Below are 144,179 nucleotides of genomic sequence, written 5' to 3' on the forward strand. Positions count from 1 at the left end.
TGGAGAGAAAAACAATTCTTTTGTTTATAGAATATCCATGTTTCCCGAAGAACCCAAGGTGTTCCAAAGTCATCTGAAGCGTTTTTGCTTCATTTACAGTGTGTTGCCTAGGTGTTACGCTTAACTGTAATTTCACATTTCACTTCTGCTGCGGCACAAATTTCTCTCGGTTATGCGACGTTATGATGCATTACTTCTGGGTTCCTACCAAGCTGGAAGTACTAAGACTTATAACCCCATCACACTTGTAGATGAACCGACCTGGCAGCTCAGTAGCTTAGCTGCTATCCAGAGGGTGTACATGCTGTTCCTGCGCGTCGGCTGAAAGGTGAGCCATTACGGAGGACTGCGGATTTCGACCACATGGGCACCTTTCCTGTGGGCAGAAATTTTAAAACACGAGGAAACCAGCTGCCACATCTTGGAATCAAGCCTCCGGCCTTGTGCTCAGTAGTGCAACGCCAAAGGCATGGAATTGCTTCGGTACGTTCATGCTGAAGGTGGAGAGGGGAGAGGGGGCTCTTCCTGGGAGAGAGAGAGAGAGAGAAAATGCGTGTGTGTTGCAAACTTTAGTACATTTTAGTTAATTATTTTTAGTTAATTTAGTTGAGTACATTTAGGTAATTACTTATTTAAGCTTAGTTAATTACCACAATAACTACGTGCTAGTTAGGATGTCCAGGTGTTTGTACAGGAATCTAGGATAAGAATATTCAAATTATTGCACCCAGAAAAGTGGCAGCTGGCAGAACGACAAGCTCTGCTCTCCACTTTTTCCGTGTCAGATTTGCCATTACCAGCACGGTCATGCTGTTTAGATAAAACAAAGCAATGTGGCTAACAACATGCGCTACATCTAATGTCTAAATTTTTTTTATTCACAATTGTTTCCACGGGTCCTATCCGTGAGAAGGCAGATATGTAGGCGGAATGCCTGACAAAGCCTCTGCCCCCCCTACAGTTCAGCGTAGAAGGTAATGCAGAAAACGTATCCTCAAGCGCGCAACAAAAGACACGCGATACACAGTGCTTAGAATAGAACATTCAAACATTTAACATAAGGTTGAATAGAACTCAAACGATACTTAAAAAAACAAAAAACAAAAACAACAACAACTACAAAACTCAGAACGATTTCATGTCATCCACAAACACAAAGAGCACATTCCAAGTACGTAACAAAAGGCACGCGTCACATAGCATTTAAAATAAAATTAAAGAACTCGATGCATACATTTAAAATTTACAATACATGTCACACAATGCGCAAATTTGTTTAAATACACAAGGCACATTTCAAGCAAATTAATGTTCCCAGTTCTATGCCAGTGAATACACGACCCCATTTTCAATCATAAACCTTCTGCATGCACATTTGAAACTTTGAAAAGACTGATTAAAATAAATACATATATCACTGCTGTTCAACACGCTTAGGGTTTGGAAGTGTAACGTCTGCCTACCGTAATTTGTTCGTGTTGCAGGCAGCCTGTGCTTAGGACTTCTTATATTGTACGCCTTAGAGCCGTCATCCGGTGGTTCTTTATAAATTACAGATTTTTGGGACCACTGCAAAAACTTAAAGTAGTATATTTGGTCCGCCTTTAGCCTATTATATTTATTGAAAAGAGGTTGCGTTCGAAGTTCGCGTTTATCCCCCCGATAGTTCACGAACATGTGTAATATTTTTTTCTGCAAAATAATTAGTCGATCATAGTTAGAAGCTGTTGTAGTACGCCATACTACAATTGCATAGCTCAGCTTGGAGTAAAATACTGAATAATACAGGCTTTGCTTTAACCAGGTCGGAACAAAACTGTATATTTTATACATGCACCCAATGGCTTTAGATAAATCCGATTTCAGTTTACTGACGTGTGTATTCCACGACAGGTTATCGGTAAACCGCACTCCTAAAAATTTTTGTTCTGTCTCTTCTTCTGGCACGTTACCGTTAAATACGATTTTAACATCACTTGTATCTTGTTTGCTCATTGGTTTAAATATTATATACTTAGTTTTATGTGTATTTAAGCTTCACCGATTTTGGTTCAACCATTGAGACAGTTCCAACAGGTATGCATTCACATATTCTTCCAGGATATTTTTTGTTTCCACCGTAAAAAAATATTGGTGTCGTCGGCGTACGTAATTAATTCTGGGGATTATGGTATTCCGTAATGTCATTTATATTGGCAAGAAACAGTAGTGGGCCCATAATTGACCCCTGGGGAACCCCATGCTCAACCATAAGCTTTTTGGAAATAAATAAATTTACCCAACACAATCTGTCTTTGTGTGGCCTCTCATGCATGGGGCGAGGTGTCCACAATAATTTTTTACTAGTTGTCTCATGCTTGGCGGGAAGTTAGGTAATCAGGCAACATGGGTATACTCGCCTAGTGATTTCGGGAGTAGCAGTGGAAGGGTGTTTTGTTTTCTTGGCCCATTTAGGGGCCATGAAGGCAAAACACAACTTTGTTAAATTAGAAAGAACTAGCCCTTGGTAACTCATACAGCTCTATTCCAGCCACAAAGGACATTTTGTTATTTGCAAAAGCAAAAGAAATATTTAAAATTCTCGAACTTTTGCATTAGAGCGACCGCGATAAGGGACTCAGGGACGCAAATAAGGGCCAGCTTTAAAAACTTTAACCGCAGTTTAGCAATCAAGTGATGCGAGTAAATCATCCAGTCATGTTCACAAAAAAAGATTCCGCGAGTCATAGAGAAGTTGCGAAAAAATGGCTACGGAGTTCTCCCTGGTTGATACGTTTTTTTAAATGTCAAATATTTTTAAGTGTGCAATAAAATGGGCGCGTTGTTTTCCGTATAGAGGTCTTTAAAAGGCCAAACTTGATTACACACCTCTTCAGTTTCCTCATAGTAGTGAGGAGCATGATGGAATTACGGTTGTTTTGGCAAGGCATTCACTTCATGTCAGTGTGTTATTTACACTTTACATCCCCGAGTCATAATACAGTCGAGTAGGCTTCCCGCTTGACTGGTCACTTCTAAAGAACTGGTTTGGCATTGCTAAGTTTAGCAACATAGTTATTTAACACATTTATTGATGTCCCCTTCTACCTTTTAGATGCGAAGCATTTCATGCTCGGGGCTGTGTCCCTCCCTCAATCGTCATTGTCAGCCGTCCGCACCGACACTGCGCATGCCTGGAGGCACCGCTGATGATTATTTTATTGTGGCAGGATGCCCCTAGGGATTGACCAACCAAAGAATCCATCACAAGATAGCTTCACCTTCAACCACCATCGTCATCTTCCCGTAGAAAAACCCTGAGTACCACACCCCCACTTCGCATGCCTGGCCAGGAACCGCAGATGATGATTGCGGCAGGATGCCCCTACGAATTGGCCAACCAAAGAATCAATCACGAGATAGCTTCGCGTTCAACCACCGTCGTCATCTTCCCGTAGGGAAACACTGACTTCAAGAAAATTAAAAAGAGCGCAAAGGACGAGGACAAAGAAACACAGTAGACGGGACGCGCGCTCACTACCAACTAGTTTGCCGTGGCGATTTCAAAGAACTTTGCTCCCGTAAAGGCCAGAGTGGCTAAAGCAAAGACTGAGGCCGTGAACAAGTGCAACCAGCTTGAGCTGAAGAAGCTCGCAAAGAACATTTTGGGGAGCAAAGGTAATTGTCTGTCAATTTTCTTTACCGCGAAGACCCATAAAGAGGGGGTACCCTTTAGGGCCATTGTTAGCGAGAAGGGATCCTGGCAGCTGCACGTTAGCCGGTACCTGCTTAAACATTTGGGTGGTTTGACCATCCAAGACCCCTTTGCAACAAGAAATTCGCTTGATGTGATTGACTTTTTACGCGACAATGTCTCTATAGGGTATTTATTCTCGGTGAATGTGGAAGACCTTTTTTACTCGATCCCACACAATGAATTGTTTGTCGCTGTTAGAGAGTGCATAGAAGAGAATGGTGACATACCCTTTCAAAATAGTGCTGGAATATGCGTTGACGACTTTATGTCCCTCTTGGAGTGTTATTTAGGTGCCATGGTCGTGTCCTTCGATAGCAAGTTATATGTGCAGAAACGAGGTATCTGCATTGGGTCATGTGTGGCGCCGGTACTTTGCAATATTTTTTTGTCGGCTGTTGACAGACGTCTGCACAGTGCTTTTAATGGAAGCGAAGTGCTTAAAGTTTTTAGATATGTAGATGATTTTAGTTGTTTTTAAGAAGCTGGAGTTTATCGATTTTAATGATGGTTTTAATAGCTTTACGGATGGGTGCAAAGAAGTGTTGGACACTTTCAACGAGATGGGACAAGGTTTGTCTTTTACACACGAACTGCCTGCCGAGGGGAACTTGCAATGTTTAGATCTTAAGCTCTCTGTTATGCAATCTCATGTATTCTGGGCGTACAACCTACGCTCCCGCAAACCACTGCTGCCGTTCAATTCGGCCCACTCAAAGACTGTTAAACGAGCAATTGCTAAGCTCGGTCTGGAATCCGCCCTCCAAAAGTCTTGCGAGCATGCCGCCCACACCAGTTTACAACAACAGATTCAGAGGTTGCGGTCGTCAGGGTATCCAAATACCATCCTGGTGGCGACTGTGGAATCCCTGCTTCAGAAACTAAAAGGCACGGCGAGGGAAAAAGAAAGGCAAAAGAGCTCCGAGAGGCCCGAAGTGATTCCATATATCCACAAGGTGACACATAACCTTAAGAAAGTGGCGAACAGGCACAATGTACCCGTTGTATTTTCAGCGCCGCGAAAGCTGGCAAAGTTGTGCGCGCGCATCCCTGGGGATGCCAGAAAAGGGGCTGCCTGCGGAAAAAAGCACGCACTGCGTTATGTGGATTGCGCAGTGGCTGCAGTATATGAGTTGCCACTGGACTGCGGCAAGTCCTACATAGGACAAACCGGCCTATGTGTCAATGACCGGGCCCGCGAACATGAGCTGTCCCTCACAAAGGATTTCGGTGCGAATCTTCAGGCGCACTGCGCGGAATGTAAATGCGTGCCTCTGTTTAATCAGTTCAAGATACTGGGCCGCAGCAGGGATACGGTGGCACGGGAACTTTTGGAGGAATACCATATTAAAAAAAGGGGCACAGATTGTGTCAGCCAGACATCGGTGTTTTTGCGGGAGAGTGAGTTCCGCCTTTTGTGCCGTAATCGGTAGCGCGCATGTGGCTTGCCTTTTCTGTGCGCAGGCGCGCCCCTGATGTATTGACATTTATATGTGGGAAGGGTTTTCGAAATAAACTAGTTGGTAGTGAGCGCGCGTCCCGTCTACTGTGTTTCTTTGTCCTCGTCCTTTGCGCTCTTTTTAATTTTCTTGAAGCCATGAACCAACTCGCCCAACAATCCATTTTATTAAGGGAAACACTGAGTAGTATTCGAGGCATTCCTACTCTCCTCTCCGAGGCTCCTCTCCTCTCTGACATTCCTTCACTCCTCTCCGAAGCTCCTCTCCTCTCCGGGATTGCGCAACAAATGGCAAGACCTGCGGCTGCGGCCGCGATAATGCGAAGCAGATTAGGGTTAGAAGCGCTGCATACTCCGCTGGGGGTGCCACTGTAGCTCCACGGTATAAATGACGCACGCGCGCCCTCCGCTCCCCTCATTCTCCTCCCGCAATGCCGCGATCGAACTGAAAATAATGGGAACTTAATTCGACCCCATGGCTGCTTCGCATACTACTCAGCGTTCCCCTACGTGGAGATAGTAAAATTTTCTTCTACCTTTTTTGCACACGATTCATGCACCTCCTTGAAACTGGCGACACCGTCCTGGCTGTCAAGGGTTTTCTGCTGTTTGGAGGGTTTCTCCAACGGGTTTGCCAACTTATCACGCCCAGTTTTTCCAAAAACAGAGTTCGACTGTCTGGTCAGCAAGTGACGACATCAGGTAGAATACCCTCGCTGCGCATCATTGTTGAAGGGGCCATTGGGCACTTGAAAAAGTGGGGGCATATGGCCGGCACAAAACATGCCACAGTGGTCGACGTGTACGATGAAGTCATCCCTGTTGTGGCTTGATTGGCCAACCTTTCTGCACACCTGTGTAGACGAGGTATGCAAATCATTAGGGTTGTTAAAAATATTAGAAGAGGAAGAGGTGGATATTAGCAGCTGCCCTCAAATGTCACCATCATTGTAGAGTTCCATCCGCCATTAAAGATTCTCCCACGTCCCGTGGTCCTCGCCTCGGTTCTTCAACAAAATGGTGCCGTGACCAGGATAGGAGAAGATCTACACAGTTGAAGAACGGAGTGTGCGGACCGCCATCAACGATGACGTGAGTGACACGGCTGCGAGGAAACTACGGCTCCTGACCATCCACCGCGAGCGTCTGCGAAGAAAACCCAAAGAATTGAGGACGCAGCAAACGTGTACCGCATACCGCGCCCTCAACAACTTTTACCGATTCTTCGCGGACGCCTCGCGGACACTGAAAGTCAACGACAGCGGCTTCGACCTTCCACCGACCGTGATTCTTCCTGACGACCACGTAGACATAAAGGACGTCGAGAATGAACCTGGAAGCCCTTTGCCAAAGACGGAGCCTCGTCCGAAAGAAGGTAACCACACTGATTGACGACATCAAAACTAAAATGAGCGCCGAGTCACCATCAATCTGTAAGCTCATTTTCTTAAAGAAACGCCTACTCGAAACACATGATATTCTAAAGAAGCTTGACAGCGATATTGAAGAACTTGTTGATTTGGATCATTTAACCCAGGAATATGAAATCGCATTAGAATTCGAAGATTCCATCCCGTTAACAAAATTTAGAATGAACAGATTGTTTCCCGAGTTGGAAAACCATTCCGACAACGACATTGTAGCAACAGCACCGGAAAAACATCCAGGTATCTCCAACAACGACTCCACAGTGCAGAGTAATGACTCCCTGAACAGGAAAAGTGATTTGGGGATACTTTTTAATGATCGTGAAGAACCACAGGTCACTCAGCCAGCTGCTTCCTTTAAACGAGGACTGGATGCAATAAAAGAAAAAGAGGAGACAACTGCTACCGCTCTGTGCTCAGACGAAGAATTGGAAACAGCTTCCCCCATAGTGCACACTCTGAACGATAAAATGGCTCTAGTAACTTCAGTAAAGATGAGTTGTGGTCAGAGCTACGGCAACGCGGTGGAGACACCTGAACAGTCATCGGATTCGCGTGGTTTTCATTGCACGAAAACACTTTCTGTGCTCAACGAACAACTTCATAGAGTCCAACAAGCACGACCACAGGTGAACAAACAATTCCTTCAGAACAATCGACAGCTCGGCCGAACCTCACACTCATGGACGGAGCCTCTAGACACATGCTGCCATCGCGAAACGTCAGGTTTGGAGATGATTGGGTTGGTAATGCAAAATGTGACGATTTCAAGTTCCCCAAGTCGAAACGAAGAGTGAGAAAACAAAAAATCCAGTCAGCCCTACGATCAGCGCGTACAACCACTCTAAACAAGTCTCTACCGAAACGCATCATCAAGTGCAGACTCATCGAAAAAACAAGGAGAAAAAAGGGATCTCTAAGAAAGAAGATCGTTACACACACATAACGACGCAGCCGGATTGTTACTTCTTCCACTATACAATCGATCCGCCGCACATGCCGCAAGAAGCTTGCACGAGCACTACTATGTCTTTATCTAGTGCCGACGATGGTAGAGATTCCCCGCTTAAACTCGCCTGACTCCTCAGGGCGAATGTGGCAGAGACGCTTCAAGCATCGATGGAAGCAGAACACCGGACTATCATTGTGTGGCCAAACACGACGGACATGACATGGATTATGACCACAATGAACTGATTACGTGACCTTGGACAAAAGTGTTAAAAGACGAATGCTTGATAACCGCTGGGAACTGCAATCCTTCACGTCATGCCCATTCTCCTCCGCCATTTATGGCGTGGCCGGGAGGATGTTGGAAAAGAAAACCAGGAAGCAGACGCGGGTTAGAGGACACCGCTTTATTCACGGCTTTCAAGCGGCTAGCGTTATTAGAATGATGAAGAAGAGGTCTCGAGCCTCGCTGCTCGTGCCGTGGATGCTCGTCTTCGCTTCGGTGACGTCGTCTTCTAACCAACCAGATCAGATTTTGTAACAGGCTCCGGGCCGGCGCCATAATATGGATCTGGTTGGCTTCAGATGGCTAGTATCATGAACATGAGAACGGCTTGGGGATTGATTGTTGTGCCCAAGATCGAGAACTGGAGACTTCCTCGGTATCGTGTGCGCAGGGCGCAAGGCGTGAAGGTATCTGTTCTGCCGCCCTAATTTCCATGGTCTCTCCAGAAGGTGCTGTCCGTACTTCGAACTTTCAGAAAGTGTCTCTGCGGATGAAGCTTCAGGCGCTGAAGTCGAGAATAAATATTCGGCGGTTTCTCTCGTGCCGGCTTCCGCTTCAGTTTCGGCGAGGACTTTGAAGACCAGTGGACTGTCTTCGGGAGATTCTTCGTCTGTAGCTTGTGGTTGGTCCGCTTCCAAAGAGGCCTTTTCCTGATAAAGCACTGGTCCTTGAGTTGATACATACGAGCTTGACACTTCTTCTGATCCTATAACTGCTGAGGTAAGTTTCGCGTCTCCAGGCACTGTCCACCCAAAAACCTTCTTCGGGGGCGTCTCTGATATACCCGTCGATGTGGACAGAGTCGGCAGTTTTTCTAATGTCGGTCCTTTCCATTTGGGATCGCACAAGGACGTGATGTGGAACCCTTTGCAATTCCGACATGAGAGTCTTCTTGCCTTCTTGCAATTATTGGCACGGTGGAAGGGCCTGGCGCAGCCAAAGCAGCAACCTTGTTTTCGCAATTTCGCTTTCTTTTCGTCTAATGTGATTTGAGCGCGGCAGTCCTCTGTGAAGTGGTCGTTCGATTCACAGAGAAGACATCCATGGCGGTATATCGTTACCATTAGTGCGGAAGAAGAACCTTGAATGCTTTCCTTGACTTGGTTCCGGTGTGGCTTTGTTCTGGTAGGCATGTCTGATGCAGTCATTCTGGAAGTGATCTCCCGACTTTGCACTTCCAGGTTCAAAAGTTCAAGTAACGTCGATACTTCACCAGCCTGCTCTCTTCTCTGTACTTCTGGCGTTGTTAACGTTAACTGGCTGAACCTGAGCACGAGCTCATAGGGCAACTTCTGCAATAGCGCAGTTGGCTATTAGCAGCTTCCCTCAAATATCACCATCATTGTAGAGTTCCATCCGCCATTAAAGCGAATCACCCACGTCCCGCGGTCCCCGCCTCGGTTCTTCAACAAAATGGTGCCGTGACCAGGATCAAAGGATAACACAGCTGAAGACCTGAGTGTTTGGCCACACCATGATAGTCCGGTCTTCTGCTTCCATCGATGCTTGAAGCATCTGTGCCACATTCGCCCTTAGGAGTCAGGCCAGTTTAAGCGGGGAATCTGGACCATCGTCGGCACTAGATAAAGACATAGTAGTGCTCGTGCAAGCTTCTTGCGGCATGTGCGGCAGATCGATTGTATAGTGGAAGAAGTAACAATCCGGCTGCGTCGTTCTGGGTGTGTAACGATCTTCTTTCTTAGAGATACCTTTTTTCTCCTTGTTTTTTCGATGAGTCCGCACTTGATGATGCGTTTCGGTGGAGACTTGTTTAGGATGGTTGTACGTGCTGATCGTAGGGCAACGAGAACGCTGTGCAGGTACCTGCAGAGCCGTCTTGTGTGCAAGGTTCTAGCCGCAAGAAAAGAAGATCACGGCGCAAGGAAGGACCTAATGAAAGACCACGAGAACCACAGGTTAACGAAGGAGAACAGCAGAGTTATCGACACGACAAAAGAAACTCTATCTCACCCATGAAGACGCCTAATAGATACCATCCCTGCAGCACGGCTTCAGAGGGCATTTCTTTTACCAAGGTAGAACGTAAAAAAAGATCTCAAAACCCCTACGTCCAAACGAAGGCCCCGCAGACGGCATAACCGAAATGCCCTACGATGTGCAGGCGAAAATTCCCCGAATGCGGCTTCACCAAAGCACATGACGAAATGCCGAGCGATCGGTAAAATGAAAAATAAAAGAGCAGCCTCACGAAGAAGGATCGTCCTGCACATGAAAAGAGTCAGGCAGTACGTCAATTCTTCGAACCGACAAACGATCCGACGCTCATGCAACACGAAGCACGCACGAACACTGTCAGGTCATCAAGGAGAGACGACGGTCAAGACAAGCCACGCGCCCTGGACCAAGTCCACAAAGCGCATGTGCCATAGAAGGTGGAAACATAGGTGGAAGCAGAAGAATGAACTCTCACTGTCATCAACAGTGAGAGTTTATTATCATCAACAGGACCATTTCGCAAAAGTGCACAACCATACTTCAGTAAAAATTTCATTCGTAAATCGCTTAAGATTTGTTTCTTTGTTAAAGTTTTCAGATATCTGCAAACTGTTCCTTTATGTACAGTCACGGACAATTCAAATGCGAACCGCGGAGCGCACGACCGAAGGTACCGGTGCCCTCACCTGGCAGCGACCGTCGAAAACGCACGGACATGCGCAGTTCAGATGACGGGAGCGAGGCTGCGTGTCCCACTGCGATACGTCGCCCTCTGCTCACTCGCATGCTTGCCTTGTCGTCATGCCGCAAGAGCGCTGCAAGCACGGCAAGTACTGCCGCCGCTGCAGCTGAAGGTGTTGGTCGAGTTGAGAGCAGTGAGGCGCGTAAATCTTGCCGCCAAGAATGCGCCGTTGTTTGACGGACTTATGGCTGAGGCAATTCGCGGATTCGGTTCTTGTCGCAAACAATAAATATACCTCCAGAATTTGTCTCCAATGATATACATTACCTGCGGTCATTATGTGGTCTGCGCAAATTACTGGCAGAATTTTAATATTCAAAAAGATTAAGAAGATAGGCAGGTACAACCATTCTATAGGCCAGTAGCCATTGCACAACAATTTTCGCGGCCTGATTTTTTGCTTGTTTTTTTCGCAGGAACCTCAGTGTTTCTAGCAATCTGCGGAGCAGGCACCACTGAGCATGGTTTTGGCGCGACCCAGGGCATCATCGTTATTTGCTCAATTTAGTGCATTCCACATGCAAGGACATGTCTGCAATATCACGCCGATACACACGGGAAGCAGGCGCTCGCGTGAGCCGAGCATGCAGTGGCCGCAGATACTATATCGCGGCGCATCGCCAACAATTGTTTTCAGCGCTCTTGCGGCATGCCGACAAGGCAAGCACGCGAGCAAGCAGAGGGCTCCATATCGCAGTGGGACACGCAGCCTCGCTCCCGAGGTCTACACTGCGCATTTCCGCGCCTATTCCCTGGCCGCGGCCAGGTGATGGCACCGGTACCTTCGGTCGTGCGCTCCGCGGTTCGCATTTGAATTGTCCATGACTGTACAGTCGGTAAAACGCTTGTCTATAACAGCGATTTCAACTTCAACCAGCTACATCCGAAAACTGCCGAAACATACTCGTTCCAAACATGTCAGAGGCAAAAGCGAAGGACTAAGACCTCAGTATCCCGCAGTAGTTTTATTCAAATCCCGCTCCGGCGGGGCAGGATAGGGCTGAGAGTACGAGAGCTGTGTTATAGGCAAGCCTTTTACCGTCTGTACATAATTTTTAATTGCCAAATGTTATCCCACTTTTTGTGCTGGCAGAGGCCAAAACACATTGAAGCCTCTTGCCGTAATGTTTTGTATTCATCTTTTTATACCACTACGTATGTGTGCGCATTACATACAAATTTTTTTCAGCTTTTTCATTGCACTTCGATTACACTCCCAATGTTTTATCAAAAGCCTCAGAATTACTTACTCGACCATGCGGGTCTCGTCACAAGCAAGCAAGCAAGCCCCTTCTTAGGTGGCTGTGGTTGGGATAACTGAAACCACAGGCCATGCGCCTAAAGAGGCGGACTTCGTTTGTAGTCATTGAACTTTTCGTACACTTCAGAGAAGTAGTCCTATCCATGATCCTTTGAACCGTAGAGGCTTTTTTTCGTGTGTGTGTGTGTGTGTGTGTGTGTGTGTGTGTGTGTGTGTGTGTGTGTGTGTGTGTGTGTGTGTGTGTGTGTGTGTATGCGCGCGTGCGTGCGTGCGTGTGCATGTGTGTGTGTGTGCGTGCGTGCGTTCGTGCGTGCGTGCGCGCGCGCGCGTGTGTGTGTGCGTACGTGCTTGCTTGCTTGGTTATAGCTAGCTGCCACTGAAGGAGACATCTGGTGGAGCTCATACTTTATCTGTTCCAGCCGAACATGCAACTTAACAAAAGAAAGGCACATCTCTTTTTGTTCATAGTGGGGAGGAAGCCTACACAAAGTCCAATAGGGGAATTTCGAAATTTTCTAAGTAGGTGAGACATGTAACGAATCTGCTTATAGGTGTGCCCCAAATTCTCTATCACGAATGCATATGTCTGCCCTGATTCCATACAATCCACCCAGATTGAATGACGTCTAGGAATCGCTAGCCGGGACGCAACTTTTGTCAAGAACTCGTACGTTTGCTCAAGATTTCCTGTCGCCTAAACTTCGCCGGTCATCCATCTTCACGAAGTGAAATGGTTCAGAATTTTTTGTGGGTGTTCAGAGTTAGTACACCTATGGTCTACTGCACGCAGGGGAGGACAGTTTGATCCTGTGTTTTAGAAGCAGTCCGGGTTGAGCAGTTGAGCTTTTCTGAGTTCCTTTAGTCTGTGGCATCTGAGTGCCTTTCTAATCTACTCAAAAGTCCTGGACTGAATTGTGGATTATTTGTAACCATCTACGGTCATCTAGCGTTACAACAACGTCTCGTGTACCGCGAGGATCTATGATCAGGCTTCTATTATTTATTACATTATTGATGATGTTGAAGACATCACTAGAACACTTGTATACCTACATCAGTATTCGGATATTTCTGTGTTTAAAACAATGTTACTACTTCCCAAGACGAGTCAATACTGACATACGTGTTCTTGCTATTTTGAAATTGCAGTAACAGGTGAAAATAACCATACGTTACAAAGAAATTGTAGCTACGACTTTCTTAAAAATGCAGCTTATCAGTTTCAGTTATAACCCAGCTCATGTAAATTTGAAAAGTATGTAGTAAATCTGACCAAAAAATGCAAAGTATGCAAAGAATGCATAGAAGACTTCGGTGAGACCGATGCTTTAGTAGGTCGTCGTAATTTGGCCGCATCATCTTGAGCAAGATTGAAATATGCTGGAATCTGTCACGAAAGTCTGTATAGTTCATACTTATTTGTTACGATAGAGACTTTTCCTCATCTTCACATGCTCATTGTGACTTCATTCACTAGAACACCACTTTACGTGTGACAGGGTTATCTTCTCGCACAAGCCTGTACACAAACGACCTGCATTCATCCCCTGTTGACTTCTACTGAGACACCAGGGCACACACTGCATAACTCAGATGCTTTAAACATAGTACCCTTCAGGTCTCACTTAGATTGGTTTACTTTGTTTTTCATGCACAGCGGAACTGTGGAACAAACTTGGTTGTTCTTTGAATAGAATTAAGACTGATGAATTTGGGACGTGTTCAAATATGTGTGATCTAATTGCTTCTGGGTGTTTGTTCGAATGCTCGTACTCATACAATGTTTTGACCGTCAGACAGCAGTATTTGTAGATAAATAAATCTCTTATTACTCATACACTCACTGGCGTTTATTTTTTATTTTCTTCTTTGTTACGCATTTTTTCTGGTTGTCTGAATGTCCATGTTAGCGTTTATGTGCACTGTTATCACTCCTTACGTTATCCATGCCCATCCTGCAGATAAATAGTAAATGCGCAGTTTTAGTTCACCCTAGCCTCACCTTTACTTTCTTGTCTCCACGGCTTGTACGCATGCGCACTGTGCACGGTCCGCCCGACCTAGCAAGAAAATCATAGCCACATTTCCCCAGCAAAACTCCAGCAGGCACACTGGAAGGAGAACCGTCCCTCCAGTCAGCGCAAATGGGCAGAGTGTGGCCCTTTTCGCGGTTCAACTACACTGTACACTGCGGATGATGCTTACCCTGCCATGCATGTGCACCTTGCACCCTGAATTTCCGCCTCATAGGTTGATAGAACTCAGAATTCATACACAGGGTCTGACTTCTGTGAAGGGCTGACGTAGCCGTTCAGGATACACAGGCCAGGCCCCGGTTTCGCAGTCCGCAGATTGTGCACCTCTCCTGTTCAAACGTTTGTTTTTATAAAAAAACATTTGGAAAACCTTGTACAGATTTTGGATGCATACATATCTTTGCACTTCATTCAGAATCCTGTCACTAGGGAAGCAGCCAATTTATGCTGAATAAAATACCAGCTTCACTCAAGGTTAGCACTATCTCAAGTAAGAAGACGTCATTGCTTGACGCTTTTCAGCCACTGGTCGGCACATACGTGACTTCACGTACTGAAATGCATCAGCAGACCTGTACACTTTTGTAGCCTCCCATCGTGGCATGGTTTGTGCAAAAAGTAGTCGGACACAGAGGCATATGTACTCACCGGCCACAAGTATCCCCCCCTTGCTCGTAGTCCAGCAATTCCAGTCTGACCACGTTGTCAGACATCACAGCACCGGGGACCTTCACATGTGGGCAGTTGTGCGTTTGAATAGGAAAGTCCTGTGCTGCATGTACACATCACGTCCTTGTAGTTGAGAGTTGATAGTCTAATACAGTGTAGCCCGGTTATAACGAAGTAAGCGGGAATCTGAAATTTCTTCGCTATAACCGCTTTTTCGCTATATCTGGACTATTATAAGACCGCTATATTTGGGACGGGAAATCAAGATCACTTCGTTATAACCGCTATATCGCTGTAAGTGGGTTCGGTATAAATGGGCTACACTGTATAGCCATACCAGAGTGGCCGTACCAAAGTATGTGGTTATGAAGAGTACAGCAATGATCTTTCATCATTTATGATCAACCACTACCTTCGTACAGTGTGGCAGTTGTGACATGCGGTGCTGCCTTCCCCGCTATTAAGAATTCCCAGCAACACTATGCTTAAATGTAGTTTTGGTGAATAGCGAGATATAGTATCTGAAACATGGTCGTTCATAATCTTATTAGACGGGGTGTACCTAACTTCCGCAATCAGGCGTCAAGCGTGCACACAACTGCAAGGAAACAAAAAAATGTACGAAAATCGTGCCTATGGCCTCTGGAAACAGCAAATGACATTTATAACGAAAGCTGTACAAAGTATTGTTTACCATGTGTTCCAACGGTTTAATTGTCTTCGTTTTAACGTGGCTACAGACAAATGACGGGGTTGAAATCGGCCACCAAACATGAGGTGGGGTTGACATCGGAGCTCACTCATGGGAACCACTTTCAACATTGATTATATTTCTTGGCGGCAGCTTTTCTGATAAAAACAAAAAGCGAAAACACCTGTGTGTGTTCGAACCGAGATTTCGACGCACGTTAAACATCCCCAGGTGGTCAAAATTAATTCGGAGCCCTCCACTAAGGCGCGCCTCATCGGCTGTGTAGCGTCGGCGCGTTGAACTTCATTATCATATTTTTGTCATTATTATAGCGTGCATAAGGCAAAATTTTCAAAACTGATAGTTTATCTGTAACAGGTAAGTGCAAATGATTACGCGCGTTGTCAGCAGCTGCATCACGAAAGCATTGAGAGTAGAGATTGCCTAAATCAGCTGTTACCCCCGCTATCTGCAACGTAAAACACACACGAATTACACCGTGCGAACTAAATGCATAACGACACATAAAAAAATTCCGGCAGCGTACAAGAAAGACACGAGCTTTTCTGAAAGTCGTACATCCAGTGGTTATTGTGATCTGCTGATACAAAAGCAGGTGCTTACCGACTGACCGTACGAAACGCTGATTGCAAGAAATTACACGGGATTAAGCAGAGCACGCAGTTTATCATGGCAATAGCCCGAAGCAAGCCGAAAATTCTCGGGCCCAACTATTAGGCTTCGTACCGGAAGTGCCAGGACCAAACGACTTACATGAGCCTTTGCGTTAATCGCTAAGTGCCCCTCACCTATTGCCACCATTCAAATCTCGCTTTTCTTTTCCACTTCCCGCATTTTGAATTGATTACCTCATTGTAACTTTTTTGCGTACATTTTATTATTATTTTTTTCAATTTAAGTTTTGTTTCAAAGAAATTTTTCCGAAACACTTAACGCTTTGTTCCACCTTCTAGCCAAATGGATAAGGGGCCAGATGGTCAACGTTCTTTTTTCCTTCCAAAAATGCAGGAATAGGAACTTTTCTCCTTCACTTTCTTAGACCAGCATCAATCTATGAAAACCAATCTAATAATGACGACAAACTAGCTTGACGTGAATAGATTACAGTTCACGCGGCATACTACAGGCCTGCTCAGAGAAGCAATCAAAAAGGTGTGAACTTGAACTAGTTGGTTCTGTTTACCTTTCTGACTAAAAGCGAAGCAAAGGCGAAGAAGAAGAAACAAATTAAGGGAGGTGAGTGCTAGTTCAAGAAAGACTGATACAGCACCGGGTGAATGCTGTGTTGGCACACCATCAGGGGCCATATGCAGTTTCCGGTGCCCGTCGAAAATCCCCAGGTGATTAAAACTATTCCTGAGCCCTCCACAACACGCCCCTCATCGCTTGTGTAGCGTCGGTGTGTCATACCTCAAAATCTATCAATCAGTTACCCTATGCAAAAATTAACTTGGCTATAAAGAGACGTAAATAAAACTTTGCCTTCAGTCGCAATAAACGTGGCGTCAAAATCTGGGCTTCCTATAGGCAACATTATTGTACTCATGGGAAGCATATCCCAACTGTTGTCACCGAACAGCAAATAAACACTACGCACAAAATAACGTTCTCGTCATTTACTTGGCCCTTCAAGGAATAAAACTAGACTGAAATTTAAGGCATATCACAGAAAGCGCGGCACAATACGAAAATTACAGGAATAGTTGGATGACAGTGACTCTAGAATGAGGGCCCGGATAAACATAGTGAGTTCCTCTTTCGTTGCGCCATGGCGAAGGCCTAATGATTTCATATAAAGCCGACCTACTGATAAACATTAAATTACAACGCCGCAAAATGTCAACGATGCAGCTCCAGCATTACATCGAAGAAAAACATTTTGACGTAACAAGACCAAATACGCGTACCTTATATAGAAACAGATTAACTTTCGTAAAAGTGTCACAATCTTTGTGGACCAATAAAATTTTAATGTTTTTACTGTACAACTGAATCTCTCGGAACCCTATTTTTGTGAAGATGAAATCCCATAATCCATTTTTAAACGGAAATCTGTAGGCCCGAATTTACACAGCTTTTTTTTTTAATTTTACGCCTTTTTAAGCCCGGTCAACTTCTGCAGGATTGGATATCATGAGAGCAGCATCGTGCTTGCTAATAGTTCCTCCTTGCCCCTTCGCAAGGATTTTGCCACCCCCAGGAGTGCCCATCGGATATTACCCCTTCACAATAAAAAAGCAGCTTGCTGCTTTCCGGTAATAATTGTTTGTAGCGGTTCTCCATCTTCTGAAGGGATCCAGCATAAGGTGAAAATAGTCTGTAACACAAAAATCGGAGGCAGCGAAATGGTCTCTCAAAGCTCTTGTCGTGAAATAAGCCCTCGATACAGCTCACTGGAGTCGTGGGTCATTGAAAAGGACAGCCCACCCTTCGCAACAGTGCAGACAACAAAGCGAGGGACACCCAATTATCACGACGTTTCACTTAGGTGGCCGTTGGTGATTGTCAACTGCGCTATGCCTAAAACAACAAACCAGGTTGCTGTTTTCTGAACACACTTCTCTTCTGACAGGTGGAGCTATCTGCCGACACAAAGATGAAACACGGTAGGCAAAACGGGTATCACCCTGCCGCTCGTAGCACTTTCGCCCAGATGAAAAGTCTTACAGAGTGGGCCATATCAAGCGGGCGAGTTGTGCCCAAAAAATGCCGAAAGGCTCGTAGCGGTAGGGTTTTGCGGTTTGTAGTGAAGAGGGATCTTGACCATAAATTGTGTGTCGGCCTAGGAATAATGGTGTGCTTTTTGTCAATCGGATTCAGAGGTAGTGTTTCGTACACGATGCCAATAAGCGAATTTCTCGACTATGGAGTGTTAGCGCAATCGCTTTGGGCCTATTTCCGTAATGGATTGCCTGATTTTTCAAATCGCCAAGTGGTATAAATTCTATCCGTAACATGCAATATTGAACGTTGCAAACCATCTCCATATTTTACCAAGCACGTAGGTAAAATAGAATAGAATATATTAGATTATTTCTCACGAAAGGTATCATTATCATGGAGGCCTGCGCAAAACGTTGAGGAAAATTAGCCTAATGGAGTCTCAGGCCTCCACGTTGGCAGGTGTACAGCGCAATCAGGGACATGTGGATGTAAGCATTTCAACTCATTTACAATAAAGTACACTCATCAGCACTCCCATCCTATAAACAATATAGCAATAGTACGCAACAAACTGCGCGAGCAAGATCTCTATAAATAAAGCCGCAGCGTCTACAGAATGGATTACAAGCATCATTAATACTATTGTACAAATACTACAACCATACAAAAGTATCCAGGTAAATTTGTTTACATACCATGTGCAGGCAAGGGATTGCTGAACTGATTTTCTTGCGGAATTCTAGCTTTAAAATTCTAAAAACACAAGATAGAAACAACAAACAAAAAATGAGAAAAATGTACTGCCTGCCAACGGTACTTTTCGACTCAAGAAAAGCGAATGTTCGTTCGCAGAACTAGATCACTAATCTTCCACCAAATTTTCTAATGCGGACATTTAAAGTCCATCTGCAGAGATAGTTTGTTTCGGACTACAGTAGTTTGACGTGGTAGCACTTCTTTTCTTTTCTATCATTTTTATGCCGATTGTAATGCCTTAAGTTATAGTTGGGTACGTTGTCTATGAGCAATCATTACCTTTTTAGAGCGAGTAGCGATTCACCGTTTTGCAGCACATGCAGTGTGCCAATTGACTTCTCGGGACTTCTTGAGCATTTAACTCTAATTACTTGCCCTGAGCTCTGTGTGCGTGTGCCGCTACATAGATGGGAGTATCCACCTCGTCGTGCGACTTGCCTCTGCAAAACTATGCGCAGGCCCTGACACTGCGCAACCTCTTAGGGTATCAGAAGGAACCATTTCAAATAGTTATCACGCTCCTGACCTAAACTTGTCAACAAGAAGGTCGTGCGGAAAATGGTGCTATAACGCAAAAGCAATTCCCGCTATACCCACCCTGCATGGTTGTAGCCAGACGGTTGTTTTGGATTCAAAATGCCACCCGGAATTTCTTAGCTGTGCATTCACCTCTCTGTAGCCTCCGCATTTTGGCCTTTTTTCAGCGAAGTTTACACTCAGCTTCAGTATATTATTTTTGTAAAAACAAAAAAAGAAAATTACATTAAAGTAAAATCAAAATGACATTTGCGGGCAGGATATCTTTCCTTTTAGGTTCTCTTTTTGGCGGAGGCGTATAAAACTCCCTGAAAACCATTTCTCGCTACGCCAATAATACCCCATGTAGTATTCGCAGAGACAGGCGACTGCGCAAAGCAGAATGGTAAGTACCATGGTTCCGCTTAGAAGGTATCGACGCGCGTATAATCAGTAGTATTGCATGACACTGCGTAAACAGAGACAAGATAATACCTTCCTCGCGATAGCGTCAATAAATATTTTTCACAATTTCTTTTACTCATAAAATACTAAGAATGATTTCTTACGCTCCGTAAAACAATTTGCAACCACATCTGTGCTGTACCGCTCTATCTGAACGTATACGAGGCCAGCGTGAAAGGCTTGTTTTCTGTGTGAAAGTAATTTTATTTTGCACAGCACGATTTATCGGTAACGTAAATTTATTGCGGTGCTTTGCCCAACAACCAAGTAGATTTGTGTTGCCTAACGGCTAGGAAAGTACTTCGCGCCATGTAGAAAATAAATTCTTCCGAGAGGCTCTGCATTGTGCAATATGGGCGTTGCTCGAGGGGTGGCAAATGTCGCGAACGCCCACTGCTGTCCAGAGAGCACGACCGCTCTAGATGACGGTGAACCCAGCCGATATTAAACAAGTAAAAAGAACAAATTGCGCATACGGCTGGAAAGATTACAGGAGGAGGTGACGAGTGGGCACGATAAGAGATAAGCGCTCTTGTGATCACGCCTCGGACTAGAGGAGACCGCACCTTGACGGTCTACAGATACCGTCATCAGAGCTGTTTTTTCGTTGGTTGAGAGGGGTAATTTTTGTACACTCCCAGAGGTGTCGCTGCGTTCCCGTTGTTTTTGCTCACACCGTAGGCCCTTACGTCACTTTTCATAAAGCCGCTTCGCTTCTTAGATTGTCCACGAAGGCAAGTACCCTTTTCCTATTCTTCTCAGCTGCACTTCACCTTGACTGCCGCTACTTGCAATCAAATAGAAGATGACTGAGTGCACGAACGCTCAAAATGCCGGCGGACACCGCTAAATCTGTCGGAAGGAGGCATTGAAACGAGCACCATTGACCTTCCAGGGGGCGCTCAGCAGCAAAATATCTATTACAACCCGCCATTTTTTTGGAACAGGAAGCTCCCCAATTGATTTGCGCTTTTAGCGACATGTGAGCTGCCATTTTTCAGGACCACTGACGGAATATTTCTATAGAAATTTCGCCCATCTCGAGAGTGAAAATACAATACAAGTGGGCATAAGTGTTATAGGCTGAGTTCTTCAATTTCCGTCTGCGACTGTCGCAGCAGTGGAAATTTATTTTTCTCGACCACAACGACGTACTTCCCCGGAAGTGGGAAGGGCCTTGCATCGAGGGCCCTTACAGCGGCTAGGGCCCTGCATGCCCACTAAGGACTGCTTCTCTTATATAAAGAGACGACAAGGTAAGTACTGAAAGGTATTTCACTTTCGTTTACCCCATGGCAAAGATAAAAATTTCTCCTCCGTAATGCGGATGCACAGTGTCAGGAATGATGGTCCAGCAAGTAAAAAATATCTTAGCGCAAGTAAACAAAAAATTACAAGAACAGCGGTAAAGTCTAAATTTCAATATTTATTAGGGCACCTGCAAAATATACATAAGATATACGTTATTCTGTATATCGAGGACCCGACCACCTCCTCAAGTAGTTTCTGCGTGTCAACGCTTGGTTTATAGTGTCTTGCAGTTCAGATACCATGTCAGACATTTTTATATATATCATAGATGAGTGTGTCACGCCAACCGCACCATAACTCTGTATGTTTTGAGGTACGTCTTTGGAAACGTCTCATTAGTAGTTGTAGAGTTTTGGTGCGATCAGACTACTGGTCAGACGTAAGACTCACACGTCCCACTGAGAAATATATTCGTATGGGTGAGTCGCCCGTGTTGTAGACTACTACAAAAGTGCCCGCATGGTGCCTCATTGACTAAATTACAGTATTTCCTAGTTAAATTCGGGGAATTCCAAAATGAATAAAATCTTAACGCTCAAGATAGTGTGTGCTATTTTTTACCATTTACTAGAAATACAGCTTAAATGGTCTTTAGCGATTTCCATGCACTGTTCTACTACTGGAATGTTTTCTGTTCAGGCATTTCGTCTGATATAAACTTTTCTTCTGTATTTGTCTCCAGTTTGCCCTAACAATTTTAAATTGTTTCATCCCGTTATGATTATGAATATAGCAACTAAAATACACATGAAGGAAGACCTTATTTGTACGTTTGTTTTTAATTTATGCAATTGGTTATAACCCGTGACAATATGGTGGTTGTCCTTGCATTATTCAGCGCTTCCATGCACGTAAGAGTGATAGAATATTTACAAATTTCATTATATGGTTGGTTTAATATTATTTGATCAGCTGTTTATTCAGTAAGTTGGTTTGTTTGTTGGCTGCTTGTTTGTTACACATACTGCTTATACCAGCTGTGAATATGGAAGGAAGGACACAATAACAAAATGTACGACAATACAGAAAGTTGCGCGGCCTATGCTTGTTTGTGCAAGCGAACCGTTTTCAACAATTACATTAACCATATATCTATGAGAAGACAATGTTAACATCAAAAAAAAAACTGATGATATTTATAAGCAGTTCTGGTGTAATTTTTAATCCGATGCATGGAGCTGATTTCTAAGGAAACAACAAATAGCTTGTTACGTTATGCCGTAAGTGTTGCAGTGAGGCCCAATTACGCCATCCATTTACTGCTAGTCATAAAACAAAAATTTTTGAAAAATTGATGCGAGATTGATATTTAAGTGTTAGTGAGCGCGAATGCTGTGTTGATTTTGCCTTCATTTTTATTATATTCATAGTCCTATTTACATATATCCAGTTGTTAACAAATGGCACAATAACTTCTACCGTCCGAGTTTCGCGAGCCGTTTGAGGATAAAGAGCTGCTTTTAAGATGTTCTAGGGGTATATCAGTTCTCCATCATTTCGTATAGATAAACTGGAGAGCTTTCTTGTGTACCTTTTTAAGTCTGTTTAGAAGTGTGGTAATAGAAAGAAACGAAGTCACATTTGCGTATTTATAGGCTCCCCTCACGAATGTTTTATGCGAGAGTTCTGTTGTTTATGGAGTTGTTTGGCTTTGTCGCCTGCTCAGTAGAAAACGTGGACGTAAATGAGCAAATGGAACTTTGGAATTAGGTGATTCCAACTATTAGATAGTTACGCCCAGATATGTGTTCATGTTAGTGGCTGTGAAAACAATTCACAAGAATGAAAACCAAGCTCTGACTGCAAATTTACGCTTGGTTCAAGAAGCTCACCGTGCGACCGAAGTCGAATCAAAAGAGAGCTAACGCAATCTGTCTACAATCCTAACACCACTCTTAGTGCGTCGCGAGCTTCACGGGCTGGGTTTTTTTTTTTTTAGCGGAACATAAATATGTGCTTTCACACTCTTGCAAGCATCCGCAGCACCGAACCTACTCGGCAAAATTGTTTTGTATCTCAAATTGTTCAAACCATTGTCGTTCTCCTATGGGGTTTGGTAGAAAAACATTCCTGCCCTTTTCTGCGCTACCCTCAGTTCTTTAGCGCCGATTTTATTTTAACACCGAACCTGTCGAGAAACATAAAGTATCATATACTGTTAACCAACGGAGCGTTTAGTTGGCCTACTAGTTGTAATACGGCGTTGCTGATTTGTTTCAACAAGGAATTCTTCTGTTTTTTCAAATACCTCTAAAAGATTACTTTGAAACAAATTGGTAGGGGCGACCCTGCGGGAAATAGAGCTGTTATATATTGCCGAATGTGGCTAAAGCACGTTCAACACGTCATAAAGGCTCAATTCATAACTATAGTGTCACAAAAGCACACGTCATTAATATAGTGCAAATAAAGAAGTTTCCATAACGTGGCTTAAATATGTAAAAAGTATGGCTTTTTACTACGGTGTATTCAAGGCTCCAACAGTAACAAGTGTTGTGATTCGATAACAGAAATTATTTCGATTGATGTTGCCTTTCAATTCACCAAACAAAAGGCAATGTTCCAAATCTTATTTCGCCAACGTGTGCTGGTTTGCTTGCTTTCGACGATGACCACTCTAACGTCGTATATTTGGATGCCCCTCTGTCGCGAAAGAGGTTCGGGTATTCATGCATGGTAAAAGTACCACCCCTGCCACGGCTTTGAGGTATGTGGTTGTAAAGTCTAGGGTGAGATCTTTCGTCGCGCCTTGGTAGAAATAAAGAATTTTAGTTTAGGTGCGGATGCTTTCACTCTTGTTTTTGAATGGGTCAATTACGTATCGAAACAAACGGCATTTATTTCAGGTAAATAGTTTCCCCTAAGACCGTTACACATTACCAACCAATTTTACTTGTTGCGTAACAGGTTTGAGCAAATATCCAGGCAGTTTTCAAACATCAGCACCAGGTCAGGAAGTGATTTTTAAGATAAGAACATTTTAGTACCACATGTTGCCATACATACATAGCAGTTATGGCATGCGCACCTTCGGTCAGCCCGGCAAGAACTGGTAGTAAAGGTAGCCCGACCGATAATTTACCCGAGCACACGGCGGCTCTATCTCAATGGCTCTACAACGACGCTGCCCGATGCAGAGAACCGACGCTTCTTGCAGTGGCACAAACGAATGACCGGTGCTACCGTGCCATCCCCATTGCTAGGCCAACCCTGGAAACGTACCGCTAGGTAGCAATGGCGCCTAACCATTCTTCTGCCCGTTCTCAGGGGAATAGTACTACGAAATTACAGCCCGTCCAACTGGTTGTTGTTGTTGTTGGCGCATACCCAATCAAAGGATCGGCCAAACATCAGTCGTTAATTCGAATTAGATTACTCATTACTGCCTAGGTGGATGATTCGAGGAAAATTAGAAAAATTTGGAAGCTTTTTTCTTCTTGTGCTTGAGGAATCGAGTTTGGAAATTAGTCAATATTGAAACAATAAATAAATAAATAAATAAATAAATAGAGAAGAAGAAGAAGAAGAAGAAGAAGAAGAAGAAGAAGAAGTAGACGAAGAAGAAGAAGAAGAAGGAGGAGGAGGACGTCGAGGAAGAGAGGAGGAGAGAGAGGAGGATGCTTTTGGAGGACTCTGGTGAGGTTCCAGAATAAGATACCAATTAGGTTGTGAATCTTTTGAAATTTTCTATGAAGAGCAGAACAAACATCCCGGCGGCCATATCCAGTTTCTGAAGCCCGAAATGATAAAAGAGCCGGCACTGATAATGCCAACCCCAAACGATGAAGCGGCACCTCAAGGAGCTGACGGCGGAGGCTTGAAAATCGTCGACCGAACAAAAGGAAATGGTCGACGGAGTCTTCTTCATTACAGTAACTGCACATGGCAGACTGCGCCAGACGAGACCTGTGGAGGTATCTACTCAACTGAGGCACACGACATCGAAGGCTCGAAACGATCACCTCCAGTTCGCGTAAGGGGCACCAACTTGGTTTCCAGGAGAATTTTAGATGAAGAACATCTCGCGACGACAATAGGGCTGATTCGTGCTGCCCTTGCAGCTTCAACGATCCACGGAACCTTGCGGCGGCTAATAAAGGCGTTGTCTCAATGGTATCGACAACAGGCCCGGAGAGTGCTACCCTTGCCAGATAATCTGCGGTTTCATTAAAGGTGATTCCCGCATGCCCAGGGACCCAAAGAAGGTCAACTTCAGTAATATGAGGTGGCAGAAGTGATCGAAACGTCCGTAGAAGAGGTGAGTCTTGCGGAGAAGAAAGGGCTAAGCCTACGGTTAGGGAATCTGTAATTATGAGAGGAGGCGATACCGATATGTCAAGCTTTCGTAGTTCCAACACAGTTTCCAAGACTTCCGCATAGAATATTGGGGTAAACTCCACCAGACGAACCGAAAAGTACCAATTTAGGGGAGGGGAAACTATACCTATTCCGGATTTTTCATCTCGTTGAGAAGCATCTGTATATATGATATTACCTTGCTGAATTGAGGCCAAATTATCTTGCAGGATACCATTGAGCAGTCGGGCAGGTAGCATTTTAGCATTTTGGGGAAAGATGTTCCGGAAGTTGACCGTTATCGTATGACGCCTATCAAGAGATGGATATACGTTATTGAGCGCAACCCCTAATGAAGACACCAAGCTTTGTGCTATAGTAACTTGCGGTCGATAGTACCTGGGGCACTGGGCCGCCAGAAACAACTGCTCTGTTGCTTTTTCCTTCCTCTTCTTTCCCGGCTCTTGCCACACTCGCTTTTGGTTGCCATCATCATCCAGCTGGGCTATTCCCACCCAGTCGTTTTAAAGAAAACATCCCCATGTATTGAGTGCTGCCAGGTGCGGAAGTAAAAATTTTCCCGGATACCCGAGAGTCCAAACTAGAAAGGTGTAATCATGCTGGCAAGGCTCTTTGGAACAGAAACAGGACTCACTCACCAGAGAGAAATCTAGCCGGCCTGGAGTAGTAGCTCGCCCCCAGTTTCCATAACTGGCCACCCAAAACCTCAGTCCTGAGCCCCTCAAGCTGAAGAGGACTTTACTAAGGCGATCAGAAAAGCGATACAGCGGAGGTTGCAAAGAACCTCTCGGTCGGTATAGGTCGCCTCTGGAAATTGAATTTGAAGAGAATTTGGGCGGAAGGAATGGAACATAACCGCGCCGGACATCGCGTGGGGAAATAAATGCGAGAGGCCTTCTGCCTTGCAGTTCACTTGATAGGTTGATTATAGTGATGAGCTTGGAGAAGCTTCCAGTCATGGCGGACGCGCTAAGACTAAGCTGCGAGAATTTTGTAACTTTCGTCAGGAACTCCGCTTGTAAGTTTTAGTCTTTTCCTTCTCCTCTTTTATGAAGTTCTACAGCAGTTCTGTACCAAATTCGAACGTCCTAGTACCAATAGTTGCACCGATATAAACGTTTTCTTTTTCTCGGCGGGGGGCGTCCGCGCACGTTGAGTAACACGCACATAAAACAATGCAAGTTACCTTTCGCGATAGGATGGCGGCTTAAAAAACAATACTAGCGTCCCCGCGTTGCTGTTCGCAAAGATTGACAAGTTATACCAGCTAACTAGGCGCTTTTTGTGGCAAAGTTACAGCCCAAAGCCGGAAAGTACACAACCAGGCCCGCTTATGTTCTAGAAGCTTCCCATCCATGCTGACGCGTTTGTGCGGAGGTGCGGGATTTTTCAAATTTTCGTCAGAAAATCCTCCCTGCAAGGTGACTGTTGTTGGAGGAGCACGTGATAAACAGCTTTCCGGCTCCGACTGTACTATTAAAAACAAAAGGACTCTAATACAACTTCAGCGGCCTTTTTGGCCAGTTCGGCTTCAGGCTGGCCATTTTTTCGAAGCTATACAGTTGAGCACAGCCTGGCTTACCTTTCCGACGGCCAGACGTCATTAATCTCATCAGTAAGCTTGCGTGTCAGTTTATTCCTTCCGAAGCGCGCTTCTAAACAGTGAAACCGACAAACTGTCGCTCAATATCACTACAGGCGTGTGCGTTCACGTCTTCAGCAGGAAACTTCTCTGGCTCTCCCGCTCTTTTTCGTCTGGCTCTCTATGCCTAGCCCATGCAGGTATTTAGCGCTGCCATCTGCGGAGTTAACCATCATCCCGGTTACATAAAGGGCTTTACTAGAAAGGTTCTACCATGCTGTGTAGGTTCGTAAGTACATAAACACCACTCCCTCACCGGAGAAGGATCTGGCCACCCTTGTGAAGTAGTCGGCCGCCACCTGCCATGACTAACCAACTCAACTCTCTGCCGTGAGTACCCAGCTGCTGTAGAGCATCTGTCCACAGTGGCGGTAAGAACAGTGCTACAGCAGAGGGTGCTATGAATCTCTGGGTCTGGACCGGCCTCCTCTGAAATTTGATTCTGGCCACATTAAACGCACGCACCTTGTCTAGTGAGAGAAGCTTATCTGTACTACTACAGGAGCTCTCGGACATTAGGTGGGATATATATTATAGAGTTAAGGTAAGTGGAAAGGACAGGGGAAGGCTTCATGGAACTCACTAGCGGGTATATTTTATGCCAGAGTGGTTCCCAAGAGAAGAAATGACACAGGGCAAGCTTTTTAATACTCAGAGAAATAGCGGGAACGTGAACTAAAGTTAACCATTTCGCGCCTGGGAGCATCACCTGAAATAGGATCAATAAAAGATGTTTTTCTCTCTCGCGCGCGCGGCCGTTGTGCTCAAGCTAAAGAAGCGATATAGGTTAACAAAAGCACGGGCCTATGTCGTAAAACCAGCTATGATGATGAAGCAGTAGATAGCTTTAAAGAAGACGTCAAATCAGCAATTAAAAAGGCAAAAACGCAGTTCACGATTGTGATAGGAGACTCTAACGCAAAGTTCGGTAAGAACCAAATGGGAGAACGGTCAGTGGGCAACTTCGAAATCGACCATCGGAACGGTCAAGGAGATACACTGGTGATTTTTGAAGAGAGAAATAAGCTGAAGTTCATGAACACATTCTTCTGCAAACGAAAGAACAGGAAACAGAAGTGAAAATTTCGGATAGCACAACCAAAAACGAAATTGACCTCGCTTTAAGTGGCCACTGGAATGTTGTGCAAAATGTAGAGGTGCTAAGTAAGATTCCGAGCAGCGATCATAGAATGGTTAGATGCAAGCTAAGGCTGTATCTGAGAAGAAAAAGAATGAAACTCAAGAAAACTAAGACATCGCGCATGGAAACAGGCAGAGCCAGATCGCAGGAGCTTCAAATACCTCTTCAAAATAAATTCTCGCTTTTGAACGAGCAGAACTAGGTCAGTGTAAACAGGCTAAACGACAACCTAATATCGGCGTTCAGTGAATCAGCAGCAACTGTAGGAGAGGCAACATGAAGGCAACAAACTGAGAAACTAACGAAGAAAACCCAGGAACTAATTGCCAACTGTAAGAACCTAAAACTGTCAAGCAAAGTGAATCGGATTGAATTACCCGAGGTGTTCAAACTAATTACCATAAGTAAAACAAGTAAAAGAGATTGACTGGTTTTATGGATGAGCAGTCACACTCTTGCTTCTGCGGGCACTCGTAAGCTAGAACTACGCATCAGAGGGGACAAAAAATGTAAACGCCGGCTGCAAGTTCTAGCATCACAAGTTAACTGTCTGTACGGAGCACATGTCGCATTTTTCTCATTTTTATACACCGCTACCACGTCCACTACAAAAATACGTGGGTAATTTAAACCATAATGCACGGATCTAGACCTTAACAATAAACCAATTTGCCTACTTTAACTTAACTTTTCAAGGAGGAGCGCAGAACATAGTGCGAAAATGCATTAAACAAAATTAGGAAAGTGTAAATTTCAGTTATTTAATGAATATATTTTCATCCACTTTTGATGATGAACAAATTTTCATATTTAGAGCGGAGATCCTCACACCGTAGAAATCAAATAAACGCTTTCAATTGCAGTCTAGTCAAGTAAAATACATACGTGAAAGGCACATGAAACAGAACTATCCTCAACTGCTTCTTCTTCATCTAGAGCCTCTACTCTCCTTCCGTGATAGCAACTTATATCGCAGACTCTCACGCACCACTCTTGCCCTCCTTCAACCCTCATTAGCTCCTCATATTCTGCATTCTGCAGAGAAATCCAAACACTTCCCTCGCAATTGAGCCATTTTTACCCACAACTCACCATCACTCTGGAGCATGCACAAGAGCCCACATTGCGTGGACGCCAAAGACGCACCGTAAGCTATCTTAGATTGCAACGCCCAGCCTCCACTTCCCCACCCATCCCCCCACCCGAATCCTGCCTGTCTCCCATTGCGCGTTCGGACGTCCAGTCCAGCTTGACCTGGACGACAGAGCTTGGGCACCACAGAAGTGCCCTTCACCGGCTCAATTGTGCTTAGTAACTTTTAGCTGTAATAAAACGTTTCTCTTTCTCCCTCGCTCTCTCTCTCTCTGTTTATCTGTCTGTCTTTCTCTGTTTGAAATACCGCCAGTCTTTGCTGCTCCAATCAACGAATCACCAAAAAACTGTACGTTGTCAGATTCAGTTTCAGCTTATCATTTATAACGAAATATACAATGTGTAGAAAACAATATACAGAAAAGGGTCCCGCAAGGAAGCACTGCAATGGATCCCCTTTCAATTTATTCAATTGAAGAAGAAAAATTTCAAAGCCACCGCGAACGTGTGAACAGTGTGTAATTCAACGAGCGCAAGAAAATTACACAAAACGTTTGACAATACAACGTAGCAAAAAAGTAACAGTCAGCAAAATATTTCCTAAAATATTTGCGTAAACCAGTGAGGCGGGGACCCGTGAGACATAATTAAATCACATTAGAGCAACTAAACACTGTAAGCAAGGTGTGAACACATTTGTTCACACAAAGTGTAGCATACACTGTTGTAAATGAATACATAAAACACTAACTCCTCAAAATGTACCATCAGGAAGATAAATCGCGTACGATTGTTCAGATATGTATGATCGCAGTAATGTTCTGAAATAAGGGAGCAATAGCGGAGTTTTTATATATTGCGGGGCAAAGTGTTCTAGAATTTTCTGGCAGTGAATCGCATAGGCTATAAGTCAAAATCTGTGCGTACTTTCGACAGCAAGAAGTTATTCCCTAGTGAAAACCGCGTAATGCTTCGGTTAGTTAACTTACTGATGCCGATCACAAATAAGAGTCTAGGAGTTCTAATTAAACAATACGCGGTGTTTCCTTAACTCTATTTGAAAACTTCGCCTATTAGCAAATAAATAAGATGCAAGAAGGGTCTCACGTGAGCATTGTTGGAAGTGTGTGTTGAAATGCGGGAAACTTGATTTCGTATATGCTGCAGAGGAGCTATTTGAGATTCGTGCGTCTTTATACAAGACACCATACTTCTATTGAAATGACTGTGGATTAGGGCTTAATATCGTTTGAGGAGTGTTCGTGGCGAAAAGTAAGGGCAAGCTTTTAGTAGCACCCTGTTACCATACGCAGCCTTGTGTATAGGGAGTTGATGTGAGTAGTGAATTTTGAGAAGGGTTCCAATGCCCCACCTAAAAACCCGCAGTGTTGCGGCGAATAGGCAAGTGGGTTAACAAAAACAGGAGAGATGTGAGCTAAAGACCATGTAATGCGTTTTCTTTTTATTAATCAATAATTTCTTCGAGGCACCAGTCGACAGTCGACGACATTTTTGAGGTTATTACTGAACTGTGAAAGTACTACATCTGGGTTCGCATCACGACCCGAAACAGTGGTATCGTCAGCATATAAGACGCAGTTAGTGGTGGATGATAAATGGTTCGTAAGAACATTAAATATCAATGAGGAATACAATTGGCCTTAGCTTGCATTCTTCTGGAACCCCAAAGTTATTAACTGCTGCAACTGCAAGTAACGCGAAGTTACGGCAGTTACAGCAGGTAACTGCGAAGCTGCTGTAACTGCGAAGTTACTGCATTGTAGGCTACCAATACCGTAAGATGTTATTTTATTGAAAGTATTTTGCGATCAATAGTATCGAAAGCTTTTAAGGGCTGCCTTTGGTGTCGATTGGTAAACTGGGCTACCAAACGCCAGCGTTGATCTAATAAGGCTGCTAAAAATCTAAAACAAGGAAGCCTATACGACTACGACGGTAAAATTCAAAATGTGTTCATTCGTTTGACGCACAACAATTTAGTGGTTTTTCCTCTGTACTAATGGTTAGCATTAAATCGTGTAAAGCCCCCAGAACTTGTTTTGCATCTTGACTGGTATAGGATTTTCCACAAGAACACGCAGCGATAGGGTAGAATGTTTCTTGTCTAAGAAATGAGACACACGTGCGGCTTTCCTCGTTGAACTTGAATAACTAAGGAGGAACAAACGTTTATTTTACGTATTTAGAGCAGATGGGCGGCCGCCTTAGTCCAGGTAGCCGCGTGCTGTCGCTGCTCGGGTGGCCCGCTGGATCAGGCTTTGCTGGTCCTGCAGGTCCGAGCTGGTCAGCGCGCATTCCCACTGCTCGAGAGTAGGTGTGGGGAGTGGGGAGGGGTGGTGTGGGCAGAAGAATACGAGGTGGGGGGTTGTGTCTGGGGTGTGAATAACTAAAATTTTTAATTTACTCAGTTCAAGGGCTCGTTGAAGCAAAGCTGTGCTTGCTTCTCGCAAATCAACAAAATCGCAATACTTCAAGTTCATTTCCACGCCTCAACATGGAGCGAAGTTGAGACAGGTAAAACCTGAGCACCATGGTTCACGCGCTAAAAAGACGACGAACGGACACAATAAAGGCGACAGGTGATTTGTCGCCACGTAAAAGCTCTACGCAGAAGCCTGGTCTAAACTGCTAGTTAATTTTGGAAGGCATACCAAGTAAAAAAAGAGCAAATGGGTGTGTCAGCGACACGCCTATCTCTCTTTGCGCGTGTGAAATAAGAATATTCGTTACCGCCCGTCCGTAGCCTAGTGAGTGGTCTCGTTATATTCCGCGCACAGCTTATCTGCTCATTAGAATCATATATATGTTGCCCCTAATTGCAATAAACGCTTTGATTTTAGTGGCGCTTGTGCGGTCGGCTCGCTTGTTTGCGACGTTCTAGTGCTAGAGTCATGACGTCAAGCACTCACAAGAGTACTCGCCCAGCAACAAATTCCTGTAAATTTAAACCTTTTTAGGGAACTAATGTAACAATAAAAAGCATATAACTCACTAAAGGTCTTTCAGGAACATTGTTTATGAATCAGATAGAGCAGATAAAGCCCATGCCTCTGGTCTACGGTGAGTGCAGTGCGAAAAGTCTTCAATCCTGTGTAATACGTTCCCATGGTTCCAAGGTAGTCTAAAATCCACAAGAGAATTGTATATAGATACTTCCAGGTAACAGTTTACACTTTCTCAGGGTAGAAAAATGCGGGGTTGCCTCTTCACGAATTTGTTACTTGCATATCACCATGTTTCGAATCGTGCCTGGGAGTGAGGTTACATTCAATAAAATAAAAAAAATTCATACTCAGCCGGTGATTTTTTGATAATCTCTTTCACAGGCACAAATAGAGATATCCCTGTATTTGCTGGGTAGAATAACTTCTGTTGCTTCTTATGTGAATTAAAAACCATAACATTTTCCCATGCTTCTAAAAAACCCCCTGCCATCCATATTTTGCGTAATATGAAACGAATTCAGTCGATACTATCATCATGGGTGTATTCGAGCATTTCGAGTGTGAACGTTGAAGTATATTTCTGAATGGCGAAGGGCAACAAATATCTCTGGTTTATTAGAAAGAAACAACTGTAACCCTCCCATTTTGTGTTATTGTGCCTAAGGTATAGACTTTTGTTTAGTTTTTTATGTTGTATAACCTCTGCAATGTAATTGTCCGGTGAGGAAACATCTGCAGTCGTGCTAACAAGCGGAAGAGTGCACGCGTACTGCCCTTTGAGTGATCTAATTCTGTTGTATGCTGTGTGTGCTTAAATTACTTTAGTCCATTCGTGGTTTCTCACTGAAACAAATGAAGTATAACTGTTTTTTTTGCCGCCCTTTGACTCCGCTTTTGCTTATCATCTGCGCACTTGAAAGCTGTTAGTTTCTTGGTGTTTTGGTACCTCCGAGGGGCTCCCGAAGCCGTCTTTTGTCCCTCGCATGCTGGCCTACAGAAAAAAATGATTCAAGAAGCGGCTTTTAAAAGTGCAGTTATGGCGCCCAAAAATGCCGATAACCAAGGTTATATAGAGAGCCCCATGTCATTCTCCTGGGCTGCTTTGAAAACGACGTCACATCGCAACGCGAACGCTTTCCACAAAACAGGCGTCGTGGTAACGTACTCATGAAACAGCTACTAGTACTATATATACCAATATTCTTTCAGCCTAAATTGTGCCCTAGGCGATTCAACAAAAGTATTTATTTATTAGATGTGGAGCATCTCACGCTTGGGGCTGTGTCCCTCCCTCCCTTATCGTCGTCGTTGTTGTCCGCCGTCAGCAACCCCACTGCGCATGCCTGGCGAGGCACCGCTGATGTTGATTGTGGCAGGATACTCAGGGATGCATTGGCCAACCAGAAAATCCATCACGAGATAGCTTCGCGTTCAACCACCGTCGTCATCTTCCCGTAGGGGAACCGCTGAAGAAGAAGAAAACAAAGCTGCGAAGAGGAGGGCGTGTACGTTGCTCTGAGCTCATGCTCGGGGCTGTGTCCCTCCCTCCCTTGTCACTGTCGTTGTCGTCCGCCGTCCGCACTCCACTGCGCATGCCTGGCCAGGCACCGCTGATGACGATTGTGGCAGGATGCCCCTAGCGATTGGCCAACCAAAGAATCCCTCACGACATAGCTTCGCGTTCACCCACCGTCATCTTCCCGTAGGGGAACCACTGAAGAAGAAGAAGGAGAAGACAAGGCTGCGAAGAGGAGGGCGTGTATGTTTCTCTCAGCCGGTGCACCAACGTCAACAACCTTTACCTAACCAACGCTGACGGAGACTACCGATTCTATCACAGAGACGACAACATCGACAAGAACATGATGGACGAGTTTCGGCGCCTCGAGAACCACCGCCTACTCACCGCCACACAACAGTACTTGCGTGCCTTTGCACCGGTGTGGACCCGGACGCGGAATCCCTCTGGCGCTACTAAACACCAGATCACTCAACATAACGGCAACACAATGGAACCACACGGAACCCCCATGATGCTTCGCATCCTCAACAGGGTTCCCCACGGGAAGATGATGTAATTTTTTCTATTTAAAGTATCACTAAGGGTCCTCTCGCATGAGGGTGTTTCTTTTATAGGGTTTAAAACCCTGGTTATAATACGTGCGAATGTATATAACTGCATTGCATATTTACAATGTTGAACATAGCCATTGAACATGGTGATAAATGGAGCGGTGAAGAGGACTACAGAGGATACAAGCGAACGAGGCGATATAGACGAAGAAACGGTACACAAACGCAATGCAGATATTTGGAGAGAATTTGAGCGAAATAGCACGAGAACGAGATGGTGGAAAATTAGGCAGACTTGCAAAGGCGGACGAGGAGCCTTATGAAGGAGCAGATACACGGAACGGTACAACGAAAAGGTGCGCCAACTTTCAAGACCGAAGACACTCTACGGTCTTTTGACAAGATACGCAGCGAAGCATGCATATCAACATCATCACTATCATCATCAAAACGTGTGTTTTTCCAGGACGAACCTTCCTGTCAAATATCTAAAAAAGTGAAAGGCTCACGCAATAAAAATAGGTAATAACATATTATCGCGCTTTTACTGTATAGGTGGAAGGTCCACCTTTACAGTAGAAGCACGATAATGTGTTATTATTACATACCTATACTACGTACGAGAGGCAAATTATGTATTGCAACATAACTGTTGACCTCAACGCAAATAAAAACCTGAGTATCAGGGCTCTTATGCGGAAAGAAATATACAGCTTCCTTTTAAACATAGCTGTGAAATCAAAGATTCAAACAAAACTGCCACAGCAACAACAGAATAAATAAGACATCTTTACGTTCCAAGTGGGCTTGTTTGGCGAAAACTAGCCGCAAAAGTGCCGAAAACTTGACATAGTGCTTTAACTAGTGCTTAATCATTGCGAAATGGTTCGTGCATACAGGAAGGCTAGTTGAATAGCAGAAGCTGCTCTATTGAAAATCTTGTCATTTCAGCCACAGGAGAATGATGCCGTGTTTTATGAGCACCTTTGCAATTCTTCATTATTACTGTCATAATTATCAAGTGGAGAACGAAGGCTACTCTTACGCACTTCCTACTTCATTTATGCTGGGGCACGAAATCTACTCTTCGAGCACGAATTTTTCTTATCGCTAACCCAAGGCTGCTATTGTTTCTTTGCCTGAGGCAATTTCTGGCTTGGATATTTTCACTCCTACAGCGCACTTGATTTATTTTCTCCTTATTACATGGCCTCCTCACTGGTTCTTCGTCAGTTCATCCTGGAAAAGAAATGCTCTACGAAAGTTTTTCTCATAAACCATACCGCATACTAGCCTTACTATTCTCCTTCCTTGCATGGCTCCTTGATGCGACCACAACTTATTTGCATAAATTGTTCATAATGGCAAATTTTGCTGTCTAGTTTGCCGCTGTAAGTAAACACTGGTTGCAAAACAATGCCTGTACTGCTTGTAAACAATGCAAACCGCCACTCAGGTAAGGTACTGTCCGTTAAAATTGTACGCTTGCGGAATGCACACTTAGCATAATAATTCTGCCCTTTCTTCCTCTCTTGTGATTTGATGCGCACTTAAAACATCTATACGACAATTATAATATTCCTCCTTTTCTGGAATAACCTACCAAGCGGAAGGTGTGGCTTTCTCCATGTATAGCATGACTTTTGACTTCTTCCATCCCCATTTACACCAAGACTAAACTTTCTATATGCAACCCTTAAGCCGTACTTTGAATGTCTCCCCAGCACCAGGGAAGAAACAATGGCGCATGCAAATATAAAGCGCCTGAAATGTTCTCTTTCATTGAGAATGTTAGAGCTCCTGTAAATAAATAGCACTTCTACAGGGGTTGTAAAGAAATTGGAAGGAATGCGTTCGTGCTTACCTGGCAATTTATTATAACAAAATTTCCCGGTGTTAGTAATATAGAAGTAGATTTCAACATTTACATTATAATATGCGCAGGAGCCCAGTTATGGACCGAATGGGGAGCGGGCGCCCGGTGCAAATATTCCGGCCCAGAAGAAGCGGTGGCTTTCATCTGGACGAATCTGCCTTGGAAGTCATTCTAAAAAACGACAGAATACAAAACAAGCCCATTGCTGTGATCTCTGTAGCCGGAGAATATCGCAGCGGCAAGTCCTTTCTACTTAACCTCTTTATACAGTACATGAGCAGTGAAGACCAGATAAACTGGATGGCAAATGTGGATGCCGTATTTGAAGGCTTCAGTTGCCGCGGAGGCTCCGAGCTCGACACCTGCGGCATCTGGCTCTGGAGTGAGGTTTTCCTGGTAAGTACATCTAATATTGTGTGTCGCGTGGTCTCACCTGAAAATTCCCTCAGGTACCCCGACCAGAAAATGAAGTGGCAGTATTATTCATGGACACACAAGGTGTGTTCGATTGTACTACGTCCCCCAAAGATGGTGCGACCATTTTCACTCTCGGCGCACTACTCAGCTCTGTGCTAGTGTACAACATCATGCGGAACATTGGAGAGGATCACCTCCAGTACCTCAGCCATTGGCTGGACTATGGTAATATGGCCCAGGAGGTATGGACCGGATGTATATTAATTTGTGTGTGACTGTATTTATTGAAAGCGTCATGTTCTTCCAGAAACTTGGAAACACTGAAAAGTTCCAAAAGCTGGTGTTTCTGGTTCGCGACTGGGAGTTTAAAGATCTGCCGCTCGGAGAAGAAGGTGGTCGCCAACTCCTAGACCGGCTGCTGCAGTTCACTAAAAATCAAAGCACCGAACTGAAGCGCGTGCGACAACATCTTCGCTCTTGTGTTTCCGACAATAGAGGCTTCCTGTTGCCCCGTCCGGGGAAGAAGGTATTCTTATATTTTTTGTCTGATAGTGCTGCGGTATATAGACAGCTAACCCAACAGGTGGCGACCGGAGAGTCGAGGGACTTCTCTGACATGGAGGATGACTTCAAGAACTACCTACATAAGCTAATTGCTTTCTTGCTGGTGCCACAAAACCTTGTGACAAAAAAAATAAACGGTCGAGAAATTACCTGCAGTGATTGGGCAAACTTGTGTCCGGTAAGCTATAAACCAGATTTTCTGTCTTGCCAGAGCACTAACAGCTTCCGTCGATCCCCATGGCGTCATGCCGAAATTCTCTGGGGCACTGCAAAAAACGCCATTGGGGCAGCCGCGATCGCTGAAATGATGGTCACTGCTTTCAATAACAAAAAATTGTGACGTAAAAATTCTTTAGGACATACGCAACAAGGGCGATACGCCCTTATGGCGTATCTGCAATCCTTACAAAACAAGCTAAGCCTGCACCCTTCACGAACAAGTGTAGTAAACACTTTCACATTCCCACCCCTTCTAAATGAGCAACTAACAGGTGCAGACTGTACTGGCACGAAATTCGTAGCAAACGGGAATGCTTTGACGTCTTGGTGCCTCCACACCTGAACATCCTCACGGTCATATACCTCAATTAACGTCGCCTCGTTTAAATAAAAGGTTCTGAACACTTACGTCATCATTATCATTATGACCAGCCTATCTACGCCCACTGCAGAGCAAAGGCCTCTCCCATGGATCTCCAATTGGCCCGGTCCTGTGCTTACTGAGGCCAATTTATTGCCGCACACTTCTTGATCTCATCCGTCCATCTAACTCTCTGCCGCCCCCAGCCACACTTGCCTCCTCTAGAGAATCGCTCTGTTAACCTTAATGACCAACATTACCTTGCCTGCGCATTAAATGCCCTGCCCACGTCCATTTCTTCTTCTTAATTTCTACTAATATGTCCTTAACATGCCTTTGTTCCCTGACCCACTCCGCTCTCTTCTTGTCCCTTAATGTTACACCTATCATCTTCCGCTGCATTGCCCGCTGAGTCGTCCTAAATTTAAGTTGAACCCTCTTAGTGAGCCTCCAAGATTGTGCCCCGTAGGTGAGTACCGGTAAGATGAAGCTGTCATAGACTTTCTTCATCAGGGACAATGGTAGCTTGCCATTCATTATATGAGAATGCCTGAACACTCCAGTGGCTGCTAAAACTTACGTACTATTCCCTTTTCACCTCACCACATCTTTACTATTACCTGCATGTTTCCCTATATTCAAAGAGCAGGCTTGTAGCCCAAGCGAGCAGGGGTTCAAGGAATGGTTTACGATAATTTACCTTACACAAAAGATATAAGTGTCATAAACATCATCGCGGCAAACTCTACGCTTCGTTACCACCCCGAGAAAGCAAGGCCATATTGTCACATAGCCAAATACAAGGCAGCTGTCTTGAAAGAAAATCAAGTTTATCAGAGCGACCTTCTGCTCTCCTAAGAACTCAAACAATACACAGGCGGTGAAACAACAGTCAACAAAGTGACGAGCGCAGAGGGGTGTCGGCGAACCAAATACCGCGGCGTCGGCTCTTCGGGCATTTATCTTTCGGGGCGAGCGTTTCTCGAACAGTGAAACTAAAGCCAGAACACCCTAGACCATACAGATTATTCTAGGCTGGGGACGTTAGTTCGAAACACTCTCCCTGTTGCAGGAGATACCACGTGCGGCACCAAAATAATGAATGGAACACGCGCTTCACTTGACATGCAGATAACACAACCCCGCGCTGCCGGGCGGTAAAAAGAAAATATAAGTAAACAAACCCAATGCATGGTTCGCGGCATAAGAGTGCATCGACCCGATGCTAAAAATAAAAGGACATTCCAAACAAACAAAATATTTGTGCAAAAAATTAAGAGAATCACCTACTAATGCGTAGAATTCTTATGCCGCCTTTTTTAAATGTGAGTTTTTTCAAGCCAAATTTCTTTTTTTTTTCTAAGCCCTGCCCAAACATTTATCTCCAATTACGGTATTATAACGATTCAGGGGAAACTTGTGCGAAATCTTCCATATTGTAGAAATACCATGCGTTTACGTTTTACCATGTTCCGTAATTTTTTGTAATATTTTTTTTTATTTTTGAGTTTCTCAAAATTTCGCCCGACCAATTATCTCAATTTACGTTACTATAAGAAATACATTTGGAACTTTCGCGAAATCTCTTTTATTGTGAAAATGCAGAGCGTTGGTTCGTCATTTTCCATAATTATTTTGTTTTTCTCATTTTTTAATGTTCCGATATTTCGTTTTACCAATTGTCTCCATTTATAATCTTATAACGATTACACGTGGAACTTTCGCGAAATCTTCATTTTTGTGGAAATGCCATGCAGTATGCGTTTTGACGTTGTCCATAATTTTTTTAAGGGTGAAGCTCTTTAGGGCGTGGGTCTGTCCATCCTCGACGTAGGTATGTAGCCACCTCTAGTTTAGTTCTTGGACTGTTTACTAGATGGCGTGGCTACCTCTAGTTTAGTTCTTGGATTGTTTACTAGATGGCGGTACTTGTATATGATGAAAAGATGCGCTTGGATTGTTTACTAGATTGCGTGGCTACCTCTAGTTTAGTTCTTGGATTGTTTACTAGATGGCGGGGAGTGTTGTAATAAAATCCGTTCGCTGTTGGCGTGCGCTCGGAGTCGCCCGATGGATAAGGCTGCAGATGTGCGAGCCCGCGAGGCAGAAGCGCTCCGTGAAGCTGCGTGACGCCACCGCCAAGATCCTGCCGTACGAGAGCGGAAGGCCGAAGCGTGTCGTCTGGCTGCGCGACGACGCCGCCAAGATCCCAGCGTTCGGGAACGAGAGGCCCAAGCGTCGCGGCAACGGCGCGAGGACCCTGCCGTACGCGAAGCGGCACGGCTGCGGCGCGAAGAGGATATCCAAAACGTCAGAGAACGGGAACCGGCGAGAAAGCGCGCGTATCGGCAGGCCGACCCCGATGCAGTGAGAGCTCGTGAGGCGTCTGCAAAACGCATCAGGCGAGCTCAGCCCCAAGGTGCCGACGCGCGGTTTAAGCGAGACTTTCTAGACGTTACGTTCGGACACAGATGTAGTGGGCGACCTTTCACTGAAGAGTCACGGTTTTACCGATGATTTCCCCTCAGGAGCTTCGCCCACTCATCATCATTCACCCCGTGGATATGCTGTGAATTTTTTTTATTTTGTCATTTTCTAGTTTTTCACAATTTCGTTCGACCAATTATCTCCGTTTAGTTATTCTAACGATTACATTTGAAACTTTCGCTAAATATGCATTATTGTGGAAATAGAGGGCGTTACACGCTTCAGCATTTCTCGTAATTGTACATTTTTTTTAATCCGTAGTTTTTCAAAATTTCGTTCCACCAATTATCTCCGTTTACGCAATTATAACGAGGTGAAACTTTCGCGAAATCTGCATTATTGTGGAAATGCCATGCGGTATACGTTTTAAAAATTTCTGCATTTTTATGTATATTTGTTATTTTTAGTTTTTCAAAGTTTTGTTTGTTCAATTATCTCTATTTCCAGTTATCTCCAATCATCTCCAATTATCTCCCTAACGGTTACATTTAGAACTTTCGCGAAATCTGAATTATTGTGGGAATGCAGGGCATTACACCGTTCGCCATTTTCCGTAAATATTTTATATTGTTCTTATTTTTTCAGTATTTCAAAATTTCGTTCGACCAATTACCTGCTTTCCGCAATTATAACGATTACAGGTGAAACTGTCGCGAAATCTACATTATTGTGGAATTGCCATGTAGTATACGTTTTGACATTTTTCATAATTTTTTTTATATTGCAGTTATTTTTTAGGTTTTCGGAAGTTCTTTCGACCAATTATCTCCATTTACGTTACTATAAGTATTACATGTCGAACTTTCGCGAAATCTGCATTATTATGGAAATGCAGGGTGTTACACCCTTCACCATTTCCTATAATTATTGTAAATATTTCTTATTTTCTTAGTTCTTCGGAATTTCATTCAACCAATTGTCTCCATTTACGCAATTATAAGGAGGTGAAACTTCCCCGAAATCTACAATATTGCGAAAATGCCATGCAGTATACGTTTTGACATTTTCTGCATTTTTAGACATTTTTGTTATGTTAATTTTTTGGAAATTTTGTTTGACAAATTATCTCCATTTACGTTATTCTAACGTAAATTTGGAACCTTCCCGAAGTCTGCAATTTTGTGGAAAAGCAGGGCGTTACACGCTCCTTGCTGCGGGGGTAGTCGGCAAAGACTGCTACGCATTAAAAAGTCCATCATCATGCGTAGTAGGGTTTCATGCAAACCACGCGGACGACTTCGGGCACGCGTGCGTCGTCGTGATGTTCACGAATCACCGTCCGGGATCACCTCCTAGTAAGTTGGCAAGCACGCGGAATCCGGTAGGGTGCGAAATACCGTCGCATAAGCTTCTCCCTGAGTCCTCGTCGTCGGATGGGAGTCCAACCGCACACACGATCCCCTGGGCGGTACTCGGCGCCTCCGCGTCAGAAGTTGTAGCGTCCAGTATCCACCAGCTGCTGGTCTGTTGTACGAACTCGAGTGGGCTGGCTGGCCTCCTCCGCACGCTGAAGGTATCCTTGGACGTCGGTGTTGAGGTCATCGTCTTCTACGTGCGGAAGCATGGCGTCAAGTATCCTAGTCGGCCGTCTTCCGTAGACAAGCTCGAACGGTGTCATCGGTGTAGTTTCCTGGATGGCCGTGTTGTACGAAGACGTGCCATACGGGAGCACTTCGTCCCAAGTCTTATGTTCAACGTCGACGTCTATAGACAGCATATCCGCGATTGTCTTGTTCAGACGTTCAGTTCGTTCGTTTGGGTGTGGTACGCCGCCGTTATTGGGTGATCCGTGTTGCTGTAGGGTAAGATTCATTGCATAAGCTCCGCGGTAAAGGCCGTTCCACCGTCCGTGATTAGGATTTGCGGGTTCCATGCCACAACATTACTAGGTTTATGAAGAACTTTATACGACTGTGCAGTCCCCCTTGGAAGAGCGGTGGTCTCTGTGTAGCGCGTCATGTAGTCGTCTCTACGACAATCCACTTGTTCTCGGATCGTGGCGTAGGGAACGGGCCCAGAAGGCCATTCAAATCTGTTGGAAGGGCCTCGATGGGATGGCGATCGGCTGCAGAAGTCCGGCGGGTCTGGTCGGTGGTGTTTTTCGTCTCTTGAAGTCACGGCAGCTCCAGGCGTAGTGGGACACATGGGTTGTAAGGCGGGGCCAGTAAAACTTTGTTTTGATTTTTACAATAGTGTGAGCTGTGCCAAGATTTCCGGAAGACGGGTCGTCGTGGCATGCATCAAAAATTTCGGCATGAAGGTCTGCGCGAATGACAAGAACATAATTCGTTCTCGTTCCGGGGTTGAAAGTTTTCTTCACGAGGATGGGGTTTATGAGGGTGAATTTTGGTAAATTGTGTTAGAAGGCCTTGGGCACGGCGTCATTGCGTCCTTCGAGGTAGTCCATCATGACGCGTTACACAGGCTCGGCACGCTGCTGGGCGACTCCCAAGGATGCGCTGTCTTCATCGCAGTGTTATGGTGGTGGGTCGACGGGGCGGAAGACAGGTAGTCGGCGTGACAGTGTTTCCTGCCGGAGTTATAGATGTTTGCCACGTCGAATTCAAATTCTTGAAATCGCTATGGCTGAAGTTCTCGCGGGGTCAGGCAGGACTCCCACGGCGTTAACGACCTGGCCCAAAAATGTTAGTCCCTGGTACGCTGAGCGGCACTTTTCAGGCTTCAGCGTTAACCCCGACGTGCGAATGGCCTCGAGTACAGACTCCAACCTTGCAAGGTGTTCGTCGAAAGTTCGGGCGAATACCACAACCTCGTGTAGGTATACGAGGCACGTGTGCAACTTCAGACCAGCTAGCACAGTGTCCATGACTCTTTGCTAGCGCCGTGCTAGCGCCGTGCACAGCCCAAACTTTGCTAGCGCCGTGCACAGCCCAAACGGCATCACCTTGAACTCGTACAGGCCGTCCGGTGTTATGAGTGCAGTCTTCACTGGGTCTATCTCGGCCACGTCAATTTGCCAGTAGCCGGTCTTCAGACCCATCAATAAGTCAAGTCAAGTCATGTCAATGTTTATTTCCACATAGCCATGCTATGTTGAGGGGCACAGACAAAAAGCCTTTTTTTTTCTTAAGGTTTCTTTTTATAGGGCTTGACAAAGGCCTGTGCCCCGTATACAGTTACAGCAGCGTTGTGGAAAATACATGTGTCCTAAAATTACATAAACCAGAAAAAAAGCACGGCATCGCGATTATAATGTCACATACAAAGACATGAACAATAGCTGTAGGAAATACATGTGCCACAAAATTAAACCAGCGTAAAGGAACAAGAACGACAGCAAAATCATGTCACGATAGAAAAGCCAAGAAGTTCCAAGGAAACAGGAAATATAGGAGTACATGGTTAAATCGGGGATGAATTTAGTATAACAGGTAAATTAAATCTAAGCATTTGTCTTCCCTAGTCCGTTCGTATATATGGTATTTTCCAAATGTCTGTACAGCGTGTGTCATAAGTGCTTACCCGAACTGTTAGAGCACCAACGTCTCTCAAGAAAGAATCATTCTTTTTAATGCTATTACTGTGGCGCGTAAGTAATAATGAATCATATAAATTTCGAACCGGGAGTAGTTGAAGGTTGTGAAAAATTGGCCCAGTATGTGCGTCGTAACGAACATTTACAAGAGCTCTAACAGCTTTTTTTAAGGATGTGAATTTTATTTATATTTGTTTTTTGTCGTAGTACCCCATACAAGAAAACAATAGCTTAACGTAGACAAAAAAGTGAATTATCAATCAAGATTTTTACATTTTGGGGTAGGACACTACGCAAGCGGGATAATACACCAACCGTACGGGCAAGCCTACGGCACACACTTTGTACATGCGGATACCATGACATGCATTCATTAAATATTATGCCTAGGTTTTTTACAGTTAGAACTAGTTCGATGTTACATGTACCAAGGGTTAAATAATGACAGATCAACTTTTTTATTTCTGGGGCGTAAAAGGACTGTTTTGGTTTTAGGCACGTTAATACTGAGAGAATTTGTTAAGCTGTATGAATTCAATAATGCTAGTACCTTGTTTGCCTTTGTTTCAAGTTCCGTTATTGTGTTCTCAGAAAACTAAAGACTGATATCATCAGCGTACATAACAAAACGACAGCCTTCATCAATATATGCGACATCATTGACATAGATATTAAATAATAACGGTCCAAGAATACTTCCTTGTTGTATACCCCCCATAATGAAAGAAACGTTGATTTGGAACCATTTATTATTACTTGCTGCTTGCGGTCATTCAAATAGCTGTTTAAAAGCTGGAGAAATTGTCCACGAAAACCATAGTGTTCTAGTTTTTCGGCAAGGGTTCTATGATTTATTCTATTGAATGCTTTTGAATAGTCCACGAAAATTCCAAGCATGTAAGATTCTTGCTCGAAAGAGTTCAGAATTATTTCCTTTTGGAACAATAATGCGCTTTCAGTAGAACGATTTTTTATAAACCCAAACTGGCAAGGTGTCAGAATGGTATGTATGGTAATCAAGGCTGTCATTCGTTTGTGTATCAGTTTTTCAACGACTTTCGAAAATATCGGCAATATAGATATAGGTCTACAATTTGACATTATGTTTCTATCGCCACCCTTGAAAAAACGGATACTCTTGCTAATTGGAGTCTTTTGGGGAATTTTTCCTGTGAAAATATTTGATTCATTATGTATTCTAAAACACCAGCTGTAGTGCCAATAATGTTTTTAATTGGTTTAATTTGCAAGCCTTCATTGTAGCAGCTGTTGCAGTTTTTTAAAAGAGAGCATTCTTTCTGGAATTTCTACAGCTGTGGAAGGATATAAAAAGGCACTTTCTCGTAACTTAGGCTTAAAAAAGAAAGTGTGTACAATTTGGGTCGTGGGTGCTATTTGTAATAGATACAAAATAGTCATTAAATGTATTAGCAAGTTTTTAAGTGCGAATGCACTTTATAAGCGACCCCAAACCATCCACCGCCGGCGGCGGCGTCGGCGTCCGCAGTGCTCCTCTATATTTAAAAAAGAAACAGCATCCGGCGCCAGGTTTCGATCCGAGGACTTTGCGGCCGCAGCGCGACGCTCTACCAACCAAGCCACGCACGCGACGGTGATATAAGTGTTAATGACGCGCCTTATATCTTTAACGCATTCAAACTACGTCGTCAGCGGCGTGCGTTGGCGACTCAGCGGCGTTATAGCGGCTTGATAACTGCGTGGTGTACACGTGATACTACAAACCCGGTGGAAGAGATGGAAGAGAAGGCGGCGAGGCGGTGTGCTGCGGGGGCCGAGCGCAAGCGCCGCAAGCGGGCCGACAACCGTGCATTCGCACTTTCACATTCTCCCCCTCGGGGAAATGCGGGGGAATTTTTTTTGCCAGCTAATGCTTGGCCGTTCACAACTATTTAAGGTAGACCCGACTTTAGACCAGATTGCGGTTTGAGTAAATCATTTAGGTGCTTCAAATTATTTGAGAGCTTTGTGCTCCATCATTGCTGAACAAATTCTCAAAATACCAATTTCTAGTTTTACGCAAGAGGCTGTTTGTTTTATTTCTATGTTGTTTAAAATTTTGTAAATCTTGTGCATTTCTAGTTCTTAAAAAAAGGTGGTAAAGAGCATTTTTTGCCTTTATCGCTTTCAAGCAGTCACTGGTGATCCAGGGTTTACGTGCCTTACGAGGTTTACGTTTTGTTTTATAAGGAAAGCACTTGTGATATATTCTCTTGAAATTCTCAATAAATATCTCGTACGCATCATCGGGATCTTCAGAACGAAAAACTGCATCCCAATTTGCATTTGACAATGCACTAGAAAACAGCTGCATTGTTATATCGTTGATGCTGCGATATTTGATTACGGGCTTTTTTGATCTTTTGATTTGTAAACTAGTGCTACTCATCACGAAATAAATTGGTAGATGATCACTTATGTGAGCTCCTAGTACCCCTGAGCAAAGTGGTATGTTGTTCTCGTTAGTAATAAAGAGATCAATTAGAGTTGAAGAGTTGAGTTGTATACAAGTAGGATCCTTTATAACATTAGTGAAAGCATTTGCTTCTAATACAGTGAGGAGTTCGGCACGTTGTGATGTCAAGCTCAGAAGGTATACGTATATTTAAATCGCCAGCCAAGACCATAGCTGAATTATTATCATTAGACCAAGCCAGGTATGTATCGAGAAAAGAGAGAAAACTATATACGTTTCCCCCTGGTGGTCGGTACAGAACGGAAAAAATCGCATTGCTTCTTTTCACAGTCAGAACTTCAAAATCATCTGTTATTTGCGTAAAGGAATCAATAAGTTCACATTGAAATGTTTTATTGGCCAGCAGCATAATTCCACCGCCTCTTTTATCAGAACGTTTTAAAAAATAGGACACATAGCCGGGTAGATTAATCACCTCGTCTTCATTGCGATACCAAGTTTCAGTCACCAGGGCTATGTCGAAACAGAAATCAAAACTAGTTAAAAGAACCGTCAAGCTTTCCTCTTTGTTGCGACCGGATTGAGCATTCAAGTGAATGCAAGACATAGTTTGTTTCTTTGAACAAATCGTTTTGTTTAGATCAGCTGGTGTCAAAAGCATGTTTCATTTTGTCTAGATACTGTAACTACCGGCAAAGTACAATTGGGAATTATATTGCTGCGCATTCGAAATTTCAGCTTGTGCATTGTGTCTGCTTTCTTTGGTAACCCTATAAACCAGTTAGGGGAATTTAAGAACATGAAGCTATGAACGATTAATGCAGTCATTTCCGGGATCGGACTACAGATAACAGTGAACCCGAAAAAGAGGTTACAAGTCGTAAAACTCCCCCCCACAAAATAGGTACTTAGACAAGCAAAAGAAAGAGATAAAACGCTTTCAGTGACATGGCGGGACCAGTTTTTACTCCTCGCAGGACTGAACGTTGCGGGTGTTGATTCACCTCGTCGGGCAAGAACCTTTTCGTCTGTCGTCCAGACGAATTTCCATCCGATAGCCTTTTTTCGTGCTATAGCTGCGCCCTGCAACCGTTTGTTTTTTGCAGTAAGGTGTTCATTTATGTAAACATTTTTGCTTGGGCCGTCAAAACCAAGGAATTCCGTGGTTAGCCTGGCCTTGTGTGCTTTCGCTAAAACAACATTTCGTTTGAACCGGCGAGTTCGGAATTTTCACCTTGTCGCACACATCGATGTCTTTTTCGTCAAGTGTTTCGCCCAGTTTGTCCACGATTTCCTTTATGACTGTTATTTCATCGCAGTCATTCGGAAGCCCCTTTATTTCAAGGTTATGTAGTCTTTGGTACTGCTCCAGTTCATCTACACGTTGGTGGAGCTGCTGGTTTTCGATCTCAAGTTCCCGGTTTCTTTCCACAAGCTTTTTCATGTCAAGCCTCAGTTCCTTCATGTGCTTCATAATTTCCGCCACGTTATCAGCTGCGCCTGAGGAAAACTTCAGACTATCCTTTATGGTGCGAACGTCCACCCTAAACTCCCTCCGAAAATCATCAAGTTGTTTCTTGACCACCTCTGAAACATTTGACATTCCGACACAGTGTAGTTAACAAAACAACCCGCAGTGTTCGGCAGCAGTGCAACAGGATAAGCCAAAGGTACTGAAAAAGGGCGCTCACCTGCAAGTATGCAAGATACGCAGGTTAGGTTGGCGTGTTTCTGGTGCATTGCTGCCGAACTGAGTCGAGCGCTGGCCTGTCCTTTGCTTTTATACGCCGGTGGTGATAAGGTCAGACAAGGAGACACAATCTCTCCAATGTTATTCACAGCATGCTTACAAGAATTCAGAACGTGGGATTGGGAACAGGTGGGAGTAAGGGTTAATGGAGAATACCTGAGTAACCTCAGATTTGCTGATGACGTTGCCTTGCTAAGTAACTCGGGGGACGAATTGCAAAGCATGCATTCTGCACTGGGCGAACAGAGTAGAACCGTGGGCCTGAAAATTAATATGCAGAAAACTAAAGTAATGATCAATAACCTCGGGACAGCACAGCAGTTTGAGATAGGTGGCAAGGCAGTGGAAGTGGTAAGCGAATATATCTACTTAGGCCAAGTTGTGACCCCAGATCCCAACCATGAGGCAGACATAATTAGAAGGATCAGAATGGGGTGGGGTGCATATGGCAGACACTCTCAGATAATGAATAGCAGCCTACCATTGTCGCTGAAGAAGAAAGTGTATGACAGCTGCATCTTACCGGTACTCACCTACGGGGCAGAAACTTGGAGGCTCACTAAGAGGGTTCAACTTAATTTGAGAACGACTCAGTGGGCAATGGAACGAAAGATGATAGGTGTAACATTAAGGGACAAGAAGAGAGCGGAGTGAGTCAGGGAGCAAACTGGTGTTAAAGACATATTAGTAGAAATTAAGAAGAAGAAATGGACGTGGGCAGGGCATGTAATGCGAAGGCAAGATAACCGCTGGTCATTAAGGGTAACAGAGTGGATCCCTAGAGAAGGCAAGCGCTGCAGGCGGCGGCAGAAAGTTAGATGGGCAGATAAATTGGTCACAGTTGGCACAGGACCGAGGTAATGGGAGAATAATGGGAGAGGCCTTTGCCCTGCAGTGGTCGTAGACAGGCTGGTGATGATGATGATGATGATGATGATGATGATGATAAGAGCATGCGCAGTCGTCTCCTTTCTTGCTCAAGGCGCCTCGATGTCGGTAGCCACCTTTGTTGGTCGCCAACAGCACTTTCGATGCTTCACACGCAGGCACAGCAGGGGCTCGGCTGGCAATACGGGCTGCAAGTATGCAAGATACGCAGGTTAGGTTGGCGTATTTCTGGTGCACCGCTGCCGAACTGCTGGGTGTTACAAGAAGTACTTCACGTGGCATGGGTGGTCGAGGGCGTCTTCGATTCGTAGCAGGGGGTACACATCCTTGTGGTGAGTTTGGTCAGTCGCCAGTAGTTAACAAAAAACCTTCATGTGCTGTCTTTTTCCTTCACGAGGATGACCGGTGCAGCACAGGGGTCTTTAGATGGCTGTATGATGTCCTCGCTGAGCATGTCTCCGGATGGCTTCCCCCTCATATGAAGAGACGCGTTATGGTGACTGTCGGGTATGACGGGCTCCATCTTTCGTTATTATTCAGTACTTCGTTAGAGGTGTCTGACGTAATTTTGAGTTCGACAAAAAACACTCGCTGTAGTGATGCATAAAGACAATAATTTGTTCCGTTTTTTGCGTTACCGCCGGGTTTACGTCGAAGGGATGCGGAAGCTTGAAAGCATCTGCGCATCCACAGTTGGCAACGGCGATCACGTCACTTGATTTTTGCGTTTCTTCGAGGAGCGACATTTCAGCGCCCTTGTTTAACGCTGGTACTACTCGGTAAAATTAGTGGCCAAAACGAGGAATTTTCTTTGCTTAAAGCGCGCAATGCCTTTTCCGACGGAGACACAACGGTCGAGTAGCAAACTTCGATCTATACGCTAGTGTCAACGGTAGAGGCAGCATCTTCACAGTAGACGGTGATCATCAAGGCTGCGCGGGGTTGCAGGGTGACGTTATTATTGGCGATCCTTCCTTACAGCAGCACGGTGTTCGGGGTTTGGTTCCGGCGCCACGGAGTAATCGGAGGAAAAAGTTACAGACTTGGTCTGTAGATCATTCATTGCACCGTTGTCCGTCAAAAAGTCCATTCCCAGAATTACGTCGCGGGAGCAGTTAGGCAAAATGACGAACGCAGCAGGGTATGTGGAGCAGGCTAGTGTGAGGCGCGATGTGCACGTCCCACTTGGCGATACCGGAAGGCCTCCTGCTCTGCGTCCCATCTTGTCGAAACTTTCTTCAGCTTAGGTGCGAATGATCTGCTCATTACTGAGTTGTCGCTTCCCGTGTCAAAGAGAGCGACTACATCGAAGTCGTCGATGGAGAACTGGACGTCAGACGCCGCCTTCCTCGGATTTCGGATGCGTCGCCGCGTCGTATCTTGACTTGTCCGTGTTGACGGTCGGGCACTATGCGTCGTCGTTGTCGTCTCGTCTTCTCACCAGCAGGCGCAGTCACGCCGGGCACGAGTCGCTCCGTATGGCTGTCGTCGTCTTCGGGAGTCATGCTAGGGTTCGATCGGGTCGTCGGGCTTAGGACATCTGGTGAATCAGGGTGTTCGGTGCGTCCTTCCGTCGTTGCAAGGTTTTCGTTTTTCCGGCGTTGTGCAACTTTACCTCCAAATGTTGCTGCTTTTACTTGCCTCTGCGTGGCTGGGGGGCCTTCCACGTATGAGGTTAGCATTGCTATGGCGGCTCGGCGATTGGTATGGGTAGGGCGACGGCTAGTGGTTGGAATGGGCTGGGCTACGGTTGGTTTGAGATAGATACTCAACGATGTCCCGTGGTTGTTTGCCAGGGAGAGCGTGAGGTGCGTCGATGGAGAAACCACGCACTCCCAGTCTCTTGTAGGGGCAGGGACGATAGAAGTGGTCGGCATGTCCGCGGTGGTAGCACAGCGGACGATCATCGGTGGGTGGCCATACGTCCATCTTCCTCAGTGTTGGTTTTGGGCTGCAGGGTGTCTGGCGGGTGACAGTGGATAGCGGTACGGCGAGGCTTCTTGACGGCGGGATGGAGCAGGGTGGGGTCGACGAACAGCCTCTGTGTAGGCCATAGCTTGCGGCCCGCGGGATGCTTCCGACGACATAGAAGTCCCCAAAGGGTGTTGAAATTCTTCCCGAATCACTTCGCTGATAGAGGCGACTTGGGGTTGCGGCGCTGTTGGGAAAGTTTCCGCAGTCCCTACCTCACGACTGCGCGGATTGTATCGCGGAGTGTATCAGAGCTTATACCCCGCCATCTATTGTCACCGAAACTAGCACCTTCATGGGGAGGTCGTACTTACCTCGCACGAATTTACAACGTCTTCTCCATAGGACACCGGTAAAAACGCAAAGGCTCATGGGTACATTGTTTTCTCCCGCGGAGTGCTGCCACTTCCCGTTTGGGAGCTCTCCCGGCCTCCCATACGCCGTCGGCTTTCACGCGCGTGTGCGCTTGTTGTTTATCTGTTTCCACCTGTAAAAAAACGCTCATGCATCGGGAATTCCATACATAATAAGTATTGACCCTACCAGGGGTTTATCTGACAAGTAAGCACCTTGTGACAAATAAACAACCACCGCACACGCGCCTGAAAGCCAATCATTGGCAATGGTACAGCATGCAGGACGATTGGCGACGTTGCTTCTTGCACCATGGCGGTCGTTGCGGCGGTCGTTCCCTTCAGTCCTTCTGGCAGGCCACCAAACTCGGGCGGTACGCCTTGCAGTCGGCGGTAGATTATTGTTGGGCGGGCTTGGCGGATTCCAGAGGTCGCAGGGAGCATAAAAGGTGCGTACCCCGCACCTCAACCAGATGTCACGTAGCGGAAGACGAGGCAGCTGTCTTTAGGGAAAAGCAAGCTTGTTAGATTGAACTTGTGCGTTACTCACGTCAAAAAATACACAGGCGTGGAAACAGCAGTCAACAAAGTAACGAGCGCCGACTTGTGTCGGCGAATCGAATACCGCGGCGTCTGCTCTGGGGGCATTTACCTTTCGGCGTGAGTGTTTCTGCAACCGTGGAATTACATCCGCAACACTCTAGATCAAGGAAGAATATTCGAGGTTGGTGACGTTAGTTCAAAACACTCTCCCTATCAAAGGAGATAACACGTACGGCCTAAAAAAATAAAAGATGGAACACGCGCTTCAATTTGCACACAGATAACACATCTCGGCGCAGCCTGGCGGTAAAAACACATAAATAAACAAGCCCAATGCATGGTTTGCGGCAATATACTACAATCCCACCAAGATACTTGAAATTTTGAGGAAGTCATTCAAAAAACTTGAAATTGTTGCAATATACTTCCACTTAAAAGTAATTTGCTTAAAATTATTTGAGTATATTCCGAGTGATTGGGGATTTCTCGAAAACTTGTTAAACTGTTTGGGTTGCTGATGATATTACTTAAAATTACATGTAATTAGTTAAAATAGTTATTAATTGCAAGAATCATTTTAAGTTACACCCCATTACGTCAATTCTCTTCGGTCAAAGTTGCCGACATTAATTTGTTCAATGTAGATGTCAGGTGACTTAGGCTAAAAATAAGGTCAGTTGTCAACCACATCTAAATTATTGTCTCCTGTTATGAGGACAGAACGTGTACTAATGTGAAAAAAGACATTCATTAACAAAAGAATATTTAGTAGAGTTATGAAAACCCGATTACATGCCGACAGGATTGGGCCTTCTGGTGAAACACATGAAAATCTCAGCCTTAATCACCGCAAACCGGCACAGTGCTTCGTACAGAGCCATTTGGGAACACATATTTGCTGAGTTAACAAAATTTTTACTTTATAAAAATAGGTATCTTCTGCAAACACTCATACAAACTACGGAAACAATTTATTAATATTTAATATTCATAGTGAAAAACAGCGCAAGGAACACAGGGACAAAACGGAAGAGTGGACGATGCACAGCGCTGTGCGTCGTCCACTCTTCCTTTTTGTCCCTGGGTTCCTTGCGCTGTTTTTCACTATGAATCTTAATCTGCACTAACTAGCCCAACTTGCCAGCTTAATAATATTTCATTCGTAGCATTTACCACGAAAGACATTCCCTGAGGAAATCCTACGCTCATTGTCTGTAAATGTTTTAAACCGGCTTTGCGGAAACTTTATGAACCAATTTAGTGTATTAATTTTTGCCCTTGTTTGCTGCACTTCCTTTAAACCTGATAATTACATTACTGGTCGCTATGATGCTATGATGTCATGGTATGATTACATTACCGGTCGCTATGAGTATTGGGCAAACATATCAGTTTGTTTTGACTATACGACTTACTGTGATTTTTCGTTGCTTCAAGTAAATCTCGTCGGCCTTCATTTCTGCTGCTCATGACAATCCTGGTCTGCCTTGTTCCACTGTTTTTTCTCGTTTGTCAGTCGTGTCAAACCTTCCCTGCGTTTTAACGACATTGCTTTTGTTTTTGGTATCATGCCCTGTTATCAGCCATTTTCTGAGGTCTGAGCTGTGGTTCCGAAATGTAGGGCTTTAACCACTTTACAAGGTTTTCAGACGTAGCGTGGTACTATTAGACGTTCATTGCTGCATAAACTCGTTTTTTCTGACTAACGCACCAAAATGGACAAAAAATTTATACATTTGCTTGCAAAAGCTTCACATTTACACGGTGTACTTAAAAGTACTTGTAATTCTTTGGCATAAAACTTACTGGGAACATAGGCCTACGTTTCATTCCTTCTACCTTTTTGAAATAGGGTTTCAGCACACAAAAATTGCTCGCAAATGGTTGCGACAAAACAAAGGACGATACACAGCAAACAAAATGCCGCACTCCCAAACTGATTTTTAATAAATACCTCATAGCCTAGGTGGGAACGAGAAGTGCATACTAGGGCACTCTATGTGCGAAGTTGGTTTCTCGGCTCGGGTGGATTTAGCTGCTTGAGCTGCAGCCAATCTAGTGTCAGTAGGGATGACACATGCGTTCTCCACGCCCTTCGAAGAGTGAGAAAATGTAAAAAATACATACTGCCTCTCCTCATTGAATGCACGGCGCCAGTTTTGCTCATTTTGGGTTACGGGCCTAGGTGCGCCAAAAGACGTACCGGGAGAGAAGTTTCTAAAGAACCCACCGAATTATAGAAAATATAAGTTCTGGTCGTTCTGGATTGGCACCAAGCTGCCAGATGAGCGGTTCATTCTAGGATGGTAGTTATCGGTGCTCATCAAAAATGTTGCTGAACCTTATTAGAGCCCGTGAATAACATGCCTCTCTCGGAAAAAACAGTCGGGAGCCGTGCACGCAGTAAGCTGGGCTTGCCGACACTATCAGAAGCACATTAATTACAGTGTTCGTAGATAAATCTGGGATCCAATTAATTCCGTTGTCACTTTGCGCATTACTCCAGTTCACTGTTAAAAAGGGATTTCAGAGCCTGTGGTACAATGGCGTCCTTACCTTTGCTGGGCAAAAACAGTTGCACCGTAATATCAAGCTATGGCAACGCCTTCATTGCGACCAGCAGCAACTTTTGGCACTTTCTGCAGTGGTTCAGAGAATTCCTGGATGACAGCACGGGGATTGCCGCGATGAGTCCGATTTAAATCCGGCCTGTATTGCGCAATTATTGCTATTTTTCAGAAATTTCATGAAATCTTTTCTGGCGACCAGCTTCCTGAACCGGTTGTAGTCTCAGAGGTGAGTGATGACCGTCGTCCTGGGAAGCAATCAACCATGTGGCATTCCTTACAGGTGTTCGCAAGGGTGGCGAACGATCGCGCCCTACATGAAGCCGAGATGATCCACGAGAATGGCCTGAAGGAAGTAAGCGATAAAGATTAAAATAAGTGGTTTCCCCTCTTGACACCTTTGAGTGCCTAACCATCCTTAAGCTAACCGCCCCGGAAATTTTCCGGTCTAACTCGACAGAATGCGTTCGAACGGTATTCGTGAGGTCATATGGGCCGCTTGTGATAAGGCCTAGGGCGGTCACAATGCAGTACACACTGCTTATAGTGCTCTTCAAAAATATTTCTGCGATAATTCATTGGCGTATAGTAGTGAAGCTAACTGTAAATGAGCACCAAGGAGTACATGGGCTCCTATGGAGATTTAAAGGAAATGCCTCTGGGCCTTTTTGTACTGATAAGACCGCTTCCATTGCCCACCGTGTTCCGACCCCAATCTGTTTCAGTATATCATTAAATGAGCTTTTAAAAACGCCCGCTGTGCAACATTTAGCTGTATAGCATACGGTGATCTTGTCTTTGTTAATTGTCGTACATTAATGTCGCGTATTGTCGTTAGATCACATGGCAATCAATGAGTTACGCAAGAAAGCTCAAAAGAGATCTGCGTAAGTGCGATAAACGCGCCCATAGTGCTTCCGCACTATCGAAGAATTCCTCACACGAGTTTTTTTTTATGCCTCTTTAACGCAGTTCTGTGGAATCGGCAGCCCATACAGAAAGATGAGTGACCTACAGGAGGAACACTCCAGGCTGTGCAAAGATGCTGAGCAGCATTTGGCCTCCACAATGTCCCGATTTGGAAATTTCGGTCAAGAATACAAGGAACAGCTTCAAGCGGTTCGTATACTTTACAATTTACTGTAAAAAACCCACTGTCCTACGCTTGTCAAAAACACCACAAGCGGGAAGGCAGTCAAATTAGGTTGTGCACTGTTTGTTTACCGTCAGCAGCGATTCAAATCAAATGAGAAGTTTAGGTGCGCTGTCCTAAAAATAACTGAGCCAGCATCACAGACTGTACGTCGCGAATACTGACATACTGACACAGCCGGCACACACACACCTCTTCTCACCCAGGAGAGCACCTGGTCGTCAGTGCTCACATCATCACCAAGCTCAGCCGATCCCATACTATGACCCTCTGCAGCCCGGCAGCTGTACAGCACCGCGCGCTTGATACACAGGTGCCCCTCTACCCCACTACGCCACCACTACTCCTCATGCGTCATTTCTTGCTTGCCACTGTCCCCCCCCCCACCCCCCACCCCGTCACCACACGTCGCTCAACTACTGCTTGCCTACGCATGGTTTGTCGTTCTCTTTCTCCACTCCAAATTTGGGTACATTCTCCAAAGCAGAATGTACCCCGAGATATACGAGAAAGAGTGTAGATTCTGCGGGCAATTGGGCACGCTCCGGCACGTCATCGGAGAGTGCGATTTCACCGAGGCAATCCCTCCACCCCTTATCCAACCCTCAATCACCCTTCCCACACCCTTTAACGAGCGATGGGAGACCTTGCTAACCAGCCCCGCCTTGGAAGACCAGCTCGTCCTGATCTCCAGGGGCCAGGCAGCCGCGGTAGCATATGGGTCCCGTGAAGAGGGAACCACCCCATCCGGCACGTAGCCGCCGCAATTTTGTGTGGCTAAATAAAGTTGTTCTCTCTCTCTCTCTCTCTCTCTCTCTCTTTCTCCACTTCGCCCGGGAATGGCGCATGCCAAATACTACAAATGCCACTAAATTAAAACAGATCGAAGACTTAATTTAATCACGCTGCATCACTTATACCCCATGAATTTTATCGTTGTTGTTCATACTTCTCGCTATTATTTTGCACGAGGGAACACCCAATGCATCGAAGAGTTTTGTAAAAAGAATTTGTGTTTCTTTCGTGTATTTAAAATTGTGTTCCTCATTTCACATCTACACAAGGGAATAATCTCAATTGTTATTTTTAGGCGATGGAAACCTGCTTCGAAGAATACGTCAAAATAAATAGGCAAAAGCTGCCCTTCCTAACCCCAGGGGTGCTCGTTCTGCTGGTACTCGTGACCTGGATGCTGGTCTGGCCCGTATCAATTATAGCGCGCCTGACCAAGTACATGGAGTTTCTGTTGGCCATGGACGTGTTCGTCGGCGTATTCACGCCACCGCTGATATTCTGGGTATGGAGCAAGTACACCGGTAAAATGGCCTTCTTGCGCGAGGGCTTGGAGAGCATCGTACTCAAGCTACTGGAATTAGTGAGTATTCATTCTTATTACAATGCTCTTTCGTAGTGATGTTCACTCTGCCACAAAATGTGGTTCCAAATACAGAGATTTTCCGCACAATTAGTCTTCTTTCATTACACACCATGGCGTCATGCCATGCTACTAAAAACAAGGGCCGAGGGAATCAACAGAGCGCCGAATGGCAGCAATGAGCATCTTTCCAAGCTAGGAAGTGAAAAATCAGAGCGCAAGGCCACGTAGCATGCAAGAGGAACATAAATGCTTCAATATGCTCCCAAGGTATAATGCAAAATAAAAGGAGGGTGAGGATGCAGGGCACGTGGGTGCAGTCCAGAGCGAAATATTAATATCCCGAACGCAACCAATCCCCAAGGCACACATATCTGTCAACGAATGTGTAGAAGAAACCATTCTATCTCCTCAGAATTTTGAGTTTATACTGAGAAAGTTAAAAGGTAATATTTCAGCGTTGACGCATAGGGACAGCGAACACGATCGCAAACGAGTCGCGAAAATGCCTTGGCTTCTGTTTTCCTGGGTGCAATCCCTCATGCTGCGCACCGTGCAAAATACCTTTCGACAATTATGTTCAACCTGCACGTTCAGTTTATTCTCTTTAGTAGCTTATTTGTCCCTCTCTGGAACTCACGATCCTGTACTTAGTTGAGTAATTAGAACTTTTTAATATATTTATGCCGGCTACTGCATTTAAAAAAGAATTCAGCGGGGAAAACCAGACTTAGTACCAAAGGAGACAATGCTATTGGAGCTTCTTTCAACAGCCTTGCGCAGTAATATTCGTGTTTTGTCAAACACCTCTCTAAGCGGTTAGTTATCGCAGCAATGCAAAGAAATGAGCTTGTGCATGGTTGTTGCAGTTTCTTAACTTTCAACCCACGATTGGCTAATCTCTCTTTGGCAATGGAGTTTCTGCCACTTTGCCAGAGTTCGAGTTCGAGGTTGACATGTCTAATTCACGGCCATGCGAATTTTTCCCGGGTGTTCTACGGGAAGCCTTTAACGGCTGATGCTATTTTTAGATTCATCAACAAACACAATCTTTTTCCCTAAACAATTTGGTAAGGATGATTGCTTGTGTATTTACACATATATTTATATTATTTATTTATTTATTTACTAGTACTTCATTTATATCAATGTTTACAGTACCCTAAAGACACCAGCTAAACGTTCAAGGCAAAGGGCAAATAGCAGCAATAAAACAAAAGGACTAAAAGGAATAGACTTCCTATAACGACGACAGATAAAAAAAGGGGAACCTCACACTGATGCGTAATACTCGAATGTATAGTGATGCTGTATGCATCCTTCACGACGATAACGGAAGTTTAAGTCCACTATAGCAGCCGATTATCTTCTTCTTCGCAGCCGCAACGACCTTTACTCCCTCATTGTTGCTGAAGTGTGAGCTTCATTCATTTTTTGGCACTGATATTCATTGGGCATTACCTTGGAGGGGTGTACGGTATGACGTGCTTTTCTCGTTCTGAGCAAGTCTTGGTACACTATTACGGCGAATGTAGAGTCTTTCTAGTTTTCATCAATTGCTGTCACGATTACGGCGAACGCTGGAGCTTTCTTTTTTCTAGGGAGGGGGGGGTATCTTTGCCAATCTCCCGAAGTGGGTATTCTTGGCTCGACGAACATGCACACGGAACGCTGGGCGATCGCCGTCAGGAAAAGGAGGAGGAATAAACGTCCCTATGAAGCAGTTCGCCTTGGGCAAGAGTACGTATTCTTGAGGGTACGCTAGGCGATCACCACCAGGCACGCAAACGCGAGCGCTCGGCATTTTCTTGGTTTTTCTAACTGCCGCGCGGTCGCTTCAATCTTGGTCAATCTCCCTAAAAGAGTACGCTTGGATTGACGAATATGCGCAGGGTACGCTGGGTTGTCGTCGTGAGACACGCACGGACAAGCGCTAGGAATTTTTTTGGCTTAACCGCCGGGCGATCACCGCGAAACCTGTGCTCACGAGCGCGCGCTCTGCAATCTCTTGGTATTTGTAACTGCGACACGAAAAATTACCATTTGCCAAGCACCTTCGATGTCAAACATCCTTCACAAGAACATTCAGTAAGAAAGTGGGGCAGCTGCCAGCACCCGCCTGACAGCGACCGCAGTAGCTTGGTAGACAAGCAGGTTTGAAACCATGTAGGCCACCTGCCTCAAGCCCCTTACACTGCACTGAACTCTTTGTTGTGAGAAAGAGATGATTGAAGTGCCTACATGGAGGAAAAACTGCCCGGAGGGCTTTTGGGAGAAACATAAGGTGTGATATCGGCGTGAAGCAGTATTGCACGACACATGGATGGATATCGGTCTGTAAAAGCCACCTCATGCTCTCCAGTGTGCATTTACGCTAACATTGAAGAAAACGAGCACAGGTGAGATTATATTGCCGCGAACCATGCATTCGTGAAAATATGTGAGGTGAACTTATGTTACATGTTCGCGGACTTTTCCAATGCATGATGCGAGGAACATGGGTCGAAGATGGTAAACGTGCAGCGGTTCGCTCGGTTTGTGTATACAGCTAATTTTTGCTGGATTTCAGGCCTGGGGTAGAGTGCCGACTCTTCAGAAATGATTGGAGTATTTCTGCAGTTCTGGCGGGAATGGGTCATCGATATTATAAAAAATCTTATTTGTGATGCCGGCTGGTAACGAGGCCGACGCTTAGCGAATAAGCGGCAGGGCAGCTCGAAACCTTGCTTTCGTAGTTTCAACATCTAGCTCGCCTTCAGCTGCCCTTAATAGGACGGAAGGGTCTGCCGGTATCCTACCGGTGTGCAAAGAGAGCGCGCCCTATTGAGAAGTTGCCGATTTGACACTAGTTTATGGTTGATGGCGGATAGTCGATTATTGTGAATCGTCTCTGATGACTCCGGGTATAAAAGGATTAATGTTTGCGATGTTCTTCGTTTTGTCGATAGCCGGTGTCCGGGCTCCGCTTGATCTTGCCGGAAAATGTGCAGGGGGACGCTGTTGACAGTTCTAGAAGATAGTGGTCAAAGAGACGAACTCGAGACGTTGATATAATGAAAGGAAGGGAAACTTTTGCACAGAACAATTGATATAAAAGTACTGGCTACAGGTGTAAAGAAAGGAAAACATTATACTGTGACTAAAATCTAGCTCTAAGTATGTACAGATCGCTTGAGAGGCTCTAACTCCGATAATCTTTTCCTCTCTCCTATGCTCCGAATGCGCAGAATTCCTCGAGTGACAACCTCCGGGGTTTTGTCCCGCCGCAAGAACTGTATATTTGCCAGTACATAAGTGCACGCTTACAGCCGACGCAATTCTCAATGTATGTTTTGCTTGCGGGATTCATAAGTCCTCACCTAGCATCGTAATTCAAGACGACAAATCTCGCTTGCATATGCCTAGCTGGAATGCTTAGATAAGATCACTTCTTTTTGGCCAAGTTCGTCGTTATGAAATCTCGGCATTTTGCTTTCTTGGCGACGCCCCTCCAGCTCTCCACCAGATTAGGGAATGGCCCAAATCTGTGCAGGCATCTGTGCTCCCAGTCATCCGCCAAACACTTACCCGACACCACTTACGGGCCAAAACTCTGCACCTTAAACGTGCAAGTGAACAAGTACGCGGCGAATAAAACGCGAGTTGGCTATGGATAATACGGAGAGGTCAGATGCGCCACTCCAGGAAACCTTCCTCTTGCGACGAAATTAGCGCGATGGTGATCCGCTGGCAAATCTTCTGAGCGGCTGCCTGGACAGAAGTCTGTTTAGAGTTCGGGGAGATCCGCCATGGACGTCGAGCCTGGGACGCTATTAACTTCCAGTTTTTGTGCCCCGCATATTCTCCAAAATAAACTGGAGCGGTTTGGGCCCCGACGGTACGCGCAGCTCGGTGGACTTTGTGTCTGAACGAACTGGCGCCTCGCGACTCCACCACGAGCCACGTGGTGCGGAGCTGTAGGATCCGCAACGCTTGCTTTATTTTATGATTGTAGGGTTTAATACGCCGACGCAACGCAGGCGATGAGGCGCGCCGTAGTGAATAGCTCCGGTTTAATATTGGCCACCTGGGGATCATTGACGTGCGCCGAAATCTCGAACACACGAGCAATAATCGCTTTTCGCCTCCACCAGAAAAGCGGTCGCCGCGACAGGGAATCGAACCCGCGTCCTCGTGCTCAGCAGCACAACGCCATATCCACTGAGCCACCGCGGCGGGTGTTCCGCAACGCTAGTTGCTCAGACAGCTTGGCTCCGCCAGCCTGGTGGCTGCACCTTTCGTTCCCACTGAGGAGCAGGTTGAAGACGAACGACCTTGCAAGTGGCCCCACAGAAGGTGTTTAAAAAGGCTCTAGTAACGTTACATGCTTTGATTTTCCCTCATCTCATCAAAGAAGTGGCCCCATCAATATCACGCTAATTAGGCAGCAAAGTTTTCTGTGCTCTCGATTATCTCAGACTCAGTGATATAAACATCACACAGGAATTAGTGTTCGCTGGCGTCGCGACGTGCGTGGCAAAATTGTATTCCTATCAACGGAACATGAGGGGGTGATGTGGCGTGCATTTCGCTCGGTATTTTGATGGGCTGCTGATGATGACGTAGTTGCCTGCATGCTGGGTTCTTATCTGGTCATCTGCGGTGGGGCTAATCTGACTTGAGCCTTGTTGGCGTCAGCCAGCGCCGTTTACCTGACTGTAGTTAGTGCTAGTCCGCCGAATGGACGTAAGATATTTGTGACATCGGAGACTGAAAGCAGGGATTCAGACGGGCTGCCGCTTCACGGGCGCTTGTGTGCTTGTTGTGGCCCAGGCACAGAGCTTGAAGTATCGCCACCTTTGTGGTGGCTTACTCCCTGCTTGCAACACATGTTGATGGGGTCCGTCGCTAGCCAACACGCACTCTTAAAAAAATGTCGTGGCACTTACTAACACAACACTAACCAGTTACTTGTCGCAGTATCAACTACGTACATAGTGCTTTTACGAACTGGCCATGCTTAGCCTAGTAAAAGCTACGCGTGACAATGTGGATCGGCTGAGCGAGGAGCGCGACATAGAGGCATATGCAGCACGCACGAATCACACTTGGACCACAAATAAATTGAGCGAGAAAACAAAGGGGATGCGCTAGGAGAGCGAGTATAACTTAGTTACCTTTAAAATACATCTGCTCTTCCCTTTTATAACCATCAGGCGAAGGTGCTTTGATATATTTGGTGGGGTTGTAGCAAAAATCATATATTCATATTCATTTTATTGTCAGCATATACAAGTCACCATGAAGATTTGCAAGACCTTTTTTGATCGTGAGGTAGAGTAGGAAAGTGCTGTAGTTGTTATTTTCAATAAGTAGTATATATTGTTAATTTCAGTGAACATTAGAATCAAACAAGCGGCACTTACTAACTGCAAGCTTAGGCTGGTAATGACAGCATTTAGGGTCCATACTTAGTTGCAGGACGTACGTACCGCTCTGCTGGGTAGTACAGTTCGTAAGGAATTAGTAAATACAACCCACAAGAGCAGAGGCTTGGCCGAGTTGGTAATACATTGCATTGGCGGGAAGCGCCAATTAACATGAGGACATAGAAGAGAACAACAACATAGACAAGACAAACTGCTACTATGAACTAAAATATTATTTTAAACGACACCACTTATATACAATCACATGGTGTTACTGAAGCACAAGGGACATATCATGGCGCCTAAAAGATAGCCTTAAAACTATACATTGTCACTAGAAAACACAAATCCATTTCACGCCAGTTCGCCACGAACCAGTTCTTTTGCTGACAGTGAAACGGACGGAACGCTGATGCAGTCGTCACCTTATCTAAAAATTTCCGCGGCTTCGATAATTTCTCGGGTAGTCTGCTCTCTGTGTCGGCCTATTACGTTGCATTCTTCAAACACCGGCCTGCAGACACACCGGAGGCAATGCAGTATTAGATAACTTGTTGCTGTGTTTGCGCAGCCTTTCATTAAGGCATCGGCCTGTTTCATTAAGGCATCGCCCTGCAGGGGTGGAGAAGAAGCGAATACACAACTCCTTTTTGACAAGGCACAAACTTTGATCTGTGCTGCTTATCGCCCCTCTTCCCCAATGAAGGCTCACTGTACTTTTCTGCAAAGTCGTGAAAGCTTGTCGGGGGCAGAAAAAACTACTGTCACTTCTGAATACTGCGCAATTTTTTTAGTCTGTGTGAGAGCCCATGCATGTATGGAATTACTGTTAACTTATATTTCTTAATTCTGGATTCCCGTCCTTGAGATTCCAGTGAGCCGCACTTTCCTAGTTCCTTGAACAGCCAAAGGGAAATGGAGGACAAAAGATGCCTCGGGCATCCCGCTTCCTCCATGCGTTTTGTTTGGCTTCGGACGCTCTGGTGGACTGTATGGTGGCAGGAGTTTAGGAAGGGCATTGTTGTAGGAAGCCTTTATGACAGCTCTTTTTACCAGCTTAGAATGAGCAGAGTCAAACGGTAATAAAGGCTTGCTGCACCTAGGCACATACGTCCAACAGGTGTGCTCTGGGGAACAAGAAAGCTTGATGTCGAGGAACTTGATTGATTGATTGATTGATTGATTGATTGATTGATTGATTGATTGATTGATTGATTGTAGGGTTTAACGCGCCGACGCAACGCAGGCGATGAGGCGCGCCGTAGTGGAGGGCTCCGGATTAATTTTGACCACCTGGGGATCTTTAACGTGCGCCGAAATCTCGTACACACGGGCGTTTTTGCTTTTCGCCTCCATCAGAAAAGCGGCCGCCGCCAGGACCTTAAGTTGACCTTGAACTGGTGCTTCACTCGTGACACGCAGCAGCGGTATGCACGATGTAAACAGGTCAAACACATCGGCTTGTACCCTTTCCAAAGCATCTGGTCTTGCCTCCAGAAGCACAAGGTAGTCATCTACGTATCCAAAACTTTTTGCCATATGCGCGTCTTGCACTTTCTGATCCAAACCTTTGTGAATTTTTGCTAAAACTAAGTCACTGAGCATCGGCGCAACGCATGATTCGATGCACACCCCGGTTTTTTGGTGGTACACTTTATCTTCAAAAGAAGCGAAAGTGGAGTTCAGGCGCATGCTCAGCAGGTCAAGGAACCCTGGCACACTTAAAGCAGAGTCATTTTGAAAACGCACTGCACCATACTCATCCAGTGCCTCCGCAACACACGCAGCGACCGTATCATGTGGCAAAGAGTAAAACAAGTCCTGTACATCGAATGAACACGCAACGAAGCCTCGGGAACTGTTCGGTTTCAAAAATTCAATAACGTCACCCGACTTCTTTACAAGAAAAGGGTCAATCACAGGAAGCTTTTCTAGCCCTTTTTGCAAAAACATGGCTACCTTTTTTTGCCATGTTCCACTTTTTGACATTATAACACGTAGTGGGAAATCAATCTTGTGAGTTTTGGCACTAAAAAATATTTGTAAGCATAGGAACACATCACCTAATTTCTGCACAGTCCTCGCACCAGGGTGGTTAGCTCGAGCTGGATGATTGACGGGTTAAGACCAGCGGTATGCAAGGACGCCGACGGTTTTCCAGATCCACCAAAGGTGGTTGTCGGGAAGGTGACGGTCCGTGGATGGCTGGTTCCAAGGCAAGAAGTGGTCGGCTCGAAAGTACGGTTTAACCTGACAGTTCATGTAGCACTTCCAAGTTACAATACCAAATTTACAGAGATTGTTAAACCACGGGTCGGTATCGCCGAAGAGACAAAGTGCCTATCTGGGCGAGGTTTGACCCAAACGGGGGGTCTTCCAAAATTTAATCGGCATAGCCAGTGACGCGTAGCGTTAGCGAATAGCAAGAACCCTCCCCTCGCCCATGGGGATCATTCCTTTCAAGCGTTTGCGCAGCGCACCTACTAGCCCCTCCGTTCGGATGATGTAGGCCTATATCCGTGCAATGTCAAAGGGGTGACACCGGGTCCTCCAGATTGGATTGCTTGAATATTTCCCCGGCACCAATGAAACACCACCAAAAAGTTAAAGCAGTTCTACTCAATGTGAAAGCTGTTAAGCACGGAGCACTGATTCCCCAGAAGAGCTGTGGCTTCATTCTCCGCTCTTCGCTACCATTCCTCACGCTGTTCCCCTCCCTGTCTGTTTCTTCTCTTGATAAAAAGAACAGAGGTTTGTTCAATGCAGTTCAATTTTCCAGGCTTCGCAGGGCTCTCGCGTGTTCTCCTTGGACAGCTCGCATCCTTTTCATGGCCTTTTGTTTCTTGTGCTGCCTGAAACAGTCCTAAAGTGACTGTTTAGGCTTGATGGTTGAACATCAGTAAGGGACAACAGCGCAGCTGCCACATGGACAGAAAGGAAGAAAACTGACATACACGAGCGCTGAGACCAACAGTTTATTGAAAGAAACACACACACACCCACACATACACACACATATATATATATATATATATATATATATATATATATATATATATATATATATATATATATATATATATATATATATACTATATATATATGTATATATATATATATATATGTGTATATATATATATATATATATATATATATATATATATATATATATATATATATATATATATATATATATATATATATATATATCGACTTAAATAGGCAGAAGCGAAATCGCAAAACTCCATTTCGTCCAACAGTAAATACAGCCTGACGATTTGATGAAAACCTCAGTTGACGCGATTCCGTCGCCAGGGGCCAACGCCACCGAACACGAGTTGCTTCGGCTCCCGTTTTATCTCCCTCGAAGTGAGGGCCTTCAACATTGACCACCATACGGCAACTACAAACAGTTATGGTACGTCTTTCGGAATGCGTAGACAGCCGACTGAGGCCCAGACTCGAAAGGACAGAGTTGCAGCCCACGTCATGGTCTCCCATCTCGCCGCCTGCGCTAAGCCCCGTCTCCAGGCCTAGCGACACCGTCGTTCCTGCCGTGACATCCAACACTACAGCGCCGGGCCAGGGTGACTTGTCGACATCCCATCAGCCGGCCCCAACCACCGTCAACATGAAATTCGACGCGCTAAGTGGCCGCACCATTCCCCCCGATAATCCTTGGGAGACGGTGCTCGCTTCTCGACACAAAGTGCCTGACGTCAAGCAGCCGCATCGCCATCCACCGGCAGGCACGAGAACGACTACAACGACATGCGTAACTCCGTGGCCACGCCTCCTGGCCAACCACTACATAATCATTTATCGACCACGATCCGCTCGCTATATAGCTGCCTGGGCTCCCCGCAACCTTGCTGCAAGTCTTGCTGAAGCAAGTGCTATTTCGAGAACGCAGTTTCTCAACGAAGTCATCGTGGAAGCTCAACAGGATCACAACCTCTTGGTGGCAAGTACAGCCAATGCCTAGATAGCAATTCTGCTAAGTAAAATAACGGCGATTAACTTCGGCAGTGCCAACTACGACCTTGTACCTTACATGAAACCACCGCCCAACACCTGCTGTGATCCACGGTCTGGAAGAGGACATCACCTAGGACGGTCTACCAGAACTTCTGGAAGCCAACCACCCGCTCCTCCTGCACGCTTGACTCATGGGTTGCACCACATCTGCCCTCCTGACGTGTAACGGCACTCGGGTGCCCTACAATGTTCGAGTGGGCTGTGTACTTCACCGCTGCCGACCCTACCGCCACATCGCCCAGGTTTGTCAACTCTGTGGCGACGTCGGATATCGTCAAGACATCTGCCCCCACGCGGACTCACCGAAGTGCCCCTGCTGCCACTTCACCAACCCATCCCTTCAGCACGACTGTCAACCTACGTGCAGACTATGCCAACAAGCACATCCCAACGCCAGCAAGGATTCTCCGAAACGCTTCCTGCCCAGACTCGGCCCAAACCGGTCATCTCACCGGCCCCCGCTGAAACGACGAAGACTGCCCGCCAGAACACCCGCCAATACAAGACGCCCACTAGCAAAGCGCCCGGCCTCAGCAAGGTGAGCTGGTCCAACATCGTAGCCCAAACTCCCACTGCTCACGACTTCTCCCCTCTCCCACCCATACTCACTACCCCCTCCCCCGACAACTTCTCAAAAAACTCCCGTTGCTCATAACTCCTCCCTCCTCCGACCCAAAGCAACCAGCCCATCGGAAACACCTCAACAAATCTCCCTCTCTCCAAACCTTCATGAAGTCCTTCGAAACATCCAGCAACGACAAGCTGCCCTCAGCGAACGCCTCAATTCTTTAGCGGCAGTGCTATTCAAAGCGCCTCCTCATGCACTAACCCACCCACAACTCTCCCACCACAGACTTTACAAGCCGAGCATGCTGCAGCCATCCTTGGAGATAACATGCCAACACGAATAGTCCCCCTCATCGACCAACGCCCGGAAAAGGCCATCGGCGACTTCCAATCGACCATCACAACATCGCTTCCATTTGCAACATCCATTCAGAAGATGAGCGAAGTGCTTACTGCCCGCATCACAAACATTGAGAAGGCCCTCGCTAGCAACTCTTCCTTTCCCATCTCGCAATCAAAGAAAGCCAAACTCCAGCCACCCAATACGCCCGATCCTATTGCCCTAGCCCCTGCACGATGTCTAACACCCCGGCCCTGACCATGTATCAATAGAATTACCGATCCTTAAATAACAAAAAAGCTCAATTGGTATACTACATCACCCCTGCCCCTACCGATATCATCGCCCCCCAGCAAACCGACACGCCTGCCCCTGGAATTCGTGGGTACACGGCCTACACCCAAGATCCCTTACACCGCGCTGCAATACTAGCGGCCAAGCACCTCACCACCGAAGAACATAGCCTAACCCCCCCCCCATCGCCCACACATTTGTCGAAATTCTCCAACTCGGCGAAACGAACCCAGCGTTTTTGTACTAAACGTATACAGACCACCTCTCAGTCCTCTGCAAGCAATCAACCCCTTCTTGCACGATGCCAAGCGGAGAGCGCATCAAAATCCTTTCTTTCTGCTCCGCGATTTTAACGCCCCACAATACTCTTGGGGATACACCCAGGCCACAAAAAAAGAGAACAGCCCTCCTACACGCCACCCAGCATCACGTCCTCGTTCTTTACAACGACCTGGCCACTCCAACCAGACTGGAGAACAGTGTGTACACTTCTCCAGACCTCCCATTCACAGCCAACGTAGGGCATTTGACTTTGCAAAGGACTCCAGACACCCTTGGAAGTGACTAGTATACATCATTCAAATCGTGATACCTCAATCACGCACAACCCGAAAAATTGGTTTCACAAAGATCACTAATTGGCCCGCATTCCGCAAGGATCCCACCGCCCTTTTCTTCATCACACAAAACCTATAAGAGTGGGCATCGGCCCTAGAAAATATCGTCGAGAAGCATACCAAAACAATTCCCCTCCCCGACAAGAAGCCTGCCGGGGACGCCCATTTGCTCCATCTCTGGGCAGCCCACCGAGGGCTAGTCAAACGGTGGGAATGGCAAAAGCATAACCGCACCCTCAAGAAACGTATTGCGGCGATCGCTTTACAAGCACCCAGTACGCTCAAACATTGCACACACAAAACTGGCACTCCTTCTGCGACGAGCTAAAAGCACTCTCAGCACCGAGCGTACATGGCACATCCTCCGGAAACTAATCGGCGAAAAACCTACTCGTACGGCCACCAACGACCAAATTAGAATTAATAGACTCATACATAACAGTGGCCGGCATCCACGAGCACTCCTACATTCGATCAGGGACCACCTGTTCGGCCACCTACTCACGCACCCACCCCCTCCGGCCACCAGCTACACGGGTCCGTCAAACGAAGCACTTGATGCCCCGTTCACCCACGTTGAACTCCAACAAGAACTGGGACGCCTCACTAGCATTACCACCCCAGGTAGGGATGGCATTACCAACAAGCTCATTCGAAACATCGACGATCAAGCCCAAGAATCCCTCCTCATTCTTTTCAGCCATCACTGGGAAGCAGGCGCCTTGCCCCCTCAATGGCGTCACGCAGACATAACCCTAATTCCCAAAACGCACAATCCTGTTACCCCCCCCCCAATCTGCGACCCATTTCTCCAACATCGTGCCTGGGAAAACTTTTCGAACGCATGGTGCATTTCCGGAATACTTCGTACCTCGAACTGAAGATCTCTTTCCCCATACAATGTTTGGCTTCCGAAATCACCTGCCTACTCAAGACGTGCCCATCCAACTAAAAGAGCAAATTATCGACAACTTTAGCAAGACTTACCAGGGCACAATCCTCACCCTAGGCGTCCAGGGCGCATTTCACAACGTGACGCACGACGCCATATTGCAAGGGCACCCTCACACGCGATGCGGTCCTCGAACCTTTGACTACGTGCGCGCCTTTCTTACTGACCGAAGTGCAACCATCCGCCTTAGCCTATACAAATCCCCTACTTTCAAAATACCAGCCAAAGGGACTCCCCAAAGGTCGGTAATTTCCCCTTTGCTATTCAATATCGCCCTCTTTGAACTACCTAAACAACTTTCCACCATACCGCAACTACGCCACGCCTTTTACGTGGACGAGATGACACTTTGGACAAACAAAGGCTCGCCAGGCTACCAAAAAGATGCCTTACAACAAGCTATCGACCTCACCCTGCAGTATCTCGCACCTCGCGGCCTAACTTGCTCCCCAAAAGTCCGCTCTCTAGGTCCTCCGCGTGGTCGGTCCCCGAGCACCACACCAGATCCTCAAGTTGCTATCAAAGATGCACTGGTAACGGAAGTGCAAACCCTGCGAATTCTCGGCGTGCCTTTTCACGCGGATGGGTCTGGAGCAGCACTACTCCCTCAACTGCAGGGCACGATATCGCAATTTATCCTTCTCATCTGGTGAATCTGCACACACCAACATGGCCTGAGGGAACAGGACACTTACCGTCTCGTCCACGCCCTACTTCTCGACCGCCTCACATATGGCACCCCCTACGTCTCTCTCAAACCTCAAGAACAGAGCAATCTGGATGCACTCATTCGCCGGGCTTACAAGATCGCCCTAGGCCTTCCAGCATTCGCCGCCGCACAGAAATTGTTTCAACTGGGGCTGCATAACACCCTTTCTGAACTCCTGGAAGCACAACAGACAAGTCAATTGGCACGCCTGTCCTCACTCCTACCGGCCGAACTGTCCTCAGGGCACTAGGCCGCCCCCCGCCGAACCCTCATAACGAGCTTCACCCTCCTCCCTCCCCACATCCGGACCAATATCAAGGTGGCATGAATTCCACGTCGCATGCATTCCGTATACAACCCCGGTCGACGCAAAGCCAGAGTGCAGCTCCTTCAACGGAAGTACTCCTCAGCCCCGGATGCTCGCTAAAGCGACATCGCCCAAACCCCCTCACACCCCCGCTCGACCCTATCAGTCACGGACAGCGAGGGCACCATTCTCAACGCCGCTATCTTCCTTCATCTCTCTTCAACCGCTGCTGAAGCCACCGCCATCGCCCTCGCAGCGGCCACCCACACGCCCACCACCCACCGAACTATAATCAAAGATTCTCAATCTCAACAAGCCTGCCGACATTACCTCCGAAGAAGAGTACCCCGGGCGGCGCTCAAGCTCCTGAAAGCCATTCCCGACCTACCTACAATAACTATCGTATGGACCCCAAGACACGCCTCACTCCCTGGGAATAAAGCAGCACATGCTGCGGCCCGCGAGCTTCACTTCCGGGCGTTCCCTAGAGGGCCAGGCGGCTCGGACTCTACGACAGCCACTATTCATCCTCTTGAACCTTGCTTCACCGACATCTTATCACACTACCGCCACTCTCGCCGAATGTATCCTCTGCCCCACCCTACCCTGTCCGTCGAAGAATCACGAATCTGGCGCAGACTACAAACTGGCAGATACTATAACTCCACCATCCTTTCCAACATCTCTCCCTCACGCTTCGAGCACAACTGCCCGGACTGCCAAGTTGAAGCCACCACTGCCCACCTCGTCTTCCTGTGCCCTCAACACCCTGTTCCTCTCCCTTCCCCTACGTTGACCAGCTCGGACCTGCAGAAGCAGCTCAGACTGATCCAGCCGACCACGTGAGCAGTGGCGGCGCGCGGCCTCCTGAACTGAGGAGATCACCCACCCTTTTTTCTATCATTATTTTTTCTGACTAAACGTTTTGCCTTCCCCTCATCAGTTCACGCCGTAGCCAAACTGATAACGGTTCCCTTCAGTCAGACTGACAATTTCTTTAGTAAACATCGGGAGCATCCCACGAAGAATAGAGTAAACCACCAAAACAACTGCGGAACGCCACCGGTGGCGTTGCATGTGGAAGAACGTCAAACCAGAAGAGTAAACCCTGAGAGATAGGGGCGCTGCTGTCGTTTAAAGTGTTAATTCAGTAGCGTTTTTCACTCATCGTCGTTGTGTCCGTTGCAGTTCCATAAACCTGTGCATCAACGCAAACAGGCGCTCACATTTATTCAATGGTATCTGGTAGACAACATTCTTAGTACAATCAACAAACGGACGCTTGTGGGCGATAGTGCAGACTTTCATTACTTCATTCTTACCCTCAAATTTTCTTTTTACACTAGGACAAACACTACTGATTTTGTTTTTAGCGGAGAACACAACTTTCACTTCAAAGTTCTGGGCCACCTTCTTTAGTCGGTGGGAAAGACCATGTACATAAGGGATTACCGAAATCTTAGGGCGGTCTTCTGCTTGTTCTCCTTCTGCCACTACTTGTGTGTTATGCCTAAGCCTTTTTAGTACCCTTTCACAAGATGCTCTCAAAACACTTAGCGGGTATCCAGCCTCCTGCAATCTAGATACCTGTAATCTGAAGGCCTGGTCTACCGAATGACAGCACGATTTTAGCAAAGCTGCTCTGAAGCATGCAACAACAATGCCATTTTTTACTAGTCTAGAATGATCTGAGGCGTAATTCAAAAGAGGCTTCCCAGCTCTTGGCGAATAAGACCAACACACATGATTGGGCTCGAATTTCACAAGAACATCAAGATACTGCAACCGATCTTCACTAGGTATTTCTGACATGAATTTTAGCCCTTTTCCTCTGGAAACAAACGCCTCCATTACCCGATCCCGAAAGGCATCTATGTCAGATTCTGAGCCCAGAACTAAGTAGTCGTCTACATATCTGAACACCTTCGTCACTACGCCGTCCAAGTGTCTAGACAGTGCCCTGTCAACACTACTTAGAAAGATTTTGCTGAGGACTGGAGCAACCTTTGAGCCTATACACACACCTGCTGTTTGCAAGGATGTCTTGTCTCCGAAACCAACGTGGGTGTTATTTATGTAGAAATGTAACAACTCCAGGAACGACTCAACCGTCATTCCGCAATTGTTCCGGAACACAAATTCATCGTTTTCTGTCATTATGCAATCACTTACGCACTGCATTAGAGGTTCATGTGGCAAGGAATAATACAGATCTTGAACGTGAATGCTCATACCGCAGCTAGTTTTACCACATCCAGATTCCAAAAATTCAACAAGTACCTCGGAATTGGGCAATTCATACGGATCTACCACCGTCAAGGTATTCAGCATTTTCTGCAGAAATGCAGCAACAAGCACATGCCAAGATCCGCGCTCAGAGATGATCGGTCTAAACGGAATATCCTCTTTATGTGTTTTTGCTGTAAAAAACACTTCAAGCTTCATCTCCTTAGCGTTCTTAACATCTGAAGCCAATTTTTCTTGGTTGCACTGTTTTAACAGCTCCATCGCCCGGTTTTTCACTTTTTCAACGCTGACCTTCGACTCTGTAAAGCACTTTGCAACTGCCAAAGAAGCTTTTTCTAAGTACAAGGCATCCGGTAAAACCACAAACATACCCTCTTTGTCTGCCTGAACAACACGCAGGTTGTGTTCGACAAGATACTTAACAGTCCTGCCAACATCAGGCTTACTCCCGGTACGTGCAGACGCCTTGGCCGCCACGTCAACGCATTCAACCACACAACGATCTTTTTCTTTTTCTGGTACATACCGGGCGACGTTCCTTGTGAGTGTCAACCGGTCGACGATGTCTAGACGTGGTTCGATGCAGAATTTGGGTCCCAACTTTAGGACATCTTCTTGGCGTTTCTCGACCGTTGCACCTCCTAGAACCAGAAGTCGTCCACTGGAGTCCGGTTTTTTCTGTTTTTTCGGCAGTTTTGGCCGAACTTCGTCCCACAGGGCCGCAGTCACAATTGCGGAATGAGCCGCATGGCAAACAGCTTTGCCATGCGGCTGCCGAAATACGCGCATGGCACGCACTACTGGGGTGTCGGTCGTTTCGTCATGGTTTTGGCCACCTTTTAAAACGAAGCTTTTTATTTCTCACCGATGGCGTCTGCAGTCCACCTCGAAACCTCTCGCGCAAAAGCCCACTTCCACCTGTAAAGCATACTGTGACTCAAATATACCCTCCACAGATGAAGCGCGCTTTAAGCGTTCGTTTTTGAAGCGAAGCTTTTTATATCTCACTGATTGAATATCTAATCCGCCTCAAAACCCACTGCAGGAAAACCCGTTTTCCCGGACTGTGCTTACGTTCGTAGGTAAAGTGAAAGAAAAAAACGATTGAAACTGGGTGCCTCGCTTCATGGAGCCGGCGTCTATCCGATGCGCCACTCCGACACGGTCAAAGCAGTTTGGATGCCGAAAAGACTGCATGGACGTGCAAAATTACCCAAAAAAGCATGCACCACTCAGTCTAACGACGACGAAGCTTGAACGCGAAGCTTTTTTCTGGGCGAAATTAAATGGCCAAGGGTGAAGTCAAAGCCTCGGCGATCAAAATTCCGAACTGCGTCCGAGCGAAAGACAAAGCTCAACAAGTCAAAATCGAAACCGCCGGCGAGTCAATGTGGCAAATCAGACGACAGAAGAGCAATCTCACATGAAATCTTCGCGTTCAACCATAGCCGTCGTAAGACGGAGGAATGCATGATTTGTTTCTCCCTGCGTGGCTTGGGTGATGCGCGCCGTTGCCACTGACTAGTCCGCGGAACAGCTCAGACAAACTCGGCACCCTCCAGCCCTTTTATTTGCTTCGAAAAATGGGAATATGCCAGTACGCGGACATCTAAGCGCTGCTGCGGCTTAAACAAAGAACTCGGATATTAGCAGCTTTTAACACGTTAGTTTGGGCTAAAGTTGTTTCTTGCTTCGGGCCGTGAGCGCGTGCGATATCTGTGCAAAGCTGTTGATTACAGCTTTTCTGTGTTACTGTTTACAGTGAACACAAAAAAAAACTGCTTCATGACTGCGTTCTCTTGACAACAAGCCTTTCCATAGCCAATAAATTTTACTGCGGTGCTCTTTGATAACCACGTTATATAAAACTACTTGCGTATAGCGAAGGGAAATTGTGGCACAACTAATTGGGGCTAATAATACATCGGCCTGTTCCCCAGCTGTTTTTTCTCCTAAACACCAATACTGCAGGAAAACAGCAGCCAGGGGAGCAGCAGGAGAAGGCGGGTTCGGTGAACTTCAATTACTATGACAAGGCACAGCACAGGGAAAGTTAACACTGGGAATTTTTCCACTACTGCAGCAATAATTTGGAATAAGAATATGCGTTCAGTATAATACATAGATGGTAAGGCAGATATGGCTTGGTAGGTTTATTTCTCCAAGTTTAGTTTAGTTCTCCTTCTCAATCGCGCCCAATGCACCGTGTTTGCCAAGAAGATTTCGATTTTGGTTGAGGAAATTATTAGCCTGCACGAGATGAAAAATGCAAACAAGCTTCCACGCATACAACTGCATGCGTGGCAGGCTGCGTATGGTGCAAAGTGCGACACCGCCGGTTAACACTATGTATATACCGCATCACGGCATAAACAAGGTATAATAAGTAACTATTTTACCGCAGACTATAGCCATATATACATAAATATAGAACACTTAAAATTGCGCACGTACTACAAAATAGCAAGCTGATGACTGAAGCTTAAGCAAAAGCCACCGTTTCTGCGGCATTTTGAAGTCAAATGCACAAAATGTAATAGCCCCAACAACTATTTCGTCATGAAGGTGTCCACAAAAGAACCATGAATTCTTCTACACGAAGGCAATCCCGGATTCGCCCTAGCGGCAGAGGGGGAAACGGTAGTCGTTTAGTCCTCAAACTCAAGTCATAGATAAATTTAGATCTAATGTGCGCCTCAAATGAGCAAAATATGGTGTTCGCGAAAGCGATTGGAGTACCGCAGACAACCTGCAGATGGGTTGGTGCAATTTATTCTTTTTGCTAAAATATCCTTCTATTTTGCTCCTTAATGGTTTGTACGGTGATTTTATAGAAGTGCGATTTGTTTTTCTCTCAAAGGAAATCACTAAAAATACGTCTGAGCCTCTATAAAAAAGTGAACTGCTGCAGCACAGCTTCATAGATGTAGCCGAAGTTTATTAAACTTGATATGTAATGTGTGCGTATATTTTAAAGTGGCCAGATCAGCTTCGCCCAAGAGAACCAAATATATATCCAGCACATCAATTCATATGATGCCCAATACAGTGTATACTTCCCTGCAGCGCACAAGTTAGTTGGAACAAGACACCAGCAAAAAATATGCAAACGCACCCCCCAAGTGTTAACTGGAACATTACTGGAACAGTAACTGAATTCTCCGGCAGCGCCTGCCTCTTTATTTAGTTCGCGATAAAAATAACAAACAAAGAAAACAAGTGGAGAGTTCCAGATAAGATCCACTTATATATCTCGTTCTAGTTCGTTGCTAGGATCCAAATAATTTATGTGGATCCCCTCATTAACTGGAACTCACATTGAACCAGAATAAAAGCATACTTGATCGTTCTGTCGAGGCAGATCAGCGCCGGCCAATATAATCACTTGTGTGGTGGCCTCTTGGAGCGGCAGCGGGTGGGACCAGCGTATATAATGGCAAAGCGGGTTCTCGGCGAGATAACATGTGGAACGGCGAGTATCCGGTTGTGTTGTGCACAGAGGAATTGTATGCTAAGGTGATCAATAGTAGGCAGTGTCCCAGTCTTGGTGGTCATTGAAGACGTACATTGAAATCATGATGATTAGCATACGGTGGAGCCTTTGTGCAAGGCCGTGCGCTTGGGGATGAAAGGTCGTAGTTCACTTATGTTTTGTAGAGAAGGAACGAAGGATGTCGGCAATTACATGGAACCTAAAATGGCGGCTGCTGTTGGTCAAGAGCTGGCGAGGTACCCCATGATGTAGGTAACGACCTTAAGCAAAAAGCCGGATACGTCAGTAGTACAACTGATGAGAAAGGCCAGTGTTATGGCGTAACATGTAGTGTGATTGGTGGCAACGGCCACCCGCGTGTTCCCCGAACTTGAGGTAGAAAAAGCCAATCACGCCATGAAGTTTAGGTTCTCTTATATCTCTGTGCTCGTCACCAATGAATCCTTCCAAGCAATGCAAGAAAATATTGTCACGAAGCCATAGACGACGCAGTTTTCTTGAAGGAAAATACGTATATTGAAGCGAACTCGTGCTCCCCTAACAAAGATTATTCTAGGCTGGTGAAGTTAGTTCGCGACACTCTATATCAAAGGAGATAACACGTGCGGCACAAAGAATATACAAAGCTTTTTTACAAAAAGCTTTTTTTGTTTTCTCCGATTGCGCACAAGTCTTCCGGACGCCTACAGTTCGTGATGCCGATCGGTTACCGACGCATCTGCCAGTGAACTAATCTTGCGCGTGAACGACACTTCATAGTGGTACCGCTTCGCCGCCATATATCCCTTACGAAAATACTTATATGGCCATATATAAAAATTGCCATATATGGCCACGTCAGGAATTGGGCGTATGTGGCCATATTGTGGCGATGGGTCAGTGGCTGCACTCTTCTTGGCCAGCTTGGCCCCCTTTGATGGAGGCACAAGTTTCTCAATGCATTTATTTAGATTTACCTCTTGTATTTAGCTGTGGCATTCCTAAATCTTGCAAACGAAATGAAGCAAATAGTAGAATTATCAGTAGCTAATGTCTCGGCTCTTTTTTCAGTAATCCTGAAAATAAATTCCGTAAAAATTACTGTCACCTCCTCAAAAAATTAGACGGCCGGAATCAATTTCTTCTCCTTGGAAATACTTTTATTCGGCCTTACACTCTTCACAACAGGATAAATGGCAAAATTGGTATTGATGATGTTGACAGGTAATTCCTTGCAATTTTGTCATCATAGGCCATGTTAAAACCTTCATGCAACTTTTATAAAATCATTTTTTCTTGTTTAAATCAGGAACTCCTAATTTGGACTATTATGCATCAGGTTTAAACAAATACACTTCAGCTAATCTCTTCCTCAAATGTAAATGCAAATTGCAGCCCTCAGAGCACTTTCTCTGCTTATAAGAAGAAAAAATCGGCCCTAAATGGCATCGATTCCTGCATGGAGAGGTGTCTGCTGGATGGCTGGTATGTGCAAACATTTGGCTTTTGAACCCTTTCTGGAGAATGTAACGAGGCAAAAAAGCACCTCATTATTCCAACCCAATGTAATGCTAACACCGAAAACAACAAACAGAAGTGACCGAAAATTCATTAACAAAATTCAACAGGAGAGCATGCTCACGCAAGAGTCACATTTTTCGGGCAGATTTGACATGGCGGTAGTGCTACTAAGATTTCATTAGCATGCATTTATATTAACCGACTTTCCTTTATATTGTAAGTGAAAGCACCGTGGATATTATTTTGTTTAGGTGTGTAAGCTATATCTAACTGCCCAGTGGAGTACAGATGAACGACGTTATACCGAACGCTAATATAGCAAATTATCAGCTGCAGCGAACTGAATACGAACTTTGGTTGGTCACGCTTCTATTCAGTGGCACATTCTTTTTATAACAAAACTGAAACAGCAAGCCGTGTGATATATCGGCTGTAATGAAGAAATATTTGGCTAGAACGGGGCTCAAAACTCAGAAGCTAGCATATAAAAGCAAAATAAAAGAATTTTGGATAACAAATCATTTTGAAGAAACTTCAAAAAACTCCCGACGTCCAAAACATCCCAAGTAGAAAACGCCCTTTCGTGCGTGGACACTGTGAAAAACTTCATCCAAATCCGAGCTGTGAAAAGCCACCAGATAAAGACCGCCTCCTTCAAATAAATAAGAACGCAAACCTATTTTGCCAAAGATGCGATGCTGTTGTTGTTGCACGTTCCTATGGTCTGGTCATTTACCCAGCGAACGCATTAAAACGTTTATTTTCACTCCCAGATTGAGTGACAAAAAATTCGTTATCTTCCCGCGACGTAACTAATGCAGCAGGTAGCTGCGCGATAAAGCGGTTTCAGGGAGTGCGCCCACTATGCGCGCAAACTGCGAGGGTGCGTCAGCTTCTCAAAAAATCCCTCTGCATGCATTGAGCAGCACGCGCTCCCGTGTTTACTGACATAAAGCATTCGACTCTAACTCCGCCGAACTAACGGCCCGCACTAAGTTTTTGAAAAATAGATGCAGAAAAAGGTGGTAAGACAGGGAAATACTGAGTGTCAAGGTTAACAGCTCTGAAGCAACCTAAGCACTACAACCCTTAAAACTTTTGGAAAGGCATTAGCTGCAACCTCAACACGTATGTACGCGCACGACAAGTTACTGAGAAGAAGCCCTTACGTTAACACGATTTTCTTCAGCGGAAAAGGGGACGGACAGGGGAGCTGTAGAACAGCACATCTATAAAACAAGTATGGTTGCCGCGGCAACTTTTCGAGATAATTCAGAAGCGTGAAGCATCGAGTGGTAGAACGCATCAGACGCACCACCGCGGTTAAGCGAGTCTCGAACCACACGCCGGTTCCACTGGTTCTAGCGTGTTTATATCGATCTAGGCTCTAACAGCAATTGTTTGGGTACACTTGTTGTACCCGCGAGAGCGAAGGCCATGGCCAAGCCGCAACTCAAGCCGCTAGTACCGCTAGACTGTCGTAGCAAGCACATGCGGTTTATCCAAACGTGAGATGGCGAGAAGATAATGCGTAACAGCTATGAACATGCCCTGTTGTCGATTCTGAACTAACAGACAGCATTGTGATGTTGGTAACAAGTACTCAAGCTTACCTGATACGGCAATCAGCGTCGCCTCAAAAAAGTCTCTGTCCCGCCAGCGAACGTCCACTTGCGATTCTTCATGGGAGCCATCGTAGCCGTCACTCATCATATACATCATCGTAGCAACATCGCAGGTTGTTCGCTAACTCTTTACCGCATCGAAACGCGCCAGGCACCACTTCACATGCACTAGACAACAAGAGAATTTCTTGGTAGAGAACATCGCTCGGAGCTGCAGCAGGCGGCCGCTCACTACGCAGATAGGATTGGAACCAGCTTGGCTCGACTGGAAACAACATTATGCTAAAGGATAAATGTTGCAACAGGAGGGGGCACTAAGTGCGGCGAATCACTTTCAATCATTTATTCTTACTGGATACTTCTTTTGTCCTCGATTATTACGACCACTGTTAGATACCAAGTATTGAAATTAAGTGAAGACGCTGATCAAACAATTGACTTTTCCTTGTAAATTTTACATTGTGTTTTTGGTCCGCCAAAAGAGGTGCGGTCTGCCATTGGCAATCTCTCTGGCGAGTACAGTTGTCCGTAGCCTGCTCAATGGGTCATTTTCCAGTTCCGGGTTTTTTAGCAGCCGCCACGGCGAACTAAACACGGCAGTAATGTATGCCCCCCAAAAATTTAGGGCTTTCCGACAACTGGTGCACAGAATAATTTGGTCCTGCAGACCCTCAAACACCCACTCGTCACCCGTTCCTTTCATATGAATGTCATGGTCGCAGACGCACGTTCCCACAACTAATCTGCAGGGGTCGAAGCGCCCCGTTTTTTTTACTTTTTTCTTTTTCGTTACTCCCTCACTAGCACCCATGTGGTCGCAGCATGGTCAGCCTCAAACGTATTTGCCCCTTTCCTTAGAAAGCCTTTTTTGGGTGCACGTACGAACCCACCACGAGCTGCCGAAAGAGAAAAAAGAAAAACGTGAAAGGCTAGACAGAATAGCCGCTCCCCAAACGGAAAGCTGAGGGGTGCCCCTTTGTTTATTTTGCCTGAGACGCTTGCCAAGAATGGCGGACCGGCAGCCCACGTATGTGCAGATCGCTACTTGAAAAAGGTCCATTTTCTTTTAAGATGACATGCGCTGTAGGGCTGCTTGAATGATCTGAATCAAGTGCCACGCGCGTCGAGTTGTACGACCGCGACATTGGGTAGGCAGCAGGCGGTGCCGCTTCGGCGCCATGCTCTAGCTATCGCTAACCGGTCGAGTTGCATCACTCTATAGCGTCCTCGATAACCATGCAGCAGGGTTTCCCCCAAAACCGGCGCGGTGCACAGTGCCCCGTGATGGTGCGCACCGGCACGGATCTTTAATGGAGAAACTGAGCGGTTCTACCCAAACGCCATCTCGTCATCTATGAAAGCAATTCATAAATACTCTCACAATGGTCATAAAGGAGCGTAATATGACACAGGGCTACACAAAGAGATATTTATTGAAAGGCATTGATTTTATGTACAAAAAACCATATCTTTCTCAAACTGGATAAACATCACGATAACAGATGAGTTCTAAGCTAGAGTGTGATTTGTGAACAGTCTCTTTGTCTACAAAATGCCATTTTTAACGTACGCGCGAGAGCGCTCCGATTAATAAGCATGTTTCCAACTTTGAATTGCCACTTCTACTTATTTTTTAGACTGGAAATATCTTTTCTCTCGTAACTAATTAGGGCTGTTTAGCGAAATGTTTTTCATGACAAGCATAACGAGCTATTAGACGATGCTGTACATAAATGCTGTGCTGAAAAAGAAAGATTAAAAACTGTTTCTTGTGCTGTTTCATATATGACAAATAAAGAAATAAGGCAACTGCATTAAATATAATTGCAGTTTTGAAGTACGCAAGGAAAGATCTCTGTATAGTAAAAAAACTATCAGCACCCAACTTGACAATAAAGAGAAAGGGTTTTGGGGGAATTTATATTAAAAGGCAATTCATAAGCCTGTAATTGTTAATTAAATGTAGTATTTGCATATTTATTGCCTTGAAACTGCGTGACTCATTTGTATATACCAGAACTGGACACATATCTGGCTGCATTTCGTGTAATACATAAATCTGATGATGTCAAATAGGTGTTGTTCATGCCATATAAAGAAGCATCTAGCGCCATATATGGTGGGAAAAGGCGCCATGTATGGATTGGTCGGACTATATACGGCTGTACTGGGTGCCATATATGGGATTGCTGGGCCATATATGGCTGTAGTTCGAGACATATATGGGTTGGACGCCCAATATATGAGTCTATGTGGGGCCATATATGGCCATATTTGACGCCTTATATGGGCTGACCACACCGTATATTGCCCTATTTGCCCCCAGATATAGCAAATTACAGCCATATGCGAACACATATATAACTATACATGGCCACATATAATTTATATATGGGCCATATATCGCATTTTCGTAAGAGTAATGACTCAAAATGAGGGACTAATAGCAGCACCAGCAAGGTATGAAACACTGGTATAACATTGGCCGGTGCGCCTGCGTGTTGTGGCGAAATCTAGATTGGATTGGATTGCATTTAAAACACAGCTAAGTTCTATGGCAATGCCTCTTGACGATTTGCAGCCGGATTTGCTTAATAGCATGATTGTAGCACACAAGTGCTCTTTAGATTCACCCGAATACAGTACATCAAGTGATGAATAATAAAATTGATGCCCATCAATATATAGGCATCCTCGGGCACCACCACGTATTACCTCTAGTAATCAATAATTACAAATGCATGTGACCCTCAACAGTAGCGGCGTTAACTCACCCGGCGTACACATCAACCGGACTTACGCTCACTTCTACAAGGTCGAATTCTAGCCTCACTTGCTGTTAAGTGCGTTTTAACGTAGTTGACCACTAAATTTTTGGTCTCCTATTCCGTCTCTATTTTTGCCTGCTTCCCGAGACAGCCATAGAAAAATTGGCATTCACTTGTGGGCCAATGCAGAGTATGCTGGTGGGTGTGCTTGCGGGTAGATCACTTTCTTACTGTGTATCACTGATGAACCGAGCAGAGACTTGCAAAGAACACCAAGTGGCTGGAGGTGGAATCATTAGTGGAGGCTCGCTGGTGGCCCACACATAATGATCCACCGGTGGCCTGCCTGTTCTTCACAGGTTGGTCGGCTGTCATAACCTGAATGGCGACCCACAGGTGCACACTAGGGTACTGTGGATCTTTTAAAGCTCGCCGGTGAAGACGCTGCTGGACGCGGAACAAACGTACAAGCATCCATCGTAAAATCTACGGCACTCAAACTGTTGCTGGCCAAGGCAATAATGTGAAACTAAATCATTACTGTTGAATAGTCTGCGAAATACGTCTTGAATAACTTAATTCGCAATAAGGTGTGTCACTTGAAGGTGGCAGACGCGGTATCATCTCTCGATGCCGTTTGCTGCGAAGCAAGCAGACGGGGGGCTAACTGTTACGAATTACATTGTTTTCGCATCAGAGGTGTGAGTATAAACCACAGATCAAAAGAAAACGGTATACGTTACCCTCATTATTTGCCAGCGCGACAAGAAATTCTTATCCCTAGCGTCGCTGTGAGCTAATCTCGGAGCTAACAAAAAAGGTGAGCGCGGTGCAACGTCTAAACAAACTCGAAGTTGTGTGTGAGTTTTGAGAAGGGCCTTTTGTCATTTTTCTTTCAGTGTCCATGCCTGCACACTCGGTTGCGTTCCTTGGCGATCTTGCTCTATGACAAGATTTCATCAGCAGGAAGACAATGGCTCATGAACTCTCTTCCGGGCCCTACTCATTCCAGGTAGCACAACCTACCGAGTGATCGGTTCCTGTTGATGTAGCACTCTAGTTGCAGTAGTAGTGGCCGTCGTATAGCAGTAGTAGTGGTAACACGGACGCTCTTAACTTTCCAACTAATTGCGCGTTGTTTATCAGTCCAGGAGTCTAAGCGATCACTTAGTTTTCTCAGCCATTGACACCAGTTGTTACTGGATGTCCAAGCTAGCCATAGTCGTAAGGTCACTCATAGCTCAGTAAGGGAGAAGACAAGGCAAGAAAGATGTCAAACCACTGGGTTTTGAGCCCACCGGATGACGATGTGGATAATGGTGTTTGGTTGGGTGCAAAATTTGCATCTTGTAGGTTATTTTGTTGGAAATAGGTGCTATAGCCAGGTAGGCTGAAGGAAAATGTTTGTCAGAATCCTACGGACGGTATTTTCTTCATGTATGAGTGATTTGAGGTTAACGGAGTATACACGTTGGCGCAGATCGAACTCACGAGCCACTCGTTTCGCACGGTGTTGTACGATCCTTTAATTAGATATGTAATATAAAACTTTGACGCGACCGCATAAAGATAGGAGCAACGTTTTCGAAACAACTCACTCATTGTTTTTTTTTTGTTTTCGTTTGTTTTTGTTTATTAGTTGACGTCGTATATGCGAGCGTTGTCACGGCGCTAACTTTCGTATAAACACCTGCAAGCTCATATTCACCGCTACACCACCAACCTTCGTTTCCCCAGCGACTTCAAACGCTGCTATAGCAGCTTGGGCCAGTGTTAACACGCTGCAATTGGGAGCAACTTTATGCGACCCGCCAAGTAGTATTGAATGCACTAAAACATGCTAGATCAATGTTCTTTTGCGCAACAGTTCATTTGTGTTACTTATGATTGTGGTGTCTGCTTGTCTGTAAGCATTTATGTCCTGGCGGCCAGAAATCAACATGTCTGAAGTTGAGGATGCGGCAACGGCTACTGTGATTGACGCAACCTCTAGTTGCCTTCAGAATAATTACGGGTGACTTTTAAACAGGACGACCTCCTACCGGTAATTTGCAGCAAGAAAAAGGATTGTGTCGGCGAAAGGTTACCACCGTCTTTCTCCGAGAACACATGAGGAGGTGCGAGGAGTGGAGGAAATGGGTATAGAAGCGAAGCGTGAGACAAGTTTCTTGGATATTTCCCTAGCTTCAGAAGTACTTAAGAAGCTTTTCAACTGCTGCAGTTAATTCGTGCATGAATTTAATGTAATGTGCAGAAGGGCGCTGTTCGAAGAAAACAAGATTACTGTTCAGCAGCAGGAACGTTCTTCGATAATAATGGTGACATCAGCTTCCACGCAACTTCCAACGATGGCTTCAGTCTACTTTTCAGCTTTTGAAACCCCGCTTCCTAAGCAATATGAGGAGATCGTCGTATCTCGCTTAAGGTGCAGACTACATCTGTCATTCAGGAAGTGCCCTAACAGAGGGTTCCCCCTGTGAACGAGGTACACACGTGGTGATGACATTTGGGGCTTTATCGACGTTTGACAAACCAAAATGAGATGCTGTGGCACTAATTATACCGCAACATCATCTGAACTCATGGCTTTCTGGTGTAATTTAGGGTGGACTTATCTGCCATTTTCCTAGGAAATATACTGTTGAAAGCGGGGTTAAGTATGCCAGGTACTCCTACCCATGGTTTGAAAGCGAACGATAAGCAGCACTACGAGCACTTAAAGGCCTCCGATGAGGAACATAAATATTTTTTAGCCACGCGCAGTAGCTTTGCTATGTTGCTTGACTAGGTTCGTTGATCTTAAAATTCGGTTGTAGACAACGTGATATGGGCGTAGTGATGCCCGTTTGTGTTTTGAAGTCCGCAGTTCCGCACACATTTTTTTCTTTTTTTCTTTTTTTGTTTTCCTAGTTCTTCTTTTACCTTTTTTGCCGCTTTACTTTCTCACTTTAGCAGTTTCTATGTTCTCTTAATCTGTAAATTTAATTATTTTAGTTACTGAGCTGACATCTTCGGCTTTAATAAAAGCTGTGTCACTTAGTTTTTCCTTTACCTTTTTTACTTATTTATTTTCCTAATTTCCCATTTCCTATTTTACAAAACTGATTTTTTAGTTACTGGGATAAAATCTTCAGCTTCATTAAAACCTTTCTCACTCTCCAGCAACGGTGGCCTACCTGTGTGACGCCGGCAAGAAGCACCTGTACCGCAAATGCACCGAGTGCCGCATTTTGTCATCGTCAAAAAATGTTCACGACCGGAGCTGTTCAACAAAGCTGAAGTTGTGCCCCGCCAAATGATGTTTGAACGTTACCTTGTGAACACCAGGATGCACTGCATCATCTCAGACGGGAATGCTGTCACCTTCATGGCATGCCATCCCCGGAACTGTTCAAGCAAGCTGAAAGTTTTGTAGCAAAAAACAAATGACTGCCGCCCCTGCACACTGTCACTACTAGCGGGACTCGTGTTTGGGCGGGGCAAACACAATTTTTGGCGTGTTTTTTTTTCCGCGAATGTTGAATAAAAACACTTTGCAGGAGAAATGGAAATGCTGTGTAGCTCTGTTTATCCAAGTAGCAACTTGTAAAACAAAAAAAAACGTGCTCTGAGAGTGCGAGTGAATGCAAAACAAGGTGGTTGAAGGTGTACAATTTGTGGGCTGAAATTTCCAACTGAGCATTTATTGGTATTAATCCCTGTACATACCGCATTGAAGTCGTGATGTGTACAGAATGGGTGCATTCCCGTACTTTCCTAAAAGGTCTGCCCATTGTGGATTCCAGCTGAGTGTACACCCCTAATATCGATCCACATTCCAGTTGGCATTTTGTGAGTCGTATTATTTTGTATCCATTGCATGAGTTTAAAAAAATAGACTTGGTCTGCTTTCAATAAAAGGTGTTTCTTAAAAAGTGGTCCCGTTCTTAGATTACGTCTGTGCCCTTTGTAATTCTCAAGTATACGCAGCATTTTCTTTTGCAGGATAACAAGGTTGTTATAATTATAAGCTGTAGTAGTGCCCCAAACCAACATTCCATAAATTAATTTGTAATAAAAAAGGGAGTAATATAGTATCCGTTTAGGCCAGATAGGTACCAGGTTCTGTATTTTATAAATACACCCAATTACACGGGATAAATCCGATTTAAGCTTGTTAACGGGAACAGTCCATGATTGGTCTGAAGAAAACCACACGCCTAAACATTTTACCTGCGTAACCTGTGCAAGTGAAACACCTTCATATTTTATATCAATGGCCGTGCAGTGTCGTTTACTTACTGGTTTAAAAATAATATAGTTGGTTTTGGTTGTATTAAGGCTCAAGTGATTTTGCTGCAGCCAATACGATAATTTCAGAAGATATTCGTTAGCTGTTTTTTCCAAGCAATCTTTTCTTTGTCCCGAGAAAAAAACGTTTGTGTCGTCAGCATACATTATTACATTAGAACAACCTGTTATTGTCGCAACATCATTAATATAAACGACAAATAACAGTGGTCCCAAAATGGAGCCCCTCGGAACGCCGTATTGTATTGTCATTTTGGAGGAGGTTTGATTGCCTATCTGAACATACTGGTATCGGTTTGTGATGTCATTTCTAAGTAAGGTTAAAGCTATTCCTCGTACGCCTATTGCCTGAAGTTTTCTTAATAGAATGTCATAATAGAATGCCAAGCTGGCGAATGCATTGGTATAAGGAAAGCGCCATCACCACTTTATCACAGCCTTGACATATAGCCTGCAGTGATGCCAACAACTGAAAAGCAGAAACGCCAGCAGCAGAGTGATCCCTGACAGTACCTCACATGGAGTAAAGTAGCAAAGCTGCCAACTGGTACCACCTAAGTACAACCGGTAAAAAAACAGTAAAATAACAAAGTGAAAATAAATCAACAGAAATAAAGGTTATATGAAAGTAAAACAAAAATACTTGGAAAAGAAATAAATAAAACTGATAATGCCTGAAAGTCTCAACAGAGCGAAAGAGAAAGATTGAGAGGGAGAAGGAGGTGAGAGAGGGTTAAAAGGCCAGTTTTTCACAGATCCACGTGAGTGGAAAGAGAAAACCGAAAAGAAAATAAACAATTGGGAGAAAAGCATCCCAAAAGTCCTAACTGGCGTAAAAAAAGAGAAGGAAGAATTCCGCTCGGAGCGTGAATAGGGTCTCTACCACACACACAGCCCTGGGAGGGGCCCGACAACCAGCGGCATTTATTTAAAATCTAATTGTGTATACAGGTGCAGGTGGACCGAGTCTGTTAAGCCTTAAGAATTGTAACTGCACTCGAACGTGTGGGGGGGGGGGGGGGTTACTAACCCATCCCTGGGGGTGAAAAACCATGCCTCCCTCTCCTGGCTGGGCTAAACAACACCCCCCAAGGTGATGGGATTGGTCTCGTCCTCTCCTGAGCAAAGTTAAGGGGACGCCGATGTCTTCGGGTCTTGCTCCAATCTTGGGTATGTTGAGAGGGAACCAAGTGTGGCAATCAACTCCTCGGTCATGACTGCTGCATCGTGAAGGCGGAAGGAAGCACCAGCAGCCTCCCCCACCTTCTCCACCATCTCTGCACCTGGAGTTTGCTTAAAATAAAAATGATTACGTACCCCCCTCCCATCCCACAGTTTTCCCCGGATGCCACCGAGGTGCCCTCAACGGGCTGCCCCAGTGAAATCAAAGACTTAAAGAAAAAGAACGCGGTCCCCCAAACTAACCCCTGGAGCCTGAGAAGACCCAAAAAAGGATAACAACACCGCGCAACCCACGACCCTTTCGTCTGAAGCTCTAGAACGCCTGACAGCACCATTAGAAACACAGGAACAGAAACAAAAAAAGGAAAGACCCTTTACATCCTTGGAGAAAGAACGCCAACTACTAAAAAGCAAAACACACACACACACCAAAAGAAACAAGAAAGCATGTGTGCTTGGGAAGTGATGCTTAAAGGGGTGGCTTCCCACGCCCCCTAGGCGCCCTCCATCGGTGGGGGTCTCAGAGCTAGCCTGCATGCCCTGCGAGTCAGCAGCGCAGCGGCTGGACCATCGTAGTCTGTGAAACTGGCGCCCCCGCCTACCATCGGGCAGCCACTAAATTGTGCCACAAGCCGCGGCAGCAATGCGGTCTTCCTGAGCCACACTCACGGAGGCCTAACAGTTGCCTATTACGAACACCTGCCCAGTTCTATATAAACATTGGTCTCAGATACTGGAGTGGCACACAGAGACTTTGGCTTCACCAGCCGAATCCTGTTTTGGGTTTTGGCTGCATGTAAAAGAAACCAGATACTTGTATTAAAATACATGCGAAACCAACCATAGTTATGGATGCAATGCTTTTCAAAATGCTCAACAAATTTTATTCCCTCGTATTAGTGCGTACATTTCAGATATGGAGATATGTCTGTTTCCACTTGCACAGCGTCAAGGAACAAATGCCAAAACGATAGCACCAGGCTCTAAGTCACACATTCACATATTCACCTTGGCTTAAAAACTTGGGTAATAAATATGGCCTTAGGCGCAACTACGTGCCAAACAAATATACTGTGAGACCCAGTGACTACGCTCCCAGTACTGTGGGTACTGTCACTTCCGCCACTTCCGAGTCCCCAACCCATTCTCGTGCGTCGCGACATCGTTCCCAATCACCATTTCGACGATCTGTCTCCGTTTCGCCCTGTCGTGCATGACCCCACCCACCTCTCGGAAAACTAAGTCATATAGTTTTTGGAGGGGAAACTGCATCTGTCGGTACATTAGCAACTCCTCCTGAACCCCCATCTAACTTGTTGTTAGTATCAGTTGAAGGTAACGATATCGGAGCTTTGGTGGACACTGGAGCAAGTATTTCTATTGTTCGAGCTGACATTTGTAAGATAATACGAAAGGTAAAAACCCCATTCAGTGACCATTTATTATGCGGTGCGAATGACACTTCCATCTAACCTTGTGCCTTCTGCTCGGTGCGCGTTTCTATCGATGGGCTCTGTCATCACATTCAGTGTGCGGTGATCTCGGAGTGCCCCTATAAGCTTATTCTTGGTTGGGACTTTCTTTCGTCGACTTCCGCTGTTATTTGTTGCCACACTCCTGCTATCAGCATCACAGACGTTCATCACTCAGCTGTCCCGGAAACAAGTACGCCTCGTCTGGTGCTACGTACTGATCACGTTGTGCCCGCCCGCCAAGTGCACATTCCTTCAGTTTCCGCTGACAAAATCGTTGACGGCGATGTGCTGGCCATTCCGTGCAGCCGCCTCCTTTCACGAGGTCTTGCTGTAGCCGCTTGTCTGGTACGATTTTCCCGAGGGCGCGCCTTTATCCCTGTGCGTAATACGACCTCCGAAGCGGTTCTGCTCCAGTGAGGCTGTGCGATTGCTTCTGTTTCTGCCGACGACGTGTCCATCCTTCCGTCTGGTACTCTTTCCCCTGCCAGTGGGCCTTCCACGACCGTTTCCTCTAAGTCGTCTCGTCTCTTGCGGTCACCATCGGTCCGGACCTTACCCCATCATAGAAATCTTCAGTACTGGAAGTTTTACACAAGCACCGTGCCTCGTTCGACACCCATTCAAAGTTCCTTCCTTGCACCGCTGCAGCTACGCATCGCATCAAAACTGAATATCAACTATTGTTCACCGCCGCCTGTACCGAGTCTCCCCATCAGAACGGCAAGTAATTGAGGAGAACGTGAACGACATGCTGCAGCGTAACGTTATTCGGCCCTCATACAGTCCTTGGTCTTCCCCAGTCGTCCTGGTGGAGCAAAATGATGTTCCATGTGTCTTTGTGTAGATTATAGGACCCTCAACAAATTTACCCGAAAGGATGTGTATCCTCGGCCCCGGATCGACGACGCCCTGGACTGCTTCAAGGAGCCGAATACTTTTCGAGCCTTGACTTGCGTTCTGGCTACTGGAAGATACCGATGCACGAGTCCGACAAGGAAAAGACAGCGTTTGCTACTCCCGACGGCCTATCTGAATTTAATGTCATGCCGTTCGGCTTGTGCAATGCCCCGCAACTTTTGAGCGGATGATGGACTCAGTGCTCAGAGGACTGAAATGCGAGACCGGTTTCTGCTATCTTGACGACGTCGTTGTCTTTTCCTCGACATTTGCTGAGCATCTCCAACGCTTGGACGAAGTGCTTACGTGCATCTCTAATGCTGGACTTCAGCTCAACTAAAAAAAATGTTTTGCGACCAAAACTATCAAGGTACTCGGCCATGCCGACCCCGAAAAAATGCGACCCCGACAAAATCGCTGCCGTTGTCGGATTACCGCGTCCATGCCAACAAAAAGATCTGTGTTGTTTTTTCGGGTTGGCCTCGTATTTCCGTCGCTTTGTCAAGAACTTTGCCACCATTGCGGCCCCCCTCAACCAGGTCCTACAGTCCGGCGCAGCTTACGTTCGGTCGAATGAGTGGCAACAAGCCTTTGAGGCATTGACAGCCGCCTTAACGTCTAGCCCGGTACTCTGCCACTTTGATGAAAGCAAGCCCGATATCCTCCACACAGACGCAAGCGGCCACGGAATCGGCGCTGTTCTCTCGTTTCCCATTGTCTTCTCCGTCGACTGCTCTCCAGGAAAGCCTCGACCACGATGTCCCTTTGGCATCCATCACTTTCCCTAGCACTGCGGGACACGGTGACTTGCCCTCGCTACAGCGAGCAGACGCATACTGCCGCCCCATCATGACTACCTCGACGGTCGTGTGCCACCTCCGACCAGCCATGCACGTCGTAAACTCGCCAAGTTTCAACTCCTCCATGCATGGTGTCCTTTACCGCCAAAATTACCATCCTAATGACACAAAATGGGTCCCTGTAGTACCTGGTCCTCTTCAACGTCGTATCCTCGAAGAATATCACCATGCGGCAACCGCTGGGCACCTTGGCGTCGGAAAAACATACGAGCCAATACGTAGCCGCTACTTTTGGCCTGGCCTCTTTACAGCTGTGGCCAAATACGTCAGCTTATGCGCCTCTTACCAGCACCGGAAACGTTCGACTACTCCTCCGACCGGACTGCTGCAGCCTCTTCCTTGTCCTTCGGCTCCCTTTGAGAGCGTGGGAATCGACTTGTATGGACCGCTACCTGCGACCCAATGTGGCTACCGCTAGATAGTTACGGCCGTAGATCATTTGACTGGGTACGCCGAAACTGCACCTATTCCTCTGGCACCACCGCGGAAGTGGCAGACTTCATCCTGCACAACATTATTTTGCGCCATGGCGCTCCACGCGTCCTTCTAAGCGACCGCGGCAGGGTTTTTCTCTCAACCGTTGTTGAAGAGCTTCTGCGTGCTTCGAGCACGGCCCACAAAACAACGTCCAGCTACCATCCCGAGACGAACGGTCTGACCGAGTTATTCCATCGAATACTGTCGGACATGCTCTCCATGTACATAAGTCTCCATGTACATAACTGGAACGCTATCCTATCCTTTGTAACATTCGCTTACAACTCCGCAAAGCAAAAGGCTACCGGCTATTCACCGTTTCTTCTCGTCTTTGGCCGCTCCCCATCGATTACTTTCGAATCCAGTTTTTTCTACGCTCCTGTCGCCTCTGATGCACCATCGCATGAGCAGTACGTTTCGCGGCTCGCCCACTGCCGAGACCTCGCACGACGTCGAACAGAAATTCAGCAGCACGAACGGAAAACCCGCTACGACGTGAACCATCGCCCTCTGCGGTTCCGGCCCGGGGATGAAGCATTGCTATGGACACCCGTTCACGTCCCCGGACTGTGCGAGAAGTTCCTCCACCGTTTTCTTGGCCCATACAAATCTTAGAAGAGACTTCTCCTGTCAATTATCGCATCACGCCGGTAACTCCGCCTAGAGACCGCCGTCGTCGTGGTACTGAAACCGTTCATGTATCCCGGCTGAAGCCATTCAACCGCCGTACCACCGACTGACTCGCGGCCAGAAGGCCGCTTCTGCTCGCGGAGGGGAAATTATGTGAGACCCAGTGACTACGCTCCCAGTATTTTCGGTTATATTACCGGTGCTTCTTCATAATCACCCACTATCATCAGTGCTAGCTCTGATGGGCTCGGCATCATCATCACCTGTAAATAATCATCACCACCGCTTGGTCTTCTTCCTTGGCCCGAGTGGTCTTCTTCCTTGGCCACGCCAACTGTCGTCTCTCAATACTTGTACATTAACCGTGGCACTAACTCAGAAAGCAGTATACAACAGGAAGCATAAAATATGCTGCACTTATCACGTGAAATTCGGTAACTCAAAGGCGGAAGTACCCATTGCGCTTGCCATACCATGTTTACGTATCACAGTTTCAAAAAATGCAGTTTGCTTTTAAATCGTAGGAAAAACCCAAAAATACAGGCCATACACTGTAGCATTATCACAAGACCTACAATGGTGTAGTGCAACAGTCTATGAAAAGAACGCTGCAGCCAATATTTAAGATATAATATTTGCACAGGCACACTTACCAAAAGCATGTGGCAATGTATCACAATTAAAACATGTATATTAAAAACACCACAGTTGCCTGATACGAGACGTAAGTGTGCTATGAAGCAAACTGTTGCCAAAACAGACTTATTAAGCATATTTTAAAAGCCTATAGCTTAAGGCGCGTAAATTTCCCCGACAATCTCAAGCTGTTTGAAATGACTCACCCAAAAAAGGCTCATAAAACCCAGTGTAAACCTTGTAAAATTTTACAAACCAGATAACTTAGATCATGTTACGCATTTTAAAATTTAGCAAGCAGCCTAACTCCACAGAAGTTATTAATTCCACCAAGAACAACTCAGACATCCTAAATAGCCAAACCAGGCAGCATTAAAACATACAGGCGACCAATTTTCCCAAGGGAACATGTAAGCATTCTTTCCAGCCGGAACATTTTACCTGAGGTAAAATTCCCAGTTGTGTGCTATACAAACCCTCCTATCTTGATGACAGTATAGTTGTGACCAAATCACTGCTTCTACCAAGCAAGAAACGCCAATTTGTCCAAAGTAAACAACTTTTTCAAGCCAAATACGCCCATTTGGCATTCTTCCAGGGCTTCAGTGTCAGCTCAGATGCAGTACAAAAATTTATCAATAAAGCCCCAAGATGTCTGTGTAAATTAGCACTGTCACTTTTGAATCCGGCAGCAGCAGCACTGCCAAAAAATATAATGAGCTGCACCAGAATAATAAAAAAGTTTCAATGGAGTGCCATAACTAGATTACCAGAGTATCTGCAAGGGCAGCCCGCGCTTCGTGCGAATGATAAAAACGCGTAAAGAAAAGCACGACTTCAGAGTTGCAATTGACATGCCGCTTGCATCTACCAATCATTTAAACCACCAGATGTCTTTCAAGTTAGACTTAACCTTCTAGAAATAATTTGAAACCCCAAATACGGCTGACCACATCAAGTCCTTCCACAGAGCTTTTAACTTTATTGACACAAGGCCACTATTAAATGGCTCATACTTTCCAAGAACTATTGGCAGAAGTCCCAAGAGCTCTCCAAAGGCACATAATTATCAGACAGTAAAGAGGAAATATACGGCGAGGTGGAGGACGACCCCATCCATAAGTGGCAACGCATGCGGCGAATTCATGACGTGTTTCTTGCAGAGAATATTTATGCTGCCGTTCTCTTCCCTCAAAATAACTCGGCCTCGAGGACTTGTTGCCCACCTCATGTACCTTTATGGAGGAACAACAAGGTTGCATGGTGACTTTAAATGAGTAGGCTGCTTATGTTAACCCTTTGATAGCACATGAATTGATTGGAATATCAGTTATTTCTCGATTTCTTTTCTTGGAATGTTGCTGAAGGTGCCAGTGCGTACAAAAATTATGAGCACATACTGTCAATGGCATTGCTCTGATTCTCGAAAGTGTCCCGCTTTGCTGCCTTGTGGTCCTGAATGTAAATAAAATTCTGTATCCTTGAGAGGTTTCGCTTATTAATCCAATAATATAATCAACTTATACCCCTATATTTTACGCACGTTCTCACTACAAAAAATATTTTCTCTACTCTACTACGCGTTTTCTAGAGTGCTTTTTGAGGCTGCCTTAATGTGTCCTAAGGTAAACGATGTTCAACCTCAAACACTCATAAAATGCATTCAAAATTGCATTTACCTAATGCTCCTGCAGAAAAGAAATAAATGGCCAGTCATAGGAAATAATAAACATCGCACACTGGCAGAAAATTTGTTTTACAGATGTGCCACAACCTCAACAATTGCTTTCTCGATATACATGACCTGCATGGTGGCGTGAAGGTATGAGCCAAACGTTAAGCTGGCTACCGCTTAATTAGGCTGTTGCACAATTTTCGTAATCACAACTGTGTCACATTTTATTGCAGGCGTCACTTTTTGTGTTCTAAACAACACACTTCAAAATGGGAATTAATCCTTATTTAGCCAATTACAGATCCAACGCTAGCATTCCTCATGCACAACCGATATTTGCGAGTATTACTGGTACTACAGGAGTAGGCAAAGCGGGAAGTTTTAATCTTCAGTTTCCACCGTCTTGTTGCAGCAGCCACCGCATTACGCGTGTCCACGGTGCCGTAATATCGCACCGGCAAATCCCAAGGTATAAAAGCCAAATATTTGCTAAACTTGAATGCAACATAATGGTCTTTTTGACCACATGTTGCAGCATCCGAAAAAGGCTGAATGTGAACAGTAATTTCTAATATTACTTCGCGATAAATTCTGAGCAGTGAGATTTTGTTACAATGAACACTACCACAAATTGATTCGGGCCAAAATAAAATGCCATTTTACCCAACCAAAATTCCTACACAGGCTTTTCTACCATGGTCGCCTCAAAGTGCACTGCCACGAATGTTTTGTCAACGTGTTCCCAAAAGCTCCAATGGTCGTTTTGAACTACAGGTCAAGTTGCTGTCACTAGAAAAATGTTTCGCAGCCATTTTTTATGATGCAACTATCTAAAAAGGCACCATCAAATCTCAAAAACTGGCTGTGCGTACTTGTAGAATGAAATGACTTCATCCCGTACAGCGGCTTTCATGTGTTTCCTTTTTTGAACATACACCTTCAAGAACGGGTCAAACACGATAAAAATGCCAACATGCATTCCGTGTTTCATTGATTTAAGTCCCTGTTCATTCAATTCTCTAAAACATAAACAGTCCAAAAATATCAAAGAATAAATTAATTTATGCTTTCCTCTGCAAACGAAACCATACAAAATTTCGAACAATGTCTAATTAGTTGTACAAAACTGAATTTTTTTACTGAACGAGCCATGGTAATGTTTTCAATCTAAACACTTTGAAATATACAAATATTTGAACATACTTTAAGCTCCATTGTGATTGCTTCTTACAGAGTAGTGAACGTCTGCATAATATGGACAACTCAACAGGTACTCTTTTTGTAGCTTTATCAGCTCTACATTCAATTATGATCCACCACCCTCGCCATGACGACGCCTCAGCGTGCCTACAGCCACAGTGAATGCCACAGCCATGGCTTCACAGGTTTATGGGGGGAATTCAAATAGTTCGTTTTTATTTACATTCTGCGGACAAAGAAAAACATCTGTGACAAGCTACCAGTGTCGAGGCGAATGTCTCCACAGTGAGCCACAGCCTGTTTCTTGACAGGTTATAGATATCGAATGCAGAATGTAGCAATCCGCTTTCACAGTATATATTTTCTCAGTTCAAGAAAGCATAGACATGGATTAATGTTTCGTGCACATTGTGAGTCAAGGACTTTTCACCTAAGCATTGTTGGAAATTATTCAGGCTTTGAGGCCATTACTGACATTGACGGCATTAAAGGGGCCCTGAAAGGCATTTTGAGCGCACTAAATGAAGTAGCGCAATCGTTAGATTGGGTCGTCAAGGTCATCTGGGCCAAGTATTACTCTTTTACGAGCAGCGGAAAGCTCACACCTTTGTTGCAAAGTTTGTCGCTTTTTTTTCACCCTTTCCTTCGTGTTTTTGGACGCCGCCATCTTCATATGTCTACATCATCGATTCCCCGATGTTCGTCATGAGCTAGACATCCTGCTATTGGGCGGCTTTTTCACGGACTTCCGGCAAAGAGATGAGTCGTCTGCTCAGCGTCGACTCGCCGGCTGATCTGCCAGCGTAGTGCCGGAGTGCTTGGACATTTTACGAGAAACGAAACAAGTGTAAACAAACGCTTAACCGTTCGTATTGAATGCAACACGGCCATAACACGACATGGATATTCTCTTACCGGAGTACGTTCCATAAAGAAAGCGTTGAAGCCCCGTGGCACTTCTTTCGTGCAATCGCAGAGAACGCCCTGAGCCGAATGCCCGGGTTTGACGGATACATTTTTTTCCACTTCAAAACAATCCAGAGATGCGTTTCGAACGAACACAACGTCACAACATGCGTTGCAAGTCTGAACCGCGATTGACAGACGATGGGTTGCCTCCTCCTGCCCGTCGTAAATTCGGCACTCACCTCGCGCGCGGTTTGCGGGGATGAACAGCAAGTCACTTAACTCTGGCGCGTAAGCCGAGATGGCTTTTAGCCACGCACACTGCACATACCCCATGCGAGGTTGAGTCGTACGTCGCTCGAGAAAGATAATCCAGACCATGGGAAGCACTATCCACCCGCAGAAGCACAACGTCGCATTTCATCGCGAAGCAAAGGCGTCCACAACACACACCATCGCCTCCTGTAATGCCAAACGCATCTCACACTTCCTAATGATAGTGAGTGGTACGACTGCAGTGCCCACATGTCGCGAGGGGGGGCCCCGAGCTGAACCGGGATCACGCAAGCGTAACTGACCTCTGGCCGGTTTGTGCCTTGTTGCCAATGCAACCGATGTTTGAGATCGTCAAAGAAAGGCGCTCGCTCCAGCGCTAGAAAGCTCAGAGCCGCGCCTTAGCATGTTTTGCCAACGTTGCCGCTCTCCACCACGCGTCGCCCCAAGCTGAACTGGTCACATGATTGAAGCGTTTTGCACACGGGTTCTGTAACGGTTTAAAATGTCTTTTTCACATGGCGCCGGCAGGAATTACCACCACCGCAAAATAAGACCCGGCACCAGCGGGGCCACATCTGATACGGCGCTTTTTGGATAAACAGTGCGCGGTGCATGAAAGGGACCGAGCGCACGATCCACCCCGAGCGGCTGCGAGTTCGCCGCCGACTAAAAGTCACGTGCTGCACTGCAGCAACGCTCACCGCGAAAGGGCAAGGCCAGGCCACCCCACATGTGCACATGCGGCCAGATTTTTCGTTCGCTTATCCATCCTTGAGCGGAGTGCGGAATTCATGGTGTCAACAAAACTTGCCCGTAGCAGACGGCAGTCGGAGGAGCGTAATGCGGAAGTACGTCACCGCTGACTAGCGCAGCATCATGGGAGGGAGTGCTCGCGCGCCGTCAACAGTTGAAAAGAGGAGGAAACGCGGCGCGACGATAATGCGCGGTTTTTGATTTACGATTTCTCAGCTAATACTCATCGCTTTAAGAAAATTCTTGCGGGAGGAGATTGCTAATACATTGTCTTATTTGGTTACATGTACATCCATGCATCGGCGGAAGGTATTTCAGGACCCCTTTAAAATGCAGAAGTGGCTTATTTTTAAACGCAGTTCGTGATGTTACAACTACTAACAGTAAGCACCTAAGCATTATGGACAATTATTCTGAAGTCTCAGGTTACCATTGACAGCCTAGGAACGGCATCACACTTTTTGTATAACCGCTGCGTGTAACCTTTTTTCCCATCCACAAAAGAAACGTTTGTCATTACGGTACTTCTTAGACAACCACTGTCCCTTCAATTTACCTACACTTCAGGCAATGTAAAAAAGACCATCTGAATTGGTCAAAGGTGTTGAAAGAAACATGGAAAAACTAAATAACACACTGCATCGATAAACGTAAGCAGTGCGGACGCTGACGGCTTGAGCACACAACAAAATAACTCGAAATACCGTCTACCTTGCACGCAACGGGTAAGGTTGAAGAGTCCCGGTCTGGCAAGCACAGTCAATTCAAACTACTCAGCAGACTAACACCACGCCGCCATTAAACTGCAAGTTAAAAATATAAACCTAAGGACGGACGCTCTACAAACTCTCTGTGAAGTGGTACAGCCTGTGCGCCTGAAATGATCGCGAGCGACTAACCCGAGAAGGTTCGCAATCGCCGACAGACACAGCAACCGTCAATATACTACTAAGCAAAGCCACACTGCAAGGAAACATGCAGACTCCTGAAACACACAAACCAGCAACCTTTTAAATAGCAATGGCTGACGTACGAGTCAGAGATGTCCAGCTGACTTGACCCACGAACATGCAAGTTTAGGTGGATTACGGCTGAAAACGTTTTTCCCAAAGAAAACAATGTTACGCGCGGCGACCACAAGCATGCACGACACAGGAACAACGGGTAGTGAAGCGGTATGTTTATCGGACGCAGTGAATAATGATGTCACTGAACCACAACCGTTACCAGCACATAAATAAGCAGTACTGACCTTTTTCGCGCCTCCTGGCAAAACTCCACTTCGTAGAACAACAGATACATCCCAAGGATACGAAGAAATTCGCGGTTTCACGCCGCAACCAAACTGATAACGGTTCCCGCCAGTCTTACCAGTGTCGACCACCAATTTTGACTGCAACGCCCTACACCGCGCCTGAGAGAGCCCTACTCTGCCCTACAGAACATTGTTATTGGCCCTACGTTCCACCCTACGTTCTGACCTACGCTAAAAATGACTACTTTGTGACATAAATGTCAATTGAAGTGTAATTTTTATTTGTCCGTAGTTTAGTAAGTCTTGTAATTTTATTTATTTATTTTCGCACTTTTACAGCGAAGCTGTGTATGTTTCGGTTTTACGATAAGCCCGCGCGGTCAAATCACCTTAGAACATAAATTTTCCTTCTACAGAGCCAGGTTTTTTGTGTTGCCTTCTTCAAGGGTTCCTGGAGGTACGTTTTGGCTTGTGTGTGCCCCGCAGACATGTGGGCCTTGAAGGGCTTCCGGAACGACGTTTTGGCTGGTGTTTTTTACCGTCACGTACTCGCACATTACCGCTCGCCCATTCACGCTTTTACCGGGAACGCAGGCAAATAGGCAGGGCGGGTTGCACGCGCAGCCAGGCTTCACGCGCTCATCGATTCAGAACCATTCTGAACGAACGATTACTAGAATACAGCTGAAAGTCTTGTTTAATTGAAAAGATCATGAAACACATTACCTCGTTATTGTTGAACCTCCTTATAATGAACACTGATATAGCGAATGATCAGCTATAACGAATTAACTTCCAGCATTGGTTGGTCCCACTTCATTTCAGTGACACTTATTCTTTTTATAACGAAACTGAAACGTCAAGATCAGCGCGATATCGGTTGTAATGAAGAAATATTTCTTTCGCGCGAGGCTCAGAAGCTACTTGTAATAACTCCCGACATCCAAAAATTCAGAAGTAGGAAAGGCCCCTTCGTGTGAACACTGGAAAACGTAAGCTGGCTCAGGGCTGCGCAAAGCCACCAGACGAAGATCATACCCTTCCTCCAATACAAAAAATGCAGGCCTGTTTTGAAAAACCAGCTTTGTTCTGTTGTAATTTTACGTTCTCATGTTCCGGTCCATTTAGTTTGAAAATTCCCAAGGAGACAGGTTAGGATTACCACGATTATAGTGAATTTGCAGCCTAGAATAATGCGTTTTTGTATCTAGGATTTTGCGCCAACCGGAGAACTGATTTGTTAGGTTTTGCCACTACAGTTACAACGAATATTGGATATAAAGATCAATTTACTGCTCCGATACTACTTCGTTATGGCAAGGTTCGACTTTATTTGGAAATTATCTGGTAAGGTGACCCAAACCGTTCTCCGAGTTTGATTTAATTTCCATGATCCCGCAGTTCACAGTTGGGAACTACGATTTGGGAAATATTGGCCAATCGCCATCTGCCGTCAATACATGTGCTCCTACGAGAGGAAAATGATATCCCCGTGTTTGTCCACTACAACAAAATTGGAGTCTTTACAAGTTTCAGTCTGCTAATTTACTTGGAAGTACACTCAAAAACAAATTATAAATAAAAATGGTTTGATTGGTCCACTCTTTGAACTGTGCCCAGCTTCGCTGGTCATCCTTCTTCACAAAAAAAAGGCGCTGAATATTTTATTCATTCACCATCGGCTTCCGAATCATGAATTACTTCTATCTCATGTTAACAATTGATCAGATACTAATCGCGTGACGTCATTGGAACCGCTGTAAAGTGCGCAACAGCCTTGTTTATACCACTGAGTTCAATTTCAACTTGTCACCTCTCAAAACTGCAGACTCAAACTTTTTATGGAAAACATTGAGGTCAAATATATGGTTAAGACTTCAGGATGGCACAATAGTTGTCTTCAAATGCATTTCTGTCGAGGCAAGATAAGGCCCTAAGCACCAAACCTGTGTTATAGACGAGTCTGTTGCCATATGTAAAAGTGTCAGTTTCACGGTTTCTATTAATATACACTGTATTAGTGCAGCCGATAGTCACTTTTCCCTTCATCCTGATCATAGAGGACAGCTTTGTCGCAGATCCCTCTGTCATGTGGTAAGGCGAACCCATACCTGAAGGGGGATTGGCCCCAGAAGAAGATGTCAGAAAAGATAAAGAGAAAGAAAAATCAGCATACGGGATGCTGAGAAGGATTTTCAAGTGACCAATGGAGAAGAAACACAGGGTAATCGAAGAGGGGAGGGAGGTAGCTTGTTCAGCGAATGGGAGCCGCACACGATAGAATGCGAGGTGAAGAGGAAGAGAACAAAGTTGGAGTAGACAGAGTGGAACGGGTTCTTTGGAGGAACGGTGGCAAGTTCGGGCCGTGCCCCACAACGCACCAGCGGCATCGCACCGTTTGGCAGCGGGCTGCCCGGAACCACCGATTACCAGCGGCTTCGCTCTGCTGGCCTCCTGCTGACCGGCGGCATCGCACCGCCGGCGACCTGTCGAGCCGTGCCCCACGATGCATCAGCGGCATCGCACCGTCTGGCAGCGGGCAGCTCGGGAACACCTATGACCAGCAGCTTCGCACTGCTCGCCTCCTGCTGAGCCGCGCTGCTCAGCGAAGCCGAGTCATCGCACCGCGGTCATCCGGACCACGACGCACCAGCACGGGCCATCGCGACGTTCGGCGACGTTCGGTGACGCGGAAGCCTACCCTCTGGGGCCACGTCATCGGCATCGCAGCGGCTTCAACGTGCTGCAGGGTAGGACTTGTTTGACTTCGGCATAGACAGTTCATGTATTATAGTGACGTTTTGGCTAGATTTTTTGGATTGTGAGGTCGTGTCTGTTTTTTCTGTTTAGTGTGATATATGTGTGTTCAGTCGCTATGATTCCGTTCGTTTAAGTGGTTTTGTTCTGTAAAAATATTGTCTGGAAATCCAATGTTTCAAACCGAGCCTCATTTCTTGGCCGCGTGAGACGCGTGACAACATTTTGGCGAGCCTGCCAGGATCTATCCTTGGCCCAACCACACGTCTCACCCGGTGGAGAGATGGATCTCGAGAAGATTTTAACCTTGGCTAGTGCGTCAGGTTTAAACAAAGAGCAGTTTTTTGCATTGTTAAATGAGGAGCGGCGCAAAGAGCGCGAGAGGTTGTCTGCCGAGTTAGAAGAGTTGGACCGAGAAAAGGCAGAGTTAACGCGGCGCCTCGAGGAAAGGGAACGCATAAAGAACCATGAACGCGCCGCACGTGAGCCTGAAGGCATGCGGGTCACCGGCCTCCATGAGGCACGTGAGAAAGAAAGTAAGCAGATTTCCGACAGTGACGAAGCACGTGTGGTTGACAGAACGCGGTTTGCACACCGCTATGAGGAGAAAGGCGCGTTGGAAGCGCGAGGTGGTGAAATGGCCGGTGGTGGCAGAATTGCAGACGAGGCGCCAGAAAATGAATGCACTGAGAAATCACTTTGCGAGGACAGCGCGTTGCCTCCTATTATCTCTGTTGAGCCAGTTCGTTTTATGGTCTCTGAAAGTTTAATAAGTCAGAAGGAGCTACCTGCCGCTCCGTGCACTGGCAGCAATAGCATCCAGACAAAGCTTTCTTGCTGGTCGCGGAGAAATGGATGAATATTGACTGTACACTTGTCCCACAAAAGGACAGTGCACATTTTTTAGACTGCTCAGCAGACATCTCAGCGTCTAAGACAGTAAACAGGATCACCAGTGCGCAGCGAAGTAAGCGGATTTCACAGCAACTAGAACAGCTTCCTCAGACCCAGCTCCTTGTGGTCAATGAGCCTCGACTCGAGAAATTCAGTTTGGGCACTGGACACGGCCTGGTCCCAGGTAAAAGGAAATGGCCAGCACACCGTAAGGTTGCTGAGACTCAAGAACGCGAGACAAAGTGCCCGCGTTTTCGTAAACGTGTGAAGCAGAGGAGAAAAAAGAGTTTGGGTCTGAGGAAAGTTCGAGTGCATGAGCGGAGCTGTGTGCCAAAAGTGATAGGGTAGCTGGGAAGTTCGTAGAGTTAGCGCACGCTACCCAGATGACGCGCATACAACCAGCTAAGGCCCGTAAGACGAACGGCTGGCTTCGTAGTCAGTACCCCAAACAAGGTGGTGTCGGTCAAAAGATGTACAGTGAGTCCTCCGGGAGTAGGCAAAATATCAACCTCAGAGGAGAGAAAAAGCGCAGACGCACAAAGAAGACAAAAACGAAGAGATCGTGCGAGTCATGCACAATCGAGAGAAAGCTGAAAGTAGAGGACTTCAGACAGGTCACGGGTCCTAGGGCAGTGAGTCAAGTGAACATTGATGGTGGTTCAAACAGAGATGATATTATAGTGAAGGGTGCTGAATGGAGGAGGCGTAAGAAGGTGAAGATGAAGTCAAAGACCAACAAAGCCGGTTGACATCATGGAGTTGACCTGGAAAGAAGTAGGACTCGTAAGGAAATATGACAAATAGGTTGTGTATAAATGTAAAACATGAATGTTGTTGTATGGTACGGACGAAAAGGTGTTGTAGGGGTATGAAGTGTACACGGAAATGAGGTAGTTGAGAAGTGTAGAGTGATTAAGACTGTTTGCAATCTTCAGACTTGTTGATGTATTTGATTTTGGTGATATTAGAGTACTTTGCATGAGTAGATTAGTGCAAGAGAATGAGGAAGAGTTGTCTTTTAGTAATACGTGTTGTGATTGACTGTGGGATTTCAAGTTAGTTTTGGTGAACAGTGAACTTGGTGTGTGATGAATATTAGTAGTGTAGTAGGTCTCATGTAGTAGCTCAGTAGGACTGATGTTGTTCTGACATGCGGACTGCGGACTTTGTTTCCACGAACAGGCGTGGTGTGTAGCAGTTTTTTGTTAAGAAAAAAAAAGCTCTTCAATTTCGGGGGGTAATGTCATGTGGTAAGGCGAACCCATACCCGAAGGGGGATTGGCCCCAGAAGAAGATGTCAGAAAAGATGAAGAGAAAGTAAAATCAGCATACGGGATGCTGAGAAGGATTTTGAAGTGACCAATGGAGAAGAAACACAGGGTAATCGAAGAGGGGGGGGGAGAGGTAGCTTGTTCAGCGAATGGGAGCCGCACACGATAGAATGCGAGGTGGAGAGGAAGAGAACAAAGTTGGAGTAGACAGAGTGGAACGGGTTCTTTGGAAGAACGGTGGCAAGTTCGGGCCGTGCCCCACAACGCACCAGCTGCATCGCACCGTTTGGCAGCGGGCTGCCCGGAACCACCGATTACCAGCGGCTTCGCTCTGCTGGCCTCCTGCTGACCGGCGGCATCGCACCGCTGGCGACCTGTCGAGCCGTGCCCCACGATGCATCAGCGGCATCGCACCGTCTGGCAGCGGGCAGCTCAGCACCACCTATGACCAGCAGCTTCGCACTGCTGGCCTCCTGCTGAGCCGCGCTGCTCAGCGAAGCCGAGTCATCGCACCGCGGTCATCAGGACCACGACGCACCAGCACGGGCCATCGCGACGTTCGGCGACGTTCGGGGACGCGGAAGCATACCCTCCGGGGCCACGTCATCGGCATCGCAGCGGCTTCAACGTGCTGCAGGGTAGGACTTGTTTGACTTCGGCATAGACAGTTCATGTATTATAGTGACGTTTTGGCTAGATTTTTTGGATTGTGAGGTCGTGTCTGTTTTTTTCTGTTTAGTGTGATATATGTGCGTTCAGTCGCTATGATTCCGTTCGTTTGAGTGGTTTTGTTCTGTAAATATATTGTGTGGAAATCCAATGTTTCAAACCGAACCTCATTTCTCGGCCGCGTGAGACGCGTGACACCCTCTCAGCACGCATGCCGCTCGCACTCTATCGTTTTCTAATGAGTCGGCTTTTCTATCGCTCTCTGTGTACCGGTCGAGCTAGAGAAACAGAATATAGCAGCCAAAGTTGGCGTTACAGCCGGTTAGATGAAGGAAGAATTTCCTATTTTATCGGGTTCATTTGGCTTAGATGCAAGTCTAGCAAAAACACTCAAAATCGCCCTACCCCTGGCGGAAAAATGGGTGAATGACCCTACGGCCTTACGACCCGAGAACAATTGATGAAACTCGCCACATTCAGGGCGAAAACCCTACAGCTGGCAACACTGAGTCTGACCGTGAAGTTCTTCAGTAAACATCAGGCACATCACGCGAGAAACAGAGAAAACCGCAATGGAATGCCTGCATGAATGCATTCCATGCATTCCGCTGCATGCGGAAGAACGTAAAACTAGCGGAGTGAATCCTGAAAGGTCGGGGCGCTGGTGTTGTTTCAAGTGTCGACGCAGCCCATTTTTAACTCATCGTCGTTGTACCCGTTGGAAACAACTCCGCCGTTTAGCTGCGGACTCATGCGCATGGCATGCTGCTGAAGTGGCGGTCTTTTGTTCATGTCTTCGGTGAACTTTTTCTTCATCAGTGGCTTTGGCGATGCGCCCACGGAAGAGCTCACACAAACTCGGCACACGTGATGGCTTTTAGTGGAATATGCGTCTAAGCGGACCTCTATACCCCGCTGATGCCGAACCAAAGAGCTCAGATATTAACCGCTTCAGCACGTTCCCAAGTGGCAGTGGCCTATCGCCGATGTTTGGAAACCCCACGGGTCCCATTGGCTTCTTAGCTACCGGCCACCCATCGGTGAAAGATTGATTGAGCGTCAAGGAAACGGCGACCGGAAGGAGGGTCACCCGGAAAGCCCATAGGAGGCCAACCTTTAGCATGCCGATAAAAGCGGTTCCTGGACAAGTGCGTGGCGTGTGCAGACACGACAGTTAAAGCGGTGAACAGGCAATAATGCAGAAAAGAGTAGTCACCCAAAGAGCCACAGCACCGTGTCACGAAACGAAGCCAACTGAAACAAAAGGGCAGTGTATTCAAAGCAGCCTGCGAGATAGTGTTACACGTTCTGTAGGAATGGGCCATTTGTGGGCCCTAACGTAACGGTTTCGGAAGGAGTACTTCGATGTGCGCTTCCGGGTGTTCCCTTTGTCTCCGCGGCTTCGAACCAGACCGACGCATCGCTGTGATGGTAGCGTCAGTTTTGTGGCATTCAAAACGCCGTAGTACTCCTCTAAGTGTCTTTAAGGTGTGTTTTGGAGTCGGTAACTGTGAAGTACAGTAGCCGACCAATTTTTCGTACCTGGAGGGGAACTAAAAATACTCCGAATAAAAGAGCTGCCCGAAAAATTCGCCAGTCGCAAAAAACGGCCTTTATTTCTTTTAAATCAGATTGAATAAGTCGCGAATGGTTCCTTGCCTTAAATCCCTCCACCTGTGAACCGTTTCCGCCTTCCGAGATGACTTCCGCCGCTGACTACATGCAAAATCATGACCTCCAAGATCAAAGTTTGTTACCCCGGCAGGAGCCAAGCCAATCCCCATCCAATCCGAAGGTACAGTGAACTAGAATACTTGGGTAGTGGAAAAAGCGGCCGCCTCCGAGCGTGGCCTCTGCGATCGGCTACCGGCGGCGCGGAGGCCACGCTCAGAGTGAGGCACTTGGTGTCAACCCCACGCGGTGGCACTCGAGTGCCCCGCCCGATAGGGTGCACGGATGTTCCTCCTCGCCCGCCCCTCCGTGAAGGGTTGAGACATTCTTTGCAGGGTCCCTCGCCGCCTCGACCGGTTTTCGGAGCCGCCGACCGCCATTACGAATCCCGCTACTGCGGCGGAACCGCCGAATTGTGCAGCGGCCGATGTGCTGTAACTGTCTGGCCGCGATTAGCGGCTCAAAATGCCTGGTTGCTGCGTGCCTCTGTGCACAAACCACTGCAGGAATGGTTGGCGAATGTTGGCGAATGTTTCTGTGGTGGTATCTTGTGCAATATTTTTAATTGATCAAGTGAAGGTGCTGAACCAGACACGTACTTTTGGGATTTCATTGCATCATTTTGAGTATTATAACGAGATCTGGCTGTGTGTAGCAAACTGGGAGACTTTCTGTTGTAATCAGTTCCCCTTGAATTATATTTCATGACTTCTCGCTTTGTTTGGTTGTGTTTGTTTGTTTTAACTTTTTACCAAATGATCCCCAATCCTTTTACTTTTAATTGTGAATCGATTTTTCTTTTTTCTGATAGTTTTCTTACATGTTCCCCTCCTCCATTTTTGGAGGTAGGTCCACTAGAGCTGTGCACGGGCCCGGGCCGGCCCGAAAGCCCGAGCTCGGCCCGACCCGCGGGCCGGGCTCGGGCCGGGTAGCATGCAATATTTCGGGCCCGGGCCGGACTCGGGCTTGAACCAAAAATTTTGTCGGGCCGGGCCGGTCCGATCCGGCCCGGGCAGTTCCTGAGGCATGGCTATCCTGTGCAGCAAATTCTAAATTGTTGGCAAGAGAAAGTTTTTTGATATTTCCGGTAAAGTGAAAACAAAAAAAAAGGAAGTGCTGATTCACTACCGCGCCGTTAAAAGATATGATAAAAAACGATTGCACTCAGAAAGCCTCCACATCAGTAAAAGAAACGTCTGGGTCCCACCAGCTTAGTTCGTGCTGCTGAGCACGAGGTCGCGGGTTCCATTCCCGGCCGCGGCGGCCGCTTTTCTGATGGAAGCGAAAAGCAGAAACGCCCGTGTGTACGAGATTTCGGCGCGCGTTAGATCCCCAGGTGGTCAAAATTAATCCGGAACCCTCCACTACGGCGCACCTCATCGACTGCGTTGCGTCGGCGCGTTAAACCCTACAATCAATCAAACCATCAGCTTAGTGCCATGGGAGAGAGCGGGCCAGGAAACGAGGACACTCCAGCCACCGACTACAACATGATTGTATTTGCTCTCTCCTTTACAAACTAAAACAAACAGAACAAACGTGGCCTGGATTTCGCAGTGTGTGCAGAGTTTGAAGAACCAATTTTCTAAGCAGAGCCCATAATTATTTCGGGCAAGAATTTTTTTAGAGCCATGACTAAAGGCAAGAAAGAACTGAAGCGCAGATAAAATCATGCTGCCAACGTAACTAGAGGGAAAGACAAAAATTTCAGCAAGGAATGGAAGAACGCACGGTGCAATATCTGTTGAAGAATTACAATAATAAAAAAAATCACCTTACTCGGAATCATTTAAGGTATCCTCGAGTGTGCCTTGATTTCGAAGGCTGGCAAATGAAGTTACACGGCTACCGAAAAAAAAAAGCTTCTAAGTGAGGATAAGTTGTACAAAGTTCGGTCCAAGTTTAAAGGAAATTTAAATCTTAGACAGTCGTATTCGTTTTGTGCTTACGCTTTTTAGGTTAACAACAAACATCTTCAAGTTCATGTTAATATCCTGTCGGACTAGGGGTGATATTTAACAACACTCTGGCGGGCTCGGGCCGGGCTCGCGCTCAGATTTTAAATATTCGTCGGGCTCGGGCCGGGCTCAATTTTTATGAATTTCTCGGGCCCGGGCCGGGCCCGGGCCGTGTCTCTATCGGGGCGGGTCGGGCCGGGCCTAGAAATTTCGGCCCGTGCACAGCTCTAAGGTCCACCCCCTCACCCAAAATTAACTTCTGCATGCTGCGCCACTATTTACTGTACCTATTAAATGGCTTCGCCGATTAGGCATTTTTGTTCATTTACAAAGCGTTTACATTTGGTGCTTCTTGGCAGATTTTTCTTTTTTTTTTCTTTAAGTGTTAACCGTGGTGCTTTAGATAAGCCTCTGCTATTTCGTCCATTCACTTTTAGCTTTTGTTTTCCCCTTGGAGATACAACTACATACACTACTACAACAACTGAGTCCTCGCTTTGCCATTTGCGCATTATCTTGCATATACAAGGTATGCTTTTTGCGGCTATGATTTTCGGCAAAGAAGGCTCATGATTAATATCAGTTAACTGCGAAATCAGACAGACTTAGTGGAAGAACAGGGCGATTCATGTAACATACCTCTCCCGCGAAGTCTTTTCACAATACATTGCCGGTCGAACGCACTTATATAAGACGCAACTTTTTCGCAGATGAGATTTAACACCAAAACTAACGATCAAGAAGCGAGCCTCATTGATGCATTATTATGCGTGTTACATTTAAAAGTGTAGAGACATTGCGCTGACTTAAGTTTACAAAACAAAAAAGTAGGAGACGCACGTATAGGAGGCAGGCACGGATGCGCCTCTGTGTGCCGTGTTTCTCCCGCTATTTCGTCTTGTCGACTTAGCTAGCGCAGTGTTTTCACTGTTGAGACGTACAAACAAGCCCACAAATAAGTTCTCCTTCCCTCTGGAAGCGGTTTGTGGCCACGGAATGCGTGTGCATATAAGAATCCGATAGGACATCCCCGTGCTTGCAGCGCGCTGCCCCAGCGGCGGGCTCAACATGGCGGTTTCCGTAGCAGACGACGCAGTTGTCTCCACCCGTCACGGAGGGGCGGCGAGGAGGAACATCCAGGCGGGGCGGCGAGGAGGAACATCCAGGCACCCTACCGCCCGAGCGCTTTTTCGCCACTTTAAGCGGCGGCAGGGCTGCCAACTCTAGGGAAATTTCCCTAGATCTGGGGTATTCGGGTTGTCTTTAGGGAAAATAGGAAATTTGTGAAAATCTAGATAAATTTTTGCGTCCACATGGACTTATGCCTTCAGTCGTGTAATGGTGTCCTTTGTTAAGTTTAACATTTAATATTTTTTTATGTACCTATGCATTTCAGTTTCTCGATGGAGCGCAGATATCTATTTCCCATTAATGTGCATCGAGCGAAGCTATCGCTCCTACGTTTGACACTGCTGGTTTATATAGCAAAAGAATATGATTGATGAAGTTCGTAAACTTGCGCGCTCGAATATCTCAAACACTGCGCATCGTCTGTGCTCGTTCCTATTATCCTTCTTTCGTGTATACTTGGATGCTATTACAAGTGCTCTGTGTCGTAGTACAAGATTTTTGTGTTTGCATTGAATTGCGGTATTCTTGATTATGTTATTTTTACAATTTAGCACGTCTTCGGCTTATACACAAGGCGCTGTAACACGTAGTACTTCTTGGAATGTCGTATCGTTGTGTGTGCGCCGAGCGATTGCTTTTACTTTTTAGGTAGTTTTTATATGTATAATTCTCTACTACATGTCCCCCCCACGTAATGACCCTCTATTGCTTTTGTCGTTTCATGAAATAAAATATTTAAAGCATTCCAAATTGTGCTCCAAATTTTTGTTCACCTTCATCTCCATACTTCAAAAATAGTTTCAAACAAACTCATAATTATGCCTTAAAAGTAAACTCGGCAGTCATATCGCAAAACTAGAACCCAATAGCTGAGAGAAAACATCTGATAAATACTTTCAGGGAAAATCTAAGGAAATCTAGGGAATTTTTTCATCTGAGCTAGGAGAAAAGTGTCTTCGCAGGTTGGCAGCCCTGAGCGGCGGGCAGGCGTGCGTCGGGGCAGTCTCCGAGGAGCCACAGTTCTTTTTAGATGCAACGCATCTCTGCTCTGAGGCATGTCCCTCCTGCGTCGGCGTTGTCCGGCGTCCGCACGCCAACTGCGCATGCGCGACTCTCCTCCAGTCTTCTCTCCGACAGCTGTGCGCGCAACGCTCTCACTCCGTCTCATCATCATAAACAACAGCTGTGTGCGCGCGCTTCGCTCGCTTCGCTTCGCTCCCGTCGCGCAAGTGTGCGCATGCGCGACTCTCCTCCGTTGTCTCCTCTCCTTCAGGCGCTCCGAATATAAAGCGGGTATCGTGCTGCGGCGGTGCAGGCAGCGCTCGCTCTGGTTGGACTTCGCGTCACTTTGCTTCACGACTGCGTTCTTGACTTGATTCTTCCGACGAAGACGTGATGGAAGTGACGGTCCCTTCAGCGAGTGGTGTGACACAATCCAATACCAGCGTCACTCCAAACGAACCCCCGATGCCTCGCATCACACCAGGGTTCCCTCGCGGTAAGGTGGGCGTAATTTCTTGCCTAAAACTAGTAGGGAATGCTATTAATGTACCAAGGTTTTTATGGGAAAGGTACCTACGTCGTGCATTTACTGTTGCTCCTTTTTTAATCTCATTTGGCCAACCGAGCAGGACGCGCCCGTCGTGCTTTAGCAATCGAGGCCAGCGTGGGGATACTTTTCCCTTCATCTGCTGTTTTTTTACAGTACTGAGGGAGCTCCTCTGCAAAGGGTTGAGGAGATTAGGGACCTAGGGGTGCTTTCGACAGTACCCCCTCTTTTTCTCCTCTTATTAGGCTCATCACCCAGCAAGCGCTCCGAAGTCTTGGAAATGTGTGTCGGATTACAAAGGAATTCTCTTCTCCAGATGCATTTCTAATGCTATACAATGCAGTATGTATCCCCCAGTTAGAATATGCTTCTGTTGCCTGGAACGGCATCTCCAAATCTAGTAGTGAATCAGTAGAACGTGTGCAGAAGAAGTTTTTATCCATATTTAAGCACCGTCATCACAATCACAGTTTTCATCCTGATTCTGACTTACCCATAGTCCCTTCCATCCCTTCCTTGAACTGCAGACGTATGCGTGCAGATCTTACATTTCTTCACAAAATTGTTCATGGTGACCTTTCTTGCGCAGACCTGCTTAACTGTTTAGAGTTTAGTGTACCACAAAGGCCCACCAGGTCGCAGCGCCCGTTCTAGACCGCTGCGCGCCACTCCAATCATTCTCCTGTGCGCAGAATAGAGAATTGTTACAACCGCTTCTTTGAACGCCTTGACATCTTTCAGAAATCCTTTACAATCTACCGTACAGCGCTGTTGAATACAGTATGTTAAACATCTATGATGTGTCTGTCGTTCTTTTTTTCTGGAATTTGGTTTCTCTGCGGTTGCGTCTATCCAACTCATAGTTCCCTATTTTTGAAACTGTTTACTGTCATTTGTTCGTCTTATCATTTGTCTCTACACTCTTGCCGTTGTTTTTGTTGTATTACTGTCAAACTTTGTTACTCTGCCTGTCGTGTGGTCTTTACGACAGGCAGAGCAACATAGGCATCTTCTTTTTTTTATTTTTTACCTGTACCCAGGCTCCGCCTGTGCTTTATTTCTGTCATTTTCGCTACTTCAATTTGTGTGTGTCCTCTCGCTTGTTTGTTTCTTGCTATATGTTTCTTGTATTTCGTTTTCATGTAACTACCCGTGCGCCAGCACTCAGGCCTCTGGCTATTCCTGGGCACGTAAATAAACATGATTGATTAATTTATTGAATGATTGATTATTATTAGAACCGACTTCTGCGAGGAGAACCGGCTTCGGCAACGGGACAATGTGGCTTGACTTGCCCATCAGGCTGCAATCGTCGCTTCCCTGCGTGAGGACGTTCGCTGCCTGCGAGGGGAGCTCGCCCGTCCGCCTCCTTCCCCGCCTGCTTCCCCGAAGCCTGCTAGCCTTTCCATGCTACCGGTGACGTCACAGCACTCCGGTCTCCCCATGAGGTCGTCGTTCGTTCGCCGCAGCTGCCGCCGGTGCAGCAGCCGAAAGCGGCCCCCTCCTGCCTTTGACGAACGCTTCAGCATTCGTAGAACGCTCCAGCGGTCAACCACGTGCGGCGTTGAGTGATTTGGGTTCCCCATCGGACTGCCCTTTGCCTCCGCCTCTACGGTCCGACACTGCGAGTAATGGCCCGCCGGCGCACTTAGTGAAGAAAAGAAGCCCTCCTCGCGTTGGTGCATCGGAAGCTTCTCAGTTGGTTGTGGTGCGCCGACCGCCGAGCTCCAGGGCCATCTTTGTTTCGAAGTTCTCGGCTAACTCAACATCTGGGCAACTGTTGGCCCATTTGTCGAATGTGCAAGTCACGTCATTGTCGTGCAAATGCCTTAAAACTAAGTATGACTCGTATTCTTTTTTGTGTAACTGTTGAAGCAGAGTATTTCAGGCGCCTGTACGACCCGTCTATGTGGCCAAAGGGCTGCCTCTTCAAGCCGTTCCAATGCAAGCTCCACCCTGGCATGGTGCACAGCTGTGCAACTTCTGAGAATGACCAGTAAGAACGACACTCTCGACATCTATTATCAAAATGCTTGGGGTCTACGTACTAAGCCCCCGAATTTCTTAGAAATGTTGTGTGCTCCAAATTTTCTACTATTGTTATTACTGAAACTTGGCTTTGCGATGATATCTGAGCTTTCGACTATTTTCCTCCGACCTATGAAATTTTTAGAAGTGACAGAAAGTTAACTGGGCCTAAGCAAAAGGGGGGCGGTGTTCTCATTACCATCGATCGCTCAGTGCAATGCGTGCGGCGTGCAGACCTCGAGACCGAGGAATCAGTCTGGCTTGAGGTAGGCCTCAAGAGGGGCGAGAAATTGCTCATCGGTGCATTCTATATATCCCCGGATATTTTACCTGCTGAATATAATCGAAAACTCACATCTATTGAAAATGTTTCCAATTCAGACTCCAACCATAAGCTAATTCTACTTGGGGACTTCAACACACCAGGTATTCACTGGAATAGTCTTTCACTTCAGCATAAAAACCATTATGCAGCGCAGAAATGCAGCATGTTATTACATTTTCAATCATTCACCTCCTGGCAGCAGTTCTGCCTCATAGAAAACTTCTGTGGTAATGTCCTAGATGTGTGCTTCTCGAACTTGAAAAACGTACAAGTGTGTGCCTCCGTAATATCTCTTGTACACCCCGACAAGTTTCACCCCCCTCTTATTGTCTCTATCTCGGTCGCTACCCAGCATTGCTAGGGTGGTGTTGACGATTGTGCAGTCCCGCGATATGCTTTCAAGCGTGGAGATTGTGTTGGGCTCTATCACTTTTGTTCGTCTGCTAAATGGTCTAGTGTTTTTGATGTCAATGATGTTGACGAACAGGTTCGACGTTTTACTGAAATTGTCAGGAGTGGTATAGAAAAGTACTTACATCCCTTGTTATAAGCCTGTTAATTCCAAATTTCCCCACTGGTTCTCTAAAGAACTTCGAAGTTCGCTTAACCTTAAGGACAGCGCCCACAAAAAGGCCAAGCGTTCTGGGCTTGACAAGTGGAAAGGGGAGTTTAGTCGGTATCGCTCACTTTGTAGAAGCCTCTACCGGCGTGACCACCAGCTGTATATAGAGTCGTTAGGGGCTTCTGCGTCTCAGAAACCGGCTGACTTCTGGAGGTATGTACGCGGCCGTTCTAGGGCGTCTAAACAACACATTAGCCTGCTTAATTCCGATGGGGAACAGGTTGAGGATGTTGCCACGAGCTTTGCTCAGTACTTTCATTCTGTCTTTGAACTGCCAGATGGTAACGACGAACGCTTATCGTTTAATAACTCTAATTTTAACACATTTAGGTTCGATGAAAAAATTGTCAATGATGGCCTTCAACGGATGAAACCGTCATTTTCCTGTGGTGCAGATGGAATTCCAGCAGCCCTCATGAAGGCTTACGGCAACATTTTTGTGCCTGTATTAGCTTCCATTTATAACAACTGTTTACTTTTCGGAAAATGTACTCGTGCATGGAAGATTGCTCGAATATTTCCAATATTTAAGTCTGGTGATAAGTCCGCCGTTACTCACTGTCGCCCAATCTCACTCCTTTGTGTCGCCTCAAAACTCTTTGAGTCAGCTCTGTACAACGTTCTTGCTGCCTGCGTCAAGAACGTTCTGATACGAAATCAGCACGGCTTTTTCTCGGGTCGATCGACGGTTACAAATCTTGCAAGCTTTATGACACGGGCTTCGGCTGCAGTTTGTGAAAACGGCCAGTTGGACGTTATTTATTTTGACCTCAGTAAGGCGCTTGATGTGGTAAACCATCAGTTATTAATTAACAAGCTTGCTACGTCCGGTGTAGACGCAAGCCTTGTTGCCTTGTTGTCCAACTGTCTTCTTAACCGGTCCTTTTACGTAGATGTAAACTGCAAAAAGTCTAGTGTTTACACTGCAACAAGTGGTGTACCTCAGGGTTCTGTGCTGGGTCCATTATTGTTTTCTATCTTTATCAATTATGTGTCAACAGTGTTAACAAACTCTTCTTTTCTTCTATACGCGGATGATGTCAAACTATTTAGACACATTAGCGGTGTTCAGGACTCCTGTGCCTTGCAGAGGGATGTGTCGGAATTATCGGTCTGGTGCAGAAAAAATTGCCTAATTTTAAACCCCGCTAAAACAAAGGTTGTCCCCTACAGCCGGAAAACCCACCGTCTACTGTTTTCCTACAGTATAGAGGGAGCTCCTTTGCAAAGGATTGAGGAGATTAGGGACCTCGGGGTTCTTTTCGACAGTACCCTCTCCTTTTCTTCTCATATTAGGCTCATCACCCGGCGAGCGCTTCGATGTCTTAAAAATGTGTGTCGGATTACAAAGGAATTCTATTCTCCAGATCCATTTCTAATGCTATACAATGCAATATGTATCCCCCAGTTAGAATATGCTTCTGCTGCCTGGAACGGCATCTCCAAATCTAGTAGTGAATTAATAGAACGTGTGCAGAAGTTTTTATCCATATTTAAGCACCGTCATCACAATCACAGTTTTCATCCTCATTCTGACTTACCCATAGTTCCTTCCATCCCTTCGTTGACCTGCAGACGTATGCGGCCAGACCTTAGATTTCTTCACAAAATTGTTCATGGTGACCTTTCTTGCGCGGACCTGCATAACTGTTTATAGTTTAGTGTTCCACAAATACCCACCAGGTCGCATCGCCCTTTCTTGACCGCTGCGCGCAACTCCAATCATTCTCCTGTGCGCAGAATACAGAATTGCTACAACCGCTTCTCTGAACACCTTGACACCTTCCAAAGTTCCTTTACAATTTACCGTACTGCGCTGTTGAATACAGTATGTTAAACATCTATGATATCTCTGTCGTTCGTTTTTCTTTTTTTTTTCATCGCTGAAATTTGGTTTCTCTGCGGTTCTGTTTAACCAATATAGTTGCCTATTTTTGAAACTATTTACTTATCATGTTTGTCTTATCATTTGTCTATATACTCTTGTCATTGTTTTTGTCGTCTTACTGTCAAACTTTGTTCTCTGCTTGTTGTGTATTCATTACAATAAACTGAGCCACAAAGGCATCTTCTTTTTTCTTTTTTACCTGTACCTAGGCTCCGCCTGTGCTTTATCTCTGTAGTTTTCGCTACTTTAATTTGTGTGTGTCTTGTCGCTTGTTTGTTTCTTGCAATGTTTCTTGTATTGTGTTTTCATGTAACCATCCGTGCGCCAGCACTGAGGCCTCTGGCTGTTCCTGCGCACGTAAATAAACATGATTGATTGATTGATTGATTGTTTGATTATTATTTTTTTTATTAACATTTTATATTATTTTTTTTCAAGATGGCGCCGAGTACGAATGCGTGTTCCCCCTGCTCGCAGTATTTCTACGGTAAACAAAAGTTTCTTCGTTGTGCTGACTGTCGGAAACGTGTTCATGTGAAGTGTGTCACCTGGCCGGACGATGAGCTCAACATGCTGAAGTCTGGGGAGCGGCAGTTTACCTGCAATAAGTGTGAGTGTGCCGCCGCTTCGCCTAGGCCTACCCGCGACATCGGCTTTACCGACGGAGCCGAAGCAGCCTCGGCGCATTCCCCTACCCGGCCGGCGGCGACGACGGCAGCGGCCACCCCTCCTAAGGAACCGGTTGACCTCGAGCAGGTTCCCCTGCGCGGCCATCTCGTTCGTGCGCTCGAGGGAATCTCCTTTCTGACAGATCAGGTTTCCCAACTGAAGGAGGAGAATGAACGGATGCGCAGGGAGGCGGCGGCGAAGGCAGATTCACACGCAGCTGCTGTTAAATCGCTGCGGCAGGAAGTGCATACGCTTCGGAACGAGTTGACGCGTCAACGCTCTGAATCGACGTCGTTTCCTACTCTGGCGGCCACTACCAGTAGGACTGTGTGGCCTGCGCAGCCGGGCCCTGCTGGTGCGGTGGCGTAGCCGAAGTCGTCCGCTTGTGCTTCCACGCCCGGCAACAAATCGTCGCCGCTTCCGGCGCTCTCGCCGTCTGTATGCGGGCCCGTGGGGCCAGTGCAGCCGAAAGCGCCCGGAACTGCTGCCTCGGACACACCTTCGCAATCGTCCACCACTGGTGAGAGCCCACCCCTTCTACAGGCAACAGGCTATTGCCGTCCAACGAAGGAACGATCACCTGCGTGCTTTGGACTGGCAACAAGTATAACGTTGTCGGTCGCCAGTCAACATCGGCGATCAAAGGCGCTGTTCGTGACAAAGCTGGCTCCTGAAACATCGTCTTCCCAGGTGTCGGCATATGTTTCTAGCGTCGCGATCGCACCGTTGATGTGCAAACGGCTGAAAACCAAGTACGAATCCTATGCCTCATTTTATGTTGCAGTAGACGACGAAACATTTCAGAAGCTGCAGGACCCGGGCCTATGGCCGACAAACTGCCTCTTTAAACCTTTCCAGGGAATTCTTCATGATCGGCACCTGCACGCATCTGAGGTAGAAAATGAACTGGTCACTCATGAATAGGTCTCTTAACGTTTTGTATCAAAATGTCCGTGGTCTAAGGACTAAAGCTAACGAGTTTTTTTGTAATGTATCTTCCTCAATATTTTCTGTGATTGTTCTTACGGAGACCTGGCTCTTACCCAGTATCTCGTCTAAAGATTATTTTCCGCCTTATTACAACGTGTTCCGCAGTGACCGTGCCACACGCACGGGAGGGGGAGCTTTGAAAGCCGTCAATAGCTCATTTAGATGCGTGAGGCGCGCAGACCTTGAGACAGAGGATGAGTCTGTCTGGGTTGAATTGTGTTGCATCGGTGGCGAACGCGTCCTGCTTGGAGCATTTTACTTAGCTCCTAACATAGCTCCGGTTTCTTTTCAAACTTGTTTAACATCGATAGAAAATGTAATTTCCTCTCATCCTAGACACCTTATCATGATTCTCGGTGACTTTAACTCGCCGGAAATAGAATGGGGTGACCTTAGTATTTCTCATTACAATACCTACGTTCTTCAAAAGGCCTCAGCCTTACTGGACTTTATTTCATTTACTGGTCTTGAACAGCGCAACCACGTTGTCCAGCGCAACCAGCGCAACCACGTTCTTTTACTCACCTCCAGCAAAAAAATGGTGTAAAAAACTGCAATGGAAACAGGCTTGACCTTTCCTTTTCCAATCTTCATTCTCTCAGTGTTTCCAAGTCCGACTTTCATCTTGTGTGTCCTGACAAGTATCATCCCCCCTTGCATCTTTCTTTACCGTTCTCCCCTCAGTTCATTCGCTCCTGTCCATCTGCCCGTCCTGCCTTTAACTTTGCCGCTGGGGACTACGTAGGTTTTTATAATTATCTGTCGGAGTTTGATTGGTCTGCGGTTTTGAACGCTGAAAAGTTGACGAGCAAGTCGAGCAATTTTCTTGTATTATGCAAGAAGGTATGCGCTGATTCATCCCGCGTAAGCGGCCCAGGAACTCTAAATTCCCCGCTTGGTTTTCCGGTGAGCTTCGCGTGGCCTTGAAACATAAGAAGCGTGCCCATCGGAGGGCACGGCGGACAAATAGTGAGTCATGGCAACAGCCATTTGTCTATTACCGGTCTTTGTGCAAAGTGCTCTATAAGCGGGATCGGTTACTGTACATCTCTGCTGTTGAAAATGATGCTACGCGGAGTTCCAAATGCTTCTGGCAGTACGTCCGTTTTCGCTCCGGCACGAAGAGCCGAGAACACATCAGCCTTCTCGATGAACAGGGAAATGATACCGCTTCTGTTGCCGATGCATTTGCTGAGCACTTCAATTCAGTATTTGGACCCAATACCCTCTCCCGCGCCCGCGAACTGTCTTCTTCGAATTTCTGTATCACCCTTATCTGCGAAGAAGACGTTCTCAAGGCACTCAAACAGCTAAAGCCATCTCTTTCCTCTGGTCTGGATGGAATTCCTTCCGCACTACTAAAAGCTTACGGGGTCATACTAGCTCCGATTCTCACTTCTATATTTAACAACTGTATAAAATCATCTACCTGTCCGCGCCTTTGGAAAGTCGCGCGTATTGTTCCTGTGTTTAAGTCTGGTGTGAAAACAAAGGTAGAAAACTACAGGCCAATTTCTATCCTCTGCTCGGCAAGCAAACTCTTCTTATCAATTTTGCACGTAATTTTGTCGAGTAGTGTAAAAAACATCCTTCTTTCAGAACAACACGGTTTTTTATCTGGCCGTTCAACTACTACAAACCTTGTGTCTTTTATGTCCTTTGCCTCGGAAGCTGTGCATGGACGGGGTCAGCTCGATACCGTGTACTGTGACCTCAGCAAAGCGTTTGACGTAGTTGACCATTCCTTGCTTCTGCATAAAATGTCTACTTACAACATTCCCGTTTGCTTCGTGGAGTTACTCAGCAGCTATCTTAATAATAGGTCATGTTTTATGTTAATGATAAAGAATCTGCTGCCTACTATGCTTCCAGTGGTGTGCCTCAGGGATCTGTTCTGGGGCCCCTTTTGTTTTCTTTGTTTGTTAATGACGTCTCAGCCTCTATAAATCACTCTTGTTTTCTGTTATATGCTGATGACATCAAAATATTTAAAGAAGTTACTAGCGCTGAAGATTGCATAGCTCTTCAATCTGATGTGGATGCTTTTAGCAACTGGTGCTCCACGTACAAACTTGCTCTTAGTGGCACTAAAACGAAGCTTATGTCCTACACTCGTAAAACAAACCCCATACTTTATCCGTACGTTGTGAAAAGTGTGTCACTACCGCGTGAGTTGAAAATTGGGACCTTGGAGTGGTATTTGACACTGCGCTAAATTTTATTTGACAGTGCGCTAAGCTTTATTTGTCTATTGTCCGCCCTATTTTAGAATATGCCTCTGTTGTTTGGAACGGCACGTGCCAGTCGAACAGTAATATACTTGACAAAGTGCAAAATAAGTTCATATCTATCCACAAACATCGTTTCTCCCGCCACAGTGGCAATGGTTCAGACTTTTTTACTTCTAATCCTCTCCAAAGTTTGAAGTCAAGACGAACCCATCCTGACCTAATTTTTTTATTTAAACTTGTACACGGGATTACTTCTTGTTCGGAGTTGCTTGCAAATGTAAATCTTAGCGTACAGTCGAAACTTACCCGTAAGTCTCCTATACTTCGTACCCGTAAGACACTGCACATTGTACCGCCTTCAAGAAACATACAATTTCTACTCCCATAATATTGACCTGCACATTGTACCGCCTTCAAGAAACATGCAATCTCTACTCCCATAATATTGACCTGTTTCATGAACCCCTTCGGTCTTACATGTGCGACCTTCTGACTTCTGTCTCTCCCTGACTTGGTTCCGACCAGTTTCAATTCTATTTCCATTGCCCTATTTCCGTTTATGTTGCTCGACTTTATTACTGTTCCTACTCATATATATCTATATCTGCCCGTTTGTATTGTCAAATTTTTATGACACTGTGTTTTATCATTCCGTGATTGTTCAAACTTTAGTGTGTCGAAATCATTGATTTTGTTAAATGACCTTTATTCTTCAATCTAGTTTTTTTTCTTCGCTTGTATTTTGTTGTTCTTCTCACACGTGGATGTATTTGTGTCGTCGTCTATCTTTTTCTTAAGCGCGCCAGAACAAAGGCTACGGCTGTACCTGGGCACTATAATAAAGAGATTGATTGATTCATTGATTGATTGATTATTGTTATTATTATTATTATATTATTATTTTTTTTTTTTCAAGATGGCGCCTAGCAAGGATTGTTGTGTTCTTTGCTCTTGCGTTTTTTATGGCAAACAAAAGTTTTTCCGCTGCATTGCCTGTAAAAAACGCGTGCACGCGAAGTGTGTTGTGTGGCCGGACGCTGAGCTTCAACTCCTGAGATCTGGCGCTCGGCCGTTCAAGTGCAACATCTGTCAAACGGTTGAGGTGGCGGCTAGGCCTAGCGGAGCCAGCGACGACTTCGGCGCGCCCGCAAGCGGGGCTTCTTCCCCCTGCTCCCTTCGTCAAGGCTCACCGACAGTCGTCAAGAAGGCCCAGGCGCCCCCGCTCCAACCGGGTGACCTTGGTGCCGAACCTGCCGGTCTTCGCGCGCTCCTCGTTGACGTGCTGGAGGGAATTTCTTTTCTCAGCGACCAAGTGGCCGGGCTGCGCGAGGACAACGACCTTCTGCGCCGGGAAAACGCGCGGGCTTTTGCCTGCCTCCGTCACGAGAGGGAGGGAGACCGCGCCCATTATGCGAAGTTGGTCACTTCCCTGCGTGCAGAGGTTTGCTCCTTGCGAGCTGAATTGCTTCGCCGTCCCGCTGCTTTGCAGAATGGAATGCGCGGCAGCTCGGGGAAGCCTTCTTTCACCCAAGCTGTTAACAATGAAGTGCCATCCTCGTCGGCTACGTAGGCTCCGCTGCAGGCGGTGTTTCCGGCGTCTCCTACACTGCACCCAACTCCGTCCACCCCTTTCCCAGTGCTTTCCATGTCTGTGCCTGACTGTCACCCTCCCAGTTTTGAGAAGAAGCGTCATGTATGGGTGCGTCAGACACATCTGGACTGGTCGTCGTTTCGCAGCCGAAGCGCCCCAAAGCTATGTTTGTTTCCGAGCTTTCTCCGACCACCACCCCTGCCAGTCTCAATGCTCATCTGTCAACTTTAGGTGTCTCGCCCTTGAGCTGCCGACGACTGAAGACTAAATTCGACACCTATGCATCCTTTTATATTTCCTTGAATGAAGAGTGTTTCGAGCGCCTAAATGACCCCGCTGTTTGGCCGAAAGACTGCCTCTTTAAGGAGTTTCGAGGCATGTTTCGCGAAGGCATGCTTCACAGCTCTGAGCGCACCACGTAAGAAAAACAACCATGACTAGTTTAGATGTTTTTGATCAGAATGTGCGAGGTCTTCGAACTAAGGCGACTGAATTTTTTGGTAACGTTCTGGCTTCTTGCTTTCCGTTAATAGCTATTTCTGAAACTTGGTTGTGCCCTGATATCATATCCAGTGATTATTTTCCTCAAAATTACCATGTATATCGTAATGATCGTGCTTTAACGGGATGCAAACAAAAAGGGGGCGGGGTCCTTCTCGCCATTGACAAATCTCTCCCGTGTGTGCTACGTAGCGATATTGATAACGCAGATGAGTCTTTATGGGTCGAAATCCATTTCTCTAAAACTGACAAACTTCTAGTTGGTGTTTTTTACATTCCTCCTGATGTAGCTCCTGAGGCGTTCAATAAGTTAATCTCCTCCATTGAACAGGTGCTTATCACTCATGGCAACCGCAAAGTCCTCCTGCTTGGAGATTTCAATGCTCCTGGCGTGGAGTGGAGCCAGCTAACTTGTTCCCACTACAACCACCACATTGAACAGAAGGGTAAAAGGTTGCTAGATTTTTTGGCTTTCACTTCTATGGCACAGTGTAATCGCATAAAAAATTGCAGTGGAAATATTTTGGACCTGTGCTTTTCGAACTTTGATGGCGTTAGTGTGTTGCACTCTGATTGTTCTTTAGTAATACCGGACAGATTTCATCCTCCTCTTTCTATTTCCTGTTCCCTCCCTTCATTGCTCCACCGTTCCGTAAATTCCAACAACACGCAACCTAATTACGCTTTCGCCAGGGGAGATTATGCTGGGCTGTATGGCTATTTTTCCGCTGCCCCTTGGTCGACCGTCATTGACCACACTGATGTCAATGAACAAATCGACCGTTTCACAGAGATTGTGCTTTCGGGTATGAAGGAATACATCCCGCAATATTTACCCAGGAGGTTCAAGTTTCCACACTGGTTTTCTTCTGAATTGCGGGATGCCCTGAAGCTCAAGGAACGTGCGCACAGAAAGATGAAGCGCTCTGGTCCCAACCAGTTTGCTCAGGAATTCCGGCGCCTACGTGCCCTATGTAAAATATTGCACAAACGTGATCATACTTCGTACCTGGCGTCGGTAGAAGCTAAAGCAACTCACCAACCGGGAGCCTTCTGGAAATACATTCATTCTAGATCTAGTACAACTAAAGATTCTATTCGTCTTCTAGTCTCCAACGGCGATGAGGTTGTCAAGGTGGCCGACCGCTTTGCTCGTCAATTTTCTTCTTTTTTGGGGATTAGCGGTGGTAGTGACAACAGCAGCGCCCCTTGTCACCAGGGCGAGAACTCCGGTTGTTTACAACTGGACGAGAACATCATTCGGACCAGCATCAAGCGGCTCAAGCCCTCGCTTTCTTGTGGGCCAGATGGTATTCCTGCTGCAATCCTAAAAACATATGCAAATATATTCGTTCCTGTGTTCACTTCAATATTTAATAACTGTCTCCGGTCGGGAACGTTTCCTCGCTCATGGAAAATCTCTCGCGTATTCCCTGTTTTCAAGTCAGGCCTAAAAACTGATGCTATAAACTATAGGCCTGTCTCGCTGCTTTGTTCTGCCTCTAAAATTTTCGAGTTATCTCTTCATACGGTCTTGTCTTTCTCATTTAAACATGTCCTCATTCCTAATCAACATGGATTTATGCGTGGTCGTTCAACTTCCACGAACCTTGTATGCTTCATGGAGCAGGCTGTCCCAGCAATCGTTGGTAGAAGCCAACTGGATGTGGTCTACTGTGACATGAGCAAAGCCTTTGATGTTGTCAACCACTCGTTATTGCTTGCAAAGCTCACTGTTAGATGTACACGCTTCTTTGGTGGGTCTTATACGTTGTTATCTGAAGGAGCGATATTGCTATGTAAGTGTTAACGGTCAAACATCATTTAGGTACAAAGCAACCAGTGGTGTACGCCAAGGCTCCGTTCTGGGTCCCCTTCTTTTTTCCATTTTCATTAACGATGTTGCTTCTGCCATTCAAAATTCTTCTTTTTTGTTGTACGCTGATGATATAAAAATCTTTAGAGAAGTGTGTAGTGTTCAGGACTGTAATTCTCTTCAGGTTGATATTGTGTCATTCCATCGTTGGTGCACCAAAAACGACCTTATTTTGAACCCTTCAAAAACTAAAGTTGTCTCCTATAGGAGAAAAACTCAACAGCTGCAATACCCTTATGAAATTGCAGGCACCACACTGCCGAGGGTGACCGAAATTCGGGACTTGGGAGTACTTTTTGATTCTCCTCGGACTTTCTCTTTCCACATTGCACAAATTACCCGTCGGTCTCTTCGTTGTCTGGGTGCTGTTTGCAGGTATTCTAGAGAGTTTAAAGGTCCGCTTCCTTTCTTAAAGTTGTAATCGGCTCTCTGCTTACCTCTTCTTGAATACGGGTCTGTTGTCTGGGATGGAACTTGCAAGTCCAATAGTGACCGTATCTAAAGGGTTCAAAATAAGTTCCTTTCTATCTTTAAGCACCGCTTCCGTCATGTGCAAGACGACGCAAACGGCATCATGTCTCTTCTGAAAAGCATTCCTTCCCTTCGGTGTCGACGAATGCGAGCTGATATTATCTTTCTCTATAAACTTCTTCATGGTAATATTTTGTGTGACGATTTGGTTACACTTATCAATGTCAATTTGCCGAATAAACTTTTCAGAATATTTCCAGCTTTCAGACCAGTTGCTTTAAATAGCCGACGCTCGTCCATCTGCCGAATACAATGTGCATATAATGAATATTCCGTTCGGCTTGATATATTCCAGAGCTCCTTTACTTTGTTCTCTAATGAGTTGAAAACTGTTGTAGCTTAAGTCCTTTATGTCATTCCAAATTTATGTACCCTACGTATTATGTGCAAACTGTTCTTGCTTGCTTTTCACTTTTTCTTGTTTTGTGTTGCTTGAATATTTGTACGTTTTAGTGTCAGTGTTGGTAATGCTGAAGCTTTTCCCCCTTTTTTTTGGAACTTCCTAATATGTTGTTAGAAAACCTTGGTTATATACGTATACTCTATGTCATGTTTATTCAATATTTGCTTGTGTAGTTCCTATTTTTCACATCAACTGAACGTTTCGCTGGCCGAGTGGCATGGCTTGCAACACTAAGCCTGCCTTTTCTTTTTTGACTTTCTGTTCTTTTTTTTCCTTTTTTGCTTTCTAAGATTTCTGTAACTATTTTTACTTTATTGTTTATGTCATACATATAGTTTTTGTGTGTTGTCTTGTCTTAATTGTAGTGTTTTTTTTTGTATGGTGTACCAGTACCAAGACCCTGGGGTTGTTCCTGGGCACCGAAAATAAAGGTTGATTGATTGATTGATTGATTGATTGATTGATTGATTGATTGATTGATTGATTGATTATTATTATTATTATTATTATTATTTCTTCTTCACAAAATTGTTCATGGTGACCTTTCTTGCGCAGACCTGCTTAACTGTTTAGAGTTTAGTGTTCCACAGAGGCCCACCAGGTCGCATCGCCCTTTCTTGACCGCTGCGCGCAACTCCAATCATTCTCCAGTGCGCAGAATACAGAATTGCTACAACCGCTTCTCTGAACGCCTTGACATCTTTCAAAGCTCCTTTACAATTTACCGTAGTGCGCTGTTGAACACAGTATGTTAAACAGCTATGATATCTCTGTCGTTCGTTTTTCTTTTTATTATTGCTGAAATTTGGTTTCTCTGTGGTTCTGTTTAACCAATATAGTTGCCTGTTTTTGGAACTGTTTACTTATCATGCTTGTCTTATCATTTGTCTCTATACTCTTGTCATTGTTTTTGTCGTCTTACTGTTAAACTTTGTTCTCTGCTTGTTGTGTATTCATTACAATAAGCTGAGCCACAAAGGCATCTTCTTTTTCTTTTTTACCTGTACCCAGGCTCCGCCTGTACTTTATTTCTGTAATTTTCGCTACTTCAATTTGTGTTTCTTGTCGCTTGTTTGTTTCTTCCAATATGTTTCTTGTATTTTGTTTTCATGTAACTATCCGTGCGCCAGCACTCAGGCCTCTGGCTGTTCCTGGGCACGTAAATAAACATGATTGATTGATTGATTGATTGATTATTATTATTATTATTTATTATTATTATTATTATTATTATTATTATTATTATTATTATTATTATTATTATTATTATTATTATTATTTGTCTCTTATCATTTGTCTCTATACTCTTGTCATTGTTTTTGTCGTCTTACTGTCAAACTTTGTTCTCTGCTTGTTGTGTATTCATTACAATAAGCTGAGCCACAAAGGCATCTTCTTTTTTCTTTTTTACCTGTACCCAGGCTCCGCCTGTGCTTTATTTTTGTAATTTTCGCTACTTCAATATGTGTGTGTCTTGTCGCTTGTTTGTTTCTTGCAATATGTTTCTTGTATTTTGTTTTCATATAACTATCCGTGCGCCAGCACTCAGGCCTCTGGCTGTTCCTGGGCACGTAAATAAACATGATTGATTGATTGATTGATTGATTGATTGATTGATTGATTGATTGATTGATTGATTGATTGATTGATTATTATCTTGTGCCAAGATGGCGCCCAGCACAGATGTCTGCGTGCTGTGCTCCGCTGTTTTTTACGGCAGACAGGAGAATTTTCGATGCACATCGTGCAAAAAACGTGCGCACTCCAAATGTATTCAGCTGCCCGACATGGAGCTGCAAGCTGTGAAGACTGGTGAGAGGCCCTTCCAGAGTAATCTGTGCCTGTGTTCGGCGTCGGAGGTGGTGAGCAGGCCTAGTGACGATTCCGTACACGAGAGCCTGCCGGCCACGCAGCCACCCGATCCTCAGAACAGCGCTCCTCGACCAGGCGACCTTGGAGGGGACGCGACCGACATCCGCGAAATGCTGCTCCACGCTCTCGAGGGCCTTTCATTCCTGACGGACGAGGTGGCAAAGCTACGAGAGGCCAACGACCGCCTGAGCAGGGAGAACGCGCGTGCTTTCGCCCAGCAGTCAGGCATAATTGCTTCTCTGCGGGCGGGGGTTCGCAGCCTTCGAGGGGAGCGGCTCCCGCGGTTACCGCGGGCCGGTCCCTCGCCTCCCGAGCTGCCTGCCCCCCCTTCGACACCTGAGCTCAACGTGACGATGGCGACCCCTTCCACGCAGCGAGTGGATCTTTCATCCTTTGCCACTGTTGTGGCGAAGATAAACGCAGCGTCTACGCTTTCAGCGAACGAGCAGCTGACCCCAGCCCCTTCCGAGGCTTGCCTTTTGTTAAATGATGCATCCGGCAAGCCACCTTCCAACGACTCGGCCCAGTCAAACAAACGCAGAGGGAGTGCAGTGTGTGTGGGTGCTTCAGATGCGTGTAGCATCTCCGTCGTTGGTCCATCTAAGCGTCCGAGACACATCTTCGTGTCTAAACTGTCACCGTGCACCACTTCAGCCCAACTGACGGAGCATCTTTCGACGGTACATGTCATACCTCTGGCTTGTCAGCGGCTGAAGACCAAGTACAGTTCATATTCTTCCTTCTGCGTTACAGTCGATGAGGACTCCTTCGAGCGTTTGAGCGATCCTTTGTTCTGGCCGAAGGGCTGCCTTTTCAAACCTTTCCGCGGAAAGCTGCATCCCGAAATGTTCTGTTCCACTGATGTCCCACACGATGAAAAAAACTAACAATAGGGTGGACATTTACTATCAAAATGCGCGCGGCCTTCGCACTAAAGCGTCCGAATTTTTTGCTAATGTACTTTCCACAAATTTTCCAATTATTGTAATTTCTGAATCCTGGCTCTGTAGCGACATTAGCTCAAATGATTATTTCCCTTCAAATTACCAAGTTTTCCGCAAAGATAGGAATTTTACTGGGGCTAAACAAAAGGGAGGGGGCGTATTAGTTGCGGTCGATTGTGGTCTTAAGTGTAAGAGGCGTCAAGACCTTGAGGGCGACAATGAGTGTGTCTGGCTGGACATCCGACTGACTGGGGGCGAGAGGCTCTTAATAGGGGCGTTTTATATTCCCCCCGATGTTCCTATTTCTTCGTTCAATGAGTTACTTACTTCTGTAGAAGAAGTTTGCGCTTCACACCAAAATCACCATTTTATCATTCTAGGGGATTTCAAGGCACCTGGTGTACAATGGGACAGTCTAACTAACCAGCATTACAATTATTACGTACAGCAAAAATCTCGCATTGTTTTAGACTTCCTAGATTTCACATCCATGGCACAACTGAATAACATCAAAAACTGCTCCGAAAATATCTTAGACCTCTGCTTCTCAAACATACAGAACGCGCAAGTATCAATGGTGGATATCTCTCTCGTCAAACTCGACAAGCTTCATCCTCCATTTTCAGTTTCGGCTCCCGTTTCGATTCGGCATTGTGGTACCTCACTAAAGTGTAATGAACTCTCTCCCTTCTGTTATGCACGTGGGGATTACATTGGCTTGTATAGCTTTCTTTCTTCGTTTGATTGGTCGGAAATTCAAGAACTTCCTGATTGCAATGCACAGGTCGAACGGTTCACCGAAATTGTCAAAAGCGGTATGGACCAATTTATTCCCAAGTACAAACCAAACCACTCCAAGCATCCACATTGGTTTTCGAAAGAACTTCGTACGACTCTTAAATTAAAAGACCGCTGCCGCAGAAAGTATAAGAAAACCGGGAGTGACGAATGGAAACAGAACTTCTGCTCTTACCGTAAATTATGTAAAAACCTTTATGAGCGGGACCAGCGCTCCTATCTCGATTCTGTAGAGAGTAGTGCGAATTCTCAGCCTGAAACATTTTTGAGATACATCCGGTCCCGTAAGAACAACTCACATGATCTTATCAATCTTGTAGATTCCTCTGGGGAAGAAGTTCATAATGTCGCCAACCACTTTGCTCAGCACTTCAGTGCCACATGCGGCCAGCGTGACGTCTCTGAAATGAACATATTGTTAAATCGCGTACAAGGCTCCAGCTTAGTGCTTTTGGACGAGCAGTTGGTTTTGGAGAGCCTAAAGCGCATGAAACCATCATTGTCGTGTGGAGTTGACGGAATACCTCCAGCTATTCTCAAAACATACGGCAGCATTTTTGTACCTGTTTTGACGGTGATATTTAACCAGTGTCTAAAAACAAACGTGTTCCCTCTCGCGTGGAAAATTTATCGAGTCCGTCCTATTTTCAAGTCAGGCTCCAAATCGGATGCAACAAACTACAGAGCAGTTTCTCTCCTTTGTGCTTGTTCCAAGCTGTTTGAGACAGCGCTGTACAAATTACTGTCAAGTTCTGTACAGAATTTTCTTGTAAGTAAACAGCACGGCTTTATATCAGGAAGGTCGACAACAACTAATCTCTCCTGCTTTATGGAGCAGGCCTCGGCAGCCATTTCTGAGAGGGGCCAGCTCGACGTTGTCTACTGTGATCTGAGCAAAGCATTTGACGTTGTCTGCCACACGCTGTTACTTAAAAAGCTTTTACAGGTAGGAATTGATACACCACTCGTGGCATTGTTGGGTAGTTATCTAGATAACCGGTTCAGTTTCGTTAGCGTTAACGGGCAGACGTCTGCTCTGTACAGATCAACAAGCGGTGTGCCTCAAGGCTCCGTGTTGGGGCCTCTCTTGTTCTCCATTTTTGTTAATGATGTGTCAGCCGCGATTAAGATGTCTTCTTTCCTTCTTTACGCTGACGGCATTAAAATATTCAGACGGATTGAGTCCATTAATGACTGCATTGCCCTGGAGCAAGATATATCCTCATTTTCCATGTGGTGCTCAGACAATAGATTAAATCTTAACTCTACAAAAACAAAGGTCATGTCTTATAGCAGGAAAACGAACCGCACTATATTTTGCTACAGTATTAACGGCGGTTACTTGTCTAGAGTTGAAGAGATCAGAGACCTCGGCGTGCTTTTCGACAGTGCCTTAACTTTCTCACCTCATGTCACTCAACTTACTAGGCGGGCGCTACGCTCTCTTGGGGCTGTATGCAGGTTTTCTCGAGAATTCCGGTTTCCTTCTTCATTCCTAAAACTATTCAGAACGCTTTGTATTCCGCAGCTAGAATATGCTTCTGTCGTTTGGAATGGAACCTGTAGTTCCAACTGTCAACGTATAGAGCGTGTACAAACCAAATTTTCATCAATATTTAGACATCGTTTTCCTTCGGAGCCTATCCCTATAACTGTTTCTCTAAGTTCCCGGCGGACCCACTCAGACCTTCTTTTCATGTACAAATTGCTTCATGGTATTATTTTATGCCCGGAACTACTTGAATCAATCAGTTTTCGCGTTCCACAAAAAGCTACAAGGCTCGCCCACCCTTTTAAAGCAGCTGGAGCTCTCAGCACACGTTCTCCTCTTCAAAGGATGCAGCATCTGCATAATGTTCACTCCGAGAAGCTCGATATCTTTCAGCGTCCTCTTCGGGAGTTTTTGGCCGGGTTGTCAGCTCTGACACACTAGGTTCATCTTGGCAGTGCTATTTTTCTTCACTTATCGTCCTGACGTGTGCATTGACTTCACCGAGCTTGTTCTTGTTCCTGGTTATTCGTGTATTGTGCTGATACTGCGACTGTAATTATCGTAGAATTTTTCTTTTTCTTCCGTTTTTATCATTAAAAGTTGCCATATTCACTTCATGCGTCCATTTGAAACTGAAAATGTACGCTTCCCGAATCTTGTAAAAACTTTCTTCTTTTCACTCACCCTTCCGTATAGTTACGCTTATTGTAAGATGTCTTCTTGCAAATGACCAGACATTACAGTTTCTATTGATTGTGTAATGTTGCCTAAAATTACACTATGGTATTTTTATTCTTCTTTGAAGTTGTAGTTTCTTCTTATTTTTTGCTCACTCACTGTTCTTTTGCCAGCTGTTGATGCATTTCATTGTTGTCTTATACCTTGTCTGTGCGCCAGCACGACTTGATTGTGTAAAGTCGGTTGGATTGCACTATTTTATTTCTAATCTTCTTTGCCGTTTTTGTAGGTCTTTCTTTCTTTTTTTTGCTCACTGAGTGTTTATTAACAAATTGTTGATGTACTACACTGCTGCATTTTCCCCTCTGAGTGCTCCAGCACGAAGGCCTCCGCTGTTCCTGGGCACTATAATAAACATTGATTGATTGATTGATTGATTGATTGATTGATTGATTGATTATTATTATTATTATTATTATTATTATTTACTATCAAAATGCGCGCGGCCTTCGCACTAAAGCGCCCGAATTTTTCGCTAATGTACTTTCCTCAAATTTTCCAATTATTGTAATTTCTGAATCCTGGCTCTGTAGCGACATTAGCTCAAATGATTCTTTCCCTCCAAATTACCAAGTTTTCCGCAAAGATAGGAATTTTACTGGGGCTAAAAAAAAGGGAGGGGGCGTATTAGTTGCGGTCGATTGTGGTCTTCAGTGTAAGAGGCGACAAGACCTTGAGGGCGACAATGAGTGTGTCTGGCTGGACATCCGACTGACTGGGGGCGAGAGGCTCTTAATAGGGGCGTTTTATATTCCCCCCGATGTTCCTATTTCTTCGTTCAATGAGCTACTTACTTCTGTAGAAGAAGTTTGCGCTTCACACCAAAATCACCAGTTTATCATTCTGGGGGATTTCAATGCACCTGGTGTACAATGGGACAGTCTAACTAACCAGCATTACAATTATTACGTACAGCAAAAATCTCGCATTGTTTTAGACTTCCTAGATTTCACATCCATGACACAACTGAATAACATCAAAAACTGCTCCGAAAATATCTTAGACCTCTGCTTCTCAAACATTCAGAACGCGCGAGTATCAATGGTGGATATCTCTCTTGTCAAACCCGACAAGCTTCATCCTCCATTTTCAGTTTCGGCTCCCGTTTCTATTCGGCATTGTGGTACCTCACTAAAGTATAATGAACTCTCTCCCTTCTGTTATGCACGTGGGGATTACATTGGCTTGTATAGCTTTTTTTCTTCGTTTGATTGGTCAGAAATTCAAGAACTCCCTGATTGCAATGCACAGGTCGAACGGTTCACCGAAATTGTCAAAAGCGGTATGGACCAATTTATTCCCAAGTATAAACCAAACCACTCCAAGCACCCACATTGGTTTTCGAAAGAACTTCGTACGACTCTTAAATTAAAAGACCGCTGCCACAGAAAGTATAAGAAAACCGGGAGTGACGAATGGAAACAGAACTTCTGCTCTTACCGTAAATTATGTAAAAACCTTTATGAGCGGGACCAGCGCTCCTATCTCGATTCTGTAGAGAGTAGTGCGAATTCTCAGCCTGAAACATTTTGGAGATACATCCGGTCACGTAAGAACAACTCACATGATCTTATCAATCTTGTAGATTCCTCTGGGGAAGAAGTTCATAATGTCGCCAACCACTTTGCTCAGCACTTCAGTGCCACATGCGGCCAGCGTGACGTCTCTGAAATGAACATATTGTTAAATCGCGTGCAGGGCTCTAGCTTAGTGCTTTTGGACGAGCAGTTGGTTTTGGAGAGCCTAAAGCGCATGAAACCGTCATTGTCGTGCGGAGCTGACGGAATACCTCCAGCTATTCTCAAAACATACGGCAGCATTTTTGTACCTGTTTTGACGGTGATATTTAACCAGTGTCTAAAAACAAACGTGTTTCCTCTCGCGTGGAAAATTTCTCGAGTGCGTCCTATTTTCAAATCAGGCTCCAAATCGGATGCAACAAACTACAGAGCAATTTCTCTCCTTTGTGCTTGTTCCAAGCTGTTTGAGATAGCGCTGTACAAATTACTGTCAAGTTCTGTACAGAATCTTCTTGTAAGTAAACAGCACGGCTTTATATCAGGAAGGTCGACAACGACTAATCTCTCCTGCTTCATGGAGCAGGCCTCGGCAGCCATTTCTGAGAGGGGCCAGCTCGACGTTGTCTACTGTGATCTGAGCAAAGCATTTGACGTTGTTTGCCACACGCTGTTACTTAAAAAGCTTTTACAGGTAGGAATTGATACACCACTCGTGGCATTGTTGGGTAGTTATCTAGAGAACCGGTTCAGTTTCGTTAGCGTTAACGGGCAGACGTCTGCTCTGTACAGATCAACAAGCGGTGTGCCTCAAGGCTCCGTGTTGGGGCCTCTCTTGTTCTCCATTTTTGTGAATGATGTGTCAGCCGCAATTAAGATGTCTTCTTTCCTTCTTTACGCTGACGACATTAAAATATTCAGACGGATTGAGTCCATTAATGACTGCATTGCCCTGGAGCAAGATATATCCTTATTTTCCAAGTGGTGCTCAGACAATAGATTAAATCTTAACTCTACAAAAACAAAGGTCATGTCTTATAGCAGGAAAACGAACCGCACTTTATTTTGCTACAGTATTAACGGCGGTTACTTGTCTAGAGTTGAAGAGATCAGAGACCTCGGCGTGCTTTTCGACAGTGCCTTAACTTTCTCACCTCATGTCACTCAACTTACTAGGCGGGCGCTACGCTCTCTTGGGGCTATTTGCAGGTTTTCTGGAGAATTCCGGTTTCCTTCTTCATTCCTAAACTATTCAGAACGCTTTGTATTCCGCAACTAGAATATGCTTCTGTCGTTTGGAATGGAACCTGTAGTTCCAACTGTCAACGTATAGAGCGTGTACAAACCAAATTTTCATCAATATTTAGGCATCGTTTTCCTTCGGAGCCTATCCCTATAACGGTTTCTCTAAGTTCCCGGCGGACCCACTCAGACCTTCTTTTCATGTACAAATTGCTTCATGGTATTATTTTATGCCCGGAACTACTTGAATCAATCAGTTTTCGCGTTCCACAAAAAGCTACAAGGCTCGCCCACCCTTTTAAAGCAGCTGGAGCTCTCAGCACACGTTCTCCTCTTCAAAGGATGCAGCATCTGCATAATGTTCACTCCGAGAAGCTCGATATCTTTCAACGTCCTCTTCGGGAGTTTTTGGCCGGGTTGTCAGCTCTGACACACTAGGTTCATCTTGGCAGTGCCCTTTTTCTTCACTTGTCGTCCTGACGTGTGCATTGACTTCACCGAGCTTGTTCTTGTTCCTGTTATTCGTGTATTGTGCTTATACTGCGACTGTAATTATCGTAGAATTTTTCTTTTTCTGCCGCTTTTATCATTAAAAGTTGCTATATTCACTTCATGCGTCCATTTGAAACTGAAAATGTACGCTTCCCGAATCTTGTAAAAACTTTCTTCTTTTCAATCACCCTTCCGTATAGTTACGCTTATTGTAAGATGTCTTCTTGCAATTGACCAGACATTACAGTTTCTATTGATTGTGTAATGTTGCCTAAAATTACACTATGGTATTTTTATTCTTCTTTGAAGTTGTAGTTTCTTCATATTTTTTGCTCGCTCACTGTTCTTTTGCCAGCTGTTGATGCATTTCATTGCTGTCTTATACCTTTTCTGTGCGCCAGCATGACTTAATTGTGTAAAGTCGGTTGGATTGCACTATTTTATTACTTATCTTCTTTGCCGTTTTTTGTACGTCTTTCTGTCTTTTTTTTTTTTTTTTTTTGCTCACTGAGTGTTTATTAGCAAATTGTTGATGTACTACAGTGCTGCATTTTCCCCTCTGAGTGCTCCAGCACGAAGGCCTCCGCTGTTCCTGGGCACTATAATAAAGATTGATTGATTGATTGATTGATTATTATTACTCTTTGGAAGACTGCGCGGGTTGTTCCTATATTTAAGTCAGGGTCAAAGTTAGACCCCACAAACTACCGCCCGATTTCTATTCTCTGCGCTGCTTCAAAACTCTTTGAGACTGTACTACATACAGTACTCTCTTTCAGCGTAAAAACTATATTATTACCTCAGCAACACGGCTTTCTAGCTGGGAGATCGACCACCACTAATCTCGTCAACTTCATGCTGCATGCTTCGGAAGCTGTGCAAGGGAGAGGTCAACTTGATGTAGTCTACTTTGATTTAAGCATGGCTTTTGATGTCGTCTGCCACGAGCTCTTAGCCTAAAAACTATCTGAGCTTGATATACAACCATCCCTGATATCGCTTATATGCAATTATCTATGTGATAGGTCATGTTTCGTGCATGTAAATGGACAGTCTTCTCTTTCCTATGAGGTCACCAGTGGTGTCCCTCAGGGCTCAGTTCTCGGGCCACTTCTCTTCTCAATCTTTATAAATGATGTCGCGACAATATTTAATGATTGTAATTTTCTTTTATATGCCGATGATGTAAAAATATTTAAATCTGTTTCCAACTCTGCCAGCTGTTCCGCTCTCCAGAGAGCAATCTCGTCCTTCTCGCATTGGTGCTCATGCAACAAACTCCTCATTAATACATCTAAAACTAAGGTAATGACATACACAAGAAAGACTGACAACATCTTGTTTCCCCATAACATCAACGGTGAATTACTCCCACGTGTGGTAGAGGTTAATGACCTAGGCGTCACTTTCGACAGTAAACTGAGCTTCTCTCCACATATTCAGGTAATTACTCGTAGAGCTCTTCGATCGCTTGGCGTTGTCTGTCGCGTGTCCAAGGAGTTCAAGGAGCCGATTTCTCTTCTCAAGCTCTACACAACTATATGTCGTCCTCAGCTTGAATATGCATCTGTTGTCTGGAACAGCACGAGTAAAACAAACCGTAAGCTTGTAGAAAGAGTCCAAAATAAGTTCAATTCTATCTTCAACCATCGCTTTGGCGATAGTAGTAATTATAACCCTGGATCGCCCTCTTCATTGACGCTATCATGCTTAACTTCCAGGCGGAACAAGGCTGATATTCTCTTCCTCTTTAAAATTATGCACGGCATAGTGTCTTGTGGTGAGCTGCTACAACATGTTCGTCTTTATGTGCCGCAAAAGTGGACCAGGAAACATGATACCTTTTGCAACTACAATTGTCTGCGTGTCTTGTGCCCTGTGTGCCGACTGCAATGCACGTACAATCGGTACTCGGATTACCTTGATATATTTAATGATTGTCCTACTCTGTTTCGCAAACATGTCTGTGAGTTTGTATTGGCGTAACTGCCAACTTTTCTTATTCTGCATTTGTCTTTTATCCTTGAGTTCATGCACTTAAATGACTTTCATTCCGTAACTTCAACATAAGCTATCCTTTCGTTTTTTTTCGTATTTTATTTTGTATTTGAGAGATGTGTACATTATGTTTCGTGAGTTTCTGTTTCCGTGCGCCAGCACAAAGGCCCCCCCGGCTGTTCCTGGGCACGCAAATAAATGATTGATTGATTGATTGATTGATTGATTGATTGATTGATTATTATTATTTGCCGCATGATGGCGCCCAGTAAGGACAAGTGCCTCCTCTGCTGCCTCGCTTTCTTCGGCAGGCAGGAGTTTTTTCGATGTTCTGAGTGTAAACGCCGTGCGCACGGAAAGTGCATTGTTCTTCCGGACGAGGAACTGCAGCGTTTGATCTCCGGTGAGCAGCCGTTCGTCTGCAATCTGTGTGTGGCTGCGGCGTCACCCGCTAGGCCTAGCGACCCCGGTGACCAAGCCAGAGAAGACGGTGAGCCAGCGAACATCCCGGCCAAACGAGTGGCGTCCCCTGTCGGAGCAAGCTTCAACCCTTCGGCGGACCTATGCGCAGAGGTAGCTGCGTTGAAGAATCTCCTGTCCGAAGCCTGCGCCAGCCTTTCTTTTCTCGGGGATGTTGTCACCGAGCTGCGCGAGGAAAACCGGCTTCTTCGACGGGATAATGTGGCTGGGCTTGCCCAGCAGGCTGCAATCGTCGCTTCCCTGCGCGAGGAGGTTCGCTGCCTGCGAGGGGAGCTCGCGCGTCCCCCGCCTTCTCCGCCTGCTTCCCCGAAGCCTGCTAATCCTTTCATGCCGCCGGTGACGTCACCGCAGTCTGGTATCCCTACGAGGTCGTCGTTCGCCGAAGCCGCCGCCGGTGCAGCTGGTGAATGTGCCCCCTTCCTGTCATCTACCACCGCTTCGCCGTTCGTTGACCGCCCCAGCAGTCAACCTGCTACGGCCTTGAGCACTTTGGTTTCCCCTTCGGTCCACCCTCTGCCCCCGCCTCCTAGGTCCGACACTGCGATTAATGGCCCGCCGACGAACTTGCAGAAGAAAAGGAGCCCTCCCCGCGTGGGTGCGTCGGAAGCTTCTCAGTTGGTTGTGGTACACCGACCACCCAGCTCCAGGGCCATCTTTGTTTCAAAACTGTCGGCTAACACCACATCTGCTCAACTGTTGGCTCACTTGTCAACTGTGCAAGTTACGCCATTGTCGTGCAAACGCCTTAGGACCAAGTACGACTCATATTCTTCTTTTTGCGTAACTGTTAACGAGTAGTGTTTTAGGCGCCTGAGCGACCCGTCTATGTGGCCAAAAGGCTGCCTTTTCAAGCCGTTTCAAGGCAAGGTCCACCCTGGTATGCTGCACAGCTCTGACATATACTATCAAAACACTAGAGGTCTACGAACTAAGTCCTCTGAATTTATTAGAAATATTGTATGCTCTAAATTTTCTGCTGTTGTCATTACTGAAACCTGGCTTTCCGATGATATCTCGTCTTCCGACTATTTCCCTTCTAACTACCGAATCTTTAGAAGCGACAGAAAATTAACTGGACCTAAACAAAAAGGTGGCGCGGTTCTCGTTGCCGTTGATAATTCAGTGCAGTGCATGCGGCGTGCTGACCTCGAGACCCTAGACGAATCCGTCTGGCTTGAGGTAGGCCTCACGAAGGGCGAGAAGCTACTCATCGGTGCATTCTATATATCTCCGGATGTATTACCTTCTGAATTTAATCGAACACTCACATCCATAGAAAATGTCTCAAATGCACACTCCAACCATAAGCTCATCATACTTGGAGACTTCAACACCCCAGGTATTCGCTGGAACAGTCTTTCCTTTGAGCACAAAAACCATTATGCAGCGCAGAAATGCAGCATGCTATTAGATTTTCAGTCGTTCACCTCCATGCAGCAGTTTTGCCGCATAGAAAACTCTTGTGGTAATGTTCTAGATGTGTGCTTCTCAAACTTAAAAAACGTACAAGTGTGTGCCTCCGAAATATCCCTTGTGCACCCCGACAAGTTTCACCCCCCTCTTATTGTCTCTGTCTCGGTCGCGACCCAGCATCGCTCTGGCGGTGTTGACAATTGTTCAGTCCCGCGATATGCTTTCAAGCGTGGAGATTATGCTGGGCTGTATCACTTTTATTCATCTGCTGAATGGTCTAGTGTTTTGGATGTCAATGATGTTGACGAACAGGTTCGACGTTTTACCGAAATAGTCAGAAGTGGAATGGAAAAGTATATCCCTTGTTAAAAGCCTGTTCCTTCCAAATTTCCCCACTGGTTTTCTAAAGAACTTCGAAGTTCGCTTAAACTTAAGGATAGCGCCCACAAAAAGGCCAAGCATTCTGGGCTTGACAAGTGGAAAGCGGAGTTTAGTCGGTATCGCTCACTTTGTAAAATCCTCTACCGGCGTGACCACCAGCTCTATATAGAATCGTTAGAGGCTGCTGCGTCTCAGAAACCGGCTGAATTCTGGAGGTATGTACGCGGCCGTTCTAAGGCGTCTAAAGAACACGTTAGCCTGCTTAATTCCGATGGTGAAGAGGTTGAGGATGTTGCCACCAGTTTTGCTCAGTACTTTCATTCTGTCTTTCAACTGCCAGATGGTAACGACGAACGCTTATCGTTTAATAACTCTAATTTTAACACATTTAGGTTCGATGAAAAAATTGTCAATGATGGCCTTCAACGGATGAAACCATCATTTTCCTGTGGTGCAGATGGAATTCCAGCAGCCCTCATGAAGGCTTACGGGAACATTTTTGTGCCTGTCTTAACTTCCATTTATAATAACTGCTTACTTTTAGGTAAATTTCCTCGTGCATGGAAGATCGCTCGAATTTTTCCAATATTGAAGTCTGGTGATAAGTCAGCCGTTTCTAACTATCGCCCGATCTCACTCCTTTGTGTCGCCTCAAAACTCTGAGTCAGCTCTGCACAAAGTTCTTGCTGCCTGCGTCAAGAACGTTGTGCTACCAAATCAGCACGGCTTTTTCTCGGGTCGATCGACGGTCACAAATCTTGCAAGCTTTATGACACACGCTTCGGCTGCAGTTTGTGAAAACGGCCAGTTGGACGTTATTTATTTTGACCTCAGTAAGGCGTTTGATGTGGTGAACCATCAGTTATTAATTAACAAGCTTGCTAAGTCCGGTGTAGACGCAAGCCTTGTTGCCTTGTTGTCCAACTATCTCCTTGACCGGGCCTTTTATGTAGATATTAACTACAAAAAGTCTAGTGTTTACCCTGCAACAAGTGGTGTACCCCAGGGTTCCGTGCTGGGTCCATTATTGTTTTCTGTCTTTATCAATGATGTTTTAACAGTGTTAACAAACTCTTCTTTTCTTCTCTATGCTGATGATGTCAAACTATTTAGGCACATTAGCGGTGTTCAGGACTGCTGTGCCTTGCAGAGGGATGTGTCGGAATTATCGGTCTGGTGCAGGAAAAACTTCCTAATTTTAAACCCCACTAAAACAAAGGTTGTCAGCTACAGCCGGAAAACCCACCGTCTGCTGTTTTCCTACAGTATTGAGGGAGCTCCTCTGCAAAGGGTTGAGGAGATTAGGGACCTAGGGGTGCTTTTCGACAGTACCCTCTCTTTTTCTCCTCATATTAGGCTCATCACCCGGCGAGCACTCCGAAGCCTTCGAAATGTGTGTCGGATTACAAAGGAATTCTCTTCTCCAGATCCATTTCTAATGCTATACAATGCAATATGCATACCACAGTTAGAATATGCTTCTGTTGCCTGGAACGGCATCTCCAAATCTAGTAGTGAATTAATAGAACGTGTGCAGAAGAAGTTTTTATCCATATTTAAGCACCGTCATCACAATCACAGTTTTCATCCTGATTCTGACTTATCCATAGTCCCTTCCATCCCTTCCTTGAACTGCAGACGTATGCGTGCAGACCTTACATTTCTTCACAAAATTGTTCATGGTGACCTTTCTTGCGCAGACCTGCTTAACTGTTTAGAGTTTAGTGTACCACAAAGGCCCACCAGGTCGCATCGCCCGTTCTTGACAGCTGCGCGCAACTCCAATCATTCTCCTGTGCGCAGAATACAGAATTGTTACAACCGCTTCTTTGAACGCCTTGACATCTTTCAAAAATCCTTTACAGTTTACCGTACAACGCTGTTGAATACAGTATGTTAAACACCTATGATATGTCTGTCGTTCTTTTTTTTCTGGAATTTGATTTCTCTGCGGTTGTGTCTATCCAACTGATAGTTGCCTATGTTTGAAACTGTTTACTGTCATTTGTTCGTTTTTTTATTTGTCTCTACACTCTTGCCGTTGTTTTTGTTGTATTACTGTCAAACTTTGTTGCTCTGCCTGTCGTGTGGCCTTTACGACGGGCAGAGCAACATAGGCATCTTTTTTTTTTATTTTTTTACCTGTACCCAGGCTCCGCCTGTGCTTTATTTCTGTCATTTTCACTAGTTCAATTTGTGTGTGTCTTGTCGCTTGTTTGTTTCTTGCTATATGTTTCTTGTATTTTGTTTTTCATGTAACTACCCGTGCGCCAGCACTCAGGCCTATGGCTGTTCCTGGGCACGTAAATAAACATGATTGATTGATTGATTGATTGATTGATTATTATTATTATTATTATTCTGAATTGCGGGATGCCCTGAAACTCAAAGAACGCGCGCACAGAAAGATGAAGCGCTCTGGTGCTAATAGGTTCGTTCAGGAGTTCCGGCGCCTACGTGCCCTATGCAAAATATTGCACAAACGTGATCATGCTTTGTACCTGGCGTCAGTTGAAGCTAAAGCAACTCATCAGCCGGGAGCCTTCTGGAAGTACATTCATTCTAGATCTAGTACAACGAAAGAATCTATTCGTCTACTGGATTCCAACGGCGATGAGGTTGCAGATGCGGCCGACTGCTTTGCTCGTCAGTTTTCTTCTTTGTTTGGGCTTAGCGGTGGTAGTGATGACGGCAGCGTCTCTTGTCACCAGGACGGTTACTCCGCTTGTTTCCAATTGGATGAGAACATCGTGCGGGCCAGCATCAAGCGGCTAAAGCCCTCGTTTTCTTCTGGGCCAGATGGTATTCCTGCTGCAATTCTAAAAACGTATGCAAATATATTTGTTCCTGTGTTCACCTCAATATTTAATAACTGTCTCCGGTCTGGCACGTACCCTCGATCATGAAAAATCTGTCGTGTATTCCCTGTTTTCAAGTCAGGCCCAAAAACCGACCCCATGAACTATAGGCCAGTGTCGCTTCTTTGTTCTGCCTCTAAAATATTCGAGTTATCTCTTCATAAGGTCTTGTCTTTCTCACTTAAACACGTCCTCATTCCTAATCAACATGGCTTCATGCGTGGTCGCTCAACTTCCACAAACCTCGCATGCTTCATGGAGCAGGCTGTCCCAGCAGTCGTTGGTAGAAGCCAGCTTGATGCGGTCTACTGTGACATGAGCAAGGCCTTTGATGTAGTCAACCACTCGTTATTGCTTGCCAAGCTCATTCTCTTAGATGTTCACGCTTCCTTAGTGGGTCATATACGTTGCTATCTCCAGGAGCGATATTGCTATGTAAGTGTTAATGGTCAAACATCATTTAGGTACAAAGCAACCAGTGGTGTATCCCAGGGCTCCGTTCTGGGCCCCCTTCTTTTTTCCATTTTCATTAACGATGTTGCTTCTGCCATTAAAAATTCTTCTTTTTTGTTTTATGCTGATGATGTGAAAATCTTCAGAGAAGTGCGTAATGTTCAGGACTGTAATTCTCTTCAGGCTGATATCGTGTCATTCCATCGTTGGTGCACCAAAAACGACTTAATTTTGAACCCCTCAAAAACGAAAGTTGTTTCCTATAGTAGGAAAACTCAACAGCTGCAATACTCCTATAAAATAGCAAGCACTGCACTGCCGAGGGTGACCGAAATTCGGGACTTGGGAGTACTATTTGATTCTTCTCTGACTTTCTCTTCCCACGTTACACAAATTACCGGACGCTCTCTTCGATGTCTGGGTGCTGTCTGCAGGTATTCTAGAGAGTTTAAAAGTCCTCTTCCTTTCTTAAAGTTGTATTCGGCTCTGTGCTTACCTCTTCTCGAATACGGTTCTGTTGATTGGAATGGAACTTGCAAGTCCAATAGTGACCGCATCGAAAGGGTTCAAAATAAGTTCCTTTCTATCTTTAGGCACCGTTTCCGTCATGTACGAGAAGACGCAAACGGCAGCAGGTCTTGTCTCAAAAGTATTCCTTCCCTTTGGTGTCGACGAATGAGAGCTGACATTATCTTTCTTTATAAACTTCTTCATGGTGATATTTTGTGTGACGACTTGGTTGCACTTATCAATGTCAACTTGCCGAACAAACTTTTCCGAAGATTTCGAACTTTCAGAACAGATGCTTTAAGTAAACGATGCTCGTCCATCTGCAGAATACAATGTGCATATAATGAATATTCCGATCGTCTTGATATATTCCAGAGCTCTTTGTCTTTGTTCTCTAATGAATTGAAAACTGTTGTAGCTTAAGTGCCTTTATGTCATTTATGTGCCGTATTTCTGTTCCGTATTTATTTTATGCAAATCATCATCTTGCTTGTCTGTTTTTCACTTTTCCTGATTTTGTGTTGCTTGAATTTCTGTCGGTTTAGGTGTCAGTGCTTGTAACGCTGAACTTCGTTTTTCCATTTTGAAACTTCCTAACATTTTGTTACAAAACCTTTGTTTTATGTGTATAATCTATCTCCGTCATGTGCATTGAGTATTTGCTTGTGTATTTTCAATTTTTCAAGTGCCTTCAACGTTTTGCTGGCCGGGTGTCATGGCTTCTAACACTAGGCTTCCTTTTTTTTTTGCTGTTTTGCTTTCTGGGATCTCTGTAACTATTTTTATCGTATTGTTTCTTTCATATATATGGTTTTCTGTGTTGTGTTGTCTTGATTTTAGTTTGTTTTTATGAATGCTTGTATATGGTGTACCAGTACCAAGACCCTAGGGTTGTTCCTGGGCACCAAAAATAAAGGTTGATTGATTGATTGATTGATTGATTATTACTTACCCCTGGTCCCTTCCATCCCTTCCTTGAACTGCAGACGCATGCGTGCAGACCTTACATTTCTTCACAAAATTGTTCATGGTGACCTTTCTCGCGCAGACCTGCTTAACTGTTTAGAGTTTAGTGTACCACAAAGGCCCACCAGGACGCATCGCCCGTTCTTGACCGCTGCGCGAAACTCCAATCATTCTCCTGTGCGCAGAATACAGAATTGTTACAACCGCTTCTTTGAACGCCTTGACATCTTTCAGAAAACCTTTACAATTTACCGTACAGCGCTGTTGAATACAGTATGTTAAACACCTATTATATGTCTGTCGTTCTTCTTTTTTTTTCTGTAATTTGGTTTCTCTGCGGTTGTGTCTATCAGACCGATAGTTGCCTGTTTTTGAAACTGTTTACTCTCATTTGTTCTTCTTATCATTTGTCTCTACACTCTTGCCGTTGTTTTTGTTGTATTACTGTCAAACTTTGTTGCTCTGCCTGTCGTGTGGCCTTTACGAGAGGCAGAGCAACATAGGCATATTCTTGTTTTATTTTTTACCTGTACCCAGGCTCCGCCTGTGCTTTATTTCTGTCATTTTCACTACTTCAATTTGTGTGTGACTTGTCGCTTGTTTGTTTCTTGCTATATGTTTCTTGTATTTTGTTGTCATGTAAATACCCGTGCGCCAGCACTCAGGCCTCTGGCTGTTCCTGGGCACGTAAATAAACATGATTGATTGATTGATTGATTGATTGATTGATTGATTGATTGATTGATTGATTGATTGATTGATTGATTGATTGATTGATTGATTATGTCGCTTGTTGCAGTCGGATTTGTGTCCTTTTTTAGAATGGTGTAAAAACAATAACCTTTCTCTAAATATTTCAATGACAAAAGTCATGAGTTTCAGTCGCAAATCATCTAGCGTAGCTTTTTTATACTCTGTCAATTCTGTGTCTATATGTAGGGTTTGTGAGATCAATGATCTCGGCGTTCTCTTTGATAGCACCTTGCATTTTTCAGCTCATAATAAGCGTGTTGCTATGCGGGGTCTTCGTTCTCTCGGCTGTGTTTGTAGAATATCGAGAGAATTCAATTCTCCTATGCCACTCCGCAAACTGTACACCGCAATATGTCTTCCTCAACTTGAGTATCCATCTGTGATCTGGAATGGCATCTCTAATTCCTTAAGTAACGTAATTGAGCATGTCCAGAAAAAATGTCCAAGCGTTTACAACCATCGCTTCGCTAAAAATGACTCTGGCTCGTTTTCTAACACCGTTGAACTATTGTCACTGCCTTCACTTCGCTGCCGGCGAAATCGAGCCGATCTCTTCTTTCTTTTCAAGCTCGTTCACGGTACTATATCCTGTCCTATGCTGCTCAATAGTATTAATTTTCAGATTCCGCGGAAGCAAACAAGAGAGAACCGGCCGTTTCTTGTAACTACCCGCCTCCCTCAGCACTCAACCCTCAACAGGATACAGTCTTTATCATTTTTATTTTCTTGACCTCGATGTTTTTGATGGGTCACAGTTATCGTTTTCCTCCAAGGTTTCTACCGTTATAAGATAACATCACATGTCCAATTTGTTCTATCCTTCTCTTTTAGTTTATCTGGCGCATTGTTGTAGGTATGTATGTATATTACCTGACTTTTCGTCATTATCATAAGCTATTTCTCATACTGTGTTAATCTACTTTTGTCCTGTCGTCCTAATATTTCTTTACGCATTGTGTCTCTTATAGTTTTTTTCTGAACAGTCATCTTGTTCTATTGTGCTGTCCCTAGTTTTTTTGTTTCTATTTTTTGTGCGCCAGCATCAAGACCTCTCGGTTGTTCCTGGGCACGTTAAATAAATGATTGATTGATTGATTGATTGATTGATTGATTGATTGATTGATTGATTGATTGATTGATTGATTGATTGATTGATTGATTGATTGATTGATTGATTGAATATTATTATTATTATCTCTTTACGCGGTCATGTGAGCAATAGGTGTTCCATTTTTTCTTCGTTCCATGATGATCCGATTGATGTAGCGAATGAGTTTAATCAGGCTTTTAGAAACGTACCTGAACCCTCGGAACTTTCTGGTGGGCCCTGCACACTCTATTCCCTCGTCAGTGTTTTTACCTCGTTTATCCAAATCTGACCTCAAAAACATTGTGTTCAGCTTTCGTTCGAATAAGCCTGCCGGTTTGGACGGTATGTCTATTGATACACTTCGTAGAAATTTCGAGCCTTTAGCAGATGTCGTTCTTTTCATTTTAAATGGCTTCATAAACAGTGCAGATATTTCCATGGCATTAAAAACTGCTATTGTACGTCCTCTCCACAAAGCAGGTCCAAAAGATAATTTAAACTCATCTGGGCCCATTTCTATACTGCCCATCCTGTCTCAAATATTAGAAAAATTTCTTCTGATAACGATGTCCTCCTTTCTTGAAAAATTTTCCGTAATTTCGCCTCGGCAGGTTGGGTTCG

The 144,179-nt window shown here is 45.5% G+C and overlaps 1 protein-coding gene across 2 annotated transcripts; it reads left to right on the top strand.

The window, feature by feature from the left end:
- Positions 1 to 20,323: 20,323 nt before the first annotated feature.
- Positions 20,324 to 85,045, top strand: LOC144143473 (atlastin-2-like). 2 transcript variants are annotated; one of them, XM_077675220.1, is made up of 11 exons: positions 20,327 to 20,889; positions 36,120 to 36,447; positions 36,501 to 36,710; positions 36,776 to 36,994; positions 37,052 to 37,210; positions 54,274 to 54,330; positions 54,385 to 54,456; positions 55,074 to 55,220; positions 56,345 to 56,629; positions 82,394 to 82,506; positions 84,657 to 85,045. In XM_077675220.1, the coding sequence occupies exons 2-11, from the start codon at positions 36,130 to 36,132 to the stop codon at positions 84,676 to 84,678; spliced, it is 1,602 nt and encodes a 533-aa protein (XP_077531346.1). In that variant the 5' UTR covers positions 20,327 to 20,889; positions 36,120 to 36,129; the 3' UTR covers positions 84,679 to 85,045. The 2 variants fall into 2 exon arrangements, with proteins under 2 accessions (XP_077531347.1, XP_077531346.1); XM_077675221.1 differs by lacking the exon at positions 37,052 to 37,210 and having other exon boundaries at positions 20,324 to 20,889.
- The last annotated feature ends 59,134 nt before the right edge of the window (positions 85,046 to 144,179 follow it).

Source organism: Haemaphysalis longicornis, unplaced genomic scaffold (assembly GCF_048455015.1).
Source record: "Haemaphysalis longicornis isolate Haplotype H1 unplaced genomic scaffold, Haemaphysalis longicornis Haplotype H1 scaffold_6, whole genome shotgun sequence".
In the NCBI taxonomy this organism is placed as follows: domain Eukaryota; kingdom Metazoa; phylum Arthropoda; class Arachnida; order Ixodida; family Ixodidae; genus Haemaphysalis; species Haemaphysalis longicornis.

What these genes read in the sequence shown, in the direction of transcription:
- LOC144143473 (XM_077675220.1), top strand. Translation starts at nt 36,130, where the DNA reads ATGGACCGAATGGGGAGCGGGCGCCCGGTGCAAATATTCCGGCCCAGA. An exon ending in TGCCCCGTCCGGGGAAGAAG is followed by an intron (nt 36,995 to 37,051) that starts GTATTCTTATAT and finishes CTAACCCAACAG; the next exon opens with GTGGCGACCGGAGAGTCGAG. An exon ending in TACTCAAGCTACTGGAATTA is followed by an intron (nt 56,630 to 82,393) that starts GTGAGTATTCAT and finishes TTTTTCTTTCAG; the next exon opens with TGTCCATGCCTGCACACTCG.